General features: G+C 42.2%; 2 protein-coding genes across 4 annotated transcripts; one reads left to right on the forward strand and one right to left on the reverse strand.

The window, feature by feature from the left end:
• Positions 1-16,519: 16,519 nt before the first annotated feature.
• On the forward strand, positions 16,520-69,972 carry SLC2A12 (solute carrier family 2 member 12). Its single transcript, XM_058566819.1, has 5 exons — positions 16,520-16,683; positions 34,189-35,523; positions 54,065-54,187; positions 57,512-57,644; positions 69,733-69,972. Exons 1-5 carry the CDS (start codon positions 16,572-16,574, stop codon positions 69,884-69,886), a joined length of 1,857 nt encoding a protein of 618 aa, XP_058422802.1. The 5' UTR covers positions 16,520-16,571; the 3' UTR covers positions 69,887-69,972.
• Positions 69,973-73,997: 4,025 nt separating this feature from the next.
• TBPL1 (TATA-box binding protein like 1) lies at positions 73,998-103,941 on the reverse strand. Of its 3 annotated transcripts, none has more exons than XM_058566246.1 (8): positions 103,738-103,941; positions 82,096-82,209; positions 80,785-80,960; positions 78,690-78,772; positions 78,460-78,523; positions 76,668-76,771; positions 76,481-76,575; positions 73,998-74,524 (listed from the first exon to the last, which is right to left on the reverse strand). In XM_058566246.1, exons 3-8 carry the CDS (start codon positions 80,917-80,919, stop codon positions 74,445-74,447), a joined length of 561 nt encoding a protein of 186 aa, XP_058422229.1. In that variant the 5' UTR covers positions 80,920-80,960; positions 82,096-82,209; positions 103,738-103,941; the 3' UTR covers positions 73,998-74,444. The 3 variants fall into 3 exon arrangements, with proteins under 3 accessions (XP_058422229.1, XP_058422228.1, XP_058422226.1); XM_058566245.1 differs by having other exon boundaries at positions 82,074-82,209; XM_058566243.1 differs by lacking the exon at positions 82,096-82,209.
• Positions 103,942-144,179: the final 40,238 nt, after the last annotated feature.

Raw genomic sequence — 144,179 nt, forward strand, 5'->3', positions numbered from 1 at the left:
ATTTTCTGATTGTTTTTCCCCACCACCAATCCCAACAGCTTTGCCTGTAACTCAGGAGGCACAGCCAAACTGGATGATGCCAGGCTGCCCTTGTATTCCCAGGAAAGGCTAATTTTCCTAAGGAAATGAAGAGTCTGAGATATAGGCCTTAAGGAGCCCCATCTGTGTCTTTCCCTTTCATGTTTTTCTCCCAAGGTACATAGCAAAATAAATCTTTGCAATTAACTCAAACAATGCTGTCTCTGTGTTCTCTTCCTGATATTTTGTTGAACATATCACCTAGCATCTGCCCAGGGGTTCTGAAGCATTTTATAGGTTTTTTTTAAGTATTATTTCAAAATCCATTGGTTTTCCCCAAATCAACAGTGACTTATGAAAGTCCTCACTCAGCTCTTTTGACCAATTCTCCAAAAGGGTAAGGGCTTTGTCAGAAAATCAATGGCATCCAATTTTATGCATTGTAATCAGCCACAGATTGTACAAGAATTCAAATGCTAAGTGTCCATCAATGGATGAATAGAAAAAGAATGTGATATATACCTATACACAATGGAATATTATTCAGCCATAAAAAAGAAATAAATCTTGCCATTTGTGACAACATGGATGGACTTTGAGGGCATTATGCTAAGTGAAATAAGTCAGACAGAGAAAGACAAATGCTATACAATCTCAGTTATATGTGGAATCTAAAAAAAAAACAACCAGACTCATAGATACAGAGAACAGATTGGTGATTGCTAGAGGTGGGAGGTGGAAAGGGTGGGCAAAATGGGTGAAGGGAGTCAAAAGTACAAGTTTCCAGTTATAAGATAAATAATTCCTGGGGATGTAATGTACAGCATGGTGACTATAATTAATAATACTGCATTATATATTTGGAAGTTCCTAAGAAAAACCTTAAAAGCTCTCATCACAAGAAAAAAGATTTGTAACTATCTGTGGTAATGGATGTTAACTTGACTTATTGTGATGATCATTTTGCAATATTTACATATATCAAATCATTATGTCGTACACTTAAAACTAATACAATGTTATATGTCAAATATATATCAAGAAAAAAAGAATTCAGATAAATCCTGGAACTATTCCTTGTGTGTAGTTGTTATGAGTTTCTGTTTTTTCTTTTTTTTTCCCCCAAAGCCCCAGTAGATAGTTGTATGTCATAGCTGCACATCCTTCTAGTTGCTGTCTGTGGGACGCAGCCTCAGCATGGCCGGAGAAGTGGTGCATCGGTGCACGCCCGGGATCCGAACCCCGGGCCTCCAGGAGCGGAGCGCGGGCACTTAACCGCTAAGCCACGGGGCCGGCCCTGTTATGAATTTCATTCTATGTCATGAGTTGTAAGAAATGTTACATTTCTCGAATTCCTATAAATCAACTTTATAAGCCCCGGTTGGTAGGAAATTCCACCTCAGTCACTCGGGGCTCTTTCTCTCCCAGGTTGGTGATGACATGGGGGTTTCACACAGCTCACAATGCTGAGAAGGACCCTCTGGTCATTGTCTACAATGGTCACTGTGGAGCCGCCCACTTTACAAGCACCATGGTCCCTTGATGGGGTGATTTTGCTGCTTCGATGCCACATTTGGACCCAGGATCTTTGCTGAGGAGGTAGTCACTTTTTGCCCAAGCCCCCTTGTGACCGAGGCCCTGGCACCTCCCTGGGGCCCCACAGGGGAGGCATTCTGGGTCTTCCCAGTTGTAGACCACAAAACCCTCTGTCTCCTCCCCGAATTCTCAAAGCCCCACTTGTCAAGGGTTGCTTCTGACTCTTTAGCCTGCACTGCATTGAATAGTGTCCCCCCCAAATTTATGTCCTTCCTGGACCCTCAGAAGGTGTCCTGATTTGGAAATAGGGTCTTTGCAGATGTAATTAATTAAGAGGATGAGGTCATACTGGAGTAGGGTGGGCCTTCTTATAGGGCTGGCATCCTTCTAAGAAGAGCAGAAAGGACACAGACATAAAAGGAGAATGCCAAGTGACAGCAAAGCAGGCGGCTGAAGCGATGCTTCCACAAGCCAAGGAATGCCCAGGAGGCCAGCAACCACCAGACACTGGACATGACAAGGAAGAGTGCTTCCCTGGAGTCTTCAGAGAGGATAGCCCTGCCGACACCTTGATTTCAGACTTCTAGCCTCCAGAGTGATGAGAGAATAAACATCTGTTTTAAGCCCCCCGGTTTGTGGTGTCTTGTTACAGCAGTCCCAGGAAATGAAAATAAGCCCCAAGCACTGGCCCACCTTCCCGCCGTCAGCTGGACAGTCCAGCAGAATCCCTCCATCAGCCTGGACTTGGGCAGATCAAGAGCCAGGAGGCAGCTTGTTTTCTCAGGGCCATGTCACTGCTGCTCCGCAGCCCCAGGCGGGGTGTTCCCGGCCCCACTTCCCTCTGGGAGCCTGGGTGGGGATGTCCCAGGGCTAGGAGACACACCTAGTATCTCCATCAATTATCCATGTGGAATTCATACAATATTTGTAAAGTTGATGGGGAAAAAGATGTTCTTGGATGAATCTTCAGATTTGAATTTTTCTGTCTCTAGATATACCTGGACCCCACATATCTGGAGTTGTGACCCACCCAGGAAGGGCTCAAACTCAGAAATAAGCACAAAAAATGGCTTCAGCCACTCAAGAGAGCTATCCCAGGTCCATGCACGTTACTCAGCAGGAGGGGGGAGTTGCCCCTCCCTCTCTCAGGTGCAGAGGCCGCTTAATTATGTAGATGCTGTCGGGTATCTTGTTTTCCTTCAGCCTGAAGTTCCCTGCTAGGTCGCAAGCGGGAAGCGGAGGTTTGGAGAATGTGAGGTGCAGGAGAGAGAGGGGTGAAGAGCCACAGCCTGCCACGCCTCCCTGGAACTCAGCTGGTCAGCAATCCGAGTTTACAAAGCAGGGGAGAAGGGGGCCTGGAGGCCCTCCGGCACCTGCCGCTGCCCTCTCCGCCTTGGTCCTGAGCATGCGCACAGACCACTGCCTCAACTCCCCAAGATGTAGCCGAGACCAGCCGCCACCTTTTGCCAAATCGGTAGAACAGATCTGAAGAATAGATCTGCAGAAAGAATAACAGTTCAGGGGCTCGGGCAGTCTTCACCTTAACTTCACTGCCGTCCCCCGCCTGCCTCCGGGTCCGGGAGCCAACTCCTCCCACCGCTGGGCCTCCAGCAGGAGTTCCCCGGGCACATTCTCGCCTCTCATTCCTGAACCCTTCTTCCCCAAAGTCCCCAAAAAAGAACGTTTCCCTGCCACCCCACCCACTCTCATCCCTGACCTCCAAATTTTCACTTTTGGTTTCTAGGTCTGCCCTTTCTCAGGATGATTGTGGAAATTTCCACCTGCTTCCTGAAGTTGCATCCCCAATCCAGAGGGGCTGACCTTTGGCCCCAGCAAGACAACGGTGTCCACACACAGCAGGCCGGCCTCGGCACCGTTCTCCGGGCTGGATGGGGTTAGTGGTATTACGCCACCCGCGAGACATCCATGGAGCAGCTCAGATGGAACTTGGTCAGATCTAGTGCAGTTGCTTTTTTTTAATAGACGTTATTTTTTAGAATAAGTTTAGGTTCACAGAAAAATTAAAAGGTACAGAGATTTCCTGTACAGCCCCTATCCCCACACATGCACAGCTTCCCCCATTATCAACATCCCACACCAGAATGGGACATTTGTACATGTGATGAACTACATTGACGCATCCTTATCACCCAAGGTCCATAGTTTACATTAGGTTCCCTCTTGCTGTTGTACAGTATATGGGTTTGAACAAATGTATAATGACACATATCCACCATTATAGTATCATACAGAGCAGTTTCACTGCCCTAAAAATCTTCTGTGCTCCACCTGTTCATCCCTCCCTCTCCGCAACCCCCGGCGACCACTAATGTTTTTACTGTCTCCATAGTTTAGCCTTTTCCAGAGTGTCACATAGTTGGAATCATACAGTTTGTAGCCTTTTCAGATTGGCTTCTTTCACCTCATCATATGTATTTAAGGTATCTTTTCAGGGCTTGATAGCTCTAGTTGCTTTTCACAATTTTTCCAACATGAGATGAATGTTGGGCCTGCCCACTCCTCCTGAAAACTTCAGTTCTCAAGTTCCAACTCAGGGCAAATCTCCTTCCTTCTCTCCAACTATCATCGATCTACTGTAGAACAAGAATTCGGACATGAGAAGACTGTCACAGAAGATGCACATTAGTGTGGTTATTTGAGCTTAAAAATAAGGTTAAATATTTCCTGGTGGAAAATAAGTATTGTGTGACTGTTTGGTTTGACACTGAGGCCTGTTACAATAGGTGACAGATGTTAGCCACAGATTGAATCTATAGTGCCTTGCTTTTAATGAATATATTTAAAGAATATATACGTTATACACTACCTTAGAAAATATAGAGTTTGAAACTATTTAAACTTATGGTAAAGACATTTAGAAGTCAGCTTAAAAATGTGTGAAGAGGTACAGAATTTTTCAAGAGTTTTCAAATTCTTTTATGGTGTACTTGAGCAAAAATGTTTGAGGGGGACCAGCCCCGTGGCTTAGCGGTTAAGTGTGCAAGCTCCACTACTGGCGGCCCAGGTTCGGATCCCGGGCGCGCACCAACGCATCCCTTGTCTGGCTATGCTGAGGCCGTGTCCCACATACAGCAACTAGAAGGATGTGCAAGTATGACATATAGCTATCTAGTGGGGCTTTGGGGAGAAAAAGGGAAAAAAAAAAGAAGAGGATTGGCATGGATGTTAGCTCAGGGCTGATCTTCCTCACACACACACACACACAAAAAATGTTTGAGGACCACCAACTAGAAGCAACTGAGGGAAGAAGCAAAGTTGGCTTCATACTTCGCACATCAGTTACTCTTCAGGACATCATTGTACAACTCGATACAGTCGTTACCCAGAATAATCCAGAAAACATTGTGTCTGGTTCCCACCTGATGTTAACTAAGGCAGGGAAGTGTGTAATGCACATTAGGATGATGATCAAAATAAAATTTATTTCAGAATGTTCATCAAAAAATTTACTCATCATGTACTTCCCCGACCCTGGCAAATTTGGCCATTCTCCACATTTTGAATTGCTCACCGTGGTGTTTAAATGTTTCGGCGTGTAGAGAAGGAAATAGAAAGGAAGTACTTAAGAGAATAAGGAAAGAGAAAATCATGTTGACCAGGGCTTGATGTTAATCTTTGTCCTGCTCCTCACCTGCCCCTTGACCTTGGACGAGTCGCTTTCCTTGCTGCTCTTTTGTCAGGAGGTGGGCACGTGAGGGATGCCTCTGTGGGGCCCAGGGCCCCCAGCACCGCCTCAAGGTCAGCAGCACAAGTGGTTTGGGGTTAACAAACGGCTTTTGATAATTTTAGAGATCAAAGATAAAAGTTAATCATTCTACTACATAATAATTAAGGGTTTCCTTTGTAAACTAAAGCTGCTGGGTAGGTCACTTCATGGCTAATTACGTAACCATTTAAGACCTCTGCTTCTCTACTTGTCAAAGAGAGCCGCTGAACTCCACCGTCTCTGAGGTCCCTTTCGGTCCTCACAGGTTGTGCTTCTTAGAGATGTCATTACAAAGCTGAAGAGAAGAAATGATCAGGGATCAGTTTACTTCTCAATAATGATTGTCCATCAGAAAAAAACTCTCCTGAGCCCCAGAAAGGCTCACACTCAAGATGCTAACACCTTTACATCTCAGGAATTCCATGAGAATTTCTTCCCGGAGTGAGTCCTCTTCCACGCCCAGGAAGCTTCCAGAGGTAGATTGTAACCCAGATTCTGCCTCAGATTTCAGTACAAGACAATGAAATAAGAATTCTGGAAATAGTGAAAATCATACGAAAGTAAGGAGGCCGTTTATGACTGAAAAGCAAAGTGTCCTTACTAAATAGTATTTTGGATCTGGGAAGCTGTGAAAAGATGGTTGTTGGATGTGATAAGAAGGAAGTCTCAATAGAAGGTTTCAGTCCTTGAGACTCACATTTAGAAAGGAAGGATATTCGCATCAAAAGGAAAGTCAGACACAGGTGCAATGAGTGTGGTCAGATGGTCTGGAAAAGTCCTGGTTCTTCCACCAGAGTGCTCGTTAACTCTTTTATCCCTATCGCCTTGCATGGTGCCAGGTGTGTAGTAAGCACACGATAAATTTTCGCGAGGATGGATGGATGAGTTTGTGAATGAATGCCCATATTCCCTTTACTCCAGGGACACCTGGGCAGGCATAGATGCAGCGTGAACAAGCAGCTGACAGCGGCCACAAAAAGCCCGGAACAGCCAACCACAGCAACTCCCAGGATCGACGCGGTGCTCTCTCTCTGCCAGTTCACGCAGCAGCAACTCCCTGTCTTCTCCTCAGTCCGTCTCGGCTGGAAACCCACTCTTCCCTCTGTCCATCAAAAGAGGGCAGCAGAGAAGAGCGGATTCAGGGTCAAGGCCTGCTGTCAGCCGAGCCACCCCACTGCCACAAAGACCCTAATGCAGGTTTCCCAAACTGTGTCCTTCTCAAAGTTAGTGGGCTTTTTTGTGTGTCGAGAAAATAAGGATCTAAAATTAAAGAAGTTGGGAGAAATCCACGTTAAAACTATTTAGTGTCTAAACTGAAAAATTTCTTAGATATAAAATGTTTTTTGGTGTCCCAAGAACAGCACATAATATGAAGAATTTCTCATACATTTTGGACAATGAAAGAACCCCCTCATTTTTTAATTCCTCTGAATAACTATTAACATCTCGAGGGACACTGAAGCTTGGTAGAAGATGAATAGGAAGTGCTGTCCTGGCAACCCTGTTCCTGTCTTTATGCCAGAGTTGATTCTCTCTGCTTGAGGACATCAGCTCTGATTGCCAACAGGGAGAGAAGGACGGCGGCTCTGACCACTGCCACTTCGTGGGGTGGACCGTCTACGGATGGAGCTGGAAAAATGTAGATATACCCCCAATCCTTTACACTGTGCTTTCTCTTCTCACCACGCCTGTAGGCAAGGCCACCCCCAAACTCTCATCTGAGAGTGAAGATCTCACCAGGGACCTCCAGCTGGGTATGTGGCTCTGCGAAATGTTGAGTCAGGTCACGCTATTGTAAAGGCTAGAGATGTGTGGGCCTTTCTGGTTGATCACCGCTGTATCATGGCCCGTCTACCGTCAAACGCTGCTTCTACCTTTATGTAGGAAGAGAGAGCGTGATTTGAATGGATAAACGAATAGACTGAGCATTGACTTGATCCTCTTCTGCAGCTGCTGTTGCTGTTGCGTTGGTGAAGAGATTGTATCTATATGGTACCTTAACAGTTTTTAAGTTGCTTTCAAGTACTTTATCCGATTTTATCTCAACTAAAATCCTTTGAGAGGGCTTACGTTAGGGCATCTTTGGATTCTGGCCAGCACTGGCCAAAAACAAATTTGCTGCTTGGCTTTGGAGTAGTTTATAGAACTGAAGGAAAAAACAGGAAGAACAAAGTCTTGGGACGAACCAAGAAGGTTCTGGAGCAATGGATAATAGGAACTAGTGGATGGTATTTTTTGGGTTCTGCCACTGAGAATGACTGACTGTTCCACCCAGATAGAGTCCTTATGTCACCTGTTGAGACTCACATTCCGGAGAGAGAATATGTAATTGTCACAGCAGGCAGTTACAAGACTACTCCTTGGCTGGGGGTGGTGTACATGTGTTGCCAGGTGCACCAAAATGGCATATAATTTTTCCAAAAGAAAAATACAAGACTGCAGCCAAAGAAAGGGAGCTTGGCTGCTCGGCAAACTTTAGCAGCTTTAGGCAAAGCAAGTGTATGTCTGCTCATCTTAAAGATGAGGAAACGAGCCTAGAGGGCTGATTTGAATTGCCCAAAGTTGTGTGGATAATAAACAAAAACTCCAACACTAGAATCTATATTATCTCACTCCTGAACCAGTATTTTTTCTGGTAACACCTTATACTTCTATGGAGCCCCTTGGATGCAACAACAACCACAGCTGTCATTTATTGAGGGTCACTATGGTCAGATACTGTTCTAAATACTTTGTGTATATTAATTCATTTAATTTTCACAGGAACCCTATGAGATGGGTGCTATTGTTATCCCATTTTAGGGATAAGAAAACTGGTGCATAAAGAGGTTCCAGAGTTAATAAGTGTTACAGTCAGAATTAAAACCAAGACTAGTCCTAGAACGTAAGCTCAAAATCATGCTGTGATGAAACAACACAAGATCGGTATGAAGTTTTATTGCTTAGGCCCTCTTCTCCATCCTTTCCGCTGGTATTTCTTTCAGCAAATATTCAGAGCCACTCAAGGTTTCTCCGTGCTAGCCTCTGGAGGAGCGGTGTGAGTGAGGTGGTCAGAGCTTGTCCTCGCAGTGTTGACAGTCTAGGACGGGGAACAGGGGAGTAAATCATCGCAGTACTAGCTCCGTGCTTAACCCAGTGGCGGCGCTGCACTCTGCGCCATTGCCACCGCAGGAGCAGAGAGGAGGGGGCGCGTGGCCCAACCTCAGGAACGAGGTCAGAGAGACTGAAGCCCTGGCAAGGGGGGATGGGGAGGGAGTGGGGAGGGATGGAAAAGATCACACCGCCCAATCCCTCGTGTATTACAGGAAAGTACAAAACACAGCCAGGCCTCACAGAAAACCAAAGGCCAAGACCATTCCCATGGGGCCATCCAGCTCCCTCTCTGCTTCACTCTGATTTTCCCTTCCCCTGCTGTTTTTGTGTCCGGCTTTCTCTTACTCTGCACGTCTCCTTTGCTCCCTCCTCCATGACTCTGGCTTGCACAGACTTTGGGCTGCCATGGCCCTGAGCCCAGGCCTCACTCCACGTGCTCTATTAACCCAAACACCACTAGAGTGGATACAGTGTGGGGGCCCTCTCAACCTTCATCCACGCTCCTTCTTGTTGGGGAGATTGGAAAACTGCATTTCCCAGACTTCCTTGCAATCAGGCTCTAGACATCAGTTAGATGCATCCGCATGAAGGTAGACATGATGGGGAGGCTATTTCTCTGCCTCTGTGGGGACCTTCTGCCAGCCTGTGGGATCAGGCAGATGTGAGGTTTCCCTGAGGCAGCATTCCTGCATCTACAGCTTGCTGGAGAGGGCGGTTACAGGGAAGTCACGGTCTGATCCCTGGACTTCAGCAGTGCACTCTTGAACTCGCTCCATTAGGCGACCTTTGATACAGAGATCAGTTGATGAGTCAGCTCTGTATTATTCTGGCCATGAGACCTGAATGCTTGGAATCTGGTCTTTCAGGCTGCCCAATGGTTTTACAAGAACCCAATTCCCTGTGTTAAATTCCTTCCTGATTAAAATTCCTGCACTGAACTCTGACTGATAGAGTGAGTCCCTAACTTAATTCAGAGAGAGAAGATCAGAAAGAGAGGACCCTGGCCTGTGCTGTTGGTTCCCTGAGCATGAGAGGTCTGCTCCTGGTTTAGGTAGTTGTGCTTGGGGTGCGACTGGGGCAACCACCACGAGGAACGAGACAAGTGTCTAAATGGGGATCAGGTCAAGGAGGCCCCAATGGGCTGGCCCACCACAGAGCCCAAGACGGGACTAGACTGCAGAGTTCAAGTCAGAAAGTGGCAGGAGATGGGCCTGGAGCAGTGAGCTCGAGCCAGACCATGGAGGATATCTTAGGCTTCATTATGAAATTTAGACCAACCCTAAGAACAGTTGGAAGCTGGTGCAACGTTTAAAACAACTGGAAGCCATTCAAGGGTCCAGATTTTAGAAAAAAATCTTCTCGGCTACAGTATGGAAAACGGGCTTCGGGGAGCAAGAATGCAGCAGGGAGGGCTGTCAGAAGCTGTTGCAGCTTCCGTGTGGGAGGCGGTGAGGTGGCCTGGATTTAGAGAGTGGCAGTGGGTCTGAGGAGAAGAGAATGGATCTGACAGATTTCTAGTAAGCATGGTCATCTGGAAAGAACTATTTCCCAAACATAGTCACTGGGTCAGATTTAAGTTTTGTAGGGACTGAAGTTTATAAAAATTTGAGGGCTCCAGGGGGCCGGCCCCGTGGCTTAGCCGTTAAGTGTTCGCACTCCACTACTGGCAGCCCCGGTTCAGATCCCGGCGCGCACCAATGCACCGCTTGTCCGGGCATGCTGAGGAGGCCTCCCACATACAGCAACTAGAAGGATGTGCAACTATGACACACAACTATCTACTGGGGCTTTGGGGAGAGAAAGGGGAAAAAAAAAGAGGAGCATTGGCAACAGATGTTAGTTCAGGGCCAGTCTTCCTCAGCAAAAAAGAGGAGGATTGGCATGGATGTTAGCTCAGCGCTGATCTTCCTCACAAAAAAAAAAAAAATTTGAGGTGTCCTAGTTTAAAAAATGAGAATACAGAATTAAGTATGAAAGTGAATATTGATTTAGATAAATTACAGATGTTAAAAAGTTGCCAAGTGTTACGAACATCACATAATCCAGGAATTGCTTGATATACCTCAATAACAATATTCCCCCCTCTCCTCTTCACTCACAATGCTTTTTCGTGACATTATTTTCCATAGAGAGAATGGAAAGAACCAGTCTGTCTTGCAGCACAGCCCTCGTCCATGGCCCACGTGCTCTGGGAGCCATAGGCCCTCTTGCCCTACCCTTTCCATCAGTGTGTCACATGAGGGATCGTGTGGAATGCGTGCAAGCTGAGCCAGCACAGAGGGAGCAGGAGAACTCCTGAAGACTCTTGCTTTCCCAGGAGAGTCAGCAAGAGCCTAACTCCACACCCATGTGCCTGTGAGCCATAGAAGCGAAACTCAAGCCAAATGAGGTCTCCAACTTAACTGTCCCTAAGCCAGACCCCACATATTCCAGGGCCCCTCCTATGTCACTGGACACAAGGAAAACATGACAAAGAAGATGTCAGTGTCAGGGTGCAAAGAGTTAGTGGTCTTAACTGATTGCAGTTAAATATTTTACTTTTGCAAATTTTACAAAAATGTACGATCATATGAATGCATCACTGGCCCCTCCCAGGGCCTTGGAAAGGTCAATGCGAGTGAGGTGCCCTGAAGCTTAAACTTCGTTAGCTCTGTGATTAATCTGCCTCTGCACACATAGAAAAGGACTCAGCCGGATGAGTTCGGAAACCAGCTCCAACATGGAGACTCTGCAGTCAAGAATAATTCCCAAAGTTCTGCTCTGTGCTGGTCTGGCCACCCTGGGCACGTCCCTCTCAGCGTATATCCAGGAACCTTGAACACTGGACATGGCGGCCAGAACTGCCACCATTGTTGCTGGAATGAGGCCTGTGGATCCTGCTACTTCATGATGCCAGTTTCTGATACAACATCTGGGGTGTGCGACCTACTTGGCAGAACCTGGCCCTGAGTGCAAAGGAAGCCAGAAAAGGGGCCCTTCCAGCTTCGGTGTGGGAGACAGTCGATTTTCCATGGTATGCCCTCCTCCGTGACCAGCATAAGGGGACATGTGACAAAGGAGGACCAGAGCTCCAAGCCAATAAAGGCTGCTGCTGTCACATAAGGTGGAGCAACTTTTTCTGACATCCTGGTATAAAAGGACAGATAACCTAAAGGAAAGGCTCGGTCACTGAGCAACTTTCAGTGGACGCCTCCACCCAAAGAGCATAGTAATAGTACTGAGGAAGATTTAAAACTTAGAAATAAGTTATTTGGAAAAATAGCTAATTGAATGGAGAATGTGCTCGTTTTATACAAGTAAGCAGTACAAAAGCAGACGTGGGCCAAACTAATAGATAAGATGGTGTAATTTAAAGGAAGATGATAATTTCAGCAGCCCCATCAGTTACCCAGATGCATCTTTGTGCAAATTAGAAAAAACTGCCCCTTCTTCATGACATTTTTACTATAATTCTCTGGAAAATTTGTTTTATAAATAAACGAAGAGACCTCTGCTGTCTATTTATGTGAACGGCCCACCTATAGTCATGCAATGTACAGACTGCAAAACAGTATGTGGCAGCCCAAAATTTGAAGAATTTTTATTTGGATTTATACTTATTAGACATACGATATTATAACAACATTAAGAAAACATTTTTTCAGAAAATACTTTTTACACATGATTTACTACTCCAACATGTTAGTTATTTTCAGTTTTTCCAAGTTCCCACCTAGTCTCTACGAATATGCACACATATTTTTAAAAATTATTGCAATGGTAATTAGCGTGAAATTTTCTACTCTGATTTTTCCACTTAAAATAATAGAAATAACATGATCTTACATTACTACATGGTCTTTCTTTTATGATTAATTACATAATTTTGTACCAAATGAACATATAATGAATTTAACCATACTTTTGAAATTTGAGGAACGTGAATCAATATGCTATGATTGGTAATATTCTACTGATAAGAACAAAGTTACACTGAAAACTTCTAGAGAAAGGAGTTATTTAGATAGTATATACAGGTAAAATAATGAATATCCATCCAAAAAAATCACACCAGGATGAATATTTTATTGGAACACGGCTAATAAAGAGCTGAATTTGTATCTGGATACTTTTTGTCTGAAGATCATGTTTCCCCACTTGTGTTCACACTGTCATGAACCATTTCGGGATTAAAACCTCCAGTGGTAAATTCCACATAAACCATATAAACATCACGCAGCAAGACACACCACGGAGAAGCAGCGGGTGCAAGGGGAGGCATGTGGGTTTTGGACAGAAATGGACTTTGACCGCTGTGCTTTGAAATGTTATGTTCTACAAAAATTCTTGCACAAGAATGTTCATCACAGCTTTATTTTTAATAGCCCAAGCCAAACAGCCCAGGTGTCCATCAACAGGAAAATGGATAAACAAACTGTGGCATGTTCACCTTGAAATACTATTCAGCAATAAACAGAATGAACTATTGATACACACAAAAGCATACATGAATCTCAGAATTATACCCGGTGAAAGAAGCCTTACACCAGGGAACATGCTCCATGATTCCATTAGACCAAGAGCTGGAACAGGCAAGGCTAACCATGTGGAAAATAACCAGAATGTTGGTTGCTTCTAGAGGTTGAGGTGGGAATCTACTCAGAAGAGACATGAAGGAACTTTCTAGGAAGATGGTCATGTATGTGCTTTTCTGAATTCACATAATGGTACCCTTAGGATTTGTGCACTTCATTGTAGGTAAAATGTCTCAAAGAAAAAAAGAACCTGAACAAATGTTGAACTCTACTGAATGATACACATACCCAAGTATTTCAGCTTACTTTGAAACGCATAAACACCAGGGTGGATCGATGGATGGATCGAAAGTTGACATGGAGGAAGATGGGTGAAAAAGTGAGCACAGGAGCACGTTGGTTATAGAATCTAGGTTCTCCTCTATGATCCAAATGTTCATGATAAAACACTGCAAAGTGTGTTTTAATCTGGGACACGGTTCATAAACTTCTCAGTTTCAATTTCTGCAAAATGGAGGTGATAGTATTTGCTTCACAAAGTTGTTGTGATGTTTAAGAAACACTGCCACGAAAATGGGCCTGGTATGTAGTAGATGTTCACGTGCCCTGTGACGCTGCCTGCCTTCTCTTTCATCCCCTTACCTGCCTTGTCAATTTATAAGCCGCGACACGTACTTTTAGATTTGGCAGCAGTGTCTGTCTTTGAGAGTGTGGTCTAACGTGGTGTGTAGCGGAGTTGTGGGGTTATGGGAATGAACTGTCGTCTGCTGTCTGCTGAGTGTGTAGTCCTGGAGTGGAAGAGAGGGTTTTAATGATGGTAGTGGCTCAAGCTCCAAGCAGACAGGACAGCCTGTGGCGATACTTGCGCTAAAGAAATTAACAGAAAGGAAAGAAGAAGGACAAATCCTCAATTGGCAATCCTCATATGGATTTTGATATCAAAAAACTAAATCATTATTCAGCTCACTGAAAGCTCCACTTGTGAGCACTCGTTAATTTAACAAACATTGAGGGTCTCCTGCATGCCTAGGAGCTGCGGATACAGTGACCGATGAACACTAGACAGACTTGGATGCCTGCCCTCTTGGAGCGTATGTTCTAGGAACGCTAAAGTTCAGTGGATTTACAGGGATCGGCCAGGTATTTAGAATTTACTCTGTACCAGGCAGTTGGAACACCATGATGGGCCAAACAGACGTAGCCCACACTCTCATGGAGCTTACTGTCTGGCAGAAAAGGCAGCTTTAATCAAATCACCGCGTGTGACTATACTAAATACATTACAAGTGTGCAAAATACTGTGAAGGAGAAAGACTGGGTTCTTAAGGAAATTTAGGCAGAAGAATATTCCCCTGTAGCCTGAGTGAAAAGGATTTTCCCCCTAAACTTTTCTGTGAGTTAAGAGAGTAGGGTGAGCACAGAACAGACATTGGGATAGCCAGTGGCCCACGTTGGGTCAACAACAGAATGAGGAACAGAAAGAGGTGCGCCAGGAAGCATTGCAGCCAGTGGCACTGCTTGCTTCATCCTATTGATTTCTCGCTGGTTTCTGCCTGAGCGCTTCCTGCATGGTTGCGCTACAGAGAGCAAAGTGAGAATTGTTACATTGCTTTTAGCCATTGTAAGGAATTCTGGAACTAGGTTTATCTTCTGCCTAGTCAAAGACTACAGAATACACTCCAACACTCGCATGGTGCCAAGAAGCTGTTGGAGATGTGGGGCCTGGGGTCACCACACAAAGCAATTATACAGCTGACCCATTGCAAAAACATGTTCCCCAACTGAGGTCATTGGCTCTGAGCAGAAAGAAACAGAAGCCAAGAGAATATGGAGATCTGATGAGAAGTACGTGTATCTCACAAATAAAAATGGCTGCTCCTACAATCGTAACATGTCCTGGGAACAAGTGAAAACTAAAGCTCTGTTGCACTACACATTCCTCGGTGGGGACATGCTGATCTGTGGGATTCTGAATGCCTCATTTCTTAATCAGCAGGCAGCTGGGCTGTGCTTAGAGAACTTCCATGTCCCAGCACTGTCAGCAGACATACAACAGGTGCATAATAAATTCCAGTTGAATTATTACAGTTTTGTTTCCGTTTGCTACCTGATTCCCTGGAGGATAAGAAAGATATAGAAATACCTAGTGATGAATAAAGGAAATGTACAGGTGAGAAGTTAATTTAGAGTTGTGTTATGATCCAGCCGAAACGCCGAAAGTGAGTCCAGTGGGGTTCAGCTTTGCCTATATGAGCACGGATTACCTTCTCTGTCCAGAGGGATGGCTAAGACTACAAGCCATATCTCATGGCATCCTCTGAAGACCGAGAAGGGCTGAAAGTGAAGGAAGCCAAGAAAATCAGGGAAGGACAGGCTGGGATGTTAGGATAGAGGGGAGCCACGGCATTATGCCACCCAGATTCACAGACTCCGCTCCACCATAAGCGTCTGTGAGACTCCAGGCAGCTTGCCTCCAGTTCCCCTTCTGTGGCATGGGTGTCTGCCTCACAAGTTTCCTCAAAAGAATCACTGGAGTTCATGCCCCTAGCAGACTTTCTGGCAGATAATAAATGCTCCAGAAATTTTAGTTTTCACCCCTAATGGTTTTTTAAAATGATCCCAATGTCCTCTCTAAGATTTTTCAATAAACATATAACTAAAGATAAAATGTCACAACTCTGTGAGACCTTTTATATAAATATGCTCACAAATCAGAAAAGAAATCTTCCTCCTCATGCTCTGATTTGGGTTCAGATTGTATGAGCACCACACCCCCATGGCAGGTCCCTTAGTCTGGCTTCTCCGGGTTGGAAACACCCTCCTCCCACTAGAAGGCTATCACACAACCTGGCAGAAGATTCCAGGTGGGTTCCTCTCTTCAAGACAACTGTGAGTAAATAAACTGGATTACTTTGCTATAAATATATAATTAAACATAAGTAAATGAATAAGTATATATACACACCCAGGGCGTAACAAGCCCGAAGAATCCACTCAATCTGAGTTTGTGTGTGCGTGGTCTCAGGCCTTGATGTGTCCGCAGGCCTTGGAGAGAGAGAGCTACAAGGCACTCACTCACCTCCAGTAATATCAGGTTGAAACAGTGAAGATGTTTTATGCCTTGTTTAAGCTGGTAAGTGTCATGACTCTCGGAATAACAGTCTTGCCGAGACATTGACACACTTTTCCTCCTGATATGTCTTTGCAGAACAGTTCCTCTCCGTGCAAAATTAACCGATACCATCCCTGAGGACTCTGGGCCTCCCCTCTCAGGGTGCCTTTGAATCTGCACGTTTCCCTCTCTGCCTCTTTTCCAAGGTGCAGGAATACCAGAGCTGCTCCTAGCTAGAGCCCAACCCTGTGTCAGAGCTCCCGGCCGGCCCCAGGCCTTTAACCCTGGCTGGATAGCAACTCCACATCTGAAGGCAAAAACAATCCTCCCGGAGGCTCGGCCCTCCCCCTGCCCGTGATAGGCTGCCGGGAATAGCAACAGCGTGTGTCACCGAAAAGGGCAAAGCCTTCGGAAATAGAAACAAAGTTGGTCACAAATCACATTGGCTTTGCCTGAAGTTTTTTTTTCACCCTTCTTTAGCATGGGACCATGGGGAAAGTGACCACTCCTGTCAGTGGAGGCGGTCGGGGTGGTTTGGTGCCGAGGGAAAGGCTGTAACTTCTACGTGACCATGGTACCTGTTGAAAACACGGAGGGCCCCAGTCTGCTGAACCCGAAGGAGAGAGCGGCGCAGACAGATGGCCGCGACAGAGCCGGCGGCCGGCATCCGTCCTGGGCGAGAGGTAAAGTGAGGCAGCAGGGCTGGGGTGAGAGGCCAGAGGAGCCAGAGGAGCAAGCTGTAGTCGTGTCGTCTCACTGGTGTGTGTGTGTGTGTGTGTGTGCGTGCGTGTACACGGGAGCCTGCTCGGTGCATGGAGAGAAGGGGACAGGGTCTGGTGGGAGGAGTGACAAGGAGCTATAACATGAAGTTCCACCACTGGTGAGCTGGGTCCTGTTCATCGTGTTGACAATATAATGTGTAAATCATCTTCATTTTGGGAAGATTGGCCGGCAAGATAGTCACATGTGTAAACACACACCCCCACATGCACGCTTTTTCATTTATTGTCACAAAGGGACAACCTGTAACAAGTGGACATTATAACCACCATTTTTTAATCAGTATTTTAAATAGGTTTCATAAAATTAATAGTTACATAATCAATGAACACGACTTTCTTTTAAGTCCCCAGTATCCATTTGGAATGAGTTTGAGCATTATTCGGAGCTGAAAACCTTGGCTTCATCACTCCCGCCTTCTTTAAAACTGGCTTTTCGAACTGAGGTTTGTTCAATACTTTGCCTTCTGGAGGTGAAATTTGGAAAAGTTTTAATTCACTTCTTTGCTAGACCAAATGCTGTTCTTCACTTCCACATTTACAGTTCCCACAAACACACTCTACACTTTTAGCTGCCTCTTCTTATTCATTTAGTTTGCTCTCAAAAGAATAGAAATGAATCATAATATGAAATGAAATCAAACACAAATAATTCTCTCCTTCCTACCGCTTTCCTCAGCTCTGCTCCCCCTAATCATATAATATAATCTCAGGCCATATACTGGAATTCCATGAATAATCCAAAACACTAAACGGTACAAAAAGCATTTACCTTTCCCCTTGGAATGGATCTAGCAAATACTCATGTGTGCACTGTGGGTTCGTCTGATGTTGGAATTGAACCCATGACCCCTCTCACGGAGGCACAAAGGGATGCCTCCTCAAGAGTGAGAAGCTGTCATCCTTCCCTGTCCTGCTCCCTGCTCTGACTTCTCTTGTTTTCTCACTTTTGGTCAAGAATGAGTATCTGGGTCATCCCTCAGCATGGCCTCACCCTGTTGAGCAGAGCTGCCCCTTGATCTAAGTGTGCTCTCTGGCTCCTAAGTCCTAGAACGGGCAAGGGAAACTTGTATTTGAGGGCAAAGGGGAAAAGTTGCAAAGTTCTTCTTTCTGAATTCCAGCAAGATTGAACTGTAGGGTGAGCTCAGGTGGTCATGCCAACCAAGGTGTTCACTAAGTAGAGGCAGCGATAATGTCACAAAGAAGAGGGAAAGAAGCTTTGTGACCATTAAAAATTGGCGATTTAATTTCGATATGGCTTTGAAAGCACAGTGTACTCTTCATAGGTTAAACGGTACAAGTTCACAATTATCCCGAAGGAGGCTCACATGTACTTATGTTTGTAAAGGTTGAATATACGCACAGAATTCAATTTAAAGTGCAACTGTTTGTGTTGTTGTAAAGAAAAGATAAGTGAATAAATACCATGAATTATCTTTTAAATGAAGCTTTATTATTAGAGGAAGCTTAAATGTTTCCCTAAACTCTCAAATGAATACAGCTTTGATTTGTGCTGTATAGCATGTATCTTTAGATGAATACAAACCTTTTAGTATTACTTTTGTAAATTTTCCTAAATTGTCTTAAACAGCTCTTGGTACCCAAAGGCGATCATCTGTATATATATATGTATATAATGAATGCATGGTGCAGACTTCTGCATGGTTTTGACAAGTTACTTAATCTCCCCACTGGGATTGTATTTCAGTCTGTTTTATGAAGATGTTGAGGTTTAATTAAATAATGTTTGTCAAATACTCCTTTCAACTTCTTTATATTTTAAACTTCTATAGTTTCATCCAGGAAATTCAGAGTATTTAAAATATGCTCAATAATTATCATACTATTTCTGCATTTGAAGGTAGCAAGTTTTTCTATATTCCTAGCTGGGAAAATTAAAGCATAAAGAGGAATGAGTTATACAACCCAGCACGAGGCAATTAAATTATCTGAGGTTTAAGGGGGGGGTGCTCTGTGATTGCACCCCCAATGCTATTATGCACAATGAAAAGTGGTGACAGGTCTCCCTTGGCCAACCCCTCTTTAACTAGAAAGAATGCTTTGTTCCAATGACTAGAAGCTAATGAACTTAAATTCATTTTCACGAAGCTGTGACTCAAAGTGGGTACGTTTTTAGTAAATTTTTCAGTGTTCATAGACATGTTATAACTGACCTTACAGGGCAGGTTGAGCTCAGTTTGAAATCCTGGGGCCTAGAGCTGACAACAGATATAGGGGAAGTGAGAAACATGGACTGCTGGAGCATCTCACACTAGGAGAACACAAGGCCAGAAGATGTGTGGTTGGCTCCAGTTCACGCAGTGGCTGGTGCAAAGCTGACCCTGGTGGCCTCTGGCCTGGGAGGCCCAGTGCCTCCTCCTCCATCTCAGGACCTGGGTCTCCCAGGCTCTCCTAATTTCATGATTCAAACAACCGGCTAGTGGGAGGGTTTCCTTTAAACCCACTTTTACCCCACCAGTACTGCTTTTTCCTCGGATCTGTCCTAAAGGTCAGAAACCCAGAACAATATCCGCCATATGAGTGCGGCTTCTCAGCACTGCAGATCCAGCTGCCGAAGGCTCTGGAGCCCAGGTTGCTAGAAGTGGACTCACTGACTGACCCAGTGAAAGGGCAGCACTTCAGCCCTCTAAGACCCTCCTAAATCTGAGATGCTACAGTCTGAGATTTAAGAAATGCATACGTCAGCTAACCAGAGGGATACTGAAGGCAGTTCTCAAACGTGCTTAAAGCTGTGAACTCCTTTGTACAACTGGAAGCTGGGTAAGTGGTCAGTCCAGGCCACCATGGCCCGCTCTGGTGGACAGCGGGGAGGTGGAGCAAGGACGTCAGCTGGCCTGGTTGCTTCCCTGCTCCCTCCCGTCCCTAGCCCTGAGCAGGCTCCTGGAGCAGGGGGATCACATCCCTACTCTGATTAGGCAGGCCATCTTGTTAATTTTGGTTGGGGCATATTCCCTGAGAGGAAGTTTAGTTGTAAGAGAAGCTTTGGGAACAAACATCCCCAGGAAAGAGCAAGTCCAGCCAATCAGCCTGACCTGATAACAGGGCTTTGGATATGAGAGGAGCTTCTAACAACAGACCTGTCACTTGAGAAGACTCAGGCCTTGGCCATTCCCATTCTTCCAGGCTCTGCGTATATTAAAAAGTGACGAAACCTGTGACAAAAATTTTGTGTTTTAGAAACATGTGTGTTTAACAAATTAATGGCTGACAACAAAAAATTGCTGAGCATAGCTTGATATTTCCAAGGAAATGACAGGGTTTATAGGCGTGTGAATTTTCGAGGGACTAGAGACTCTTTTGTCTGGAAAGAAGACCAGATTTGAAGATAACTGCCTCCCTCTTCACTTCAGTCAGCTTCTCTCTGTGACTGTACATTTACCCTCACTGGGAAATCACGTCCAAAGTCTAAATTTGAGGCTTTTCATGACCGTGAGGCTGGGCAAATGGCTTCTCTGGGGTCTAGGAAGGGAGAAGGCTCTGAACAAACATGAGGGGAGATGTTTGGCCACAAGCTTTGGGTGGCGTTTGGCCTACACAGCAGGGCTCCTGTTCCCCTTTAAGATCGTGTCACCTAGAGGGACAGAGAGGTTGCCTCTTACCACAGACCACCTCTTGGCCGCCAGCAGACATGCAGTGGCGGGAGCCTGCGGGGCAGGGCCCAGCAGATGTGGACAAAGCCAGGCCAGGAGCCGCCAGGCAGTGCAGTGACAGAGGGACTGACCTGAGCCGGCAGACAGCAGCGTGCCCAAACTGGTTCTGCAGCCAGTGTCTGTTCTGATAAGTCAGTGCCGGCCCCAATTGTCACATATTTTAAACATCTCCCTTCTCTCCGGTAAGATCGAGAGCTGAGATCCCAGGAGCACGCCTGGTGGCAGCTAACAGGACCCTGATGTGGGCCCCCAGGGGACAATCCGTGTGAATTCTCACCGGGACACTGTTTAGTGGTCTAGGTCTCACAGTGGCTGGTGAAAACAGAACTCAAAAGTCAACGAACCCACCCTGGAGGGGCCTGAGGAAACCCCTGTGTACACGTGCATATCAGACGCGCATTGGCCAAGTTGAAATGCAGTCTTCAACGGCCGTGTATGGGTTAGATTTCTCCTGCAAGAGGAGTTAGTTCTGGAATCTGGTTGTGTATGCAGCGTTTTCTCAGTAGGAGGAACCGAAGGACTACTTAGCCTCAGGGTTTGGAAAGTTCCAAGAGCTCCAAGCAGCCTTCCATTAGCCGGCCATTAGCTTGGGCTATAAGAGTCAAAGCGGCTGTTTGCTCAGCTTGTATGAGCAAGAGCTGGTTCTATAGGATTCTTAAATTGAACGCAACAGGGCTCCCTAGCTCAATTTTTTTCTCATGAACAGTCTTCCCCAAAGGATGAGTTATTGAAAAAAAGAAGGCCATGAAATCCACGTCCAAGGACACCAAGTTATGGGGTGAGAAAGGGGGAAAGCTGGAATGGACTTCTTCCCAAGAGGCTGTTTGACCAAATACTAAATAAGGGTGGTTTATCACCCCATCTGCCCTCAAAAAGTACCCAAGCTCAGTTAAAGGCACTGGACCTGAAATCCCCCCAAATATTTCCCAGCTGAAACCCGAGTCAAATATATTACCTTTGTAGTAAATCATAAATTCATATGGTTTTTTTCTATTCGATTTTGTTTTGTTTGGCTCATTGGTATCATTTTCTTTCCTATGTCACAGCGTGCTCTTTTACGCATTTGGTAAATGGCTATGCCTCAGTGTTATACTAATTTAGGTAGAAGATATAAGAAGATTAAAATAATTTATGTCATTATTCTAATTTTAGGAGCCTTCATTCTTTTTGAACAATGACTCACTTTACACTGTTTTGCCAAAATATCAGGGAGAAAAATGTAATCCTTGGTTTGACTTATGGGATTATTTTTTCCTTAAGTAAATCAAGTGTAATTTACCCTTAAACTATTAAATTGTACTTCCCTTGGAAATAATTGTTTCTCAGAAACACTAATGACTCAGGTCTGCCTGGCATGTCAGGCTCTGGGGCTATTAGCTACATCCATATTATTGTATCCAAAACGTTTTGCTCCTGCATACACCTGTTTCCACGCTGCGTGCAAGTTGGAGTCGGGAGCTATGGGCAATGCTCATTTAGCAACCTGCCTACAGAGGCATCTCAGACTCAAATGTGCGAGGCTTTTTAAGAATAGGGGAAAAGGTTATAATCAGAATCAGTCTGTACAGTGAGAGAGCATCCCTGAGCTAGGGAAATGTTTCATTTCTATTGGGAAACAAAACTGTAGAAACCCCGAGGGAAAATCACAGGGAGAATATTTCATGATGAAAGCCCAATTATGTAGGTATTGCCAAAACAAAGGAATTCAAGAATTTATGAAAAGGCGTAATTGTTATGCTAGAAACAAGGTATAAGTTTACTTCCTTCAACATCAGTAAGAGACATTGTTTCAGTTTTATTTCTGCGTCATGAAGATTTTACCCCATTGATTCAGACTAAATCCATCCTTTGTTGAGTGATTTTTGTGGGCCAAGTGCTTCTATTACCATCATCTTACTTATCTTTACAACAACCAATGAAGTAAATTACCTCCAGTTCACAGATAAGGAAACTGAGGCTCAGAGATCATCAGCTAACATTACTAAGTGCTTCCTGCCACATACCAGGCACTCCTCTATTGAGTTTATTCTCATAACAACTTTATGAAGCAGGTAACACTATTATCTTTATCTTAGCAATGAGGACACAGGGACAGGTTAAGGGGCATGTCAAAGTCTAGCTGGTAACTAGCAGGGACTCTGATTCCAGACTGTTCCTTCACCATGAAGCCCAGGTACCTCCTGCAAAGAAGCAAAGTGACTTGTTCCAGGGAGCGTGAATAATAGGTGGCAGCACAGAGATCTGAACCTCAGTATTTAAATCCAGTCCAGGGTGATGACCACTTGACCAATGATACTATCCAGCACTGATGTCTCCACTTCCTGCTCCGTTCTGTGATCTGATCTGTGATTTTGGGTCCCTGTTACACTCGTTCCAGAACTTTCTTGCATTCTATTTTAGCTAGTTCCTTAGCTTTCCATGTCACATGTCTTCTTCTATAAGATTATAAGTTCCTGGGTAAAATATATGTTCTTGTGCTTATCAGAACTCTGAGCCAACAGAAGTGCTCGGAAGGCACTGTGCAATTCATGAGAGGTAGGAACGATGCCTTTTCTCTGCATTTCCATCTGGGGTCTCATGCATGTGGCACAAGTACCACCATCGTGTGTCATCAGATCGAGATGTAACCTAGGGAATGTCTCAACACAGTGCCCACAATGACACCCTGCAGATGGCACGGTCCATCCAGACGCACCTGTTGGGGTTGTGCCCAAAACAGCACTGGCACACAGTACATGCTTAATTGTTCAGTGAGTAAATGAGTGAAGAAGTGTTCACTGAACTGAAGGGTGTTTTTATTCAGCAAAACTTAATGAGCACCTACTGTATGAGAGGCACAGTGCTGGAGACTTCAGGGCAAAAAAAAATTTCTAAGATATTATGCACGCCTATAGATTTTACCAACTCGTCGGAAAGATAAGAATCTAAATAACTACAAGACAATCGTTCAGCAAATTTTGAGTATCTACTAGGAATCAGACATGATGCTAGACCCTGGGTCCAATGGTGAATGAGACAGCCATGCAATGTAGATGCTAGTTACCAACTGAGGTAGAGAGACAGGATCAGGAAACCTACGATGCAGGAGGTGGCGAGATACGTGGTACTATGATAGTGCACAGGGGCAGCTCAGCCAGTTTTTGAAGGATCCTGGGAAACAGTATGACTAAGCTGAGTCAAGAAAATATAACTGAGGCCAGTAGGTTTACTGAGAGCATTCTAAGCAGAGAACACAGCTTGTATACGAGTTGGAAGTGAGAATGGCACACTCAGGGAACTACAAATATTCTTGTATGAGGAAAGCACAGAGTTTAAAGTGGGGGAAAAGGATGACGAAGGAATCTGAAGATGTAAGCAGGGACCATATCATGAAACCTTTGTGTGCTTAGTACCACGAGAGGCGGAATTCCTAGGAAGAGACCACATCAGTTTAGAGAAATCAAGAAAGTTTCCGAAAGTGATGGTAGTGGTGACAGAATTAGGGAGTCTTGGAAAACCCCACCTGCATGTCTCTAAATCCTCCAGCTTTATGAGGTCACTGTTCTTTTAATATTTAAACAAAAATAGCTCCAGCCCCCATAAGGTTAAATCCACATGCCTCCTGGCTCCCCACCCCTCCGCCCATCCTCAAACATACACAGCACACCTGAGGAGTATTGTGATTCTGATCACTTTTTGCACCAGCTTCCTGTTTCCACTGGATTCTTGTCCCTCACTTCCTGCAGCTGGTCTTTTCTCTGATCCCTGCTCCAATCCATGCGTGGATTACAGCCCTTATTCCTTCATATACTCAAATCCCATTCACACAATCTCTGTGTAGATTTTTCTTGGTGATTTGAAGAGGTCTATAGAGCAATTAAATATTAGGTGCAATTAAATTCTCCTGTCAAATCCACCATAGGGAATTTCTTGTAAACCAACTTTTCTAAAGCCACTGGCCTCTTGCTCTGTTGTTCCCTTGTGTTTGCTCCCCATCCCCATTCTCCAAACTTGACAACTGGTCCTCAACTTTTCTTCCATTTCTCCTATTTCTGGGATCTCTTAGCCATTCTTTTTTCCTTTTATTTTATTTTAAATTATTTATTGACATCATATTAGCTTATAACATTGTGTAAATTTCAGGTGTATATTATTATATATCAGTTTCTGTATAGACTGCATCGTATTCACCACCAATAGTCTAGTTTCCATCCATCACCATACACATGTGCCCCTTTACCCCTCTTGCCATCCCCCCAACCCCTTTCCCTCTGGTAACCACCAATCTGTTCTCTTTATCTATGTGTTTGTTTGTCTTCCACATATGAGTGAAATCACACAGTATTTGTCTTTCTCTGACTTATTTCACTTAGCATAATACCCTCAAAGTCCATCCATGTTGTTGCAAATGGCATGATTTTGTCTTTTTTTATGGTTGAGTAGTATTTCATTGTATGTATATACCACATCTTCTCATCTGTTGATGGACACTAGGGTTGTTTCCATGTCTTCTAGCCACCGTTTCTTGATCTCTCTCTCTCTCTCTCTCTCTCTCTCTCTGTCTCTCTCTCACACACACTCCTCAAAATTCTCCCCTCTTGGCCTTTTCCCTCTCTCTCTCCTTCTCTCTCACAGTTCACCTGTATATTATCAACATGCCCCATGGGCTTGTCCCTTAACACTGGGGTGGGCATCCAGGTATTTATTTTTAGTAAACAAAGTGCTCTTCCTGAGAGCTTTACATCCAAGTCTCTACAATATTGTTTATTTTCTTACCATTTTATTTCCCTAATTAAAGAATTTGAAAAGCACTCAGGGGGCTGGCCCGGTGGTGCAAGTGGTTAAGTGCGCATGCTCTGCTACGGTGCTGGCGCCAGGGCTTCACTGGTTGGGATTGGTGTGCACTGATGCACCGCTTGTCAAGCCGTGCTGTGGCGGCGTCTCATATAAAGTGGAGGAAGATGGGCATGGATATTAGCTCAGGGACAGTCTTCCTCAGCAAAAAAAAGAGGAGGTTTGGCAGATGTTAGCACAGGGCTGATCTTCCTCACAAAAAAAAAAAAAAGCACTCAGAGTGATTCTCAACCATTTTTGAGTACATGGACTACTTTTTTGTGTGTGTGTGTGAGGAAGATCAGCCCTGAGCTAACATCTGATGCCGATCCTCCTCTTTTTGCTGAGGAAGACTGGCCCTGGGCTAACATCTGTGCCCATCTTCCTGCACTTTATATGGGACGCCGCCACAGCATGGCCTGAGACACACCCGAGATCGGAACCAGGTGGCCAGCAACGGAGCGCACGCACTTAACCGCTACACCACGGCCCGGTCCCGAATCCTCACACAAAAGTTTTCGCTGTTTTATGTTTATTGATTAGAAAACACAGAATGACAGAAAGCTACCACGCGTTCACTAGCACTTTGAAATTAAGAAAAATTTTTTTCATCACATCTACATAGGTTTGAAATCTTGAAGTACGGGTATGTACGTTACTATTTTTCCCCGTATTCAATAATCATTTATGGGTTGTAGGTCCTTTTTAAAGACTTTGTCAATTTTGAGATGTCCACAGCTCACACACATTGAGAATTTCCGTCCGAGGGACATCAGAGGTCTCTAGGAAAGATCCTGCTGGTTTGTTCTCCAGATTCACTCCTTCTTAGCTATCTGTTGAAAATCCCCATGAAAACATGGAAAGAAATGCAAAATTACAATAGCTTTAAAGCCAGATGTATTCAATGAGTTAGGACTTAACCCTAAATAAAATGCAAACATGGGCCTAACGTGTAAAATAGGGCATTAAAAGTTTACCTTTCCACAGACTCTCACTGTGCTTCTCTAACGAGAGAACTTTCACCAACCGGAGAAAAGGAAGACATCTCCACGGAGCCCTGGAGCCGCTCTTTCAGAGGGTCAGAAGATTTGCTCGACGGTCCGCTTCTTCCCATCCCAACCTGTCATCATCACGTCTCTTCCTACATCTTCTAGCGGCTATAATTTCCAGGATTTCAGCAACTTTGGGCTAGATAGGAAAGACAGTGGCTCTTATTCTGGAATACGAAATGAGTGTTAAGAAGGAGGAAAGCCTAGATGAACCACTAGAATGGTGCATTCTAGAAGTTGTAGCTTTGTATGTACTGTTTTTGACAAGCAAAGAACTACAGACTGCTTTAACTAATGCAGGAATAAGATCCCTTATTCATAGTCAGGGGACGAAAAAGAATTCCTTTCTCAGTCCAATGGAGCCTCACCAGAAAAACAGCTCTCAGACGTCAGAAAGTTGGCTAGCGGCTGTGCATATCAATTTCTCCTCCAGGTCCAATCAAGAGCAGTTTCCAGATGCAACTACATGGCTAGAATAAGGTGTGTCGGACACTGAAAACCCAATAGCTGGTCCAGCTCCCTCTGGTTTTCTGCCTCTCCTATCAGGAGAACTGAAAGATTCAGAGGCCACCTTCTCAGTTTCTCTTGCAGCCAGATTTGACCATGGAACCCTGGTTCTGGTCAGTGAGACGTTAGGGTGAGTCTCTGGAGGGGAGGAGAAATGTAGTTCTCAGCTCTCTTAGGGCTTCTGGCTGGGTCTGAAAATTAAACTGACGAAAACAGATTAAAGGAGGAAAGCATCCAAATTTATTTAATGTAAGTTTTATGCGACATGGGAGCCTTTATAAGAAAGTGAAGACCCACAGAAATGGTCAAACCTGAGTATTTTTATGCTAGACTTGATGAAGAGTGGACAGTCATGAAAAGATGACAGGTCAAGGAGTATGAGGGGAAGGACGTAAACTAGGGGACACTTAGCAAGGCTTGTTTGTCCAGATTCCTCTTCACGTCCCTTTGTCTTCGAAGATAAGGTGGTTGTTTTCCTCTGGGTATAGGGCGGACACCTCCCACATGAGGGTCTTATGACCCGCTTCAGGGGAGAAGGCCAGGGGGAAAGTCAGAGGGACTTCCTGCTTCTGCCATTTTCTCAAACTCCTTCGGCTTAAAATATTCAATATGCCAAGGTGTCACATTTTGGTGTGGCTTGTCCTGAACCCCATCATCATCCCAGGTGCTTCTGGAAAGTTCCCTCCTGATAAAAGGAGGGGCCTTGCCCTAAGTTACTTCCTCCACTGTCCCTGCCCTTTGAATCTGGTCGTGAGAGAATCTTACTCCTGGAGCTGTGGCAGCCACCTTGCACATACAATGACAGGTCGGGGACAAAAGCCAGCCCGCTAAGGAGGCGGGAACAGAAGGATGGATAGAGTGTGAATCCTCAGAGACACTCAACTTCTTGCTAACTAAACAATAATGCCACAATGTTTTAAGCCCTTGTTTTTTGGGTTTTTGGTTTCTTGCACTCAAAAATATCATAACTGGTTTGGGGGCCAGATAAGAAGAATGCAGCAAATCTGGTTATTGGCAAGTACAGTTTAAATACAAAGGCAAAGCATGCATTTTAAGATTTCTTTTTACAGGAAACACACATAAATTTTGGAAAGCGTCTGATTTTTGTTCTCTATAATTTTTTTAAAATGGACTCTGTGAAAAAAGAGCTGTAGGACTACATCTGATAGTAAGAGTAAACCGAGGTGAAATGGAGCCGGCTGAGAACAGAGATGCAAAGAGTCTGGCGGGGGATGTGGAAGGAGAATGAGGAGGCTGGGATGCCAGAGCAGACTATCATCTGAAGCCTGTGATGTGGAGGATAAATATGAGAAGCTATCCTAGGATGCACACCAAAAGGACGAGAAGATGGACATGAGAGAGGAAATAAATATGAATAACTAACACATAAATAATTACTCCCAAACAGATGCTGGGGAAAACCCAAAATACTAGAAGAAATCTTTTCTGAGTAGAAGAAGAACTCAACTAGCAGCAGGAAGATTTAGAAGAAACAAGGACCTGGGCTTATCCTAGTGAAAGTTTCACCTTGAAGGAGGGGGGGAGGGAAGAAAGGAAGGAAGGGAGGGAGGGAGGGAGGGAGGGAGGGAGGAAGGAAGGAAGGAAGGAAGGAAAGAATGAAGGGCATACGTGCCAGCAGACAGAAAGGGTAGCTGATGACAAAGCAGGACGCAGGGCAGTGCAGATGTGTGATGACAGCAGCGTCCCCTCTTCACACCCCCGTAGCCAGCAGAATAGTTTCAGCAAAGTGTGTCTGTGAAAGTACTACCAAATCAAACCTGGGGTTGGAAAAATACAAAGAGAGCAAAGTTCCCATCCTTTTGCCCTAGAAAGGTCAGACAATAGTAGGTACAGAGGAGGCCATGTTTCCTGCTGGTCTGAGCTTCATCATGTGTCAAAGGGAGGATTGGGGTGCAGGGGAGGGAGGATGGTGGCTAGATGAAGGCTAGTGCCCAACATTTCCCTCCACAGGGGCACCACACGTGCTCCAGGGCCCTGAGGCTGTATCTGGGGCCCCTGACAGCCGTGGGAAACCCCACACGTCAGTTCTCCACGGGACGTGCCCTCCCAGAGGTTGTGAGGGAGCTTTCTGGTAGAGCCAGCGCTGCTCCCTCAGACACGTCGAGTAGCCTCCCGAGCTTGCGTGTCAGGCACCATGCAGTCCCTGTGACACGGACACCCCCACTCTCAAGGCACCCCCAATCTAAGGCAGGTGCAGACATAACTAAACATAATCTGGGGTGCTGAAGGCCACGGACCAAAGGCAAGAGAGAGGAGAGAGGGAGTCTGGAGAGGTTTTGGAGAGGAGGGGATATTTGAGTTGATCTTCCAAGATGAATCGGGTCTCCATAGGCTGTGAAGGAAGGAGGATGAGCGGGACAATGTGCCTGGAGACTGGGGTGGGATCTGAAAACCTGGTCCACTGGAAGGGGACCACTAACCACAGAGTCCGAGGACTCGAGGACAGGTCCACACAGGGCTGACTGCTAATGCCGCGAGGCCCTGTGTGGCCTCTGCGGCGGTGCCGTGTTAACAGGCTAATCATCTTGCTGAGAGCTTCGTGGACACGCTAAGAGTGTGCTAAGCATTATGTAGATACAAAGTTTTATATGCTAACCACTACAATGTGCTAGGGATTAACCTTAGTCTGCTGACAGAACATGGGAGGAGGGGACCAAGGATCAGTATTTGGGAGTGCTATCATTCATTCATTCACTCAACAAACATTCATTGAGCATTTCCCTTGTGCCAGAGATGGGAGGTGAGAATACAGATACCTCATAAAGAAAGTAAGCTTCTTGCCTTCAAGGAGCTTCCAGTCTAATAGGGGAAGACCAACAGGACATAAATGAGGGCCTGACAGGTGACAGGTGCTGACAGGTGCTCTGAAGACACACTGTGTGCACAGTAGGAACACAGGGTTCGGGGTGGGACAGCAGCACGAGGCAGAGCAGGGTGGTCTTCACAGGGGAGGTGGCACTTGAGATGACTCCTGAGGCATGGGTAGGGATTTTAGGTGTCCGGGGAGAAGGGGCAGAGAAAGGGGAGACCACAACGGCAAGGCCACTGGGGGGCCCCTGCAAGTTTTTCTTAAGCAAAACATAAAGTAGAGGGTCTGTTAAGTTGGTGAGGCGTTCACAGTTGGTCAAGGTGTATAATAGCCTGGCCGCCTGCCAAAAAAAATACTCCGTGCGTCCAGCTCTTCAGGCTGCGGTAGGATGGAGTTGGCCAGAGAGCGTTCACTGCTGCAACAGGCAAACGGAGAAGGGAGAAGAGAAAACAGGCAGAAACTCAGATATTGTGAGAAGTGAGTGTCTCGTGTCGGTGTTTGTTCCGGCCGTGCTTTCATCTGAGTCACCGAGAGCACAGACAATGCAGCCATTGTCTGGTGGCTGCTCAGTCTGCCTGCCCTTTGTGCCCCGCCCCCGTGAGGGTCTCAGCGCTCGTTTGCATAAAGCTTCTTGGTTGTGACCACGTCTTCCGCGGGACCAGTTTTACTTTACTACCTTATTAAAGAAGCATCACTGCATCAAAAGGAACACTGCTGGTCTTCCAGCAAAGCAGCCAGACACAGACAGTAACCCAACAGCCTGTGGGTACCAGTTGCAAGTCTCCAGATAGTTGCCACTCTTGTGATGTCCACTAAAGGCTGAGAGTTCCCTGTGACACTTTTGGGGAAAACGGATGTACAGGAAGGGCCCCTGTGAAGCAAGGCCATGAGTAAAATGGCTGGGAATGCTGACCTTCATCACGAGCGTTAAGTGCAGACTGTTTGACTGCGAGGCTGTGGGTTTACTGAAAAGGCACTAATTATGATTCCCCACCTGCCCTCTCCTTTGGCACTGGTTGCCTTTCCTGCATCCTTCCAGCTGCCCCAGACTCTCCCATCCATGTTTAGACAAGCATAAACCCCACCTCCCTGCCACATCCTCTCTCTCTCCTCCCACTCCCTGCCAGATTTCTTGGAAAAGTTCCCTCTGCTTTCTGTCGTCCATAGGATGCCATCGCGCTTCTGTCAGCATCAACCAAAAAGTAAACACAGGAGAAAGCCCACTCTTCATGTCTCTCTTCATTGTTTTTATGTGGTAAAATGGCACCAGGAAAATTTCCTGTGCTGGAAGTCCTGAGGTATCACAGGGCTGCAATCTTGGAAGCATCAGGGACTAGCCTTCCACACTGAATTCGAATTCAGAATCCTGTCTTGACAGCTTGAGGATCCTAACGGGACCCCAGCAGTTATCAGTAACAGTCACGAGATGAGGGGAGAAGCTAGTTTTGGGCAGTACCCCTTAAAGCATATAACGGGGGAGATACACCCCTCAAATAAAATTCAGACAATGAAGACCTTGGCTTAATTCTCTGCAGTGTATAACCCATGTTACTATGCTCCCCATGTAGGAATAGAGTCATAGAATGTCCTAGTAGAACTTTTTAAGCTTTTAAAGTCAAATTCCCTAGAAAGATAGATAGATAGGTAGATAGATAGATAGATAAATAGATAGATAATGGTGTGATATACAAAATTTTTTTAAAATTGTAATTTTCTAAATTTTTTTTACAAATTCTTATGGAAATAATTGTATTATGTCTCTGAAGAACTATACTCAGTGCTAGCTGCTGGGTCTCGAGAGGGACATTGAGAAACTGGAATGGTTTGCAGACCCTTTGAACACATCCCACTTTGTCAGTGTCCTATGAACTCTGGCTGAAAGAACTAGGCACATGAAGCTAAGTCCAGAAAGCACAAGAAGGAGCTGGATGCCACTTCTGTCAGGAGAGACTTCCCCGGACCACCAGAGGCTGGCTTTGTGGCTTGCCTCGCCCCTCACCCCTACTCCTCCTCAACTCCCCGCCTCAGACTCTCTCTAAAGTAGGGTAGTAGAGGCGCAAGGGAAGGGACTCTTGTGCCTCACGGGATCTTTCTTTTTGTAGAGAAGCACAATTTCCCATCTAGCAAAAGGGGAAAATGAGAAGGTGAAGGAGAAAGTCAGAGTGCCTACTCCTGCTGCTCGAGCAGTTCTGGCACCTCTTCCCCCACGTCCTTGACTCAGTGTCCCACTCTGCCCTCTGTCGCTTGAAACCCCTCTCTGGGGGCCTCACTCAATCTGCCTCCCAAGTGTTTCGTTCTCCAAAGTCACTTATTTCTCCAATCTGAATATCAGAGACCAATTGTCAAAACACACATGCTAATCAACAGTCAGACATAGAAAAAATGAACAAAGACAAGTACGGATACGAAGCAATACAATACTCTTATCCAAATGTGAGAATTTGACCTAATTTGTGGTGGAGGAACTTGTTGAGGATTTTAAGATCACCTGGGAAATGAATATGTGGAAACTGAGGACATGAGGGAAGCTATAAGAGAGCACTTCAGAGTCATTTTGCCTGTAAAAATTAAAACAGTGCACAATAAATAACAAAACATAGAGCTATCACCAGAATGTTAAGCTTCTTGGGGGCAAGGACCACATCTGCTTTGCTTCATTTCTATATTCATAGCCCTCAGTACCTAGGAAGATGCCTGCCGTGTAACGGTGCTAAAAATTTGTTTTCTGATTAGCTGGATAAATTGCCCATTTAATTTCAATTTAATGGTTTGTGTTTGCAAAGTTCATCAATTAGTTTGATTTTCTTGTGGATTGTTGCATTTTTATTTGCTCCTCCACCTAAATATTCGATCCTCATTTTATTTATTTTTTGGAGTCTCCCAGTTCGCATATCCCGCCAAGATTCTGGAGATTTAAATACCTTGGATATTTGTGGTGGGAAGAGATTTAGATCAGCTTTGTTTGACCTGCTCACTTCACTAGAGCTGAGCAGCATTTTTAACCAGACCCCCCACCAGTTAAATAGCCTTAGCTCAGCCTGTGATAATTGTGTGCCCAAGCGCATGTTTCTAGTCCATTCTACACACCTCTCAGCTCTGTAGCTTCTCCAGCCCTAGGCTGTGGTCTCCTCTTCTAACTGTTGGGATTCCCTGGTCACGTCCTGGTCATGCGGCTCCTTCTCCATTCTCTCTCACTAAGTGCATTCCCGTGGCTTTCAAGACCAAATACATGCTGCTGAATCCCTAATGTGTATCTCCAGCCCTGACCTACCTCTCAGGCTCCCAATCTGTACACTCCGTCCCTTACTGGACATTTGTATCTGAATGTCTACAGGTAAAACAAGACATTCAGTAAGTCTAAAATGGAACCTCTGATTCGCACTCCTCCTTTACCCCACCCATGGCGGTCCTCCTCCCAGTCCTCCCTGGGTCAGTATGTTGCGCTGTGTGGCAGAGACACCTGGGTGCAAGGTATTGAATGTTGTAAAATCACCCAACCAACTGCTCAAACCATGGAGCCATCTTGGGTTCTGACCCACTTCCTTATCCTCCAACTCCAATTCCCGAGCCAGTGTAGCCGTTTTTACCTCCAAATTAACTCATGAATCTGCCTGCTTGTCTCTGGTTCCACGCGTCACGCCAAGTCTAAGCTGGAATCATCGCTTGTCCAGACTGAGGCAGCGAACTCCTCCCTGCTACCAGACAGGACTCCACATAGAACCAAAACTCAGTGCCCTCTTCCCACTCATGGGCATCGACCCCGTTATACTTGGAATACAACGACAAGTTGTCATTGCAGCCTGCGCGGCCCTGCAGGAAGCGCCCCCTCCATCCCTACCCACACTCACGGGATGCCCTCTCCCACCCACCTCCCAGCTCATGCTCCCCACACGGGATGCGCTCGCTGGCATCACCTCAGGGGGCGCTCCCGTCCGCAGGCCTTGGAGACGGCTGTTTGCTGGGCCCGCAACGCTCTTCCCTCGGCTACTTTCTGTTCTGTTTTGGTTTTGTTTTGATGAGTTATAAACACATAACAAACACCTATGTACCTGCTGCCAAAAATTATTTCCCCAGGTTCCACAACGGGAGCCTGCAGCACCTCTGGAGGCCCCTGCCCGCTCTCCTGCCCCCACGGCTTTGCCCGCAGGGCGCTGCAGTGGGCCCCGAGGAGCTGCCCTCGGGATTTCTGATCCAGTGCCCAGGCAGGCCCCACACGGTGTTCTCGTTTGTTCAGTCTTCAGCATCTGCCGTCTGCTTCTCTTGCATAGCTGTCCACTCGAAACTAAAAACAACATCAACATCACATAATAGAAGGAAATGACTTTCTACATGTCTCCACTGCTCTCTTCCCAAAAACAAAAAGGATTTTTCCTTCTATATCTAATCATTTTTGGTTAGTACATTATTTAGTATAATTATGTGTGTGTTTATACTCGGTGCTATGAAAAAGGTACTTATACAAGGTTAGGTCTCCATTCAGACATAAAATGTTTAAAATAACGAGTCAGAACTGATCCCTGGTTCTCGTCTCTGCTCATAGGTTGTGGTACGTTCACCCTCCTGTCGGCTGTCACTGCTGCCGTCAGTGGCCTCCTGATGGGCTATGAACTCGGGCTTATCTCTGGGGCTCTTCTTCAGATAAGGACCTTGTTGGCCCTGACCTGCCACGAGCAAGAAATGGTGGTGAGCTCGCTCCTCATTGGGGCCTTACTGGCCTCTCTCACCGGAGGGGTCCTGATTGACAGGTTCGGAAGAAGGCCTGCAATCATCCTGTCATCCTGCCTCCTTGGACTCGGAAGCCTGGTCTTGATACTCAGTTTATCTTACTCGGTCCTTATAGTGGGACGCATCGCTATAGGGGTTTCCATCTCTCTCTCTTCAATCGCCACCTGTGTTTACATTGCAGAGATTGCTCCACAGCACAGAAGAGGCCTTCTTGTGTCACTAAACGAGCTGATGGTTGTCACCGGCATCCTTTTTGCCTACGTTTCCAATTATGCATTTGCCAATGTTTCCCAGGGCTGGAAGTACATGTTTGGCCTTGTTATTCCCTTGGGAGTTCTGCAGGCGATTGCGATGTACTTTCTTCCTCCAAGTCCCCGGTTTCTGGTGATGAGAGGACAGGAGGAAGCTGCTAGCAATGTTCTCAGGAGGTTGAGAACCATCTCAGATACAACGGAGGAACTCACTGTGATCAAATCTTCCCTGAAAGATGAATATCAGTATAGTTTTTGGGATCTGTTTCGTTCAAAGGACAACATGAGGACCCGAATAATGATAGGCCTAACACTGGTGTTTTTTGTCCAAATCACTGGCCAGCCAAATATATTATTCTATGCATCAACTGTTTTGAAGTCTGTTGGCTTCCAAAGCAATGAGGTGGCTAGCCTTGCCTCCACGGGGGTTGGGGTTGTCAAGGTCGTCAGTACCATCCCGGCCACTCTTCTTGTAGACCATGTAGGAAGCAAAACCTTCCTCTGTGTGGGCTCCTCTGTGATGGCAGCCTCATTGGTGACAATGGGCGTCGTGAACCTCCATATCAACATGAACTTCACCAGTATCTGCAGAAGTCCTATCAACCAGTCCTTGGATGAGTCTGTGTTTTATGGACCAGTAAACCTGTCGGCCAGCAGTGACAATCTTAGAGAGCCCTTTAAGGAGATCACTTCCCCCAGTGGAAGCTCACTAATGCCTATGAGAAATGACGTGGATAAGAGAGGGGAGATGACCTCCACATCCTCTCCAAATGCTGGACTGAGCCAGACTGCACACCAGATAGTCACAGACCCTGAGGGCGTCCCAGCTTTTCTGAAATGGCTGTCCTTAGCCAGCTTGCTTGCTTATGTTGCTGCTTTTTCAATCGGTCTGGGACCAAGTAAGTATTTTATTCTTTATTCCTTCCCCCTCTCCCCTTATGAATATTAATGTATTGCTTTTGATCAGTCAGAGCATCGTAGTGCTATAGTATCTCACATATGGAACTACTAAAAGCAAGGCAGGGATAACATTAGTCACCTGATGTTTCTGGTAATGTGGAAAGTATGCTTGGCTTGTATCTGCTTTGTGAAATGTGCAGGGCTCGTATTCACCCGAAGGATTAGTCTCCTTATCTGTTGCATGAGGATACTTTAACACCAGTTGATTAGAGATGAATCAGACCTGAAAGATATTTATTGCCCAAGAGAATATATTGTTTTATGAAAGCAAAGTTTATTAGGATAACATTTTTCTCCATATCATTCCTGAATTTCTTCATAAGTGGAAGAAAAGAAAATCAAGTGTTTAGATTTTCTTAAAGACACAATAGTGGATGGATACGAGTGATAGTAAAGAAGAAGGGAATTACGGGTTGAGAAGAAGGATGCATTATTTCTTTAAGTTTATGTAAATACTAGAGTAACCTCCCTGGGCACTTTGTTAAGCAGGAGAATGCGAGTCAAGTTACTCCCATTCAACACAATACAGTTTACAGAGAGAGAGCTACGAGCTTGTTTATTTGACGTAGCTTGTCTACTCCAATGACCAAGTTTAAACACTTCTCTTGAGCAAACTCTCTAGAATCAGTTGTTTGTTGCAGTTCTCTAGTCTGCTAGCCTCACACCGGAAGTCTAAACCTCTCTTTAGGGAAGTTGTGAAGGGTCTTTTGTACATCTCACTAGAAAATTAAGTGTTTAAAATTTAAGGCTTGTCTCTCTCTACCATCCTCAACTCCCACTCCTTGCCTCTCTCCCTCTCATACTCTCCCTCCTTCTGCCTTTCTTCCTCCCTCTCTCCCTCTCTCTTACAGAGTTGGTATCGAAACTTTTGTTTACACAGATCAAGGACCAGACAAACTTGTTCAAATAAAGGGAAGTGTTGGAGGTTAAGAACAAGAAGAAGACACGGGCTATGTTGAAGGAGAAGGAATCTCATGGACAAATGTAGGATTCTGGTGCTGGGAACTGGACAATGTTTCTGGGAAGAAAGTCACTTTGGGGCTGCTTTAGTGATCCACTGTTAACTACTCATTGCAGTGATATGTGTTGAGTGACTAATTTCTTCATAACCAAGAACTATGGTAAATGCTGGAGAAACAGTCATGAACAAGACAGATACTGTCCCTGTCTTCAAAGAGCTTACACTTGAATGGAGAGAGCTACATTCCCTGTGTCTGCTTCTTTCTGGTCAGCAATAAGCAAGTTTGGCCAGCTTAGTCTCAGTTAATTAATAACTGGACTTGCACATGGCTTTCAGTAGGCTTTCAGTCTACTCCCACTTCTAAGTGAGATCATTCTCTAGATACTGATTTGTTCAAATTACAGAGTGAGAGACGGAATCTGATTGACTTTGCTCTTTGCTTTGTCAACTCATAGGTGGTTGTTCTAGTCTAATCAGCTGGGGCAAGATTGGGCCAAAACACGGATGACCAGAAACTGGCCCTTCTTCAGGCACTATGAGTAGACAGATTGCCCCATAAGGGACTGTGCATGGGTAGATAGAGTAAACACTACAACACCATCAACGTCTGATCTTTCTGACTTGTTTCTGAACCCTGACTCTGCTTTTTAAGATTTAATAATGATAAATACTATCATTAATGAACAGTTACCTGGAAACATGTTTCTACCATTATTTCAGGATTCAATTATCTTGAGTGTGTACCTGTGAAATACTCGTCTTAGTCAGTTTGGGCTCCTATAACAAATTACCACAGACTGGGTGGCTTAGACAACCAACATTTATTTCGCACAGTTTGGAGGCTGGGAAGCCCAGGATCAAGGCACTGGCAGATTCAGTTCTTAGTGAGGGCCCGCTTCCTGGTTTGTAGATGGTCACCTTTTTGCTGTGTCCTCACATGGCAGAGGGAGAGAGAGAGGGAGGGAGGGAGAGACAAAGAGAGGGAGAGAGGGAGGGAGAGAGAGAACTAGCTAGCTCTTTCGTGTCTCTTGTTATAAGGGCACTAATCTCATCATGGGGGGCTTCACGCTGATGACCTAATTACCTCCCAAAGGTCCCATCTGCAAGTACCATCACACTGGGAATTAGAGTTTCAACATATGAATTTCAGACGGGGCACAAACATGCAGTCCATAAAATACTTATGTGATTGTTCTGAAACATAAGGCTAACGAAATCTGAGCAAGCATCTTATATTTTTATTTTCAGAAACTCTTTAAAGTGTATCAGAAGGGCAAGATATGAGTGCTCTCTTGTGCCCAGGAACAACTTAACCTTGTTTGTGAACTTTTCTATATTAGTAAGTGCAATAAGTTTTGCTCATCTGATGAACTGCAGGTGGTATTTATTGTTCCATTGATTTCCTTTGCCAGCATCTTTTTTTTCCTGTGTATTCATCATAAAACTACAGATATTTCCTTTTTACATCAATTGTCTTGATCCAATCTTCTGAAAGAATCAACTAAGAATCTAAGAAAAGGTCAGCAGAAAGAAAAGGATGCCCTCTTCATTTTAATTCGGAGACCCTTTCAGGCTGGCAGAGATGATGACACAACAAATATTATAATATGAGAGACATTGATCTTAATCTTCTGGAACCAACCTACTCACGGTCAGAGTCCTCCCATGCTCATGCTGCCCTTCTCTCCTTTCTTTCTGTGCAGCTTTAGAAAACATGGCAAATCCTCACTCACTACATATTGTTGGATACATTGTTGTATTAGAGCAAGAGTCCCCTTTTCAGGAAACTCCATCTGATTCTGGAAAAAATTACTGGAGGCTGTTTCTTATTTACCCCTTAGGATTCCTTAAATAGTATTCTACACTAATTCTTTTAAAATATAATTAAGCTTTAGATTCAACTACACACTTATTGACACCTAGTATGTCAAATACTGTGCTGGGAAGTCATGACATACTTTGGAGTCTTACCTTCCCAACAAGCCTACAAACGAAGGGTATTCATCAAATTTTACAAATGAAGACAGTGAATCACAGAGAAGTTAAGTGACTTGTTCAAATACATGAAGACTTCTCTTGTCCTCTGGAATTCAGGGTTCATCCCTAGTCCAGGACAAGACTAGGCAGTCCTGTGTTGGTCTTGATAGTCAATGGTAACTACTTTTAGTTCGGTCTCTCCAAGAAGATACACTAGAAGTCATAATGAATGAAAATAGTGTATCATTATCCATCGCGTGAGGCTATTAAATGGGCCACTCTGCATTTTATTCAAGATAAGAGACAGTGTCTCTTTTTCTGAAGCTCTACCAGGTATGTGAGCACGTACATGTATAAGCCTGAACTACAAGATAATAGAGAAGGACACTGATAAGAATACAGGTGTTTTTGATGTGCGTTTACTTGAATAACTGACCTTAATCAAGATAATGTTTAATGTATATCTTGGCTAGAATTCAAGCTCAGCTATAACAAAGACCAAAATAACCGAGGCTTCAACAAGACATGAGTTTCTTTCTCTCTCACTCAACCACTGGAGCCGGCCAGTTCTGGGTGCGGTTCTGGAGGCTCCCGGGGTCAGGCACCTGAAGCCCGGAGAGAGCGTTCCCAGACCTCACGGTAGCTAGTACTGTAATACTTGTTCTCAGTCTGTCGTGAAGGCATTTAAAAATATTAAGATGCATTTTAAAACTTCATCACCCTTTTCTGATAGCTAATGGTCCTTTGAGAATAAATGAAATGCACACAGTGCAGTCAGTTAAAGGGAGGCTGGGTCCAGAGAGCCCTGGATAACAAGACGGCGTGAGCAATTCTATCAGGGAAGCTGAGCCACTGTGAGGGGTACGGGATAAGCACTTTCTTCAGGGATCAGACGTCGCACGATTGTGGGAGACGCTGAGAAAGTAAAGGTCTAGAAGGAGATGGTGAGAGGAGAAGGAGAAAGTCACTCCTCAGGGCCACAAAGGGGAGCTGGTGAAGAAGTCTGTGGAAGGCTGTTGCCACCGCATCTGCTTGTGGCCTGAAGTCTCTACAGGTCACCAGGGCAGGCCAGAGGAAAAGCTGCACTCAGGCAGGAGGACGCAAAGACAACGGCCCCTCTAGGACAAACTGGAATCGTGCAAAGAAACTGAAGTCTACGTCTGTCTCTCATCACGTTGATTCCGGGGACGCAGGCAACCTGCAGAAAAACTAGTGACCTTCTCTCCAGGTCCCTGACAATGTGCCTGGCCTGATACTGGGAGAAGTTGGAGGAGCTTTGGCAGCAGCAACAAGGAGAACAGCAGATCACAAAATGCACGAGCTGCAGTGACGTCTCGGGCCCTGCACCAGCCCCCAAGCACAGGGCTGAGGTGCCACTTTGGCCTTCCAAGTCTCATGCAAACTTCTCTTCCTGCAGACCCTTACCCGGAACTACAGGAAGGAATTGCCGGGAAACGTACTTCCAGCTTCCCTAAATCGACACAGTACAAAATCACCAGAGGAATAAACTCTGGACTGAGAGAATAGATTAGATGTGACTACAGACAGAGTATTTTAGAAGGTCAAGGGCCCTGTATTCCGTCATCAATTGCTGTGATCGACATTCATTTCTTTTAATGAAAACATTAATTGTTAAAATATATGATTAGCTTCCATTCTATCTACTTCTAAAAAAGAGGTGAGGTCATTTCATTGAGGTCTCTTGGCTATAAAACCAAAAAACACTTTCGCTAATGCATTATAAAAGCTTTCACATTTATTTTCTCAGGAACGTTAATTATCTCCCTTGAGCTGATGACTCCCACTTATCTCCAACTCAATGGTCTCAAGTGACTTCTAGTTCCTTTCATCCCATTGAGAACTAGACTTTTCCATTCTGATGCGTCACTGTCACCAAACACCAGAAGCCCAGTGCTGAATTCTTCCCCCCTACACCTGGGGGGGAAGTCCCTTTCTTTCTCTTGGGGCAGGCACTCTGCCAGTCACTCAGGTCTGATGCTTTGGGGTCTTTTCCCCATCCAATCAATGACCCAGTGCTCTTGGATTTTCCCTCACAAATGGCCTCTGTGTTTCTCCCTTCCTTCCCATTTCTGCCATCCTAGTCTACCCCTCACAGTCTCACTCTTGGATTACCGGAGATGCTTCATGTAGTTATCTTCCATTCCAGGCCCTTCTCACCCCTGTCCATCCTCCATACCAGTATTACTTAAATACCACGTTCCTCATGTCACCAATGCTCGCATGGCTTCCTACTTACTACCACATCAGAGAGGTCAAATGCCTTTCATGATGAAAAGGAGATTAGAAATTATCTAGTCCAATATTTTCCTTTTATACACAGGAAACAAAAAACTCTGAGAGACCGAGATCACACAATTCAGGCCTAGAGCCACAGACAGCTGAAGCCTGATTCCAGCTCTTCCTGCCACGATACCACCCACTTTTGAGGGAAAAATTGCGTGATTTTCAAGGCTCTCCATCATCTCACCCACGCTATCAGGGCATCTGCAGAACTCCAGGAGGCACCATTTACATTTTAGTCTGTGGAGTTGTGTTCCAGGGCCCCCATTCGTGTAGAAGTACATGTAGACTCCACATGGAACACACAATGAGTGATGCCCCCTGGCATTGTGCCATGAGGTGACGCTTTACCTCCCTGGGCTCCTCTATCTCCCACTGTTCCACACCCAAGCCAGGAGACACAGAGCTCCTGCTGAGGTCTCTTCCCGCCCCCTCTCCTCTCCCAAATCCTTCCCATCTTTAGAACTCAGTGGAAGTCTTAGCTCCTCTATGAATCCACTCCATGTCTTAGAGGTCTTTGTGTGTATGACTACTGGTGTAGGGTAGTTTGCTTCTGGCCTAAAAAGAGCCTGAATTTAAAATCAGAAACCCTGGGTTCTAATCCCAGCTCTTCTACCTACTGGCTTGTGATCTTTAAGTCAGTTATTTTCCCTGAAGCTGTGTCTACTCTATGAATAGGGTATCATCATACCCGTCCTATCTCACAGGGTGTAGGTGAGCAAGTGAGCTACTGCATGTATGCTGGATGCTACAGAGAGGCATATACATGGAGGTTACAGTGAGATTATACAACCCAGTCCTTAATGATGTAGGGTATTGCTTCCGTATGTTTGTTTTGGCTTATTAACCAGAATATGGTTACTAGATTGTAAACTCTTTGAGGGAAGAAACAGTATCTCTTATTTTTTCTTTCTCTCCCTTTGACTGAGCACTGCATCAATCTGTTTGAAAATCGTGTGGGGATACATTTGTGTTTTTAAGGGGGGAAGGAAGAGAAGGACTTTAAAACTCAGATGCAGATCTAGAAAGATCTCAAAGTGTGCTCCTTTACACGCAGCAAGCTATCTAGTGGGCAGGCTAAGTACCACGTAAGCTAGAAATGCTAGGCTGCCACAGAGACTCCTGTTCCTGCCAGACACCATCACGAGGGTTTTTGCAGAACAATCCATCACCTAGGCATGATTTCTAAAACTCTCTCTCTGTTTTTGCCTGTAAGCAAAGGGGCAGGGAAGTTAGTAGTGCTCAGAAAAAGGTAGCGGGAGGCAGGTAGGGCTTTTCTTTGTTAAGTCATAAAGAGTTATTTGGGAATTTTGGACACAGAGTATCTGAAAGTAGTCCCAGATTTTTTGGACACCTCTGATTTCTGCTACAACATGGAAAAGAGAGTCCATTCGAGAATTTCTCAGACCAAAAGCAATGCTAGTGAGATGGAGAATGTCAGGGTTGAAAGAGGTCTGGGTACGGGAAAGGGAAATAACCCTTCATCTCATGGTTTCTCCAACCTATAATTGTAGTTCCAAGGGCTGAGTGGAGTTCACACCTGAGGTTAGGAGGCATGCAGTCCGAGACCCATCCCAAAGCATCCCCTCTAAGGAGAACACACAGTCATCTCACATCCATGGTTTGGGATATCGCTTCTTCTAGTGTTTTTAGAAAGGGTCTGAAGAATTATCTTTTTTTTTTCTTGCTAGGAGTCAATCACTTATGTCCATATTCATGTTGTAGTTTATTTTTCTTTTCTAAAGAAAATATACTGTAGGAATTCCAATTCAGTCACCGAAATTGGATTCTAGAGCATTGGTGTCAGCTGTATGAACCAGTTGGAGTCTAAAGAAGATTTTTATTAGGGGCAAGTTTTCATACCAGATCTTGAATGCATTATAAAACTTATTAATCTGATGTGATTACCGCTCAAGTATTTTAATTAGAGAGTTTATTACTTGTAACAGAAGCAAATCCTTTGTGTAAATAGAGGTATAAAGGAAAAAGTACTTGCTGTTCTAAAGTAAAATTGGAAGCAAGATTAAGCCTCCTTATTAAAACTTCTTAAATACAGATTGACTTAGAACAACATTCCTTAATTATATTAGATCACAGCATGGTTTGCTTCTGCCAGAAAAGTGTTCCTATTTTTAGGTTAAAGTGTGTGTCCTACATTGTTTTGCTTTCTGCTCTTCTGTTTCCCTAATTGCAAAATAAGAAGGTTACTCTAGAATCTAGAATTCAGGAGGGGGCATAAATTTGGTACCAAGTAATCTTGTATATTTTATTTTGTGCATTTAAAGTAATAATCTAAGAAGGAATCCACAGGCGTCACCAGCCTGCTGTAGGGGTTCCTGGCCCTAAAGAGGTTAAGAGGCTCTCCCTCTGTTTCTCTGTAACTAACACTAAAACTCTCCCATCAAATAATCAGGATAGATACTCCACTGCTTTTCTTGGAGACTTTTACTAAACATTCTGTTTTCCATACCTCATCTTTCACTTTAAAATATGTTTGGAATATTAGCCTCACTCTCCACCATGTGTCTGGGGTGGTCCTGGTCCTCATTTTAGCTCCTTTAATAACTGAACATTTTTCTGTCATGGCTCAAGCTTCAGGGTCGAACCGAAGACTCCTGACATTGTGAGGACATAAGGCCACACAAAGATTTCTCTTCCACTCATGCTTCAAAAGTGAAGTAGAGATGAGCCCAAACCCACAGCACACAGTTAGCATCTCATGAGTGCGTTTGGGGTGATACTCATGTAGAAACCCAGCTCTGCTTAAAATAGCCACTGTAACTCAGAAAAATGTGTATGGCTATTCTTTTCACAATAATTACAAAGGCTTTTTTAATCCCCAAATTCCTATGCCCATAAATTAATTAACTTCCTCTTCCATCTCGTGATTAATATCTTTTCATTATGAGCAGATAGAAGGAATTTGTCCAAGGTCACTTATTGTGTTCGGTAATGAGGCTGTGACTATAATCCTTTAACTACCTTTGTATTCGCACATTCAAGCAGAACCTTACACTGAAGACTGAATGACAGGTGACATCAAATCACCTGCCCCAGTCTCTTCTCCCAAAAAAGCGGGAGTTCCAGCAGGAAAGCACCTTGGAGTGACCAAGAAGAGAACAGAGGGAAAAAGTGGTGGAGATTCACCGATTCACTCACCCACCCAGCACACGTGTATTGTTCATCCACGACATAGTGGGCACGGTGCCAGGTGCTGGAGATTCAGGGATGCATGAGCCAGATCCACATCCTGCCCTCGTGGAGCTAGTGGTGGGGACAGGCAATAAGCCGGCAAATGAATAACACATACTACAACTCCAGGAGGAGAGAAGTGTTAACATTTAGGTGGAGGTGAGTTATAAAGAAGGATAGCAAAGAGCATATCTTGGAAGAAGGGCAGGTAGGATGGTCACAGAAGGCCTTTCTGGGGTGCTGACATTTGGACCAACACTTGTAGCAAGAAAGCAGGGTGAAGATCTGGGAGCGGGGAGTGTTAAGCAGGATAACGGCAGGTCACATAGCCTTGAGGGGCACTTGAGCTTGAAGGTTTAGGAGAACAGCAAGAAAGTCTGTTGAGGCCGTACAACGTAGTTTTGGAATTTGTACTAGCCTTTGGCAACCTCACAGTGTAATTGTGGGGTTGAGTGAAGCAGTCTGTATAAAGTGTACCTCTTTCAGTGCCTGGCGTGCAGCATGGACTCAGTACACTTGGTTATTAGTGCTGTTATACGTCTGGCCCCGGTCTAGACATGAGATGGATAGTTCTGATCATGCCAGCACTGACCTCAGCAGGCATTTTGCTTCAGTCATGTCAGGACACACAGGGAGCACGCCATACTCCTGTGCTGGGTTGTGATGCCAGGGTCCTCCTCAACCCCCTCTATACCCCATTCCAGCCTGGTCAAGACTAAACAGAATAGATTTGTGGCTTTAAGTATGGCTCAATTCTGGATTGCCTACAGTCAAGAGAGCTTTCTAGGAAACCAGACAGGCTTTATAGAAAATCCTGAAGCTTTGGCGGAAGGTGAAAGGTGTGATGTAGGCTGAGAAACACCCAAAGGTCCACTCTTCTAAATTGGTGCAGCTGATTTAGACTATATGTCCTGTGTGCACACACACTTGGTCTTGTTTGCTGTTGTGTTCTTGAGCCTAACCTAGGGCTTGGCCCCCAACAGGGGCTCAATAAATATTTGTTAGATGAGTCAAGAATGTCCCCCCAAAAAAGAGATGTTTCTGGAACTCTCTCGCTTCTGTGATTAAAAGGGAGCCCTCTAGGTGGGGTTGATCTACCCTGATCCCCTGTAGTGTGAATCTGAGTCAACATCAAGGGAATGAGAGATAAACGTGGTTTGTGTGGAACCCCATGCACATTTCACCAACATTATATCCAAATAAATCTACTCAATTCAGAATGCAGGGCCATCTCCAGTTCATTTGATGACTAAAGAAGGTTCATATTTTAAGTTTACTAAAATTAAGGCCATTTAAAAAAATTTGTGGTATCAGACAAAATATTCGTTTCCAAATTTCCATTGTTTTCTCCAAATATGAGACCCATCCTTTCCCCTAACAAAAAAAGATTGAGGGGCCGGCCCGGTGGCGCAAGCGGTTAAGTGCGCGCGCTCCGCTGCGGCGGCCCGGGGTTCGCTGGTTCGGATCCCGGGCGCGCACCGACGCACTGCTTGGTAAGCCATGCTGTGGCGGCGTCCCATGTAAAGTGGAGGAGGATGGGCACGGATGTTAGCCCAGGGCCGTCTTCCTCAGCAAAAAAAAAAGAGGAGGATTGGTGGATGTTAGCTCAGGGCTGATCTCCTCACCAAAAAAAAAAAAAAAAAAAAAAAAAGATTGAGATTAGCCACATCATGGTATAATTATTCCTACTTTGGTTTAATAATTGAATGTTTTTAAACTTGACTCTTTACAAAATAGATTTGAGGTAATTCTTTTATGGTTTTCCTAAGAGAAATAAGTGAAAATCTGAACTGGAATTTTGGGGTTGTTTTTGTTTACTTAATTAGCATTAGAACTTATAGAAATATTTCAATGGATTATCTCGGGCTTAAGAACCACATTAAATCTCTCAGATGTAAATGGTACAGTCCAAAGTTAATAATAGCAATAAAAAACATTTGTAGAAAAATCATGCCATAGCCACAAGTAATCAAACTCTCAAGAACTATAAACTGGCTGATATTTTAGCCCACTTGCAAGCTAATGAGTTAGCTTGTCACAGTTTCATGGATGTTGGCAAAAGACACAAGACTCCTGGGTCAGAGACAATGGACAGTTTGTTACTCACAGCAATAGCAATAGCCAGAATCTCGACGTTTGCATCAGTTCTGCAAGCCCCAATACACGCAGGGCAACACAAAGAGGGCCAGATGACACCTACACACACAATGGGTTATTTTAGAGAGGAACCCCAAGCTTAGGGAACCCAAATCTTTTATAGTAGGTGGTAAGCCAGCCTGGTTTCTTCCCTGGTTGGAGACATTATCTTGAATCTACCAGAAGGTAAACAAACCTTTGCTCCAGAGGAGACACCACCTCTGTCTTCCAAGGCTGATGTTATACAGACATCCTTGGAAAGATGGTCTAGAACAAAGACAGTCAGTGCCTTTGCTCACAAGACACACAGAAATGCAAGATACCCATGGAGATTTGTCTCTCAGCTCAAATATCCTAAAAAGACCATTTTTCTGTTTTAAACAAGAAACTGAAATTTTTTAAGGTTCAAAGATTATAGAGCCTAGCTTTTTGTTTGGTTTGGTCTTATGGAGGTTAACCAGCCTTTTGGAGGATGGGTATCAGTAGGAAGCATAAGACTCATCTGCCATAACATTTAAATTTAGATTTTATACCCAAATAACTCTAGATCTTCAAAAAGAAGTTGTTCGTGTGATGTTTGCAGAGCTAAAGATTATGACAATTCCAGGGATGTGAAACAGCAGGTTCTAATTTGGATGTTTATTTAGCTGCTTTACCCCAAAATATCCTAGATGTAGAACAGAGCAGTTAACAGACCAGAAGGACATCACATATTTCAAAGAGATTTTGATAGTCTTCATAATTCCTACTAGACTCAGGCCCCTAATATTCAGAAGCATCACAGTGAAAGGCTTTTTTAGTGCTCATCTGCCCTTTCCACCATTCTTATAGGATAATTATATACCTTTAGAGAAAAGGCATATGGCATAAATTATTATTCTTTAAACAGGAGAGTTTTATTATCAAATGTAGCCATTATACAATCATAGTCACACAATGGGTTTGTGTTGTATGTGTCTACCTTTAAGATCTTTCAGATCTTTTTTTTTCTTTTAAATATTAGGTTTCAGTTATCACCAATATTCATACCAATACTTCTCCTTTTTTCCAATTAATTAAGTTAAATGTCATTTTGCTTGATTAAAGTGGTGAATTATTTGGTCTTCGGGTGTCAGTCATTAAAATAATGCAAAATAAGTTAAAAATAGTATCTGAATGGTTTTATACTAATTTTGCGTCCAAGCAAAAGAGGAAAAACTTACAGAAATATGTGCCTTTAGTTAGTTAAATCCTGGTTTCCTCTTTGGAGTTAGCTGATGGAGCAGTAACACTGCATTCTTGTAGCGTGAGCACAGCTCAACACACAGTGAAACGAGACCATCGATTCCGTTAACATCACAACTGTTCACAGTGGACGTCGGTGTTTAACTTTCCTCTCAGCCCAGCACCACACTCACAGTCCGATCCCTGGAAAATTATGAATATTGGACATTTAAGACATTAAAGAAACAGACGAAGGTTTTAACACGCTCTAATAAGCACAGGCATTAATTTGGTACTTTATTGTTTTCCAGAACACAGTGTTAAGAATTTTTTCCAAGGAACATTTGCAACATCAAAACCCGTAATACTTTTTGGCTGAAGTCCAAAGCATCAATTGTGAAGAAAGCACAACGTAAAATATTACATCTGAAACATGACATTCAAGTTATAGTTTAAACCAGAAAAGACTAATTTCTTGTAGCTCTTTTCTCTTTTTTGTTTTGCATTTTGAACTCCAGTTCAATTGTCTGCAAATTAGGACATGCATACTCCTGAGGTTCACTTTCCAGAGTACTCCTTCCATGATACGTCAAAGGAAATCAATTTCCTGATTTTTTAGGAAAAATCTGTTTCCCAAAGTTTCTTCTTCCCCATCTCCCCAGTAATAACTTTTTCCACTTGAAAGAAAGCGTACCTATTACTCATCAGAAAATTTATTATGATACATGTCCCAAATTATAGAAACCTCCAGAACACGAATCAAAAAGACAATTGGAAATACTAGTGCAGGTGTGGTGTGGAAAAATGGCTTTGATGACTAGATAATAATCCTTTCATAAGCCTAGATATTTCCAGTAATTTGCTTTCAGCAAAACTAAAGGATGACCTAATGAAGTTATCAGCTGATATAGCATTACAAATAAGTTTTGCTATTAATTCAAAGAATTGAGTGACATCGCTACTAGAAAATTTCTTCAACTCCCCATCTATTTTCATTATTCTTAAGAACAATAAATTTCATCTATTCAAAGAGTGTCATGTTATTCTAGAAGTAAGTGACCTTCACCCACAGGTACATAATAAAGAAAACCTCACCATTCATTAAGAGAGATATTTCCAATAAATTTCACTTTTTGTAATGAAAAGTTATTTCTAACAATTTGTAATATATTTCTATAATTTTTATCCATTTTGTATTAATTATTGTGTTAATAACTTAACTGAGAAAAAATACTTAGAAGCTCTTAGAGGAAATAAAAAGAAACCTAAAATTTCAACTTAAGGTCTTTTTTTTTCAGAGAAGTATGATGCAGTGATCAATAAAAGACCTTCAAGCTTAAAAATGCATTTCAGTAGGATAAAGTACTAAGTTCAAGGCGAAAAAGGAACTATAAAATTTATGCTAAATACCTTATTCCTGTATTTTTAAAATGGATGATGATGAGTATCAAATAGGTATGGTTTTTAAATTTCACTGGAAATATTTAAAAGTGATGTGTTCCACTTTAAATTTTGGAGTTTATAATACATTAGAAATTAAATTCTTTGCTATTATTTAAATTTATGGTGAAAAAAATGTTAGATGTTGACTTATAAATAAAAGAAAGTACGTGGTTTTTCAAATTAATTTAAAGGCTACACGAGTGAGTAAGTTGGAAGACCACATCATAGTTCTCTCTTATTCCCAAATGGTGCCAGCTCACAAAAGGCTTCCATTCTTACCTCTGGCATTTTTTATTGAGGTTTATTCCATTTAGTCCAATTTCTCCTAAAATATATTTTTTTTCTTTTTGAGGAAGTTTGGCCCTGAGCTAACATCTGTTGCCAATCTTCCTCCTTTTCACCTTTTTTCTCTCCAAAGCCCCAGTCAATAGTTGTATGTCATAGTTGTACATCCTTCTAGTTGCTCTGCCTGGAACGCCACCTCAGCATGGCTTGATAAGTGCATAGGTCCGCGCCCAGGATGGGAACCAGCGAACCCTGGGCTGCTGAAGCAGAGCGCGCAAACTTAACCGCTATGGCACCGGGCTGGCCCCTCTCCTAAAATATTTTTAAAAAATCATTTCTGTTGGTTTTGACTAGAAATCATTAAGATAGAAAGATTGGGGAACATCGAGGCTTTATTACATTGCTCTTCTTAGTTTGTTATGTAAGTAATCCAAGATAATACAGTAGACCCCCTTTATCTATGGTTTCACTTTCCACGGTTTCAGTTACCTGAGGTCGACCAAGGTCCTGGGAGCTGATGATTCTCCTTCTAATGTATAATCATAAGGTCAATAGTAGCCTAAGGGTAGGCCACAAAGCCTGCATCATTCATTTCACTTTTTCTCATCACATAGGCTTTCTATGATCTCACAGCATTGCAAGAAGGATGAGTACAGTACAATAAGATACTTTGAGAGAGACCACATTCACATAACTTTTATTACAGAATATTGTTATAATTGTTATATTTTATTACTAGTTATTGTTGTTAATCTCTTACTGTGCCTAATTTATAAATTAAACTTTATTTACATAGGTCTGTATGTATAGGAAAAAAACATAGTATATATAGGGTTCAGTACTATCCGCCGTTTCAGGCATCTAACTGGGGGTCTTGGTCCGTATCTCCCATGGATAAGGGGGGACTACTGTATTCTTCAATAAAGCATTTATTTTAGAAGAGGACAGGAGTGAGCAAAATTCAGAGAGACCAAGACAAGGGAGAATACAAAAAATTAAAATAAATTAAAGCCACCACATCATTGCTGATGTTGGACATGGTGGCCTATGCGGGAGTATATTTTTCAAAGAACATAATTTTTCCATTTGGGGAAATTATGAGGTCAGGATTTAAACATCTGGTTGGAAGGAAATGGGCATATTTCCCTCTCGAATTCGCACTTAAAGTACCCCCTTGCAGTCAGATAGCTAGGTGTGCTGCATGCTATTGCAAAGGCAATAAAAGGGAATCCTACAAAGTATAGGACACTGGCTCCTTGACAAATCAAGTTGTTGACAACTCTGTGGCCTGCATGTAGAACTTCCTCCAGAGTTACAAGATCTCCATGAGTCTTTCAAACCTGGGGCTGGCGCGTTAGGTTGTTCAGGAAGAGCTCAAGCCAAATGGAAAATATGCCCGGAGAGCTGCAGGGTTTAACATCTGAAAGCACAGGGAGCTAAGTGACAGCTTCAGCAGGAAAAATTGTGGCAGTGGCAGAAACATGGAGGGATGAGGAGACAGGCATGGCAGTTTCCATGTCACAGGGCCGAGTCATTTTCATCGATTGTATCTATTAACCCAAGTCCATGTCCTCCACTGCACAGAGAGACACTTCAACATATTCGTCCTTCATGGAGGCCTGTAAGGCCTTTTTATGACCCTCAGTGCAGGCACAAACACTATCTGCAGATTTCATCTGGATCAGGCAAGTCCTGACGAGTGATTTAATGCTATGTGAAATACAAGTTCCAGTACCTATGGACAATTATCTCCCAACAAGTTCAAAATTTCCTGTCCCTGCAGCATAGAGAAGACCTTAAAGATGTGTGCAGACTCTGACATTTATAGAGGCACATGTTGCTTTGAGTTAGCCCGGGAACGAAAGGTGGAATAATAGAGGTCCAGGAGAATTGTTTCAGAGGCTGTAAACTGCAGCAGCTGTGCTCACTGTAGAAGAGTTCACTGTATCTCTGAACACTCTGGGGATTCCTCACAAGCAACAGCACGAAGCATCCCCTATGGCTCTGTCATCAGGGTGGGGGATCACAGGGACACCCAGAAGGAGCCACCACTTCTTCACTGTGGCATGTAGCAATAACTTGATTTTCCCTGGGGGAGAAATTAGGCCATCTAGTTAAAAAAAAAAAGAAAATCAGTGATTTTAAGAAAACTTCCACCTGTCATTATAAATATCAACACATTAAATCCCCACATGATGGTTTATACCTCTATCCTCTTTACTTATAAATTGAAACAGAGCTTCTTCTTTCCTTCTGCTTTGGGCATTCACAGCTTCTTTCTAGGGAACATGGAGGCCTGTAAGATTCTGGCATCGTCTTGCTCCTAAGTTAGCCAAGGGAAGATTTTTACCCTTTCAGTAAGTTCCATTTTGCTACAAGTGCCATTTTCTCTCTGGATCTGAAAACCTGTAATTTTATGGTTCTGACATCATCGTTAAAATAACATTCTCCTTATTTTTGAATTGACAGGTTCCACATTGGGAGGTTGGACCATCCTTGTCAAAACACTTGTCAATTGCTGCGACATCCAGTTTGTCAATATTAGATAAACCAAGGCATCAGTTCTTGAATTCTTTCCATTAGATCACAAAAGAAGCAGAAGCTTTCAGCTATGATACATTAGTTTTGGGAACGTCAGGTGTAGGGTTTGTCTACAGCAAGTTCTCCTGAGCGACTAAGGGAAGTCTCTTTCAATATTCAGTTCATTGCTCACTGACTGGTTAACCTGCCCAAGAACTTGCCTCAGCTGCTGAATTGAATGCACGCCTAGGACAGTCTTTCAGTGTAGATCTCAGGATCCTTTAGGCAAGCTCTTGACAGTTCAGACCGAGCGCTTATAACCAGTGCTTTGTGTAACTGTCCCTTCTTCTCATTGGGAAAATCCACCACTTTCTATAACAGCAGGATCAGCTCATTCTCATCGCCAACGCGGCTCTGATGACCCCAGCAATGATTTTCCCAAAATCCCACCAAATAATTCCAAGAGGCCATCACAATGAAGGTGGGGAGGCGTGGAAGGGGTTTCAGAGGTGCTGAAATGGGGATGGAAGTAGATCAAGAAACCCTGTGCTAACCCCTCTACCAAAAGAAAATGAAAGAGGGTCCCTCCCCCCACCTCCTCCTCATGGACGCTAGAGCAAAAGGTGATAAGGAACCCTCTGAGACTCCACCCTGACCCATGTCAAATATCCATGGCAGGAAGGGACATAGTGGGATTGGCCTGTGGCATAGATTATTTAGCCTCAAAAAATTGGATTGACAAAATTTCATCTTGTATTTGTCCAAGGACAGGTCATTACAAGGCTTCACCAGAATTATAGAGCTACCATTCTACTCAGAGCCAGATCCCCAGTCTTGCAAAGCTCAAGGCAAGGTTACTGGGTATTGCACTGGTCTCATTAAGAGCAAAGTGATCCCACCAGGGATATAATCTTCAAGAAACTAGGGAAGGTCTTTTGGGGTAGGGAGCAGAGAGGAGGGACATGGAATTTTATTTTTGAATTCCCTATTAACTAGGACAATAATAATATTCTTTTTGTTACATTAGCTTCCAAGCCCAAAAGGTAACCCTATATAGATTCACTTGGAGAAGATAATCAAGAAAAAAATTTTTTTCCAGCCCTCTTTTATAATTAAATTTATTTTTCTTACTTTAAAACAGCAAATTTACCACAAGCAGATATTTTCTGTACAGAGTGTGATCTTGTCACGAGAGGCAATTTATTTAATTAGAGGCACATCTGACTGCTTGGTTCTCGTATAGGGGGCCCAAGAGGTCGCTGACCAGTGGGCCCCATCCCTGGCTTCTTGCTCCTTCCTCCCACCGCCTCCTCTAGGCCGGGTGATGCAGCTGGTCTGTATATAAATGCTGGCTTTCCAACACAAGGTGACTTAGTCAGCAGTGAGCTGGGCCTAGGGCAGCTCCTAAGTCCTTCTTTCCTTGGAATCAAAGGTGCTTATACTGCACATTCATTTATTCATTAACAAATATTTATTGAGCCACCACCAAGAGTGAACTGTGATTAAAAAGCATGAATTCCGGAACCTGAGTGCCAGGGCTCAATGCCATCTCTGCTGCTTAGGAGCTCTGTGACCTTGGCAAATTATTAACTCCTGAAGCCTCAGTTTTCTTCTTCTATGAAAGAGGAATAGTAATAGTTCCTATCTTGCAGGATTTTGTGAGGATCAAATGAGATAAGGTTTGTAAAGTGCTTGGCCCATGTAAGAACTTGCAGCTATTTTATTAGGCAAACTCAGTGTGAGAGGTTGTGAGAACAAGACAAGTTAAGTTGTTCCTCTTGTGCCCTTTCTAATCCCATCAGACACGTCCTATAATGTTCCCTGTCAGTCTCAGATAATAAAAAGTCCTCTGATCAGTTTTCGTGCCAAGAAGAATCTCCTTTCAGAAGTTCAAATGTTTAGTCTCGTATAATAATCAAATCTTGGAGCTCTATTTAATTTAGAGCTTCTGTCCGCTCAGCGTGCCCCAGGCCAAGAAGCCCAAGTTGGAGAAGGGACGGTAGCCAGCCTCTTTCCTCCAGCCTCCTAGCCTTATTTCCTACCTGCTCACTAGCTATGATGCTGGACTTCTTCAAGGTCAGCGGGAAAGGAAAAGACAGGAACGGGCCCAGAGGAACAGCAGGCAGAGCCGGGGTCTGGCACCGAGGCTCTGTGCTTGGCAGATGTCCCAAGCTGCCTCTCGTGCAGGTGGCCCCAGCCACTCTCCCTCCCGTTTGCATTTCTCAGGCCTGTGTCACATACCAGCACCTTATGTCCCTCCCCCTACTCCCCGGGGACCACTGTCAAGCTCTCTCAGTGTTTCTCCTGAATCCTCTCTCACTTGGCTGAAGGTGAGGAGAAGGCACAGGCGTCCTCCCTCCTGCGGAGGAAGGACCTGCCCAGCTCTCCAACCACAGATCACGCAGGACTAGGGGCTTTTGATAATTTTGCTGTCCCTTCCCCTCTCCTTTGCCTTCTCCTAGTGCCCTGGCTGGTGCTGAGCGAGATTTTTCCCGGCGGAATTCGCGGACGAGCCTTTGCCTTAACTTCCAGCATGAACTGGGGCATCAACCTCCTCATCTCTCTGACGTTTTTGACTGTGACCGGTAAGAACTCATCATTTTCCTCCTCTGCCTCTGCGCTCTTAAGACAACTGTCAGGGAAGCACACTCACCTAAAAAACATTGGACTGTGGACCTTTTCAAACACATTCAACAGTAAAGAGAATGGCAATGAATCCGATCTACTGACCACTAACTTCAACAGGTATCAATCTTAATTCATTCGTAACCCCACCTGCTCTTTTTGAGCATATTCTTTTGAGTCATACCTCAGACATAATGTTATTTTGTCTATAAAATTTCAGCATGGACCTGCAAAAGATCAGACACCTAAAAACTATAACCACAGTATCATTATTACACCTAAAAATTGTAGTCCCTTGGAATCAAATATCCAGTCTGTGTTCATAGTCTTCCAGTTGTCTTATAATTATTTTTCACACTTTGAATCATGATCCAAATACGTAATTTACAACGGATTGATATGTGCCTTATAATTTGTAGGTTTCATGTCTATGTCTCCCCCTCCTCCCCACGATACCTTTTTAATGAAGAAACTGGGTTGTTTGTTCTAGAGTTCTCCCCCAGCAGGATTTTGCTGAGTGAGGTTGTATCAGGTGACCTCTGTTCCTGTGTTTCCTGCAAACTGCTACTTAGATCCAGAGGCTTGAGGGACTTGGATTTTCTGGTTAGTTTGTTACAAATTCCTTCACGGGTGCTGCCCTGTGTCCTGCCATCTGAGGTGCATCCCGTCTCTCATCTCCCACTTTGTCCTGTTGGCTCCCTCGGAGGGTCATTGCCCAGATCCGCTGTTTCCACTCTGCTGTTCCTTCTACATTTGTATCAGCAAAACTCCTCTAAGGAGAAATTTCTTCTCATTCGTTATTTGCCTGTCCTAAAGTATGAATCATTTAAGAAAGGGAAGATAAATTCTTGAAAATTTGTCTTTATTTTCTAGCTTTCAAAATAATGAGGTGGTTCCCAGTATCCTCCAAAATCGACCAATCACTTAAGTTTTCTTTCTTTCCTTTTTTTATATATATAATATATAAATATGAAATAACATTAATACATAAATTTTCAAAAGCTGATGTATACTCCAAAAAAGTGTATATTTATATACAGTACTTCCGAATCTTGTCAACCACTTTTTTTTAAATACATCTACTTTTGGAAATACTAACTTTTGGAGTTATCAATTAAGCATGGTTTGGGTTTTTACATAAAATTTTCAAATGTTTATGTCCCACAGCTCTCCTACTACAATCACACGCATAGACCTGTGCCCTCCACCTTCACACACACACACACTCTTATCTGCGGTTTGGCATGGAGAAGGGGAAATATAAAAGAAAGAATGGAAATGATGAGGGATGAGAATGACACAAACCTCTGGAAGGATGGCTAAGGTACAGGATGAGCTGATGCAGATTCAGAGGTCCTCCTGCACGGGAGTTTAGAACAGGTGTTAGGAAAGCGTATTCACTTTTAAAAAAAACCTGGAATGATCTAAAACCTGTAGATGGCCTTTCATTGGACTAAGTTTGAAATTCTATACTTATTTTCAAAAATCAGTTTTCCAAGTAAAAGACATAAGAGTTCTGCTTGGCAGCAGGCCCTGGGACGTCAAGTTTTTTCGTGCAGTTTCAGCTGTATCAATAAAAGCAGAGTATCCAGAGGACAAACCCACTCTGCATGATCAGGACACAGCTGCAGTATTGTGCTCGGCTCTGGGAAAAATATTTTAAGAGGATTGTTTCAATATTTTAAGAGAGTTGCAGTGGGTCCGCCTCCCCAAGGGAGGGCTGTCTGGATGGCACGGGCACGTGACCTGTGGTCTGTGAAGGACAGTACGAGTTCAGGATATTAGACTCAGAAAAAAGAGGCTCCAGGAGGAGACGGAGGAGATGCAGATACCTGCACCGCTGTCATGAAGAGGGGAGCGGAGAGCTGATCCGGGGGACCTGCAGGTCCTGAAGGGTGGACGTGGGCTTAGGAGTCAGTCAGGAATACCTTTCTAGCAGGCAGAGCTGGCTCACAGTGCAGCGAGAGTCTTTGCAAAGTGGTGAGCTCCCTGTCACTGAAAGTGCTCACACAGAGCAAGGGACAAGTCTGATGTTATGACTTTTTCGGGTTTTTTCACTGTTTGTATTCTGGTTTTATGCCCCAGAGAGGGAAGAAGGGCCAGTTCTACAAGCACTATATTAAGCACTCACTTGGGCAAAACCCTGTGCCAGCAGCACGAGAAGCCCTGAGGTATGGGACTCTAGTTAACTTGCCAGCAGAGCCACACTGCTGTTTCTGCTTCCTGCTTCTCCCCCATCGGCAGGACCGACTGACAAGTGGTTGACATGCTTAGATCCTCCCACCCTGCATTCACCAAACTGCCTCCCTGCAGAACTGCTCTGCCAGTTCTCCTGACAGAGCCATCATGATCTGTGGCTGCAGCTGTGAAGGGCTGTGTGCGCTGGTGCAGTCTGCAGTTGGTCTGAGCCTGTGTGCAAAAAGAGCCAGCTTCCTCCTCGTGACTGTCTGCCACCCTGGACTTTCTGCCGCTGAGCCAGGGGGCACACAATGCGAATGGCAGGCTCCAGTGCACGGGAGGCCATTTATCACCAGTTAACGGACCTTGACCTTGGTCAGTAACCACAAAGGGACGGTACCTTTGGCTGGAAGTGGTCAGAGGAAAAACTAGGCTGGCGGTGAGATCCATCAATAACGATCCTGCTTCTTGCTGATGCATCTTAGCAAGTTAACGCCTTTCCTTAGAACCATTATCACTTTTTTTCTCTGAACCCAGGAGGAAGCATTACAAATACACTGCTGGCTACTAAATGATGAAATATTGCTAACGTGAAATGATTGATTCAAATCAGAGTAAAGAAGGGTGAGCTCATTCCAAGAAAAGTCCATCTGCATAAATATGTCTTTAAGAATGTCCACCAGACAGAAACCACACTGCTGCAGCGGTGGCTCCTGAGAGAGGAATTGTGGAAGGAGAGGAGAGAGAGGAGATGTTTTACCTTCTGCTTCTATGTTTCCGTGCCGTTTGAGGTTCTCTTTTTGCAATGAGCCTGTGTACTGCCATTTTGAAAAAGAAAGCACGCTCACCAAGAAGATGTCATTGGGTTTAAATTGTGTAGTTACAAGACTGCTGTTTACTTTACCAGAGAAAGCTGGTGTAGTCGGTAAAAATGAAACCTTCAGAGGCTGGCTGTATTTTTAATTTGTGATTGCTATTTCTCTGGATCCTACTGGAGTGTTTGAAAATACGTGTGTTTTTATATACGCTCTAAGCATCGGCTGTCCACAAATGGGATCAAAGCGACCCTTAGCACGTTTCTAATCAATTTCTTCTGCCCTTTACAGACCGCATTGGCCTGCCATGGGTGTGCTTTTTCTATACAGTCATGAGTCTGGCTTCCCTGGCCTTCGTTGTTGTGTTTATACCACAGACAAAGGGATGCTCTTTGGAACAAATATCGACTGAGCTGGCAAAAGCGTAAGTACCCTGTGCGTTGCTCTCTGAACAACACTCTGCTCAGAAATGCAGCTTTTATATACACGTAAATAATAATAATAATATGTGAAATTATTTTAGGACACTCCCTTTGGTGTGAAACCATATCTCAAAGCATAATTCCAGTTTCTTTGCTATGTGTTTAATTTGGGTGACCAGCTAAGGAATTAGTATAACCAGGGCTTTCTAACAAGTGAAGCTTCCAAAGCTCTGTGCAGTGATGATCTAAGAAGCCCTCCCGTCTCCCCACCTGCCCCACACAGGAGGGGTGTCGGAAGGTCCTAGAATGTCATGCTCACTAGAACCACGGGCTTCAGCTCTTCCCTCTCCACCACATGTGCAGGTCTCTTTAAGTCCTGAACACTTAAGGTTGAGATCACCAGGAAAACTCTTGAATTTAAATGTCTACAATTATTCCGAATATGGCATAAAGTCAGTTTAATAAAGAGTTTCTTATATGACTAGGCATTTAGAAAACTGGTTAAATAAGTTTCACATGGAGAGACTGCGTAAACAATCTAACCTAGAAGTGGGCCATAGAACACTCCCTCTTTCTTTCAGTAGAGAGAAATGAAATTTTTTTTTGTGTGTGTGGATATGAGAGAATGATTTCTTGTTATAATGAACCAGAAATACAAGATTCCACAGAAATTGGAACAGTTGACCCAATATGGTTGAACTTAATTAAAACTTCAAGGGGAATAAGAAAAGGGTCAAAGAAAGCCAAGGACCGGAGAAGCCCCAGACTGGTTTGGGGTCAACATAAGGATAATAGCATTTCAGCACGGGTATTTTCTGACTCCTCCCAGCAGGTTACCTGCCGTCATTCTCCCATCCGTTTCTCCTTTGAAGCATCTGCCAAACCAAATGGCTTATTCCTCTCCATCGCGGGTGTAAGTCAACCCCGTAGTACCCCTTTCGATGCGATGCAAAGACAAGCAGCAGGTTAAAATGCACAGCTCTAACCACTGACACTGTGGCCTGGGGGAGCAGGCGATGCACCGGGCCGGGAATGAAGGGGAACTGGTTACTCTTCCTAAGATTAAGTCGCTACACTTGACAATGTAGGGACACTTGTTCTTGGGTTTTAATATAATGGGAGGAAACTACATATTTACACCTTGTGGCTTTCTTCTAAAAATACTTTCAATACGCCAGAAAGAGACGTATGATTGTACAGAAATTGTGGGCGTATTGATTCTTCCCCTTTTATCTGAAAGAGAAATAAACCTGATTAGATGAATTGATGGTAGGAATATGTGTACATATATATTTATATAGACTAACCTGTTAATGCTGGTTTATTAGGGTGTATAGTGAGTAGGACTGTGGAAAATTTTCACTTTGTAATTCATACGCTTTTAAATTGTTTACATTTTAAGAATATTTCACTTCAGAAAGCAGAAAAACTTTTCTCTTAATTTAAGACATACGTTAAATATAAAACTGTAGAGCTAATTTTTGATACAGATAAGGCCCTGTTTTTAAAAAATAAATTGAAAATGAAAATTATTCATTTACAAAGAGAAAGATAATTGTCAGGAAGGCTGGCTCTACCCTTGGCCTGACCAGAGCATTGCCTCGCTCTGCAAGTTGAAGTCAAATGTCTGGATTTCTTGGTGAGCACAGAATCGAAACAAGACTGTTAATTACAAATATACTTTTCAAATAATTAATAGCCTCAGACCTTGATAACTCAATGCATTCGTCTGTAAACTGGAAGCAATTCTGGCAGATTCAGGCCTTTTCCAGAATTGAGATGCCAGGACACCGACGACTTCCAAATTTCTTGGTCATCCTTCATTTCTCATCCTTCCCTATAGCTGGTTTCACATCAGTCACCCATCTAGGCATAACAAACCATCCGGAAAAGTAGTGGCTTAAAATAACGATTTACTATTTCCCATGATTCTCTGGTTTGGCGGGGTGGCACTTCTGCTCCTTTCACCTGGACTCGCTCGTGTGGCACCGTCGGCAGGAGGATCAGCTGGACTGGAAGGTCCCAGACAGCCTCACTCACCTGGGTGGCAGTAGGTGCTGGCTGACCCTATGTCACTCCGCCCACTTTCTATCTTCAGCACAAGTCCCTGGGCCAGCCCAGATGCAAGTGGTGTAGAAATGACTTACTCTCTTGATGGGACGAAGGACAAAGAATTTTCTTACCACAATTCGTCTACCACACCTACTCTTTCTTGAAATTCTCTTTTAGTTCCTATGAGACAGTCTTCTTCCCTGGGTCCCCTCCTCCCTCACTGACTCTTATCTCCTTACTTCTGTTCCTACACTATAGGATCTTGGAAGCTTTAGCCCTACATCCTTATGCCTTAAGGGCCAACCCAAACCGTCTTCAAAGCCTGAGTCACCTTGGCTCTAGTTAGCATTCCTTTCTCCTGGATTCTCAATATTTTCAGTCCCATTGTCTTCTATGTTGCCTTAGCTAAAACTCCTGTGATGTTACCTCCTCAACTAGGTTGTAAAGTTTTGGTTTCCGGGAATGGTCTCTGCCCATTATCTTTCTTCTTTTTTTTTTTTTTTTTGTTTTTGTGAGGAAGATCAGCCCTGAGCTAACATCCGTGCTAATCCTCCTCTTTTTTGCTGAGGAAGACCGGCTCTGAGCTAACATCTATTGCCAATCCTCCTCCTTTTTTTTTTTTCCCCAAAGCCCCAGTAGATAGTTGTATGTCATAGTTGCACATCCTTCTAGTTGCTGTATGTGGGACGTGTCCTCAGCATGGCCGGAGAAGCGGTGCGTTGGTGTGGGCCCGGGATCCAAACCCGGGCCACCAGTATCAGAGCGCGAGTACTTAGCCGCTAAGCTACGGGCCGGCTTGCCCCCATTATCTTTCTTATGTAACCTCTACAGTGCCTAGCTTAATATTAATTCCTAGCAGGCAATTAAAAAGTATTCACTGTTCAATTTGATAACTTGTGGACAAGGCCAATGCTGAATTCATGGTGTGTGGAGATTAGATACGAGGATGGAAACTCCACATCCTACATCATAGAAAACAATATAAACCACACAGGTTAGGATCCGTGAGCCATAGGATGTGATTTAATCTGTGGTCTAAGACAGTCTGTCCGATGGAAGGAGGAAGAGGATGTGTTCAGATGAGTGAGACACACTGGCTCTACCACACCACTCCCCTCTCCACCACGTCAGATATTACTTATTCGACGACTCTTGGTTGACCATCTACTATGGACCAGGCACTGTACTAGGAGAGAATCAAAGATATAGGAGACAGAGGATCCATAGCTTCCTCACTTTAGGAGACAGACAAGAAAACACTGTGTTGACCAGCACAGAGGAAAGTCACAGATATTGGAGGATTTCATCTATAAAAGCTTCCTGAAAGAGATGAATCCAAAGCTGAATCTTGAAGGAGTTATCTGGGCAAAAAGGAATGGGTGGGAAATAGAGGAGGGGGTCACACGCAGAGGTCAGGATATCCATTGGAGTGGCATGAAGAGGACAGGTTCTGAGTTGGGGAGGAGAGATGAGCCCAGAACCAAGGGCACAGAGCAGTCGGGCAGGGTCTTGTCGGTCTTGGTAAAGAATTTGGATTTCATCCTGAAGGCAGAGCTCGGGGGCGTGTTTAAAACAACAGAGCTGGGAATTAAAGTGACCAGATTTTTGAAGGAGCACTCAGGCAAAATATGGAAACTGGAGATGAGGGGATGAGGGGACCCAGAAGGAGTCTGTGGGAGGAAGCAAGCAGGAAACCACGGGGCTGGAGGGGGTGCAGGGAGCTGGACTGGGAGCTAGTTTGGAGCTGGACTGGGACACAGTTGAGGGAACTGGGATCTCTCTCCAGCTGAGAGCGCTAACCCTGTCCACAGTGGAGACATTCATCCACGTGAGAGCCGGAGGAGGAGAAGCAGGCCGGGGGCTGGGAAGGCCGGAGTCTGGGGGGTCCAGGACAACACTAAGTTCAGTTTGTACAGACTGCATATGAGGCGCCATTGGGACGTGCAATGGAAGGGAGGGAAGGCAGGTGAACCTCGGGACCTGGAGTAGAGTGGAAAAGTCCATGTCAGAGATACTCTGGTCCTCCGGGAACCCGTAGGTACAGAGGTGTGTAAGCAGGGACAGATGCACGTTTTGTGGAACCTAAGGTTTGAGGGTCCTGTTTAAGAAAAATAATACAAATTATGAATGTAAAATCAGGCCCGACTGTGTGGGTCCTGGAAGAGGCTGTGCAGGTGAGGAGCCCTGGGGCTGAAATTTCCTTGGCTATATGGAAACCCACCTTGGGTGTACGCACTTTGAGCTACCCATCTACTAGCTGGGGGAGCAAAATTCCTTCAAAAATGAAAGTTGTTAAAATTCTTGTGAGCAATGCTAACTGAAAAATAGAGGCAGGGAGAAAGTCGTAATGAATTAATTGCAGGAAGCTAAGGGCCTCCTTTGTTATCATTCCTTATTGCTCTCTAGTCTAACTTGAAATCAGAATGTTCTGTATGCATTAAGGTTAAGAAACTTTTAGATCTATTTTTCATATGGGGCTGTCAGAAAGTATCAAGTTGCAAACCAAATGAAAATTTGAAGACAAAACTTAAGAAAAGCCAACCTTTCCACCTAGTGGACCTCCAGAATAAGACATTCCCTAAGAACGCATGATTTGGGTATCTACAGCTCAACAAAACGTATTCATTCAGAATTTCGGGGTGGGGAAGGAATCTGTTTAAATTAGTAAAACTCTGAATTATGAACTGTTTTTGAAAGAATCACATTTCTGTTACTTTTGAGTCATGCAATTATTCAACCTAAATCCAGACTCTCTCCAAGAAAGTTATAAATTGCAAATTAGAAGATCCAGAGGCCGAAAACTAGACAAGGTGGGGGGAGAGAGGTGGGTGGGACCGTCTCTCTCCAGACAGATAAAGACACGGGTGCAGTGGGTGATGAAAGATGAGGTAGCAACACCATTCTGCATTTTAAACTCATGTATAGCAGTATCTACCAGGGGGTATGTTGTGGGGAACCCAGTTCTAAGGGCAGAAAGGAAACAAAGTTTGCTTTCAGAGAACTTCACTCCTGTTGAGGCAACTCTGGAGAGCCTGGTCTTGTCTCAGCTTGAAGCAGCAGGCTGACAAAGGCCTTTAAAATGAAAATGTAAGCAGCCTGCATTGTGTGAATTGACCAAAGTATGTATGAAGTGTGTGTGTTAAACAAGGGTCCCTGGAGGGAAATGTCTGAGACAAAAATAAAAATAAAATAAAATACATAATGGCATTGAGAAGTTCTCAAACTAGTTAAGTAAATGGGGGGTGACGGAAAGCCCCGGAACTTGCCAGGACACAGGAGCTGAAGTGACTTGAAGACTGAGGAAGGACACTGCTGGGTTAAGGGAGTCTTTAGACGTTTAGGAGTGAATGAAACAATGAAGCAGCTTTTGTCACCAGGGAAACAGATGGTCCTGAGGTGTATACCCCATGATTTTCTAAGGAGTAAGAGGAAACTATTTATAATGTCCAATTCCCTTCAATGCTGATACTTCACCCATTGTTACCCTTCTCCTTTCTCATATTTGGAGTTGGGTTCTTTCATTTCTATTTCTACAAGGCTGAGAAAACAAATATTCTTCCAAGCTGGTTAAGTTTTTTATAAACTAGACTGTGATTCAGCTGAGAGGTCAGAAAAGATTTCAGCAATAATGTAATTTGAAAGGATTTTATTTTGAACTTCTGCCTTTCCAGCTACAAACCCCAAATGGGACATTTGCCATAGTTGCTACTTCAGCTGTGACTTTTATTCTTTTCCCCAGTTGAAGTGGAAACAAATAGAGAAATCCAACAAGGTCATGTTTTGTCAACATTTTAGTTCTCAGGCTTAGATTATTTTTCACTTTTCACAGTTAACTTTATGTGGCCGTGCCTTCATTCATTCATCCAGATTCATTTCTTCAACAACAGGACTAGTCAGGGAGCAAAATGCCCTGAGAATGACAACGTGCTGATAAGATAGTAAATGATAGGGTGGGGGCTACTTTTGATTGAGGTTATTCTGAGAGGTAACATTTAAGATAAAATCTGGGTGACAATAAAGTCCAACCATGCAAAGATGGGGGAAAGAGAATTCAGGCCAAGAGAACAGCTAGTGCAAAGGCTGAATCAGAAACGTGCTTGACCTGTTCCAGGAACGGGAAGAGGTCCAGGAGGCTGCGATCTGAGATTCCGTTAGAAAGTCCACAGACGAGTGTGCAGGGCTTTGCAGGCTGAGGGAATGGGGATTTCATTCCAAGTGCAATGGGAAGCTACTCAAGTATTTAAAGCAGGGGAGTGACGTGATCCGATTTACATTTTAAGGCATGCCAAGCGAGAGTCTGCAGTCACCCAGTTGAACGTGGCTGAGAAAGCACACGAGCACAGCGTTGGGTCTCATTTTAAATCATGACCATGACCCTCCACGCTGCCCGGCAATCACACGTGTCCCTAGTCCATTAACCGCCTCTCTCCAGACAATGCTCCGTACCACCTTCTCTCTCTGGAAACCTCCCCACCTCCTTGGCCCTCCTCACTCCCGCTGATGGCCTAGCTTCTGACTTCATGGAGAAAATGGACACAATCAGAGCGGAACTTCCACAACCTCCAACATGGACCCACACATCGGTATGTGTAACCAAATGCACCGCCATCCCTTTGGGTTCTATTAACTCCATCACTCCTGCGTGAGGGGAGCTACTTCACATCCTCCCCTTTCCCTTCTCCAGGACATTCTCCAACAACTCTCCCTGTACACACTTGCACCATCCATATTTTACCTCTCTCCTGGATCTCTACTTCTCAGCAGCACACAAACCATGATTTTTTTCCCCATCTTAAAAAAAGTCTTTGATTCCATTTTCCTCTCTAGCTTTTGTTCTGTTTCTCTGCTACCGTTTATAGCAAAGTTCACTGTCCTCAATTTCTCTCTTCCATTCTCTCCTGAACCTGCTCCAATAAGACTTTTATGGCCACCACTCTACTGAAACTGCTCTTTTGAACATCCCTGTCTCCTCCACGTTGCTACGCCCAGTGACCAACCCTCATTCCTCAGCTTAAAGGCTAGCTTAGTGACTACCCCAGCATTTGGCTGACTGAGTGGGCCCTCCTTCCTGAAACACTTGCTTCTCTGCCTTCAGGGACCCTCTTCCTGGTGGTCTCCTACTAGTCACTCCTCCTCAGCATCCTCTGCCGGTTCCATCCTATCTTCCTACTTTCTATCTTAAAGTTTTCATGCCCTAGGGCTTAGTCCTCTGGCCACTTCTCTATCCTCTTCACTGGCTTGTTGATCTCAAACAAAGTTATGGCTTTGATGTAACTGAACTCAAGGGGTTTGTCTCTTGGTGAGTGCAGAGCTGAAAAGCAGAACCAAGGCCGAAGTAAGTGAAGAAAAAGTTTATTGTTTGCACAAGCAATGGAGAACACCAGGGATAGCTCCCAAAGCAGTGTCTCCCCAAGCCTAGTGCTGGTGGAGACCTTATACACTAGAGTGCAGAGGATATGTTACAACTGTGTAACAACTGGGCCCAATCATGGTGCATGTGCAAGCCATTACATAACGATGTCAAGGTACCATTACACAATGAGTTCAATGCAACATGCCATTACATGATGAGTTCAATGTAACATGCCACTTCATGACAAGGTCAAGGAACATGTCATTACATAACAGGTTCAATGCAATATGCCATTTCATAATGAGTTCAAGGAACATGTCATTATATAACGGGTCCATGGTAACTTTTGGACACTTGGGGCTGGAGCAGTTTGCAGGAGTCTTGAGGCAAACATGTAGATTTCACTGTAAGATGGCAACATTTTCAAGAATGGGGACATCAACTTTTGAAAACCAGAACATTTAGTTTCTCCTTATCTGGAAAACATTGGACAGCCCATGTTAGTTTGTGATCAGATTCTCAGTAACCCTTTCCTTGCCTGGTTCTCGGTCACATTTATACCATCGTTATGCCACTGGCTCCAAAATTTCCATCTCCAGCTTTGATATCTCTGCTGAATTCAAGGCTTGTCTGTTTGCTCTACACGTCTTTTCAAATGTCTAACAGATATCTCAGACTTGCATGTTCTATACTGAACCCTGACGCTGCCCAAACCTACTCTACCCGCAGTCCTTTCCCCCTAGTTGATGTCAGCTTTATCCTGCATGCCCTCGCCACACTGTGGAGTCTTCCCTGACCCTTTTTCTCTTACACTCCACCTTCAATCTATCAGAAAATGGTGTTGGCTCTTATTTCAACATATCCAAAGCCTGACCACCGTCACTGTTACCCCCTGATCTGAGTCCTCAGGGTCTCTCTCCTTTTTATTGTCATAGCCACCTGCTTGGTCCTTATTTCACCCTCTGTCCCCTCCAGTCTTCTCTCAACACAGCAGCCAGGGATCCCGTTAAACGAGATCAAGCCACTCCTTTGCTCAAATCCTCCGGCGGCTCTCATCTCAGAGTAAAAGCCTTTCCATGGGCCACACAGCCCCACATACCCCACTAGTCTCGCCTCTTCCTCTCATCGGCCACACTGGCCTTGTGGCTGCATCCGCAACACACCAGGTACGTGCAAGACTCAAGCTCTTTGCATTTGTTCCTTCCGTCTAGAGTTCTCTTTCCCCAGGTATCCACTTGTCTCCCTGCTTTACCTCCTTCAGACTTTCCCGTCACTCTCTTTAAAATCACAGTCGTGTCCCCAACTCTGCATCCACTTTCCTGCTTCAACTTTTTCCAAAGCTGGTGCTGTCTGTATTTTACTTGGTTTATTGTCTGTGTGCTCTCGCTCCACTTAAATTCCTCAAGGACAGGGAGTTTTGTATATTGTGTTCCCTGTTGTTTCCCAGAATCTGGAATAATTCCTTAGCATATAATTGAAGCTCATTATTGAATGAATGAATGAATTGAACATAGGAATAAGGCAATGAAGTAGTCAGGACGATATCTAAATTTTTAGCTTGAGAAATGGCATGGATGGTAAGACTGGGAAGCCTGAAGGACGACTAGGTTTCAGGGCTGGGGAGATTGCAGAGTTCTGTTTTAGATGTATTAATTTTGAGATGTCCTTTAGACATCAGAGAGATACATTATTATTCGGCAGCTGGACATGTACGTCTGAAATTCTGAAGACAGAGGGCTGGGGTCAGATTTGGGAGGCCATCAGCTTATAAGTGGTATCTAAGCTATGGAACCAGATGAGATCACCTAGTCAGAGAGCAGAGACAAGGGCCTGAGGTCCAGGACAGAGCCCAAGACAACGCCAACATTTAGAGACCAAGCAGAGGAAAGAGAGCGTCAAAAAGAGCTGAAAGGAGCCAGCAGTGAGGTGGGGGAGCCAGGAGGAGGTGGCACTGAAACCAGAAGAAGCATCTAGGAGGTGGGACTGGACGATGGCGGATGCTGCCGAGGCCAACACAAAGAGGGAGGTGACCACAGGCTTGTCAGGCACAGACAGTGTAGTGAGAGGACCGAAGGTGACTGACGAGGTTTGAGGGGAGAGTGGAAGTTCGTCAAGAACCGGCTACGGTCCACTCTTTCAGGTTTCACTCTGAAGGGGAGCAGGCGGGATGGTCGTACCCTAGACTGTGGCCACCAATCGCTGCTGCACTCTCAGCATCCCCCTCAGGCCGGGACCACTCTTCCTCGAGTACCCGCACTCAACACTTCAGCCACACCAGGACCTGGAATCCATGGAGTAGCCACCCCGTGTCCTCACTTACCTGCTTAGATTCCATGGACCACCACCTCCCTCCACCCTGCCCCTCTCCCGCCATCATTCAGGCAAAACTTCACTGTGATAGAACCATGTTACTCAGCTTATGTTATCCCTGCCTCTGAGGAGCTGAACACAACTCAAGAAAACACACAACTATGCTGACAGGGCTAGTTTTAAATTTATGAACACGGATCTCAAGGCCTGCCAGAATGTCCTGCATTTCCCTGGTGGTAACTCTCCTGCTCTCCAAGATGATTACCTCACACCCCACACTCCCCTCAAGCCTCCAGCACTCCTTCCCACTTCCTTGCCCTCTGCTGATGACCTTGCTTTTTTAGTTTACTGAGAAAACAGAAACAGAGAGACCACCTCATCCTCCACACCTTCTGCTAACCTACCTACATCTATGCCCACAGGCTCTGTCTTGTCGCAAAGGCCATTTCTTCCGTTTGTGTGCTGTGTACGGCATCAATTTCCCCCTTCTATGGGATTATCATTGTGCGCGCACCCCCACACACGCAGCTGCAGTGTTTCCCATTGCAAACAAAATACCTCCCTAGACCTCAAATTCCTCCAGGTACTGGACCTGTTTGCTGCCCCTACTTTTCGGTTCTAGAATGCTCTATGTTTGCTGTCTCCATGTCCTCGCCTTCCAGTCTTTCTGAAGTAACTCCACTCAAGCGCTCTTTCCCATTTTCTTACTCCGAAGGCCACTATGACTTTCAAGTTATCACACCTCAGGGTCAGCCCTCAGTCCCGTATCACTGGACTTCCCAGCAGCACTTGCCCAGTTCCTCATGCTCCTCATCTTCAAACATGTTTTTTCACTTGTCTTCTGGAATATCACCCTACCCTGGTTTCCCTTCTCCCTCAGAGTCACGCCGTGGTCTCCTTGGCTTCCTCTTCATCCTCCTCCACTCCTTTAATACAGTAGTGCCCAGGACTCAGTCCTTAAGACTCTCCTCTGCCTACACTCACTTCTTCGATTGTGCTCATCTTTACAAGCCATCCGTAAGTTGATGATCCCAAATGTGCATCACCAGGCTGTGACCTTTACCTGACTTTCCAATTCCAGATCTAACTGCCCACTTAGCATGTTCTGTTGGAACGTCTAATAGGCCTCTGTAGCCTACACACAACTGTTGATCCCCAGTCCCATGCACTCACACACACACACACATTCTTCCACAAGCCTCCTGCTGGGGGCCGGGGGAGGGGGCTCCTCAGGCCAGAAGCTTAGGCTTCATCCACGCTATCCTACACCCCACATCTACACTATCAGTCAGTCTTACTGGCTCTGTTAACAAAACATACCATGAATCTGACACTTTCCACAGTACCAAGCTCAATCCAAGCCACTCTCTCTCACCTGGACTATACTAAGCTCCACACTGGTCTTCCAGCTCCCGCCCTCTACAGTCTATCCTCCACACAGCAGTAGAGGGATCTTTTAAAAACTGTCATTCCGCAGCTCAAAACCCTATGGCTCAAACGACATTTCAAACAAAATGCGAACTTCTTACTATGGCTGCTACCCACCCCCCAACTTCATCTCTGCCATTCACGTCCTCACTGTGCTCTGGCCACACTGGCCTCTCTGTAAACACTTTACCTGCCATTCTTCACACTTCATTCCAATTTCTGATCACAGTCACCTCTTGAGAGATGCCCGCAGTATGACAGTCGCTCCCAACTTTGTCCCTCTTTTCCTTTCCTGTTACTTTCCTCATTAGCACTTTATGTGAAACTATATGCTTCTTTGCTGGTCTCCTCTATGAAAACGGAACCTCCCTGAAAGCAGGCCTCTTCATCCACAGTGTCAGGCACGCTTCAGCCACTCAAGTAACTGGTTCAATTACAGGAAAACATATTTGAAAGGGAGGAAGGTTCACAGGTGGCCTTCTCTTGTTTTAAAATAAATGTTAAGATATTAGAGCATGTTTTTATGCTGATGGGAAGAATCCTCTAGAAAAGAATTTGTTAATGCAGGAACAAGGGAATAATGCGGAAGGTAGACAATGTCGACATAAATATAGGCATATTGGTAGAGTTTGAGAAATGAAAAAAATGAAATAGGATCTGGGACGTTATCTCTGTTAGTTCCACATAATACCATCCTTGGACTCCTTCCCTGCAGACAGGAGTGACATGGCTGTGTCAGACACCCACCTTACCCTTTGCGAGAGACCGACCAAAGTTCTGTGGTATACTGAATTTGACGATACATCGAAGCTTGGCAATAGAAACGTCTTTTTTGCATAGCTGAAACATTAAATCCCCAGGGTGATTTAAAAAATGGTAACCTGCACATTTTCTTTCAAGTACTGTAAACTAAGAATGATATTTTCTAGTGCTTCTTTCTCTTTCAGGAACTATGTGAAAAACAACATTTGTTTTATGAGTCATCAGCAAGAGGAATTAGTGCCAAAACAGCTTCAAAAAAGAAAACCCCAGGAACAGCTCTCAGAGTGTAAAAAACTGTGTGACGGGGGACAACCAGGGCAGCTGTCTCCAGAGACCTAATGGCCTCAGAACCTCGCAGGTTGATGGAGTACAAGACCACATCGCAGGAGGGCGTCTCCAACCACTCCTGCATTTTCTCTGCAGTGTAATGGAGCTAGTTTTAAAGAAATCCTGAAATTATAAAGATAATCTTTAATTTCCACCCCCCCAAAGGAACCACAAAAGGTAGATGAGGTACAAGCTTTCGAGTGATCTCTTTCTTACTCTGAGCAGCATACGAGCTCAAAAAAATACCTGCTGGTTCAGTATTTTCCACCTTTTTCACAGAGCAGCCTTTGAAAGACTATGACTAGTGATGCGATGAACTTTGACCTTAAGGTATATGCGTATAGAGGTAGGCTCCAGCTTTATTATTCAGACACAGAAAGGTTCTGAACACGAGCTCACCAGCTTTTGCCCACTAAGACACTCCTTGCACTGGGTCTCGTGTAGACAAGAACAGGACACAATGTGGACGATCGCACACATGTTCCAGGTTAGGACAGGGTCCTGGCTGGGTTCTTAGTGAGAACTCATTACAGTTCAACAAGTATGAAAACTACACAGCTTCTTTCATGAATTATGAACTACAATGTAATGCAAAATATCCTACTTTTACGAATTTCATGTTAGTCTTATAAAATATTAATTCTGCAACAGCTGAGAAAAATAAGTATTTTCCCATCCATTTTTAAAAATATGAATAGAAAGGACATTCCTGGGACCATATTTATTTAGAAATAGCTGTTAGTAAAACATTAAAAAAGGAGTCAGGCCAGTAGGTTATTTACAAATCTCTAAGCAATTAGGATTGAGTTATTAAGTCAAGCTTACAAAATTCTCTTTGTAAGGATTTCACGATAACTTGATAGTGACCTCCCATTTCCCACAACTCTCTGCACTCCTCAGGAACATCACTACCTCAGGTTATGGCGTGTGGGCCATAATCGTGCGACTCTAGGTGACTGCAGACCTGACAGATGACATTCAGACCCCAGGACGACTCCCTCGCTACATTCTCCTCTGTGATGGAACAGAGACGCCACTGTACCTGAAACTTGGGTTTCTGCCCTCACAACGGAGTGCTCTCTTCTGCGTTTGTCCAGCTGAATTTAAGACTTGGTGAGGCATTGGACCAACAGAATTTGGATATGATAGGAAATCTATAATCAAGAATCTCAGGGGCCAGCCCAGTGGTGCAAGCAGTTAAGTGCGTGCGCTCCACTGCGGCGGCACGGGGTTCGCCGGTTCAGATCCCGGGCGCACACTGACGCACCGCTTGTCAAGCCATGCTGTGGCAGCGTCCCATATAAAGTGGAGGAAGATGGGCATGGATGTTAGCCCAGACCCAGTCTTCCTCAGCAAAAAGAGGAGGAGTGGCAGATGTTAGCTCAGGGCCGATCTTCCTCACAAAAACAAAAAAAAGAATCTCAAACCGCTTAAGTAGTAACCCATTAAATTACTAATATCATAAGCTATGGAAGACACACAAAAACGTACAAGTATGAACAATTTAACTTGAAAAAGAATACAAAAATATGATTAACCTGAAGAAAAGAGAATCCTGCGAGTCAAAAACCCTTATTTAGCTTGGAGTTTTCCTATTAGTCTGTGACAAGCCGTCCCCGTCTGATGTAAGGGTGTGCAGCCTACCACACTGCCTTATGAGTGGTGCGGCTGCCATCTACGTAAGCAGTAGTGACACTGTCTCATCAGAGATGCAGGAGAACCACTAGGAGTCCTGGTTCTGAAGTGCACCATCTAAACTAAAATCGGTGGGGAAGTCACGAGGACAGATTTGAGATCTTAGTTCTGCGCAGTACATTTCATCGCCAAGTCTGAGCACGCGCTGTCTTCTGTTCATTTGTTGGTTTTGGAAGGAGAAAAGAAAGTGTGTCCTGTAAGAGGATCAATTTAAGAAATTTATTATGAATCTCTGATAGAATTATATGCTGAGATTTAAAAAGAAAATCAAGACAGGTAATCAATACCAATTTTTTTCTTTGCCAAGCATCACAGATTGTAAGATATGTAATAAATTGTTACATTTCCTTTTAAGTTCAAACACTATATACACTTTAGCTAGTTTTTGGTTTAGTCATTCATTGTTAATGGGCAGGACATTGTTTATAAACCTAGTAGGTTTATCAGCAGTGATTTCAGTAAGCATCACAGATTGTAAGATATGTAATAAAATTGTTACGTTTCCTTTTAAGTTCAAACACTATATACACTTTAGCTAGTTTTTGGTTTAGTCATTCATTGTTAATGGGCAGGACATTGTTTATAAACCTAGTAGGTTTATCAGCAGTGATTTCAGTATCTTAAACATATTTTGCTTCTATTATTCTGAGTCTAAAACTAAACAATTCTGTCTTCAAATTAATTTTCACCCAATACACCCCCAATAAGAGCTTTTTGAGTTCAAAAATAAAAAAGGGGAAATACTTATCATTTGTATGTATATATTCACAGTTTTATTTATAAAAAATTTACAGCACTTGTGAAAAGCCAGCAGAAGACATCAGACATGCTCCTCTCTCCCCAGCTTTGTTAAGTTTTGGGGTCACCCACGACCCTTTGCACATGATGCTCCCGCCACAGCTCTGAAGCCAGACCGTCCGATTGTCCTGTTGTGATGAGCTCTGATGCACCTGGTTTCCAGTCACTTGAATACTGAAAAGGTTAACGAGATCCAGATCCGCACCTTGGCCACAGAATCACGTTTCTTCCCCCTTTCTGTTTCCTCTTTGTGAACATTGCAAAACAGGAGGTCACTTATTACTGTTAATTAAAACTAAGTGGAACATCTCAAATTTTTAAAACAGTCTGCCTAGAACCTATAACTATGTCATTGAATTTTATTCTCTATGTTTTATGAGGCTACCTATCCTACCAGATCTTAAAATGAAGCAAATAAACACAAATGTAAAAAAAGAACAGAAGTCTGAAAATCACAATTAAGTCTTTCACAAGAAAGAAAATATAAGTTATCCTTTACCCCTCACTCATGAGGGAGAGGCAGGGTGGGGGAAGGCATCGAGAACAAAGAAGATAAAAATAAACATAAAATGTTATGTGTTGTTCAGTGCAGTGCTTAAGCTAGGTTTTCAAGATTTTATAATATGGTAAGGAAAACAGAAATAGTACTAGAATATGGAGGCTAAGATGTTGCAATTTTCCACAAAGGTTTCAAACCATTTTGGAAATTCAGGTGTTAGTGGAAGATTGTGTTGGAATATTGTCTCTGTTAAGTTTTAACTGAGAAGCTAACTTGATTCTCCACTCAGCTTTATTTTTAGGTGAAACCACTGTAGCTTATACTCAACTCCTACAGGCGAGCAGCAGAGCACAGCTGCAGACTGATCCTGCGTTCCCGCCCCAGGGCTCACGGTGAGCCCGAGAGCCGCTGTTCCACAAACGCACGTGTGTTATAACTTGAACAGCAGCAATCCCATACACTGAACGGCCACTCTTTAGCTCCATTAAATAAGACATAGCAAGGGGAAAGACATAGCTTGCAAAATGGCTTTCAAGTTCAAGTTGAATTATATTATTATACTGTGGCACAGAGGCAGCTTGTGGGCACTTCTTGTAAAACAGCACAATGTATCAGCTTCCGACAAGACTCCTGGGAGAGCCTTGAGTACCAACCTAGTATTACTACTTTCCTACAACCGAGTTGAGTCTTCCCAGAATAACACAGGTACATATGAGGTACAACCCATCACAGCTTCTTTCTCATATCCATCTTGTAGGTAAGAGGTTTCTCTCTTTAAAACTACAATTTTGTAACTTTTAAAAGATATTTAACATTTTCTGTCATATTAAATTAGCAACATAAAACATTATGCTTAATCTATAAAGTTCTACTCCAGTTCCCTAGAATTTATATACATGTTTTTATGTTTAATCTGCGAGAAAAAAATTCCTATCTGATATTTGGTAACAGAGCATTAAAGATAATATACACATGTGGCATATATATATTTACAAAATACACTTCAAAAAGAAGCCAACACACTTTAGCAAAAGTCTAAGCTTGCATAGATTAAAAAAAAGAATTATGAATACAATTTTTGTTAAAATAGAAAATGGGGAATAAAAGTTATAGAATGGATATGAAGAAAGATCTTTTCCAAACTTTTATTTGTGCACATTCAATTGAAAAAGATAACTTTTACAGGTTCTTTGGTGCCCATATTCAGCATACAAAAATGTAAAAGACTATTCACAAATAAAACACATTAGCTCAAACTGGAAAAAAATAACAACAACAACAAAACAACTGAAGGTAGTGCACACTGTGACAGCTCTGCTACGGGGACATGAGAACCACTGCAGAAATAAACAGAGTCCTTGTAGAAAGCAGCAACGTCACATCTTGTAAACTTCCTCTATATTACAGCAAGGTCCGACGTGAAATCCGCCAGGCCTGGAGCTCACACTGTAGCCGGGATGAACAACAGAGTCTGTTTCCTCGATTACTGTTGGTCCAGTTCTCCTTCTGTTTCGAGTCCAATATGCAGCAGGTTTTCAAAGGTGCTCAGTTAGGGATTCCAACCAATTAAGTGATGAGTTATAAAATTTCCTTCCTGCTTTCGAACACGAATGGGTAAATTTGTTCCACAGCAGTAGCCACAGCCTTGACGTTCGGCCCTGTAACACAGGCAAGGGCGGGGAGAGCAGAGGGAAGCTGAGTTACCAGAATTCAAGACATCCAAGCAGTTTAGGACATCAGGTTAATTGTTTTAATCAAATCTACACCTATGTAATTATACACACACAGTCATCATAAAAACTAAGAGAATAAACATTTTTCCTGGACAATTCAAGGGAATCTGAAACACCAGCTGAGGTTACTCATGCTGCTTTAGGGACCAGTGTGAAAGAGGGAACGCACACCACCATGGGAGAGAGAAAGCTCGGTGACGTGCTGTCAAAGGAAGGGTGACACGCGGGACGAGGCGCTACCACCCTCTGGTCACTGTGTCTGGCTTTCGGTCAGGCTTTGACTGGAGCTCACAGGAGCATCGAGGAACCCAGCAGAGGGACACGAAGCTGCTTCCCAGTGCTGGGAAACCAGCAGGCTCACAAACCACGCAGCCACAATCCCACAGACGTGCTCCCACTTGGTGTCCACGTGATTATTACGAGTCTGGCCACCTCACCCTCACGGCTTCTCAGTCAACAGAAAAAAAGCACAAGGGAATGAGGTGACGCTACCTATTAATTATCAATATAACACTAGGAATAACTTTTTAAAAATGCAATCTTTCATTTAAATAGCTAAAAAGAAACATAAAAAAGGACAATGAAAAATATTTCCATAAAATTTATTCTGAATAAAAATGGTTTCAGTAACACACACTTAGCTCTTCTGAAAGATCCTGAGAACGAACACATGCCCCCCTGTGAACTCTGACATCTCACCCTCTCTCCCACTCCCTTCCTCCCCTCCCCTCCACATGGCACAGTGCTTTGCCCACAGGAACCACTCATGCGTCCACCGAATTGTTAACATTTTACAGTATACTCCAGATGTAAAGATATAACGCACACTTATTCACCAGGTCAACTGCCTTGTCTGTTATTGTGTTAATTAATAACTCAACAGATATAGATTTTATACATGCACTGTGTTATTCTACACTTAGCAGCGCAGAAACTTATCCAGAGAGTTTGGGGCCTCTCCGAAGTCTGGACTCCAAAACGTAGAAACAGATCGTTGAAAGAGGGGAACAGACTTGTTCCCACTACTCCATTTTTAAGATTCAAGTACAACTCTGGCAAGACACTTTAAAAGTCCCTAAAGAAGATATGAAAACCCACGGATGAGTCAAAACTAAAGCTTATTTGTTGAGCATCTAAAGGTGTCAATAATTTTTATCCTCCTCTGGGACTGAAGGAATAAAAAGAAAAATTCAAGGACACTAAAGAGACTTCTCATCTCAATTTTGCCAAAACTTGGGCCTGACACCCAAGTACTGTCCCTGTATAATTCTAACCACAGGACCTTTAAAAATCATCCCGCACGCTAATGCTACTCTGACACCCAGGCCTACTATTCTGAAACCACCCCCTCCAAATACTTCAAGACTCAAAAGATGTAACACAATTTACATAAAATATAACTAACAGGTATCAATTATATTTGAGTATTCTGCTTAGGTAAAACCTCTATGAAGTTCTTAAAATGGGTTTCTCAAGTATTTTAAATACAAGATATCATAAATTTAAAAAATCACACTAAGAAAATCTATACTAGAATATTCTCAACAGCTCCCCACTGGACACTATCCCAGTGCTGTGGACAGTGAATCCACACACTGGACACCACAGAGCAACGAGAGGGAGTGATACGACTCCACGGGGCAGCACAGATGACTCTCACTAAGAGGACAACGAGGGAAAGAAGACAGACACACAATAGTACATATAAGATTTAAAAACAGCATATAAAAGCAAGCAGGTAAAACTAATCCACAGCGTTAAAAGTCAGGAGACTGGCTCCCATGAAGAGGACAAATCAGACACTATTTCTCCTTTGGTCTGGGCACCTCTGATCTCATTCAACCCGTAACAGACAAGCTTGGTTTCAATAGCATAAAATACCTGTTACTGTGATACTTCCTGTTGAAAAAATCTGTAATGTAGCTCTTAGAGATTTTATCCGATAGCACACAGCAGGATGAAGTTCAGGTTCGTAACTATACAAAAAAAGCCACAATTAATATAAATATTTATAGCCTGACGAGTAATTTCAAATTTGGTTAGTTACCTTGATTCTTCAAAGACCTACCTGGCATGAGGTCTATTGTTCTTCGTGAATTCTGGCAATCGGATTTCAAATGGCATGTTACACACCGCCAAAACATTAACAACCTTAAAATCTGTAAATATTACCTTTAGGACAGAAGTAAAACTAAATGAATTATTTTGAAACAAAAAAACGTGCTCATCAGGGCAATCTTAATAATTAAGTTCAAATCCTTAAAAATGAGAGCAAATAGGATAAAACAGAAACATGTGAATTGTGGCTTTAGCATTTTAAATTATCAGTGACTCCTTAATGCTATAATTAAAGGGGAAAAAAAAACTCAAAAACTTCATTAAAAAAATAAAGCCTGAGATAATTGCATGATTAAAAAAACTCAAAAACTTCATTAAAAAAATAAAGCCTGAGATAATTCAAAAGACCACAGTACATCTGGGGTCTTTTGAATCTTAGATTTGGTTTAATTTTTTAATACTTTAAATGGAATATTAACTCTACCAGGATAAGAGAGAGAATAGTGAGGAAAAAATTAAAGCCGAGTCCTCCTTCAAGAATCAAAATGGAAAAGCTGTCACTTAAAACTCACTAAGGAGTGAATGCCCCCTGAGCTCCGAAGGTGAGACTCTCTGACATGCAGTCAGGAGAAAGGACACTTTGGTGAGTTCAGTTAAATGTTTGTTTTCTCTTGGGGGACAGAGTGATAAAACTGTGTTTACAACTAACTGGGATTTCTCTCAACGTTTCTAATGTTATGCTAAGAAAAGAGGCTCTGAGGCTGAAAATAACGTCCTCTCAGTATTAGTAACTTCAGCCACTCCCACCAACATCTTGATTGGTTTTATCCCACTATCTTTTCAAATGTTCCCAATAAAACCACAATTTCAGATGAACTCAGGACCTGCACAGGACAGGTGTAGAAAGGCATGAAGCTGTGCAGAGCGGCCCACGGTCAAGCATGGCTCTGCACCGCTGCTCTCCTCTAGTGCCGACTGCCACTGCTGTGCCCACCCTTCAGAGACCACAGCTCACCTTTCTCTCATTTACTCATCATTCGAAGGTGACCTAGCAAGTCCATCACATGTATTATTATTATTTTTTTTGTGAGGAAGATCAGCCCTGTGCTAACATCTGCCAATCCTCCTCTTTTTTGGCTGAGGAAGACTGGCCCTGAGCTAACATCTGTGCCCATCTTCCTCCACTTTATATGGGACACCGCCACAGCATGGCTTGCCAAGCAGTGCGTCAGTGCGTGCCTGGGATCCAAACCAGCGAACCCCGGGCCGCCTCAGCAGAGCGCGTGCACCCAACCGCTTGAGCCACCAGGCCGGCCCCTCACATGTATTACTTTTATTCAAACTTATGCCTCTACAAAATTATACTGATAAGGCCAACCTGCCAGCGATGGTCACTGTTCTGCAAGTGTGAGAGCCTGCCAACAGTGTGTGCAGGTCACCAGGGCCCCGCAGCTCTCTACCATGCTCCTGACAGACCACTCTCCAGAGGATCAAAAATATGATTATTTTTGTGAACAGTGAAAAACTTAAAGAGTTGAATAGACAGTTAACTTGTGAGAAAATAAGTCTTCTCTCTATGGGAAAGGGATCTGGGAAAAAGCCCAGATCCGTTACAAATACCACATGGACAAGTTTTACTATTAAATTTTTGTACTGAAAGACAGTATTAAAAAAACCTAAAAAAGGTCAGTCATTAAAGGAGTTTCTGTAGGGATTTCTTTAATCAATTAAATTACAAGTTTTAACTGTACAAAAATAAATCCTCGACTATTTGCAAATTGGATATTATTTGAAAACGTTACCTGAAAACCTAGTTTCTGCAGACTGCGGGCTAAACGCCTGGCACCAAATTTAGCTTCTTCTTCACTACGGTTTTAAGGAAAGAAAAAGATTATTGGTTATACAGGATATAAATTTTATAATGAGGAACATGACAAATTGTACATATGATTTTGTTTTTAAGTCTAGGGAAATGTCCTGTCCACGAGGGGAAAATTAAAAAATAAAAATTAAAAACCCAAGTAACATTTACCTTGTTGCTCCAGTGCAAATAATTTTTCCTGAGGACCAAATTGTAGCTGTAATTCTAGGTTTTCTAAGCTTCATTAATACCTTCTGCAAAAAAAAGCAAAACAAAACCAACCTCATTACATAGTAAGTGTTAATTTTCACATACCGTTCTGCTCTCTGTGGCCATTTTAATGTTTAAATACTACTCCAAGCTTACCCAAGACTGAAATAACTGTTCTCCACATCACCCGTTCTGAAATCAAGTACCATACGGAACACAAACAACATATTAATCCAAAAGGACATTTAATTTACTAAAAATACAAGGTCTGTATAAATCTCGCACTATATACTTGAAAGTCAGGTATCATAAGTATGTAAACACTTCAAATTCCATTCCACTCGGCTCACATAACTGGGATTTGCAATTTGTGTGGACCCTCTAACATGCCAACCTCGTTCAACGCCTCAGGAACTTCGCAGTAGCTGCTACTTTCATCTGGAATATTCTGCCTTCAATAGCCTCACTTCATTCAGGTCTCTCACCAGATGTCACCTCATAGAGAGGCCTTCCCTGGCCATTCCACCAAAAGACTCCCTTCCTGGCTCTCTAACTTCTAACCCTGCTTTATTCTGCATCATGGTACCCACCCCTACCTTATATTGTGTCTTACAGTTGAGATGCCTATTACATATTCAAGTTCCATGTGCAAATCTTGAATGAAGGAGAAATGTTGGAGCTGGAGATGTAATTTTAGATTTCTTAGATATGAAAGGCATTTAAAACTATGGGTTTGAATGCAATTACCTACATAGAGTATAAATAGGTCAAGGACTAAGGTCCAAGATAACATGTGAATTTAAATTTCCATTGCAACTTTTCTTTTATGGAAATATGAAATGTTTTACTGAATAATATAACAAATAAATGAATCAGGCACTGCTCCTTAAAACTCTTGTCACATTTTGAGTTCCTCCCTTTCTCTGTCATATGCCATATTATCAAACTAGAAAGCTATTAAATCTGGGAAGACAAAATTTACCAAAGATCCGAAATGAAATCTGAGCTAAAATACATTATAAAAGTTCATGCACAAGTGGCTGAGAAACACTGGACTGAGTTTATTCTACATTTAACTGTCTCACCATTAGCTTGTCCATCAACTCAGATTTTTCAGTTAACCTTTCTAAGAAAAACAACTTCTCTGCCATACAGCATGCTGAAGTTCCAAAACAGCATTAGGCATTTTCCCTTCTTTTTAGACATATTTATTCCTTTTTTTAGAGTAAAGATGGCATTATTGATGAACCTGAAAATCTTTAACTGTGAGTCACTGAAATTTTTAATTGAACTTAATTCATCTTTACTTAGTTTTTTCTAGTACTAAGGACTAATGATAATTTACCAAGGTATACTGGCATCTAATTTTTAGAGCTTAAATAGAGCCTTTATATACATTATTAATTTTCATAATAAATGTATAGTAAGATATATGTCTTACTATTCTTTGGTTTATAAAAGCCAAATGAACATCCATTATCATTTACAATGTTAATCTCAAAAGACTAACGTTAAAAGCAAGTTATCAGTTTTTATTTTAAATATTACAGGTTTAACAAAAAGTAAAATTTAAAATGTCCCAGTTAGGATATGAACCATAATACTTTCAGCAATTTGTTACTAAAGAATACCAACTACCTTGGCTAATTAAAGAGGGGTATGACAACATAGTACAAAAATTACTGTGTGTGTGGGGTGTGTGTGTGTGTGTGTGTGTGTGTGTGTGTGTGTGTTGTGGCATCATTCTAATATAATTATATTTGAATGAGTATATACGAAAGTCTCACTGTCCCCTCCTTCGTTAAAAGAACCCGCGAGAACAATGAACTGTCCGTGGCCAGTGAGTTCCGTGGTGGGATGTGGAGACGGGCATCTCCAGAGTGGTCACTCCAGGAGAGGGGCCTTCTGCAGGGCACCTAGCACACTGTCTCCAAGACACCTAGCGCACGGTCAGGTGCTCACAGGCCATCTGGAGGATGAATACATTTTCCTCCACCAATCAGAGCACTATATAAAGTTAGCTCTGTAGCATACGTACCGAAATTCAGATACTTACTCCAACATCACGCTTATAAATTACATTTGCTCCCTCCAAAGCAATCTTTCTCAAGTTTAAATGGCATCTTGTTCTGAAGACACAGACGACATTTGTAATTAGAATGTCCAATGCAACATCGCTGTCTGCGTCCATTGGGGTGGTTTAGACTCAGCGTCCACCACGAGGATCACATCCTGAGAAAGAAAACACAATGAAGGAGTTAAACTTAAATGTTTCCTTAATTTATTTTTCACGAATAATCTTGAAAACTAAAATGCAAGAAATGAATCTACATTACTGATTTTTCAAAAGTTACTCAAATCATGTCCCTTCTTTTCCCCACTAAAAATGTCATTTTTTAAAAGGTAACATGTCATATAAAATCCTTCAAAATCTGGACCTAACTTTCATTCCTTAAAATTAATCAGTAACTTTTCCACACCAGGAGCTTAGCAGACTTATCTCCCGCTACTGCCCTTGATGACCGCCCTGCCCCGGGTGCATCACAGCCACGGCGAATCCACATGCACGCCGGGCGCCAGGGCTGGACTCTGCGGTCCCGAAGCCCAACCATTAAGGGTACTCTAACCCACCCCATACAACTCGCCAGGGCTACACAAAGGATGACCCACTTCTCCTCTATTTCAGGGACAGTAACTGAGTTAAGTGTAGAGAAGCAGAAATATTAATTATAACATTTACTAATAGACGTTTCTCATTTACTAGTCATTCATTCACTATGCATTCACTGAACACCTACACACTGAGGACACTGGAGAGAAAAATGAATAAGGCAAAGTCTCGTGTCCTCAAGGAGCCCACAAGCCTGTGTGTGTAGGTAGGAGGTGGAACAAGAGACAATACCATTTTTATGAAGATCACACTCTTCCAAAATATGTATTTTTTCAAAACTATGATAGGAGCATTTCTATAAACCAGCCAACAAATGAAAACGAGCCCCAGTTTTTACTAAACACATGACCCACGTCCAGGTGAAAAATTCTCTCTCTGACTGGGTTTCCACATCTTAAAAAATAAGTAATGGTAATTCGGCTTACCTAACTCACAAAGAGAAAATCAGAAAATCGTAATACTACATTCTAATTATCTTTAAGATTCCTTACAACCACAATATGAAGGACTAGTATTCTTTATAAGGACTCAAATGATAATGGGACAAACAACGACAACGCCAAGAGTCTAAAGAGAGAACACGCGATCCTGTGCTTCTGCCGTCCAGCATCTGACAGCACATGGCCACACGTCAGCCCAGACGCCCAGCGCCTCTCCAGGACCAGACCACTCACCTCTGTGTCCGCGTGACCTCACCTGCATTCTCGTCTCTCACTCACAGTCCCTTCAACCTTTTCTGTTCTCTGTGTCTGTCTGTGTAACCTCCAATGACGTCTGGGTACAAGGGGTGGGACGGGGTGGCCGTGGGGCCTGATGGACAGACACAGAGGTGGACAGAAGCAGTCATCAATATTGGTCTCAAGCAGCAGGCTCAGTGTGTTACGAGACCCACCTGTGCCTCGGTTTCCCTGTGACAGGGAGTGGACGGTGCCTACCACATAAGTGTTGTGGGGATTATACAAGCGCATGAAAATATCAGCACAGCTATCTGGGAACTAACCACACAGAAAGGACAGTGATTATGAATAAAGTCAGTCCAAGTCAACAGGCAGAGCAGCCATTTCTTAGCTCACCTCCCATGACTATATCCCACCCAGAGATGGAGCCATCTGGACACCACCAGGTTTCCCATGTTCCTATAAGTTGTGAAATAACTCTGAGGTGGAGGCTCTGAGCTGCTCACCCCAGCATCCGTTCCACTCTTCCTTCACAACGAACAGAACCCAGACGTCCAGGTGGGGACACTGTGGCAGAAATAAAATATACACTTTTAAGGCTTCCTGGCAAGAGGTACAGCCGAGAGGCCACGTGACTCTGTGCTGGTCAATGAAATGTAAAAGGAAATGGGTTTGGGTCTTTTGGGAAATCTGCTTAGGGGAACTAAGCCAGCAAAGACCCCTTTTGCCTTTCTGCCCTTCTTCACTCTTGCTGCCTGGAGTTTGGACGTTGAGAGCTGATCAAGCAGCCATATGGGATCATGAGACTATGAGACAAGGTCAGTAGAACAGTAACACACAAGAAGCCTGAGTCCCTGATACTGTGAAACTCCTTACTACCCCTGCACTTCCCAACTCCAGACTTTAGGAATATGAGAGAAAAATCAATTTCTATCCTAAGTCCCTCATACGTGGGAAATTTTGTAATATGAGAAAAACCCAATCCTAACTAATACACATCCCACGAGAACAGGCTACAAAAACGCACTATTTAAGGAGAAACTACGTATGAAGAAACCATGTCAAATTTACTTTCACACAGATTTTTTACATCAAACAGGCTGAAACAAATGGACTCAGATCTCCTACTCTGAGTACTAAACCACGGAACTGTCTGAAGGAGAATACAGGACAATATATAAGGTATGAGAAAGTCAAGAAAGAAAGAGTAAAGGAAATCTTTGTGAATGCAAAGAAGTCTTGTAATTAATTCAAAATTGATGACTGTTTCTACACAACAGCAACTTAAATTCTTAAAAAGAGGTCATGGGCACAGTTCATCATAAGTTAGGAAGTGTTCATATTTTAGATGAGTAACCTGGCAAGCAGTCTCAGAAAACATTGCTTCAGTTAAGTTTTAAATCAAAGATATAATATGAAGTCAGTACTTGAAAAAAAAAAAAAAAAGAGCAGCATCTGACATGAAAGACTCCATGTTTATGAAGCAGTGTTAAAAAAGAAAAGACCCATTTGCAGCAGAAGAGACCATCTCAATTTCTAGAGCGTCTGACAGCCTATCATACCCTTTCTAATTTTAAGCGTAGCTAAAAAATTCATCAATGGGTAAAAAGGGTCTACCTGAGTAAACTTTCTTCTCAGCATTAAAGAGGAACTGATTACCCCTGAGAGTAGTTCAAAAGGCTTAGGTTATTCCTGAAAATACACACACATAACTTTGTTTAAATTAAGAAAACAAACAAACAAACTGCTGTAGGAAAGCTGGTGGAAACTAACTCCCACTAGGGAAGAAACATCCCAAATTGTGACTATTATGTGCCTACAGTTAAACATCCAGATGGTCTGTTCCACCTCCTCCCATCCTGAGCTTCCCGAGGTCAAAGACCACGTCTTAAACGCCTGTGCATCCGGCGGCCCAGCACCTTATCTGGCACATACTCAGTGTTCAGTAAGTGTTTGGTGAATGAATGCTAGACAATCAATCTCCAGTCTATACTAAATTGCTCATCTATTCAGAATTCCAAACTATTTATTTTAATACTAGGCATGCAGAAAACTTAAGTTAGCAAGCTGGAAACTTTATTTCCAAAGCTACCTATTTTCATACTTATGCAAAAGAGCTAAGAGTCCTTTTCTTCCCTACAAGCTCCTTCACACAGCATCCATGAAAATGCATATGCAGTATGCTTTATCATATTTTATGTTGGTGTATACGTAAATTTTTTTAACTGGTTTGTACGGTTCTAAGGGGAGTGCATTTAAGTAACTCCACAAAAAAGAACAGTATTTCAAGCGACATTTAAACTCACAAAGCTGTTAAGTCTGCTAACACTATGGCATGAAATATTTACGATACAGAAAAGGGCAAAAAGAATAACACAATGGACATTTATGTACCCACCACCCAGCTTAAAAAACAACAATTACAATACAGTTGATGCCTCCTCATGCACGTCTCCCAAACCATATCCTCATCCCTTCCCTCTGGAGGAAACCTCTCCTCTGAATTGGTGTTTTATCATTCTCTTAAACTTATTACATATGTATTATATCCCTGAACCCAAATAAGTCATGATTTTTAAAAAATACACTGACGGACTGGGTTTGGTAATACTTCATTCACAATTACCTATATTCCTAAGTAGTAGCAGCCTACAATATTCCTTTCTTGGAGTGTCCTTATCAGGCTGAGTATCAAGGTTATATACCAGACTTATTAGATAAGTTAGGTCAGTTTCTTTCTTTCTTTCTTTTTTTGATTCTCTGGAAGACAGTTTAGAAGATCTTATCTGAAAATTGTCTGGACCTGTTTCTTGTTTGTTTGCTTGGATTTTAAAAGACTAATTCAATTTAAGAGTTTTAAGATAATTGATGTCTTCTATTTCAGTTTTCCTAAATCAAATTTTCCTCGGAAATTTTCCATTTCTTCTAAATTTTAAAATTTACTGGTATACAATTTTCCATGGTTTTCTTACAATTTTTTAAAATCCCTGCTGTGGTATACTTATCTCCTTTTCATTATAGTACTTATCTCTGCTTTTTTTCCTTCGTCCACCTTGCTGAAAGGTTTTTCTATTTCATTATGTTTCTTCAAAGAACAAACTATCAGCAGTTAGTTGATCCACTTTATTAAATTTTTTGCCTTATGCTCATCATCTCCTTCCTTCTACAGATCTATTCTTTTTTCTTTTCCTGAGGAAGATTAGCCCTGAGCTAATACCTATTGACAACCTTCCTCTTTTTTTGCTTGAGGAAGATTAGCCCTGAGCTAACATCTATGCCAATCTTCCTCTATTTTGTACATGGGATGCCACTACAGCAAGGCCAATGAGTGGTGTAGGTCCGTGCCCGGGGTCTTGAACCCGGGCTGCGAAGCGGAGCGCACTAACTTTAACCACTACGCCACTGGGGTCGACTTCTGGATCTATTCTTTTTCTAATGTCTTATATTGGAAAGTAAGCTGGATGCTTAATACTTCAGTTGTGAAGTTTTTCGCTTTTCTTGTATGAACATTTAAGGCAATTATAATCCAGCGTTTTAGGTATGTCTAAGTTGGATAGATAATGTTTTATTATCCCTTGATTCTAACAATATTTATATTTCCGTTACTATTTTTCTTGGAATAATTGTTTATTTAGAAGTTCTTTTTGCCTCTGAAAATATATAGTTTTTAGGTTCACTAGTAATGAGGAAATGCTAACTTAAAAAGTGAGCTACCACTACTTGTATTGGCAAGTATCAAACAGTGCTGGGAAGGTGTGAGTAACCCAGCATTCTCTTAAATTTGGTACAGAAACTTCTTACAGGAGATAATCTGGCAGCATGCATTCAAATAACTAAAAATATGCATATATGTCAAACTGCAGGCAACCATTAAAAATGCATCTTGAGAAATAATTCAACCGAGTAAAGTATAAATGAGATTAAATATTACAACTCTGTTAATAACGGAAACCTACACGTCCATCCAGAAGGGACTGGTTAAATAAAGTACAGCACAGTCTTATATAACAGATTACTAAACAGACTTTATAAATTATAAAACTACATGTAGACAAAAATCCATAATGTGAAAAAATTATACCTTTGATAAGAGTTCATTTTGGCTTATATATCTATGTATGTACTTATATACTTATACCTGCCAAAATGTTAACAATTCTTCTATTCAGAGAGTTGCCATCAGTTTTTGTTGTGAGGAAGATCAGCCCTGAGCTAACATCCATGCCAATTCTCCTCTTTTTGCTGAGGAAGACTGGCCTGAGCTAACATCCGTGCCGATCTTCCTCCACTTTATATGGGACACCACCATAGCATGGCTTGACGAGCAGCGCATGGGAACGTGCCCGGGATCCGAATCCAGGCTGCCAGCAGCGGAGCGCCAGCACTTAGCTGCTACATCACGGGGCTGGCCCCCAGAGTGACTTTTAAAAAATTTTTTCTTCTACTGTTTTGTAGAGTCTAGATTTTTTAAAATGAAAGATATCTATTACATTTACTATAATAAAAATAAAGTAATTCCATTCTGATTTAAATATAATTATCAGTAATGTTCCCACTGCCCAAGGCCTAATATTAAGACTTGGTTTAATCAGGTTTTTTTGTCCTGTTTCTCAAGTAAATGCCTAGTATTAGTTTGTCAAATAGTTCCTTCCAATAAAAAGCAAAGTTGAAAACTGCACCTGTCCTAAATTCAGGAAATATCATATTTTAGCTGTCTGTTAAACAGCATCATAGAAGCTGGAGTAGCTTCTTCCTGGCTCAAGGATGTCTATGGACAAGAACACACAGTATTTTGGGTCCTCTTTCTGGTGGTGAAAAACTGCAACCTGAACACATCACCTGGGAAACACCGCCACCTCCTGGTCTCTCAGACAACCCGCACCCGAGACCACTACACTGCACATCTTCCACACCAGGCAGGACACTGAAACTGATGGGCACGATAAACACCGTCATAAAAACGAAGCAAAAATAACTCTATAATCTAACTAAAAGCCAAAATAATAAAACTAAATAAACCTGAGAATACAGAGAAGTAGATTCTAACTACTCTAAGTGTACTCAGGTTGCATCTGTGGATGCTGAAGGAGGGTCCTCAAAGGTTTAACCACAAAATTATCGTCCAAGCTTTGAGAAAGGGCAGAAGTAGGGGAGACTGGACACAGAACCATCTCTAACAGCATGAGTCCATGTGCTCTCCTAGAGAGCGTTCGTCTCGACAAGTAAGACGTGCCATCTGAACTAAACTCGTATTCTTTATTTTTTTTTCCTTTGAGGAAGATCAGCCCTGAGCTAACATCCATGCCACTCCTCCTCTTTTTGTTGAGGAAGACTGGCCCTGAGCTAACATCTACTGCCAATCCTTCTCCTTTTTTTCCCGCTTTTTGTCCCCAAAGCCTCAGCAGATAGTTGTACGTTATAGTTGCACATCCTGCTAGTTGCCGTACGTGGGATGCCGCGGCAGCATTGCCCAACGATGCGCGCCCGGGATCCGAACCCGGGCCTCCCGGAGTGCAGCGCACGCACTTAACCGCTACGCCATAGGGCCAGCCCCTGAACTAATCTCGTGTTCTTTATAAAGCTCCCAAAACAGCAGGTTAGGAAACAGACACTTTGTGCTGCTGATTCCAACACATTACTTGACAGTCTCTCAACATGGGCCTTTTAGAACGAGGGGGACCTTCCCCATCCATTCCATAGCACAGCACAAGCCTTACAGAAGGGAGTGCCGACCCAGCGCTTACATTCAGGCCTGTGACACTGGGTAGGTTAAGTCTTCATTTCCTCTTCTGGAAACTGGTGGTAATATCACCACATCTCCCAGGGCGCTTCTAGGGACCAAACAGGATTATGTCAAGTACACAGCACATAGCATGTGTCCATTAAACGGCAGCTAGTACTGTCTGATGGAGTCACAGGCAGTTCAATATCATAACCGAATACTACTATTTAATGAATTGACGCAAAACTTGAGAACAGTCACGTTAACAGCTGGAAAAAATTGAGATCATAATAGGCTAGGCAGGGGTCAGCAGACTACACCAATGGGCCAGTGCCTGTTTCATAAAAAAAACCTTTACTGGAACATAGCCATGCTCATGTACCTACTGAAGTGGCACAACTGAGCAGTTGTGACAAAGACCAAATGACCCGCAAACCTCAAATCGTCACTATCTGGTCCTCTGAGAGAAAGTCTGCTGATTCCTGGGCGAGCCCAATGAGGCAACACCAATAAAGCAAAATTTAATGCTGATAGATGTGAAGCTCATGTTTTTACTAAAACGAACAACACACCTGTGTGTCATGGTCCCTGATTAGATCCTGGTTTAAAAAAACAGCTGCAAGAGATATTTCCGGGAAACGTGAGTGTGGATCTGAGTGACAGATGAGACAGGGAATTACTGTTATTTTTGTCAGCTGAAAGAAGAGAGTGGTTATGTAGATAAATACGCTTTTTGGAGATGCATACTGAAATATTCAGGGGGAAATGTCATGTCTGTAATTTACTTTATTTATTTTTTGCTGAGGAAGATTCACCCTGAGCTAACATCCACTCCCAATCTTCCTCATTTTCTATGTGAGCTGCCGCCACAGCATGGCCACTGACAGACAAGTGGTGTAGGTCACTGCCTGGGAATTGAACCTGGGCCACAGAAGTGGAGTGCTCCAAACTTAACCACTAGGCCACTGGGGCTGGCCCGTAATTTACTTTAAAATACAAGTATCTTTCACGATCTGAACTCAGTAACAAACAGATTTGGATAAAGTTTCAGATGACTCTCTCAATATCTGGAATCTTGCCACAGGAACCAAACAAATTTGGACAATCTATTCTGAGGTACAGAACAGATCTGGATAGTAGGAATAACTATTTTAACAAAAAAAGTGCCATATTATTGCTTCATCTCTTAATTGTTAAATCTAGGTGATACATATATGGGTGTTCATTACACTACTCTCCCTACATTTCTGTCTGAAAATTTCCGTAATAATTTTTAAAAGCTGTTAAGAAAAAGACTTTTCTTCACAATAGGTCAAACTAAGACAACATGAGGTTTTAATTATATTACTTAAAAAAAAACCCAAAACAACCGTAGGTTAGATAGGAGTGTCCAGAGCAAAGGAAGTAGTAACAGCCTCTTTGCGACTGCAACATCTAGAATGTCCTGACCTTACCATTTAAAGAGGGCACTGACGTCCAGCTCTCCAGAGGAAAGGAGGATGGTATATAAAAAGAGTTGTGTGAGGAGAGTCTCAGGACATTTAGCACAAGAAAGGAAAGATGGTTGTTCTCAAATATCTAAACAAAAAGGAAACTGAAAGATCCAGTTCAAGTCACACGAAGTGCATCTCATGAAATCACACCAAAACCCCAATACCTGCAAAGTGGTGGGCTCCGCAGAAGATAAGCGTCAAAACAGGGGAGGCAGGGCTGGACAACTAACAACAGTTAGGTCCCCTATAGAAGGAGTCATCTATTCGGGGGAGATGAGACCAGATGGTTTCTGAGACCGCATCTAACTCTCAAATCCCAGGACTCGACCTCCTGGATGAAGACAGACGATAGACAAATGTAGGAAATTATACACTAACTTTCTATTTTAATTCTAGAACTATTATGTTGTTTAGTTAAATTAACATCCTAATTCTGAGCCGCCCACTTGCCCTTCAACGTGCACCTGCGGTCAAGGTCAAGGGGGCAGAGAGGGAGCTGGACGCGCTCAAGGACAACAGCATAGGTGGTGGCTGGCCGACGCCGCGGCCCGAGGGCGCACCCTTGAGCAGCCAGTCCCTGTGCTGGCACTTGTGCCTTCTAGCCACATGAAGACAATGTTATTAACAGTATGCCTGGCCACCAAAGCCTCTGTCTTTTCCAAAGAAAAGCTTTATATATTATACCACCCATATTACATAAAATATTTAATACATGCTTAAGTAAAAGCAGAGGTACTGCTGTACAAAACCATCATTACACTAAGTCAGACAGAAAGTTGAACCACCTTCATTACATACGTCTCCACCTTCTCTCTCGGACTCAGTCAAACACCAGTTCTGAAGACTAGAAAGAAGGGCGTTCATGTGAATAACTTTCATCAAAATGAATTTAAAAATCTATATTAAAAGAATGACAAAGATATTGTTTTTTTTAACGGAAATTAATTAACAACAACTCTGAGGGTTGCCGGCAACTATCTATTAAAAAAAATAGTAAGGAGGAGTATATTTTATGTTTTAGTCAATAAAAATACTTGTAATGGTGCCTAAAAGGTAGATGAAGATTTAAATGATGCTGACTTTCTGAATGAGTTCTTAAGGAAAGATAAGCCAATGGTTTACATGCTCATGAAAAAGTTCCAGTTGAAAAAATGAAGTATTTTGCAATTTAAGATTACATAATCTAATACCTATCCCATATTAATAATGTTTTTTAAACAGTAGCCTACTTAAGAATCTCACTATTTCAACATGTACTAAAATGTACCTATAAAGTAAGAGAACTTGGATGTTCAGACCTGGATCCTAATGGAAGCTGTGTGACAGTAGGCTGGCTCTGAACCGTTTTTCCCCTTACTTATGAAATGCAAACAACACCATTTACTCACCACACGATTATTTGGAGACATTAATGAGCACCTCACAAATTACAACATGCTCTATTAAGTAATGTCATATTAGTCTTTGCCAACATTACTATTAATCTGAACCAATGTACTATCACAGATAACAAGAGAAAAAAGTGTATTTTATTGAATACAACTTGAAATTTGGGGATTCAAAGTTGAGAAATTTGTCGTATCAATTCCTTATTATGCAAAAGCAATATTTATTTTAGATAGATTTCTCAGTATTTCAAATAAAAGGTCTTAATGTATGATTTTTAAAGAAGATAGCACATCATTTTCTGATTACATAAGAATTACTAAAAAAATTCAGCATAACCCTACTGCAGTGATAATTACTGTTAAGTTTTTTCTATGCTTGGACAGGCACATGTTTTGAGGCTGCTAAATCCACATATGTATCTGTGCATATTAAACAAGATTGGCAACATATGCATATGCTGTTGTACCTACTCAACAAAGGATTTTGTTAAAAATCTTTGACAACCTGGGATACAAGAAAGAGCAATATTGAATTAATTGATTTTCCTTGAATACTAATGAGAATGAACTTTTCAAATATGACTACTTGTATTTATTCTATGTTAACTGTCTCATATTCTTTGTTCATTTTCCTTCTGAGATAGCTTACTGATTTATAAAAGCTCTTATACATAGAATATTAACCTTTTGCCTGCTTATGCTATTCCTTCTGCTAAAAATGATCTATCCCACTGCTACACCTGGCTCACTCCTACCTGTTCTACAGCTCAGCATCACCTTCATTCAATCAATTCTATAACCACGAACTGGAAATCTAAGTGTTAGGGCCCTGTCTTAGGGGATGGGGATCCAGCAGTGAACAAGACCTGGTAGCGGGAACGCAGGTGTTCTCAGCTCTGAGGTGAGTGAAGAGTATGAACTGTTCAGATCTGAATAAGGGCCAGCATGGCGAGAGGGGGAAGAGTGAATGGGAAAGGGGCAGAAGACGAGGCTGGAGATGCAGGGAGGGGTCGAATCGTGTGCCCCAGGCCACGTTAAGGATTTTCATATTTATTCCAAGAGCAATGGTGAGCTAAAAGAGAAGCAAGAAATGACATGACACATTTGCTTTTAAAAACTATCACTGCCGCTTCTGTAGCAGGAGAATGGACCGGAAGATAAGAATGGGCAGGACACTCTGTCAGAGGCTCGTGCAGCAGTCCTGGTGAGAGGTGACGGCAGTGGGGGCCGAGGTGGATGAGGATGGAAAGAAGAGAGACATTTTCAGGAGATGGAGTGAACAGAGCTTGATAGATATGGGGAAGAGGAAAAGGGAGATGGAGGAAGACTGAAGGTGTGTGGCCTAAGATACGATTTACTGACACAGGAACACTGGAAGGAGAGCAGGTCTGCAGGGGAGACGGGAAAAGGAGGAAGGTAAGGATTCTGTTTTGGACATGCTGAACTGAAGGAACTTGTGATACATCCGAGAGGAGACACTGAGTAGACAATGAGGTAAGAGGCCCTGCTCAGGACAGGTCCTGGTCTAGACTGGAGGTGAAAATTTGGAAACCTTAGTACAGAAGGTAATTAAAACCATGACGGTAAAATAAGAAATCAAAGGCACTAAGACAGCTGATCCCCCAGACTGAGCCAGAGGCCCTCCTCTGAGCCCCGCTGCCACGTTGCTATGCACACCACACCACAGTGAAATTTCCCACTTACACCCATCTCTTTGGTGGACAACAAGCCCCTCAGACGCACGATCGAGTCTTCCTTATTTTTGTACCCAAGCCTAGGCACAGTTCCCCAGGCACTAAACATTCAATAGAAGGTCTGCAAGAGCTCGGCTGTTAGCTTGAGATTATTAAAAAGCAGTATCTACACACACACTCTCAAGTTTAAAAGCTCAGATTCTGGAGCGGATGACTTGGGCTAATCCAGACTCCAGCACTCATCTGCTGTGTGGCCTGGGGTGAGCTGTTTAACGCCTCTGTGCCTCACTGTCCTCATCTGTGGGTGAGGCAGGTACAGTCTCTCTCCGAGTGCTGTGAACACTGAAACTCCATGCCAGCACTTGGCACAGCACTTCACGCGGTCAGCATCCAAACTGAGCGACTCTCACTGTTATTATTATCATCTTTCATCATCTTCCATGGAGACAGAAATGTTCAAAACTGGAAAGGATTTCCAGCTATTCGTTGTGGTCCTCAACTTTGGAACACAAAAACAGATCCTGTTCCTTCAAGTCGAAAAGCAAGGGATAAAAACAAAGAATACAATTTTGATGTATCTGGCAAATGAAATTAGTATTTAAAAAAATAACTAAATTTAACAGTGAATTAGAAAAAAATCCCCAATAATAAAACCATTTCAAACCACAACATAGTAGCTGCTGATTGTGTGGGTGTTTTTGAGGGGGTGGGGTTGGGAGGAGAAGGGGAATAGGAAGAGACAGGGAACAAGCAAGAGTCTGAGCAAGTCTACCACATATTACTAAATAGATATTTTGCTAACTTTTACTTAGCTGGGTACCTGCAACAACAGGAAAATTAGAAGTACAACAGGTTTCCATATTAAACTGCAACAAAACTATTCATCATGTTCATCTCAAGTGTAAATTTATCATGTTCATTTCAAGTGTAAGGCATCAGTTTCTCCAGCAAGTCTTCCGTGTCTATTTTCCCATATTAGGGGCTATCATTTAAAAAACTAGGAAGTTTATCTCTTTATAGAGAATCATGATATTTGTTCTAAGTTACCCATAATAAGTAACTACAATTTGTGAGACTAATTTAGCCATTAAGCTGATGCTAATAAAACAGCATAATTTTTAAAAGATAATTAGTTTCCTTGCAAGTGTAAATGTTAATTCACTAAGCAGTTAACAAACCAAATAAACCCTCTTTCAGCTTCTGGCTTGTGTCAGGGTTGGCATGCGTAAAGTTCAAACTTCCCTGTATTCTGGTTTTTATTTCAAGGGTGTGAATGCAAGGTTCAAACCAGAACCACCGACGGCTCACTGAGAATGCAGTCAAGAGAACGCACTGCAAGGTGGCAACACAACAGGTGAGAGTTCCTATTCTGACAGCTTCCTTTCTACTGTCCTTATAGGTTTACGCTTCATAAACAATGTCTGCTCCAGTGCAGACAACCTGTTTAAGGTCTATGTCATGCATGACTGCCATTTAAGAAAAGAAGGTAAGATTATGAAATTAACTACTTGGAAAATAGTGCATAGAGTTCAAACTTTTCTAGTTAAAAAATAGCTTACTATTAAGTAAAAAATGTAACATATTTAAATAAAAGCAAACAGGATTACAGAACGAATACTTTTCCACATGAAAGTACCATTAAGAAGTTCTTGTTTTACTCAGAACTAATCAGATCTTTAATTGATCAGGGCTGAGTCACTCAAAAATGATAATTATGGAGAACTTGTCTAAAGGTCAGAAGAAAGCCATAAAACTTTAAATTGGAAATTAAGGTCTGTGAGAAAGACTAAAGGACACTGATTGAAAACTAGCACAATAGTCAACTGATCGTTAGTTATTATTAGTTGATACAATATCAACTGTAATTAGATGATAACATACAAGTAAAAGAAAGGGTTCTTACGTAAAACACACAACAAGCGTGATAAGGAAGTTTGCTGATCAGAACACTGGTTCTTAACTATTAAGAAAAAGAGACAACAAAATAAAAACTATGAAGACCATCAACTGCCAGAGATATTGATTAACTAACCTTCGTGGGGCCCTAATTTTTAAAACATTTCCAAGCTGCTGCTAATGAACAGCCCGTTAAGAGCCACTGGGCTGCAGCACCACAGCAGGTTATCAAAACAATGGAACTCCCCTTCCAGTAGGTCCTTAAAGTGGGCCATATTCTCCTATCAGGACTTTATCACAGAGAACATCACGATTTCTGCACCCTGTTTACCAGGCATTGTTTCCCTCACTTGGATTCATGCTCAAAACCCTCCCAGCCTGCCTTCTGCCTCTGCACCGCAGGAAATGAAGGGCTCATTGCTGAATCCAATGTCCCAGTGGAAACTCCCTCCTACTGGACCTCTCCAGAGCATAACGCACTGGCAGCCCCTGATTCCTGAACCTCTCCCTCACCACCCCATCCTTGGCTTCCGAGGCACCTCTCGGAGGTCCCCCTCCCTTCTCAATGCTTCTCTGCCCCTTAAATCAAAAGTTCTCAACTGAAGCCCATGCCAGTCCCTGCGAAGCTCAACAAGAGGCCCCAGAGGCGAGGAGCGCTGAAACTGCACACACAGCCCTGGACGCACAGCTGAAGGAGTCACTGCTTTCCTCCTAGTCTCAAATGAGTGTAAGACCCCTGCAGGTCACAGACCACTGCCCTAAACCCTTTTCTTCTCGCAGATTCCCGGGCTTATGGCTCCCACATCAATCCTGACCTATCAGAGACCTGAATCCACCTTCCTAACTGTGTGTTAGGCATATTCATTACATTAAACCAACACATACAAAATTCACGAATCGCCTCGGAAACACTTGCTGTCTCTTGATTCTTAATTTCAGATAACGGAGCCACCATCCAACACTCACACCTGAACGAGAAAATTTCAGAACCATCCCTCGTCTCTTCTTTTTCTTCTGTACCCAGTTAGCTTCTCATCTAGCTTCTTTTCTGTATCCAAAGCATCCGTGTTTCTTTTATGCTTTCACTTGTCATCATGGCTACAGCCTTCTAATGGAACTCTGCTTGCAGTCTCCACAATCTAGTCCATCTACCAAAGAAGCTTCCAGAATTATCTCCCTAATTGTGCCACACCCCTGCTTAAAGAAACATCTCTTGGCTCTCTTAGACGAAAGCGAACCTGATTTGCTTGGCTTGGAATGCAGCGAGCTTTCTGTCTCCAATTTACCTTCTGTAACCTAACCTTCCACTTCTAACACACCGTTAACAGTCTCAACTTTTTACCATTCCTCTTGCAAGAGCAGACCCTGTCCTGATTTTATATCTGCGTAGGATGCCCTCTCCGCCCCCTTCAGCTAACACTCCCACTCATAACTGCACTCATTCAGTACCCAGCTGATGTGAGCCAAGCACCAGCTAGACGCTGGGGATGCAGCTCAGAACACGAGGGGCGGGTAAGGACCCCTCACGGTAGCTGTATTCCAGTGGAAGAAACAGACAACAGAGAGACAAGCAATTAAAATAATTAGAGAATGTGATCTATGCTATAAAGGAAATAAGATGACACAACACAAACTTTAGGAGGAATGATCCAGGAAGGCCTCTTAACTTCCTCAGAGATGAGAAACTATTCTCAAAATGAGATCTTGAAGGGTAAGAAGGAGCCAGTAATATGAAACACCGAGAGAAGAGACCCCAAGCAGAGGGCACAGCAAACGCAAAGGCATCGTCTGCATCACAACCGTCTACTAGACTGCAGGCACCAAGCTCCTTGAAAAAAGCTGTTTAACCTAAACGTGTGTCTTCAGAATGGGGCTTAGTAGCTGGCACTTGGTCGTCTACTCAACAAATAGTCGCCGAATTAAATGAATACTTGAAGAACAACTGAAAGGAAGAACTGTGAAACTGGGGAACCAAGGGGAAGAGCAGACGTTTTGCACAATAATAACAGGGATCTGAGTAGCCCCAACCACTCAAGTTCTCTGACACGTCCCGTTAATTCCTTGCTTCACACTCTGGTACGTCCAGCTCAGCGCTCCCACACCTGACAGGTCCTCACTGGTTCTAGCGCAGACCCTCCAATCCTGAAGGGCAACTGTGTTCCGGGAACTCTTACAAATACAGAAATATCATCATTTCTGATATAAGGAAAGAATTATTTTAATTAAAACATACTACGGACCCTCAGCACTGAGCCCCCCACCCCCAAAGAGAGTTGTGCTCTTCATTTCACCCCCAAGGGTCCTAACTCATCTGCACCTTAAATTCATTCCACGAGAGTTGGTATATAGACTGGCATATCAACCTCCAATTACACAGGGTTTGAGGAGAAAGCCATTGTTTCTCTCTTTACAAAGTGAGAGTGAGGACACAACATAAGATAAACTAAGAACATAGTTTCAGACATTTGTAACTTTTCCAGTTTAACAGGCCCAAAACAAACATCCTAGAAAGAGTAAATTAAAAGGCACACATTCTTTTTGATTTTATTTTTTTGTGTGTGAGGGAGATCAGCCCTGAGCTAACATCCGATGCCAATCCACCTCTTTTTGCTGAAGAAGATTGGCCCAAGGCTAACATCCGTGCCCATCTTCCTCCACTTTATATGGGACGCCACCACAGCATGGCTTGACAAGCGGTGCGTCGGTGCGCGCCCGGGATCTGAACCTGCGAACCCCGGGCCGCTGCAGCGGCTTGCGCGCACTTAACCGCGACGCCACCGGGCCGGCCCCAAAAGGCACACATTCTTAATGTACACAAAAATAAAACAATTATCCAGGCAGTTTTGAACTATGCTTAGAAGCAGAATCTTCAAGATTACTGGCCAAAGACTTCCTCTGCGACACTAACCTGAAGATGCGCCTCAACAATAAGCCGCTGTGAAGACGCCCGAAGCACTGCTCCTCCAGCTCTGCATCAGCTGTGAGCCGTGGAGCCACATCACGTCCCCACCTCAGGTCCCCCGCCACCAAAAGGGAGTAGAGAACTGAGCTAAGAAATCTAGCGTCTTCTGAGATTGGCATACCAAATCTGTGCTGAGGGAGGTCTAATCAATTGGTGACTGCGTCTTCAACGTGGTTGTGCCTCCTGCAACCACCCTAACCAGCCACGAGCAGAGATCTCGGGATGCGGTCAACCCACGAGCATTTACGGGATGCATGTCCACTAGGGTGCACACACGTACAAGTAACCGGAGCTCACGTAGCCATATGCAGGTGAGAGGAAAAAGGCTTTGTGGCTCAACAGAAGTATCCGGCAAATTAAAAAGCACAGAGTGGTTCCTGTTCCACAAAAGCTAGGTGAACCACGAATCTTAGCTGAGGTTCAAACAACGACAGGTTCTATAAACACTGACCACAGTCATAAACCAAATATCCTTCTTCATATTTGTACTTTTGGTTACACACTGGCTTTATTATCTTCCTATCTGAAGCACAGCAGCATCTGGCCCTGAAAAGTGTGGTGGAAAGAACACCAGGGAAACATTAACGTGTTAGGAAGAACTTCCTCTCAAAACAGGCAGGTTTATTCCGGACAACAGTATTGACACCTTGGAGACACGTTTTCCTAAAAGTCTACCAGTATAGTCCTCAGATTATCTCAAACTAAAGGAGATTATATATATATATATAGCCACGATCATTTCCTCACTTATCTCAATATTTTTTAGATCCAGGACCCATGATGGCTATGAAAATAATCTTAACAATATTATACCAATACTAAATCTATTCTGGGCAACACAGCTATTACTCAACTAAATCAATAGTATCAACTAGACTTCACTCTCTTTAAACAGGAAAACAAAAGCCACACCTCTAAATACAAGCATATTTGCCAATCTCTTTAGTGTGCGTGTGTGGGAGGGGAGTTATATAAAAACACACTAAAACAAACAAAACCAGCACAATATGGAAGACGGAATTAAACTCTACCCCTGCACATTTAAAGCAAAATATACTTTTAATAATATGTTTTATAGAAACTTCTATAAGATATATTTTATAAAAATATATTTCAACTAAAAACCATGACCTGGATATGGATATTAGCCAAAACATGAAAGAACAGTTTGCAATTCATTGTGTTTAAGCAGAAATATTTATTTTCTAGTCAGCAGTTTCAAATGTCCACACAACTAAACTGAAACTGTTTGGACCTAACCTTAAAAAGCGAGCCATTTCCCCAGCAGCCTCTGCGAAGCTGTAATCACCACAGGATCTCCTGATGAGGGACCCCAGGATTTGGGGCTGGCCTCACCATCGATAAATAACGCTGCAATCTCCTGCGCTCATTCTTGAGCCGCCTGAATTACTGGAGCAGAGCAGCAGTTTCAGCTACTTCTAAAATTACAAGAAAGCTACTATGTAGAACATTTATAGTGACACAGAAAACTCAAGTTAAATGGCTTGACAATGACACCAACAAGTTTCAAGTTTACCATCTTTAAGGTCTTGCAAGCAAAAAATAGTGTCTTCTAAAGAAAGACAATTCTGCTAACTGAAACCACTGGGGTCTCCTCCTTTTGCTCAGAAGCCCCACATAGCTACACGAGCAGTCAGGTCCGCAGGGAACCCGCCTTTCAACAGCGGCCACACGGTGCTAGGCAAGGCTTTGTCAGCCTTCTTTTCCAAGAATCAGAGATGTTGGTTATCACCATAAGTGATAACCACATGCCTGTGTGACAATTCAAAATTAAAACAAAAGTGCTTCCCCTCCCAAAACCTAACGGAAGATGTGAGTCCGATCTTCAGTGATCACAAAGAATACCAAAGCTTTAAGAGAAGCCTCCAAGCACAAGAAACAAAGTATTCAAGTGGGTTAATGGTTCACCTTTAATATACTACCTAGTACCACTGTTACCAGCACCAGCGAATACTTTTTTAGCTCTTAACTATGCTGAGCATTGTTCTACGTGATGTACACTTAATTCTCACAGCAACTCCACAAGATAGTACTAATATTAACCCCATCTTGCAGATGAGGAAACTGGGCTCAGGGCAATGAAATCCCCCGTTGAAGGCCACACTGCTAACAAGCACCAGAGCCACCATGCCGAACAGAGGCCGTCCGTAGCCAGGGTCCATCCCCGTAAGCACTACACTAACCCTAATTCCCAGAAAGTGCAACTGATTTTGATCAAAACCCTTGTGTCTCTCAATGAAATACTTGCAATTTATCAGGAGGAGGAAGGTTAACACCTGAGTCTTTGGAACCATGTAATTAATGAAAACAAATTTTTGCTTCCTTTAAGATGTTGTAAGCTCTCACCTAGCGAGTTAAAAAACAAAAACATACCACGGACCAATGTCTACAGACAGATGTCCATGGTGCAAAAAAGCACTAAAGTCATTCACACACGTCACGAGAAAACTCTTGCTTAATACACAACCTGATTTCCAGTATTCTTTCTGAATGGATGAATACTGCATGGTCAAAATCACAGCCAAACTTTTGTCCTGCATTTCTTCGTGAAATTTTAAACAGTTGCACTATTGACTCCCACGTGAAGGTAGATTTGCACTGTCCCAGAATTCACCTGAGTGTGTTGTTAACATTTACTAGGATCCCCAGCAGCAGGCCTCCCAACATAAAACCAGCCATTTAAACCAAATTCTGAATTTTATCCCTCTTTAGTCACAAGGCAAGACTAGATGAGTACAATTTCTGATACGACCTGACTCCTTTCCACTAATGACACACACCTGGAATCCCGCTTTTTCACAACTATACAAACACACACACTACATCTCTCTTATAAATGAAAGGTTGACTGTGTCACAATACAAAAATCAAATTAGTCTACATGGCGTGGAAGACCTCAGATATGTATATACTCTTCACCCTTTTTGAAATTTCCTAAAGTGGTAGTCGTGTGACAAGAGCACATATTATATCTACTCAAGGCAGCACAGCATTATTTTTATTGTTTGAATTGGTTAAAAAAAAGAGCCCTCATCATCTTTGAGAAATCTTTGCTGTTTACAACTTGCAGCCAGCATAAAAAGTTGAAATTTTAGGCATAAAGAATTGGATTCCTCATTAGATCAGATGCCTAAAGGTTCCCTTCATCCACTAGATAAGTCCCTGAAGTGAAAGAAATAAAAATATATATCCTCCTATTAACATATTAATCTTCAAAATACACACACACACACGCGCACAACACGGACATATAATATGATGGCGACTCACAGTCCTGATTCTCAAGAAACTCCTAATTCAGCAAGAGCACCCGGCAGTATGTGATAAAGGATTTAAAATTCAAATGTGTCTGTCCTGTTTTGGTATCCACGCGTGTCATGTCTCCGCTATCTACAAGTGCACAGAAAGCACTTGAAGAGACACACTTGTCATCCAGGTTTGCACACCTGATGTGGCATCAGGCATACAAAAGGTACAACAAATACGGGTGTAAACTTCAGGAAATCTTTATTAGTTCAAAAGCCACAATACAGGCAAAGGTTCAAAGCACTACAGGTTTTGACTCAGAGACATTATAGAAACAGTCTACTATAAATTCTTCTGAAATCAATTTAAACTTTATGTTTCATAGCAATAATAATTTCATCACATGGTCTATGATGCAACAGAAGGAAATCCATCACCAGGTTATTACGGGGCTCCTTCACCTAAAAACAGCACCGAGAGCCGCTCAACTAGATTATACAATATCTGCTGATTTTTAAATAATGTGCCACATTCATGATAAGAAATGATACTCTCCAAAAATATTCAGTCGTATATTTCATATGTATTTGTTCTATTTTATAGCAAATTCTGCACATTCTATATATATATACACATTCACAAAAATTTTGATATGACAATTTTCCACATGAAGAAAAATTTGTGGGAATCACTTAAATTGTTCCCTCAAATTGGGCAAAAAGTAATTTCAGTCAAATATTCAGATGCAAAATGATCAGAACACTGATGTTAAGAAAAGTTTTTTTGGAATAAGAATTATGAAAATCTGAGGTTCAATTAAAAACAAACAGCAGGCTCTACAATACTCATCTTTAAAAAAGTGACTGTCTACAATTACATTACTACCACTTGGGACTTCTAAAACATCTTTTCTTCTGAAAACTCCAAATATTTTTACATGCCTTATTTCAATACAGTCTTTTGATTCTCAGCAGAAGGCTCCTACCTATCATACTGCACAATCAACAGTCGTTCAGAAGGAATACAGAACATCTGACATGACTACTCCAATCCTCAAATAATACTGTAACACCATCCCTCCAATGTAACACTAATCAAAAGAATACACAGGCCCAGACAAGTGTTGAAAACTCGGTAAGAAACAGAAATAATACAAAGAGCATATAAAATCATTTTTGGGACATAATTAAGCAAGGAGAGGAACTAAGACAACACCAAACGTTGCCAGGGTTGGAGCGGAGCGCAGGGAAAGCAGAAATTGGATTGTTAATAAAGGTGGAAGCTAGGTCCTGACCCCACTCAGACACGGAAGGGGCAGTGGCAACATCAAATAAGGTCGAGGTGAAGTGAGTGTGTTACAGGCAGCCCTGAGAAAGAGGGAATTCACTGAGTCTCAGAGGCACTAGGAAAATCCTGGCGCTCAACATCCAGCAGCCTCAAGTGTGGTCATCCCTCAGTGTACCCTTCACAGAACAGCTATATGAAAAGATTAAGCCACAGTCCTTGATTCATTAACCTAAAGATGACAATACTGGGTTTTCCTTCTCAGCCTTAAAATGAAACTTTAAGTATCCCAATGATTATACTTCCCATCTTTGTTAAAGGAATCTGCCAATCTCATACAAGAAATTCCTTTAACAAGAAACACTGAACCTCAATTCCATGAAAATGCCTGAGTTAAAAACTCTGTTTTGGGGCCTGGCCCCGTAGTGGTTAAGTGCACGCACTCCGCTGCTGGCGGCGCGGGGTTCAGATACCGGGCGCGCACCGATGCACCGCTTGTCAGGCCATGTGGCGGCCACGTCCCATATAAACTGGAGGAAGATGGGCACAGATGTTAGCCCAGGGCCAGTCTTCCTCAGCAAAAAAGAGGAGGATTGGCATGGATGTTAGCTCAGGGCTGATCTTCCTCACAAAAGAAAAAAAAAATTGTATTGTCACATCAATCAAGAGCACACAGTAGCAGATCATTAGTTTCTGAGACTGATTTTGAGGGCAGAGAAAAGAGAAGAGGGGGCTGGAAATAAGGATGACACCTTTTTGTTGAACACAAACCAGGCTTAGCTAAAAAGGTGGGGGACAAACAGAAGCTGTGGTTGACATAATTGCTTCTGTGATTTGTCAGTTTTATTTTCATCTTTCATCTTCAACTTTATTATAAACAGCCTTGTTCCCACTGAACACAAAAATGGTATTACTGTAGTATGTATATGTGGCCTTTCTCGGATGCCTCATTCTCAAATGAGGAAAACCTCATTTGCTGACCTACAATGGTTTGGCAAGTATAAAACCATTAAGCAGTTAGTGATGTAAGGCTTAAAGAGACTGCTTAAACTGAAGAGCATTTAACTGAACACATCAAACTGTGAATAATTCTTTAACCCAGATAGAGAAAAAAGCCCCTTCCTGATTCGAATGAACTGCCATTTTCTCAAACTTTCAAAGAGACTGCAAATTAGGCTAGGAGAGCTGAACCCTCTCCTTCTAGTTCTCTTTTTCAATTTCCCCAGGGAATCTGTCATTGTTTCTTCACCAAAAAAAAAAAAAAAAAAAATCACACCAGGCTTGTTTCCTTTTCCCTTCTCGAGCCAGTGTTAAGGCACCGTTCTTAACCGTAAACACACAGCCCAGGCTGGTTAACTGCCCGTGGCTGGGGAGCTGCAGGTGACAGATGCAGTCAGAGGGCGCACAGCTGTGGACTGGCTGCAGTCCGCGCCTGGTGCAGCGAGCACGCTGGCAGCGCCCGCAGATGCACATCTGGGCGGAAGGGCAGAGTTTCAGACACCGCCGTTCCCCATTAACTGCACTTTTAGGGCTCTGGCTGGCTATTATGAAGCGCTTATCCCGCCCGACCCTTATCCTGGCTCAGCCCTCCCCACACACAGTTCATTCCATCCTCCTCGGTTCCAGATCCTTCCTCCTCAAGCCTAATTCCGGGTGATGATGATGATGATCAAATAAAGCGGGGCTGCTGGCTTGCGAGGACCGGGAAGGGGCGAGGCGCTGTTCGGGGGCCCCCGCCGCAGCAGGGGCCGCGGGAAGTTCTGGGGAGCGCGGACCCCCGGCACCCCTGCGCCCCTCCTCCGGGGCGCTCCGTCCCCCGGCCTTTCCCAGGGAGCCCCCTCCCTGCTCCCACCCGCGCCCGGCCCGCTCCCGCGGGGCGCCCCGCCCCACCCCGTGATCCCTGGCGAGCCCCCCGCCGCCGTCCTCCGCCCGCCCCCGCCGGGGCCGCGGGTTACCGTGGGAAGAGGGGGCGGCGGCAGAGGACGCGGCGGCAGCGCTGCTGCCGGTGGCGGCGGACGCGGAGGATCAGCTGGAGGACGAGGATGATGATGAGGCGGGCGCGCTCCCCCGTCTCCATGGAACTCCCGCCCGGCCCGTTGCTAGGAGCCCCCGCGGCTCGGCCTCCGGGCTCCGCGCTTTGTTGTTCCGGGTCCGGGGCGGCCCCCGCGTCCCCGCGACAATAAATAGACGAGACGCGGCGGGGCATAGAGACGGCGCGCGGGCTAGAACGCCGCCAGGCCGGCCGCCCCGGCTCCGCGCTAGCCACCACTTCCGGCTCTCGCTGCTCCCTTTCCCCGCCCCTTCCCCGCTCTCCGGGCCTCCTTCCGGGTCCCGGGTCCGGGCCGTGCGGCCCGCGAGCTCGGCCGGGTGGGCGGGGAGGGGGTGCTCTGGGTGCAGGCTGTTTCGCTTGAGACCTGCTTAAAAAGGTGTGCAAAAAACCGTGTATCCCTTGTACATTTTTAGCTGATATCTAAACAGGAGTACGTAACTTCTGGCGTTCAGTATAATATACTTCACTTTTTTTTTTTATCGAAACCTTATTACTTTCTCGTTAGTTCATTCAACTCCTAGAAGAGGTCCACCGCTGAAAATTATTAGCAAAGCTGGTCCTTAACAACTAAGTTTATTCTCTAAGTCTAACTTAGACATTTTCTGTCTGAAAAAGTCCTGCTTCGCCTTTTCAGTTGAAATAAACGCGTTAATTGACTTCGCCGCGATAAAGCTCTCACTGAGGAATTCTAATCCTAGTCCTGAAATAGATAGGAGAGGATGGAGGATGGACGGACGGACGGATGCATGGGTGGGTGGATAGACAGACAGTAGATAGAGATAGAGATAGATGATACACAGGTAGATAATGGATAGATAGGTTGATAGATGACGGGTAGATGGATAGATATAGATAAATAGATGATAGATGATGGATAGATAGATGATAGAAGGATGGATAGATGATAGATACAGATAGATGATTGGTAAATACATAATGGATAGATAGATGATGGGTAGATATAAACAGATGATATATAGATGATGGATAGATACAGATGATGGATAGGTAGGTAGATAGATAATGGATAGTTAGATAGATGTTGGGTAGATGGGCAGATAGATATAGATAAATAGATGATAGATGACAGCTAGATATAGATAGATGATGGATAGATGGATGATAGAAGGATGGATAGGCAGATGATGGATACAGATAGATATAGATGATAGGCAGATAATGGATAGGTAGGTAGATGATGCGTAGGTTGATACAGATAAATAGATGATAGATGATGGATAGATAGAGATAGATGATGGCTACATCGATTAGCTAGATAGAGATAGATGGACAACGCAGGGAGCCTGGGTCGCTCTGTCGCCTGCCCCTCCAGTCCTTACTCAACTGGGGTCTGGGTCAGGCCCCGCCGGGGCCCGGGGCGCTCGGGGGCGGTTACCGCGCGGCCGGGGGCGGGAGGACGGCGGCGGGGCGGCGGCCGCAGGCGGGGCCGGGCGCGGGCGGAGAGCCGAGGGCGGCTGGGCGACGGCGGAGGGGGCGCTCGCAGGGGCGCCGGGGACGGGGTCCTCCGCGGCTCTGCGCCCGGGCAGCCCTGGAACGGCCCGGGGCCCCGAGGGGCGCACGCTCGCCAGTTTGAACGGCCGCGCTGGGCCCGGGGGCGCGCTCGGGGGTGGCCGCGGGGGGGGCTGCCGGCGGGGCGAGACCTGAGTAACCGCCCCGGGGCGCCCGCAGCGCGCAACCCCCGGCGCCCCGGGCCCCGCTCCCAGGCCGCGGGGCCTCTGCCCCCGAGCTCGGCTGCAGTCGGAAGCCTCTGGCCCTGGGTGAGGCCGACGGGCGGCTCTGGTTTAATCAAAGGCCACGACGAGGCGGGCTCATGGGTACCTGGCCTCTGATTGGTGTGAATCATGGATGAAAAATGATAATGCCACTGTCCTTTTGAAAGAGAAGACAGGGGCTGACTTGTGGGGGATTTGGAAGCATGCAGGCATTTGGGTATTTCATTATTAGCGAGGTCTCCAAGGATGTCTCTTGATCTTTTGCTTCCCACTCTGAGTGTTCAGAAAAATATCCAAGCATTTAAAAGCTCTGTAGAACCATGGAATTTCTGTTTTGTTTCCATTTCTGTACTAACTTGTTTTTCAAATAGTATTAAATAATTATAGCTCTTGTTAGATGTAACGAAGAAAATGAACGAGAGACTGGGTTAGAAAGAACTGTGTGTGGTAGTGGGGAGACGACTTTTAGGAGGTAACATTTCAGCTGTTACCTACAAGGGATGGGAGTGGAGGGAATGTGCAGAGTGTTCCAGGCAGAGGGAACAGGATATGCTAAAAGTTTGCTGTGCTGAGTATTAGCTTGGAAGGGGCAAGGTGATCAGAGCAAGCAGAAGAGCAACAAGATGAAGTTGGAGAGACACTAGGGCCTTGAACCTGCGGTGCCTTGTAGACTATGGAAGGGAGTTTGGATTTTTCCATGTGCTAGGGGAAGTGAGGAGAACCTGCAGTGCCTTGTAGACTATGGAAGGGAGTTTGGATTTTTCCACGTGCTAGGGGAAGTGAGGGGTTTTAAGCTGTAGAGTAACACGGTCTGATTTTCCAAGGAAATGGCAGGGGAAAGGCTCTATTCCAGTGATCACTGCCACTGCTGAAAAGTCAATTTTACAGTAACAGAGACCAATTCTAAGGTCTTGATGAGGCACCCTCCTTCCAGGGGACCAGCAAGATATGTCAATTACTTTGGACTCGTTTTTGTCATAGATGGTCAACAATCTGTCTCACTACAATGGTTCCTCATTCTGGAATTGGATTTGGTTTTTTCCTCAAGCACCATTCTTCGTGGACTTACTGAATTCTTGTACACTATCTCATTAGCCCAAACACCATTCCTCCGACCAAGGAGTTCACTTCACCATGAAAGAAGTAGGACAATGCCATAAAGCCCACTGGCTTCCTTGGTCTTATAATGTGCTCCACTATTGAGGTGCCAGGTAAGGTTATAATATTCATTACTCAGATTCTGGGTAAGGTTAGAATATACAGTATATGTTCTGAACCAAGACTCTTGATTAATAAAGAAATTGACACCTAGGCTAGGAAAATAGTGGGCTTTATCAGTTAGATCAGTGCTTCTTAAAATGTGGTGTAGAGACCACAGCCAGTCTGCAAACTGTACTGATCAGCAATGAAATAGGCATGGAAATCGAGAGGAGCATTTTGAAACATTTAATAATTGACATTACTGTGACATCAAAGCATGCAGTTTTGTTTTTATGAAAGCATTTACCTGTGTTGGGTTGGTAACTAAAAATAAACAAACAAAATACTCATCCTTCAGCACAGATAATTATGTCCACTAAGGCTTTAGCTTTATGAACTGGTTTTAAAAAATCAGGCTGTTGGAATATGTTGCTCCTGCTTGCCCTGCATAGTGCAATGAGAGAGACAAACGGTGGTTTAGCATGGCCTTTCTGGAGGAGACAGGGAATAGTGGGGTGATACTTACACAGCATTGTTAAGAGGAATCTTTTCTGCCAGTGGTTTACTTTTCCTATACTGACAGGGATCAGATAATATCTACTCTGCCACTGGAAACAACTAAATTTTCTGCCCCACATAAAGTTAATAAACTAGCTAGGAATGTGGAGACCCAGCAGAGCAGTGGAGTCAGGGATGCCTCCTTCCTCAGGATTCTTCTCAAATATCTCCTTCTGTGCCTCCTTACCAACTGAAAAAGGTAATTCCTTCCATTATGCCGGTTGAGTGGTGTACGATTTAGGGAATAGAGTCTCTGATGCTGTAACCTGGCTTTATGACCCCAGCTTGTCCCCTCCCTTGCCCCGCCCCTGCTCTCAGATAGAGTCTGTGGCAAAGACAGTGAACTAAGATCTAGGGAGGTTGACAGAGTAGTCAGGCCAGCTTCCAAGAGATGGAAACAGCAGGGGCAGAGTCCATATACTCGGTGAGATTTCTGATGACAAGCTAATGGATTTCCCCCAAATGACATTGACAGGCAGCCAAGTAAGTTTTGAGATATTGCCAGAAAGTCCTCAGCCTGGCAAAAGGCATCTACCCGTTGTACAGTCTCAAAGACAATGTCCCAGTCTCGGTATCTGTAGAAAGATGAATTCGGTTCAGGGCAGTCCCAGGAGATTCCTTCTCACACTCCTCTAAGGCCGGGTCTTGGAGGATAATAAACACAAGACATCTTGGCACTGTGGTTGGCTGACCAAAGATCTCAATTCTCTGCTGAAGAAGAGAAGTCCTTCTTACCCTCATTACCCTTGTCCAACAGGATCTGGTACATGCTCACAACCATTGCATATTGCTTCTCCTTTTTGCCCTTTCTCATCGGTTTTTGTTATCCCGTTATGCCCTGCCCCCCGTTGTATATTTGTGCATTTGGGAAAAATTCATTATTCATCATTTAGCTACATCTGGACCTGATCAAGACTGACTACACTCAAAGATGATGAATTTGGGATGGAGGTGACTTTGAGTTTTCTCCTCCCACTGGGTAGGGGTTGAGTACATTTTCAATTGCATGTGGGATAGTTGCTTTCTGTTAAGAGAAATGTAGATATGGAGAAAACAGTGTGTGTGTGTGTTTGTGTGTGTGTGTGCATGCACTGAGCAGCCAGAGGGTGATGTGGAAGGAAGATTCGTTGTTTTGTCAGCCCAGAACTCCTCTGTTCTTTTGGGAAGAGTACTCTTCCCTCTTATTTGGGGGAACTACTTCTACTCTTTGCACACCTCCAATTTAATGTGGGTCCAAATGGGAGGTACCATAGCCACAGCGATGGATAGAGAGGTGGGTTTCTAAGCTAAGCTGGGCAACTACATAGGACCTGTCCTGTTTCAAATTCACTCTTGATGCCTGCTGTGTGAAGACGGATCTTGACCCTTTAAATATTCTTCTTTTGCTAGCTGTCACAGGGTTAAGCTTTGTCTGTAGAAAGTGCTGGAGAGACACTGAAGTAGAAAAGGGTTTTGCTTCCTGGTTCCAGTGTGCTCCCCTGACAGGCTCCTGAAGCGTGGAAGGCTTCTCTAGAATCCTAGACAGGGACTTGGAGGGAATGGGATTGGAAGATGGGTGACAAGGAAGTGTGGGGAAGAGGTATATGGATGCATTTCTTTGAATGGGCCAAACTGTGAAGATATTTGTGTTCTATTTGAATGCACACTAAAGGTATCCACTGCAGAGGAGACTGTTAGTAATCAGGTGGACAAAATGGCACACTCTGTGGCTGTCAGCCGGCCTCTTTGCCCAGCCACCCCAGTGCTTGCTCAGTGGGCCCATGAACCAAGTGGCCATGGTGGTAGGAACGCAGGCTGTGCCTGCACTCGACAACCTGTATCTCTCTTTACTGAGGCTCATCTTGCTGACACTATGCCAAGTACCCAATTTGTCAAGAGCAGAGAACAACACCGAGTCCTGATATGACCCTGTTCCCCAGGCGATGAACCAGCCATCTGGTGGCAGGTTGATTACACTGGACCTCTTCCATCATTAAGGGAGCGAAGATTCATGCCCACTGGAATAATCACATATTCTGGAAATGGATTGGCCTTTACTGCTCATAATGTTTCTGCCAGAACCACTATCTGTGAACGCACAAAATGGTTTATCCACCATCAGTGCATTCCATGCAACACTGCATCCAAGCAGGGAACTCAATTCACAGCAAAGGAAGTGCAGCAATGGGTCCATGTCTGTGGAATTACCTGATCTTACCACATACACCATCACTTGGAAGCAGCTGGCTTAACTAAACAGTGAAATGACTTACTGAAGACTCAGTTATGACCCAGTTGGGAGGCAACACCCTGGAAAAATGGAATTCTGTCTTCCAGGATATATTTTGAATCAGAGACCATTATATGGTACTCTCTCTTCCATTGCCAGAATACATTGGAATTAAAGTATGTCAGTGGGAGCAGCTCTTCTCGCAATTTCACCTGATAATCCACTCAGAATTTTTCCTCCCTTACCTAGAAACTTTGTTGCTGGTGTGGAGACCATAGTCTCCAAGGGGAGAATGCTTCTTTGGGGGAGATGCAACAACAGTTCCACTAACCTGGAAGATGAGACTACCACTTGGCCATTTTGGGATCCTTATACCCCTGAAACAAAAAGCAAAAATAGGGGGTAATCTACTGGCTGGAGTGATTTTTTTTATTTCTACAAGTATTTACTGCATAAATAACTCATACAAATGTATAAAAAACCATTAAGATGTTTATTAATATAATTGAACAAAGTACATGGAAAAGTCACACTCAAGCAAATTATAGCAATTTTGAACCCTCTCATACTTCCTAAATTAGCAACAACAAATAAAACCCCCACCAGAGCTGTAAACTTTGAGTGAACTGATACATTCAGATGGTGACGCTGTAGAGAAATTGGCTTGCTTGTACACAGTGGTGGCAAGGAGGACACTCTGGAACCCAGGAGGTTCTCCGGGGATCCTCTTAGAACTTCCGTGTCTAATATTAAGACTAATGAAAAATTATGGCAACCAAAAATAAGAGGTAGGGTGCTTGAGGACTCAGGCCCTTTGGAAAGAAGGTTTGGGTCACTTTACCAAACAAAGAATCCCAACCAGCTGAGGTTCCGGCTGTGGGCAGGGGAAATGCAGAATGGGTAGAGGAAAAGGTGAGAACTTCACTTGTAAGAAGGGTAGCGGTATCTTATTGCACAGAAACGCAGCGTTGTTCTGTTGTAGAAAGGTGCCTACGGAATCTGAGTGGTCAGGCAGGTTCCTGTAGTGCATGTGGCTCCCACACAGTGAGCGGCTTCACTAGCGCCCGACTCCCACAGCGCACCCCCAAACCCTCCTCCCCATCACGCGGTTTTGCAGGAGAGCACCTCCAGTGAGACACCTCCCTGTGAACAGCTCTCCCCAGCAGCTAGCGGGCGGGTTTCCAGTGAATTTTGTCTGTGAAGCATCTTCGCAAATTCTAAGTCATTCAAGAAGCCACGGCCATGCCCTCTCCAAGAGGGTCTGGAGCTCAGCCATGTTGGGGGGCGGGCTCTTCCTCGGGGGCTCCGTCTCAGCCCTGGAGGCAGTGCCTGCTCCTTATGTGTGCTAGTCCTATGTTCTTTAGAGTTTTCTTTGTTGCTTACTAGCCAATCCCTCAATACTCCAATCCCCTGTTCTAGTTAAAAATTCTTTACATTGTACTGTCTCTGCTCAGATTACTGTGTGGTTTATCTCTCCTGATTGACTTCTTCACTCCCCCCTTCCTGCCTTCTGTGATTGGTTGGGAAGAGGGGGTCTGACCACGCCAGGTCAAAGAGTGTCCCATCCCAGGATTTATCCAGGAGCAGCCGGGAAAAAGAGCAACTTCCTTTTCTGGTGGTGAAACTGGGAAGGTGTGGATTGAGGGCAACAAGCTGGCATATCCTCTTCTGCAAGGAAGAGGATGATACTCACTAGAGATAAAGCTGACGGGGAGAGAGAAGCAGAGACAGAAGATGGAGAGAAGAGAGATGCGCACGTTCAACTGCTTGGATGGAAAGGCTGACGGTATAAAGAAGCCCATTCTCCCCAAATGTGTCCGTAAATCTAACGTTATCCCCATCAATAGCCGATGATAATTTTAATGAAATTAATCAGATTCTAAATTTCATCCAGAAAGGAAAATGTAAGAGCATAACACAGACAATCTTGAAAAAGAAGACTATTGAACTGCCAGATATAAAAACACATTAAAAACCAATAATAATTAATATAGTATAGAACTGGGGCAGGGATGGACAAAAATATGAGCGGGGAAAAAATAGAAAATACAGACGCATGTATTTAAAGGAATCTAGTAAATGATAAAGGTAGCATTTCAACTCTGTAAAAGGGTAAACAGTCAATAAAGGATATTGAGACAGCTGGATATTCATTTGAAAAAAATATTTATAGTCAGATCTTTATTTCCTAACAAACATAAGTTCCACATGAATAGAAGATTTCCGCTGTCTGTGATTTCAGCTTCCTTTTGGAGGAGTTCTTATCACATTTGTCAAATGTATAGGTTTCAAAAATCCTCAGCTCTGTTAGGTTTTATCATCAAATCTCTATCCATATAGTTTATTTATAAATTACTATGTAACCTTTTTTTCTACGCAAAGAATACACGAATACATTTTCTTTGTACAAATTCAGACAACACAAACGTACACACACAAAATGAAGTCTCCTTTAATGTCCCTGCTCTTGCCATATTCCACCCCCCTCCTAGAGTGTGACATCTACTTCATGTGATTTAGAAATTCTCCACTCTTCTGGTATTCTGGTGGCACCCCAGACCTGTTTTTAGTGCTGCCATGAATTATTTTTATGTTTATATTTCTTCTGTTAATTTAATTGAATTTTGAATGGCTAAGGAGGTAAATATGTGCTTTTAGGGCAACTTCTGGAAACAGAAGTTCAGCTGGTCATTTGATAAGTAATTCAATTTACTACTAAGATAAATAATAACATTATTTTGAAATATAGAAAATTAAAAATTATTTTTAAAAAATGCATCTCACCCTCTAGTGGTGGGAAAGTTATCTACTACTTTATTTCCACCTTGGAAATTTCATCACGCATACTTAGCAACACCATTAAGTTGGGAAGTGGGGTGGTTGATGCAAGAGGAGTGTCCTTAGACTTATATTGTTTGAAAGAGGAGTTAAGTTATGATTAATTTTAGATCTTGCTGAGTTGTTAAATAAAATTACTAAAATACTACTACTATTACAAAGAGAATAAAAACACAGTGTATAAATTTCTATGTAGTAGAAGGCAAAAATTAAGTAATAAAACAAATAAATAATTAAACATATATAAAAAAGTCAAGAGACGAAAAAAGAAACATAAAAATAAAGCATAAAGCAAGATAGTGGAAACAAGTTCTAAATTTCCAGCAAACATAATACATGTAAATGGATTTACATGCAAAAAAAATAGAAAATATACTAATGGATTAAAAATCACTCCACTATATTCTGTGTATAAATATATTGAGTTTACCAGTTTAAAAATAGAGATTGTTTGAGGCCGGCCCCATGACTTAGCGGTTAAGTGCGCACACTCTGCTATTGGCTACCCAGGTTCGGATCCCAGGTGCGCACCGATGCACCACTTCTCCAGCCATGCTGAGGCCGCGTCCCCCATACAGCAACTAGAAGGATGTGCAACTATGTCATACAACTATCTACTGGGGCTTTGGGGAAAAAAAAGGAGGAGGATTGGCAATAGATGTTAGCTCAGAGCCGGTCTTCCTCAGCAAAATGAGAGAAGGATTAGCATGGATGTTAGCTCAGGCCTGATCTTCCTCTCAAAAAATAATAATAAAAAAAAAAAAACAGAGATTGTTCTGCTGGATTTAAAAAATAAACAAACAAAAAGAAAATATATTGTCTCCAAAAGATTCTTTATATTTAAAAAACAGAAGGTATGAAAGATAAATGAAGAAAAAGATTCCAGAAAAATACTAACCATAAAAACTAGCAGCCATACTAATATCAACAAAAGTAAAAATTAACTGATACATATTGAGAAACTGAAAAATTTATATCAGCGTAGATTGCCAATAAATCTCTGAATTACTGATAGATAAGGCAGATAAAAAATAATAGAGATATAGAAGATTTAACGAACACAATAAGCTTTCTTTTGTTTTAAAGAAAAAATCCTGAAAATTCGTGAGCTAAGGGTCCAACTTAAGAAGTTAGAGAGAGAAAAGCAGAAGTAACTCCAAGAAAGTAGAAAAAATACATGATGAACATAAAGAGAAAATTAATGAAATAGAAAATATAGGGAAAATAGAGAGGATTCTATTGATTTTTTTTTCCATTTAAAAAATAACTTTATTATAATTATTTGAAAGGAGATTCCTTCTAAGCAAACATATTCACACTAAATGGAAGTTTATGGGTCAGCTTATTTTTTTTTATATACATATTTTTTATTGTGAAATTTTTGTTGTACGTTATTGTTTATCAGTCACCATAGAAGTGCATCCCTCCACCCCTTGCGTCCACCCCCCACCCCCCTGGCCCCTGGTAACCACCAAACAGTTCTATCTGTCCGTTTGTTGGTTTATCTTCCACACACGAGTGAAATCATGCAGTGGTTGTCTTTCTCTTTCTGGCTTATTTCACTAAACATAATACCCTCCAGGTCCATCCATGATGTTGCAAATGGGACGATTTTGTCTTTTTTATGGCTGAGTAGTATTCCATGGTATATATATATATACCACATCTTCTTTATCCATTCATCAGTCGAGGGACACTTGGGTTGCTTCCATGTCTTGGCTATAGTGAATAATGCTGCAATGAACATAGGGGTGCATAAGCCTCTTTGGATTGTTGATTTCAGGTTTGTTGGGTAGATACCCAGTAGTGGGATAGCTGGATCATAAGGTATTTCTATTTTTAATTTTTTGAGGAATCTCCCTACTGTTTTCCACAGAGGCTGCACCAGTTTGCATTCCCAGTAGCAGTGGATTAGGGTTCCCCTTTCTCCACAGCCTCTCCAGCATTTGTTGCTTTTCGTCTTGGTGATTATAGCCATTCTAACAGGTGTAAGATGATATCGTAGTGTGGTTTTGATTTGCATTTCCCTGACGATTAGTGATGTTGACCATCTTTTCATGTGCCTATTGGCCATCTGTATATCTTCTTTGGAGAAGTGTCTGTTCATTTCCTCTGCCCATTTTTTGATTGGGTTGTTTGTTATTCAGTTGTGTGAGTTCTTTATATATTATGGAGATTAATCCCTTGTCAAATATATGGTTTGCAAATATTTTTTCCCAGCTGGTGGGTTCCCTATTCATTTTGATCCTGGTTTCATTTGCCTTGTAGAAGCTCTTTAATCTGATGAAGTCCCACTTGTTTATTTTTTCTTTTGTTTCCTTTGTCTGAGTAGACATGGAATTCAAAAAGATCCCTTTATGGCTGATGACGAATAGTGTACTACCTATATTTTCCTCCAGGAGTTTTATAGTTTCAGGTCTCACCTTCAGGTGTGTGATCCATTTTGAGTTAATTTTTGTGTATGGTGAAAGAAGATGGTCTACTTTCATTCTTTTGCAAGTGGCTGTCCAGTTTTCCCAGCACCATTTATTGAAGAGACTTTCCTTTCTCCACTGTATGTCCTTAGCTCCTTTGTCAAAGATTAGCTGCCCATAGATATGAGGTTTTATTTCTGGACTTTCAATTCTGTTCCATTGATCTGTGTGTCTGTTTTTGTACCAGTACCATGCTGTTTTAATTACTATTGCTTTGTAGTATGTTTTGAAGTCAGGAATTGTGATTCCTCCAGCCTTGTTCTTCTTTTTCAGGATTGCTTTAGCTATACAGGGTCTTTTGTTGCCCCGTATGAATGTTAGTATTCTTTGTTCTATTTCTGTGAAGAATGTCCTTGGGATTCTGACTGGGATTGCATTGAATCTGTAGATTGCTTTAGGTAGTATGGACATTTTAACAATGTTTATTCTTCCAATCCAAGTGCATGGAATCTTTTTCCATTTCTTTATGTCATCGTTGATTTCACTCAGTAGTATCTTATAGTTTTCATTGTATAGGTCTTTCAGTTCCTTGGTTAAATTTACTCCTAGATATTTTATTCTTTTTGTTGCAATTGTAAATGGGATTGTCTTCTTGAGTTCTCTTTCTGTTAGTTCGTTGTTGGTGTATAGAAATGCAACTGATTGCTGTAAGTTGATTTTGTACCCTGCCACTTGGCTATAGTTGTTGATTATTTCTAATAGTTTTCCGATTATTTCTATAGGGTTTTCTATATATAAGATCATGTCATCTGCAAACAGTGAGAGTTTCACTTCTTCATTGCCTATTTGGATCCCTTTTATTCCTTTTTCTTGTCTAATGGCTCTGACCAGAACCTCCAGTACTGTGTTGAATAAGAGTGGCGAGAGTGGGCACCCTTGTCTTGTCCCTGCTTTCAGAGGGATGGCTTTCAGTTTTTCCCCATTGAGTATGATACTGGCTGTGGGTTTGCCATATATGGCCTTTATTATGTTAAGGTACTTTCCTTCTATACCCATTTTGTTGAGAGTTTTTATCATAAATGGATGTGAGATCTTGTCAAAAGTCTTCTCTGCATCTATTGAGATAATCATATTGTTTTTATTCCTCGTTTTGTTAATGTGGCATATCACATTGATTTGCGGATGTTGAATCATCCCTGTGTCCCTGGTCTAAATCCCACTTGAGCATGGTGTATGATCTTTTAATGTATTGCTGTATTCGGTTTGCCAATATTTTGTTGAGGATTTTTGCATCTATATTCATCAGGGATATTGGTCTGTAGTTTTCCTTCTTAGTGTTGTCTTTGCCTGGCTTTGGTATCAGGGTGATGTTGGCCTCGTAGAATGTGTTGGGAAGTGTTCCATATTCCTCTATTTTTTGGAATAGTTTGAGAAGGATAGGTATTAAGTCTTCTTTGAATGTTTGGTAAAATTCTCCAGAGAAGCCATCTGGTCCTGGCCTTTTATTTTTTGGGAGGTTTTTGATTACTGTTTCAATCTCTTTACTTGTGATTGGTCTATTCAGCTTCTGTATTTCTTCTTGATTTGGTTTTGGGAGGTTGTATGAGTCTAGGAATTTATCCATTTCTTCTAGATTGTCCAATTTGTTAGCATATAGTTTTTCACAGTATTCTCTTATAATCTTTTGTATTTCTGTGGTATCTGTTGTAATTTCTCCTTTTTCAGTTCTAATTTTATTTATTTGAGCCTTCTCTCTTTTTTTCCTTGGTGAGTCTGGCTAAGGGTTTGTCAATTGTGTTTATCTTCTCAAAGAAACAGCTCTTTGTTTCATTGATACTTTCTACTGTTTTTTTAATTTCAATTTCATTTATTTCTGCTCTGATTTTTATTATTTCTCTCCCTCTGCTGACATTAGGCTTTGTTTGTTCTTCTTTTTCTAATTCTGTTAGGTGTAGTTTGAGGTTGCTTATTTGGGCTTTTTCTTGTTTGTTAAGGTGGGCCTGTATTGCTATGAGTTTCCCTCTCAGGACCACCTTTGCTGCATCCCATATGAGTTGGTACAGTGTATTTTCATTTTCATTTGTCTCCCAATATGCTTTGATTTCTCCTTTAATTTCATCATTGATCTATTGGTTGTTTACTAGCATGTTGTTGAGTCTCCACAGCTTTGTCACTTTCCTGGTTTTTTCCTTGTAGTTGATTTCTAATTTCATGGCATTACAGTCTGAAAAGATGCTTGTTATGATTTCAATCTTCTTAAATTTATATAAGTATGCCTTGTTTCCCAACATATGGTCTATTCTTGAGAATGTTCCATGCGCGCTTGAGAAGAATGTGTAATCTGCTGTGTTTGAATGGAGTGCTCTGTATATGTCTATTAAGTCCATTTCATCTAGTTTTTTGTTTAGGTCCATTATTTCCTTATTTATTTTCTGTCTGGATGATCTGTCCATTGATGAGAGTGGGGTGTTGAGATCCCCTACTACTATTGTGTTGTCATTAATATCTCCTTTTAGGTTTGTTAATAGTTGCTTTATGTACCTTGGTGCTCCTGTATTGGGTGCAGATATATTTAAAAGTGATATGTCTTCTTGGTGGAGTGTCCCTTTTATCATTATATATTGCCCCTCTTTGTCTCTCATTACCTGTTTCATCTTGAAGTCAACTTTGTCTGATATAAGTATGGCAACACCTGCTTTCTTTTTTTTGCCATTAGTTAGAGTATTGTCTTCCATCCTTTCACTCTGAGCCTGTGTTTGTCTTTAGAGCTGAGATGTGTTTCCCGGAGGCAGCATATTGTTGGGTCTTGTTTTTAATCCATCCCACCACTCTGTGTCTTTTGATTGGAGAGTTCAGTCCATTTACATTTAGAGTAATTATTGATATATGGGGGTTTGTTGTTGTTATTTTATTGCTCTTTTTCCGGTTCTTTTGCATTTCTTTTGTTTCTTGTCCCGTGTGTTTCAGACTACCAATTTAGTTTGGTAGTGCTGTATGGGGGTTCTCTTAGTTTTCTCTTTCTTTATCATGTGTGATTCTGTTCTGATTATTTGGTTAGTGGTTACCATGAGGTTTGTATAAAAAATCTCGTGGATATGATAGTCCATTTTTTGATGGCCTCTTATTCCCTTAGACTAAGTTGACTCAATCCCTTTCCTCTTCCCCTTCTATGTTATTATTGTCATATCTTATTCCTTCTTGTGTTGTGAGTTCGTCTTTAACGTGAGGTTATATTTATGCTTGGTGCTTACCTTCCCTTGATCTTTGGTTTTATATTTAAGTGTTTGCTAATCTATTTTGGTAGAGGACTGCAATTTTTCTGCTTTTGTCGACATATTTTCCTCCTTGTTTAAAACTTTGAATCTCCTTTGTCTATTTTTCCTCAGGGATGAGGGCCTTCTTGAGCACTTCTTGTAGTGGGGGTCTTGTGGCAATGAACTCCCTTAGCTTTTGTTTATCTGAGATAGTTATTATTTCTCCATCATATATGAAGGATATTTTTGCTGGATAGAGTATTCTTGGCTGAAAGTTTTTGTCCTTCAGAATTTTGAATATATCGTTCCACTCTCTCCTAGCCTGTAAAGTTTCTGTAGAGAAATCGGCTGAGGTCCTGATTGGAAATCCTTTGTATGTTATTTATTTATTTATTTTTTTTCTAGCTGCCCTTAATATCTTTTCTTTGTCGTTGACTTTTGCCAGCTTTACTACTGTATGCCCTGGAGAGGATCTTTTCATGTTGATATATTTAGGAGATCTATTGATTTCATTCACTGGTACTTCCAGCTCCTTCCGCAGGTTTGGGAAGTTCTCAGATATTATTTCTTTGAACAAGTTCTCTCCTCCTTTTTCCCTCTCTTCTCCCTCTGGAATACCTATAATCCTTATGTTGGATTTCCTAATTGAGTCAGATATTTCTCGGAGTTTCTTCATTTATTTTTAGTCTTAGTTCTCTTTCCTCCTCCATCTGGATCATTTCTGCATTGCTGTCCTCAATATTGCTAATTCTTTCCTCCATACTGTCAGCTCTGATGCTTAAGGCTTCCAGATTTGTCTTTATCTCCTCTATTGTGTTTTTCACCTCTAAGATGTCTGATTGATGTTTTTTACTGTTTCAATCTCTTTTGTGAAGAAACTCCTGATTTCATTGAATTGTCTATCTGTGTTTCATTGTATTTCATTAAGCTTTTTTATGATGGCTATTTTGAATTCTCTGTCATTAAGGTTATACATTACTGTGCTTTCCGGGTTGACTTCTGGGTGCTTGTCATTTTCCTTTTGGTCTGGAGATTTAATATATTTTTGCATGGTGCCTGTCAGTGTTGGCTTACGTTTCCTCATGGTGAAAATATATGGTCGCAATTTTCTTTTGCTGCCGCGGTGTGGGGGTCAAGGGCTGTGTATTCTGGCCTGGCTCAATCTGCGGGCACTCTCGTCGGCCCCTGGCTGATCTGAGGCATGGTTGAGTGGAGGCTGCTGGGGGGTAAACATGGGAACAGCTGGAGCTGGAATGTGGGAACAGCTGAGACTGGAGCACAGCTAGGCCGAAGCAGCTGGGGCTCGGGTGCGGGCGGGTTGCAGCAGCAGCAGCTGAGATGCCACTGGGCCAAAGAAGCAGGAGCTGGAACGCCTCTGGGTAGAAGAAGCTGGAACTGGAGTTCACTGGGCCAAAGAAGGAGGTGCTGGGGCACTGCTGGTCCAAAGAAGCTGGAACTGGAGTGTGGTGGGCCGAAGTTGCTGGCACAAAGTCAGCTGGAGCCTGAGCACAGGCCAAGCTGAAGCCACTGGAGCCAGGGGTGGGGGAGCGGTCAAGCCAATGGGGCTGTGGGCGGGGCACAGGGAAGCCAGGGAAGCTGGGGCTGTGGCTTGGTCCAGCCAGCACAGCTGGGGCTGTGGTGCAGTGGGGCCTGAGCTGCCGCTGCCTCTGGTGTGGGGGCACAGGCTCGTCTTAGTGCTTTTCAGGCCTGGGCACCTGGGGGCCATTGCCTATGGGGGTGGGGTGGTCACGCTGCCCCTGCTGGTGGGGCCCGAGCGCCTGGGGCCGCTGCCTCTGGGGATGGGGCTGAGCTGAAGCGCCAGTCAGGTGGGCCGGGTGGGGGAGGGGTGCTTACTTTCGCCTCCCCGATCTCAGAGGTTTCTCGCCTCGCTGTCGCTCTTTGCTCTCCTGAGGGGCTAGCTGGTTGAAAGTACCCTCGCAACAGTTCCGCTCCCTCGGTAGGGGGATGCCCTCGGGCTGCGAGCGGTCTTGGAGAGCACCAGTTTTCACACAGCGAGCCACCCCTCCCCCTCCTCTGAGAGCCGTATGGTCTCAGTCTCTGGGTCACAGTCCTTGGGGAAGAAAAGGAGCTCCTCTTACCGCCTTCCACTTCCTCTGGGGATTCCAGCACCTCAGTCCTCGGGTGTACGGCTGCCTGGGTGCCTCAGATGTCCCCTGTGTTGTGTGAATAGCTTCTGTTGGAATATGAATGTCCTTTTTGTCGTGTCTTAGAGGGGGAGAGTTCAATGTGGGAAGCTCATTCTGCCATGATGCTGATGTCACCTCTATTGATTTTTTTTGAAAGAGTAATAAAATAGGCAACACTTGCATGAGTCTGACCAAGAAAAACAAGAGATAAAGCCCAAATAAAAACAATTGGGAATGAAAAAGAAAGTCAATTTCAGATGTGGCAAAAACTAAAAAGATAAAAAGAGAACACTATAAACAACTTTATGCCAATAAGTTTGAACATTTTGAAGAGATGCACAACTTCCTAAAAAAAAATAACTTAGCAAAAATGACTCAGAAAGAAAGGAATGGACCTCTGGATTCTGGAAGTTGACCAATTCTCTTGCTGAAAACTACTAAAAATTCTGGGAGAAAAATCTAGAAATCTTTATTAAAAGCAAATACTAAAAAGGGAGTAAGAAACTATGAGACCAAAATTAAGAACAAAGAAGAACCCAGAAAGGTAAATGAGATTAGAAGGTGTTTTTGCTCTGTGAGCACTGGCCAATCCTGAGAACTGGAACTTTCATTTTGATATCCTCACTACATGAAGGGTACAGCAATAGCCCAGGGATTGCACAAAGTGGAAAGTTGAACAGGAAGTACTTATGACACCAAGGTGGGACACAAAAGGGCTATATCCTGAGGGTAAGGATGTACCTGAAGTAAACAAGTCCTCTTGTGGTTGTTTCCATCATCTCAGTGGCCCAGGGAATTTCAAACTTTGAACTTATATTAAGGTGATCTCAGACTAATAGTGTCCCTAGATGCCTAGCAGAAACATAGATCTCTCTATAAGAAGGTAGATTTCCATTAGGTTTGAAATTATTCCTAAGAATAAGTTTTCAGATACTATTACCAGCACACGTATATTTAGACTTTGGCAGATAAGGAAAGAAGTCAGCGTGAGCAAGAATCAACAGAAACAACAAACAACAGAAATAGAGCCACAAATACCTAACATTTGGCTTTGGAAGGTTATCAAGCAGGTAATAAAACTATGCTTACTATTTAACAAAATAAAAGGTAAATTTGAAATATTTGTAGGAAAAAAAATTACATAGCAGATTTTAAAAAGGATGAGATGGAATTTCTAGAACCAAAACATATGATAACTGAAATTAAGAACTGGATTGATAGCTTTAGCAGCAGAGTAAACACAGCTGAAAAGAGAATTAGTGAACTAGAAGATAGATCAGATAAAAATAGTTTAAAATGAAACAGACAAAAAGAAAATACAGAAGAGAAGGTAAGAGACATAAATGATAGAGGAGAAAGGATTAACATACATTAAATCAGAATCCAGGAAGTAGAAGAGAGAGAAAATGGGGCAGAGATAATATCTGAAGAGATAATGGCTGATATACACATATATGATTAATAAAAATTACAAATATCTTTAACTGAGATTAATTGAGAAAAAGAGAACGTACAAAAAATTACTATCAGGAATATAAAAGAGGCCATCAAATTACAGATGCTGTAGACATTAAAAACCAATTAGAGGATATTATAAACCTTCATATATGCCGATTAATTTGAAAATATAAAAGATAAGGACAAATTCCTAGGAAAACATATTTTGCCACACCTAAAAACTTAAATTAATAGCCAAAATTTTCCCATAAAGAAAATTCCAGGTCCAGATGGCTTTTTTTTTTAATTGATGTTTTAATAGTTTTTAACATTGTGAAATGTTGGGTTGTATATTTTTATTTGTCCATCACCATATATACGACTCCCTTCACCCCTTGTGTCCACCTCCCACCCCCATTGCCCCTGGTAACCACAATACAGTTTTCTCTGTCCATGTGTTGGTTTATATTCCACATGTGAGTGAGATCACACAGTTTGTCTTTCTCCTTCTGGCTTACTTCACTTAACATAATACCCTCCAGGGCCATCCATGTTGTGGCAAATGGGACCATTTTGTCTTTTTTTATGGCTGAGTTGTATTCCATTGTATATATATACCACATCTTCTTGATCCGATCGTCAGTTGAGGGACACTTAGGTTGCTTCCACTTCTTGGCTATAGTGAATAATGCTGCAATGAACATAGGGGTGCATAAGCCTCTTTGGATTGTTGATTTCAGATTCATTGGATAGAGTCCCAGTAGTGGGATGGCTGGGTCATAGGGCATCTCTATTTTTAATTCTTTGAGGAATCTCCATACCATTTTCCACAGAGGCTGCACCAGTTTGCATTCCCACCAGCTGTGTATGAGGGTTCCCGTTTCTCCACATCCTCTCCAACACTTGTTGTTTTTTGTCTTGGTGATTATAGCCATTCTAACGAGTGTGAGGTGATACCAGATGGCTTTTATGGATACCAAACATTCAGGTACCAAACATTCAAAGGAGAAAAATTATTCCAATCTTACACGAAGTGTCAGAAATAATAGAAAAATAGGAAATATTTCTAGATTCATTTTATGAAACTAGAATGACTTGTTACCAAAACATGACAAAGGGAGTGTGAGATATGAAAATTACTGGACAGTTTTAATCATTAGGCAAAATTTTGAACAAAACAGTAGAGAAATAATAACCTCAACAAATAGTGTTGGACTAATTTGGTGGCCAAATGCTAAAAAAAAAAGAACTTCAATCCATACCTTGAAGCATATATAAAAGTTAATTCAAAATGGATCTTACACCTAAAACTATGAAACTTCTTGAAGAAAACATACGGGAAATTTTTATGACCTTGGATTAGGCAAATATTTCTTATATATGACATCAAAAGAATATTTGTCAAAGAACAAACTAATACATTGGACTTTAATCAAAATGAAAAACTTTGACTTTTCAAAAGATATTGGGAAGAGGATAAAAAGGTAAGCCATAGACTTGGAGAAAATACTTGAAAATCATATATCTTATAAAAATTCTAAAAGCTCAGTTATAAGAAAACAAGTCTCAATAAAACAAGGAGCAAAAGATTTTAACAGGCACTTTACCAAAGAAGATATACAGATGGCAAATAAGCACATGAAAAGATGCTCAACATCATTAGTCATTAGAGAAATGCAAATAAAACCACAATGAGATACCACCACAAAGCTATTTAAATGGTTAAAATTTTTAAATCATACCAAGTGTTAACAAGGATGTGAAGGAAATCAATCTCTTATACACTGCTAGTAGGAATGTAAAATCGTACAACCACTTTAGAAAACCATTTGGCAGTACATTAAAAAGTTAAATCTATACCTACCATGTGATTCAGCCATTCTACTCCTAGAAATGAAAGCATATGTTTATACAAAGACTTGTACACAAATGTTTATGGCACCTTCATTTTTAACAGCTAAAAACAAGAAGCAATCCAAATATCCATCAACACGTGGATGGGTAAACCAATGGTGATATTTCCATAAGATGGAGCACTACTCAGAAATAAAAAGGAATGAACTATTGATACAGGCAATAACAACACAATGAATCACAAAATAATTGTGCTGAGTAAAAAAAGTCACAGCAAAACTGAGTATGTACTGTATGATTCCATTTATATAAAATTCCGGGAAATGCAAACTAATATATAGTGACAGCAAGCAGATCAGTGGTTCCCTAGGAATGAATGAGAGGAGTGAGAGGAAGGGATTATAAAGGGGTATGAGGAAAATTTTTGGAGTGATGAATATGTTCATTCTTGATTGTGGTCATGGTTTCTTGAGTTATATATAGTCAAAAGTTATAAAATTGCACACTTAAAATATATTCAGTTTACTATGTGTCAATTATACCTTGATAAAGTGCTTAACCTACTAGCCAAGATATAAAAAGGGGAATACACCATGACCCAGTCAATTTATCTCAGGAATGCAAGGTTGCTTTCACATAAGAAAGTACCTATATGTAATCCACTAGATGAATAGATTAAAGAAGAAAAACAGATGAATATCTCAATAGATGCAAAAAAAGCATTTGATGAATTTCAATATGCATTTATGATTTAAAACATAACTCTTACAAAGTCAGGAATAAAACCAAACTTCCTTAAACTGATAAAGAGTATCTACAAATAATAAAAATAACTTTACTGTAAATATCATACCTAACAGTGAAACACCAAACACTTTCCTTTTAAGAATGGGACTGAGACTAGGACACTTGCTATTAAACTTGCATTTTGTTCCAAGGCTCTCTAGTGGAGTACTAGACAGGTGAGTGTGGCAAGAAAAATGGATCAAAGATACAAGGATTTTAAAAATCAGAATAACCATTACTAACAGATGAGATGGTCATGTACATCAAAAATTCAAAAGAATTTATAGATAAATCATTAGCATAAAAAAAAGTTTGGCAAAGTTATTGAATACAAAATAAATAGTTGCACTTCTATATAACAGCTAACAACCAGGAACTAGAAACCACTCTCCTTTAAACAGAAAGAGATTTAATAGACAACATTAGATGCATATGAAATCATTGGAAGATTCAGGCTTCCAAATATGAATCTCAGAACAACACAGAATGAGCCTCCAAAGGAGATCACAATACACACATTAGAGAATCAGGTGACGCATTCAGTAACACACCCGAATGCTGCGATTCACAAATGTGAAACCAGAAGCCATTCTCAACTATGTCTCAATTCAACACCAGTGAAATGCGATTGGATTCTGAAACACTGCTGCAGACAGATTCCCTATCTCAGTGGCCTTGCTTACTAGCCCCAACCACTGAAGTGACAGAAAGATGACTTCCGCCTGACTTTTGTCTTCCAAATCCCTTGTAAATTTATATAATTTGTGGAAACTAATTCACAAAGATAAAACTAGCTTCAGGAGAATCTGCAAGATGCAGATTGTAGCTTTCCAGACTCTGCTAGAAATGACAGTGACAACACAGCCATGACACTAGAAAGAGTGGGAATGAGAACTGAAGGTCAATCAACCATATCCACTTCAACTAGCACAAACAGTTTAAAGAATGTAATATAAAAATATAATATTTACAGAATCCACAAAACGAAGTACTCAGGAATACATATAATAAGATATGCAAGACCTTATTGTAAAAATTATGTTATAATGGGGCTGGCCCGGTGGCCCAAGCAGTTAAATGTGCAAGCTCTGCTGCGGTGGCCGGGGTTCGCCATTTTGGATCCCGGGCACGCACCGACGCACCGCTTGTCAAGCCATGCTGTGGCGGGGTCGCATATAAAGTAGAGGAAGATGGGGATGGATGTTAGCCCAGGGCCAGTCTTCCTCAGCAAAAAGAGGAGGATTGGCAGATGTTAGCTCAGGGCCGATCTTCCTCACACACACAAAAAATTATGTTATTGATTTAAATTGAATAAGACATAGAAATGCAGACAGATACCATTCTCATAGGTAGAAAAACTCAATACCTAAAAGAATTAATTTCTTCCCAAACTGGTCTATTGATTCAATAGAATTTTAATCCAGATCCCCACAAGAATTTCAGAGGAACTTGACAAACACTCTTAAGAAGAACAGGGTTGGGAGGAAAGCTCTCATTTAGCAGAATTTATTACAAAGCTATATGATTAAATAGACTATTGGTGTAGGATTAGATCAGTTGACTCACGAAACAGAATAAGGAACGAAAAATAAGAATAACTTATATATGGAAACTTGATATATATCAGAGGTCATATTGCAATTCTGGCGGGGAAAGAATGGACAATTTGATAAACGATGCTAGGAAAACAGGTTATCTGTACAGAAAATAAAATAGGACCCCTACTTCACACCACACAGAGAAATCAATTCCAGGTGGATTAAAGACTTAAAATGTGAAGGGCAAAATTTTAAAACTTTTAAAAGAAAATATGGAACAATAACATTATGATCTCAGGATTGAGAAGTATTTCTTTAACAAGATACAAAAAACTAATCATAAAGCAGTTAAATTTTACAACATTAAAATTAATATCCTCATTCTATGAAAAAACACCTTAGAGAAAGTGAAAAGACAAGCCACAGACTGAAGAATATATTTTAACTTACATAAATGCCAATGGATTAGTGTAGTGTCCAGTTTGTATGGAGAACTTCTATAAAGGAGTAAGAAAAGGTCAGACAACCCAGTTGAAAAATAGGCAAAAGACATGAAGAGCATTTCACGGAAGAAACACGATCATATGAATAAACATATGAGTAAAACAGGGAAAGATGCTCAATATCGTATCTCATTAGTAACTATCAGGGTAACTCTTGTGCCAGGATACATATACAAAAATGTTTACATCCATGTTACTAATGGCCAAAGTTATACACAATCCAAAACTCTCTTGAAGATAGAATGGATAAATTGTGATGTGTTTACACAAAGGAATATTATATAGCAGTAAAAATGAATAAACTAAAGCTAGAAGCAATCACATGGATTCACCTTAGCAATTTAATATTGAGCGTCATGAGCAATCTGCAAAGACCATAGAGTATGATGTCAGCTCAAAGACAAGCAAAACTAAACAGAAAGCTCTTTCGAAGCAAAGGTTAAAAAAAATCTAATACAATGTTTTTTATTTAAAGTAAGGATGTTATAAACAAGAAATTCAGGATACCATTTACCTTATTGGGAGGGAGATGGGATAGCTAAGAAGTCAGACTTTTGAACATTTTCAGTGTCTTGCACGTTTGCCTTCTTTGTTAAGCCTGCACTAGCAGCATAGTCATTAAAGCTAAGACAAGGATGCCTCTTATCACCATTATTTTCTTCTGTCTGTTCTAGAAGTTCTAGCCAATACAATGAGAAAAGAAAAATAAATAATTGTAATAAAAGCAGAATAAAATTATTTTTATTTGCACATGATGGTATTGTCTGGAAACCACAGACAGTAATTTATTGATATTGATTTAATCAATAACATTGATTAAAAAAATCCATCGAAACTAATAAAACTTCAAAGAAGGGATGGGTTGTTGGTAGCAATACCTGCCATTTGTTGGGTACCTAGTAGGTGCCAGAACTACTTAACACGGTCACATTCATTGTCTCAATCAACCCTCATGTTTGTATTTCTACAAAGATAAACACAAGGTTTAGGTTGAGTAACTTGCTCGAGTGGCAGGACGATTTCAACTTGCTTTGTCTGATTCCAAAGCTTGTGCTCTGAGACTCTTTGTTATATTGTCTCCAAATAAATATTGAAAGCAAGATATTTTCTCTATAACAGAGATAACTGGTGATCAGGAAATTTTTCCAAGGAAAAGTACTTGGATACTTTCCAAGGCAAGCATTATCAAACCAGATAGTGTCTGTCTTGTTTCAAGGTAGTTTTACCTCATATGGACCAAATACATATGCAACGTGATCCAGACTTTCTCTCCTGAACAATGCTGCAAAAGACATTTTAAATGCTTCTTCTGTCTCCCCTTTTTTAGACATCATAGCTAAATGTGTGGCAGATAGCAGACTGCTATCTTTCTGTTAATTTTTTCTTCAGAGGAGTTATAATATTATTCAGCAGGCATTGTTTATTCCCCCTGGATTGGATTGGGGTGGTTTTGTATTTTTTCTCCTCCAAGCAGCTCTTAGAGTTACTTCCATTAGGAACTGATTCTTTCGGTTTTCCTCTGAGATGGTAGCTTTATATATAAGGATTGATTTTAGCACATTTTCTGGGATGTGGAAATTAAACACATCGCCAGTGTTTTCTAACTCATTTATAACTTCCATCACAATCTTCTTTAATTCATTTTTCCCTGCAGATCCTCAAACTTCCAGAGGTTTGCTGAGCTGGTTCTCCCGCCACGCATTTGCTGGGAGCGCCCTCACCTCACGCCCCCTGCTGCTTCCCGGCTCTTGGGCAAGTGCTTGTTCAGCCTGCTCCTGAAGGCTTTGTTCCGCCACCCTCTTCTCACAACCTTAGTGGATTCAGGCTCAGTGCCAAGTCAGCTTTGGAATCATAAATGAGAGCTAGAAGGGACTTTGGAGATCAATTCAGTTTTATAAATAAGGAAACAAAGGTCCACGCCGTTTTCTCCAGAACGTGGTTCTGCGTCGTTTGGTTTCTTCCCGAACCCAATACCCATTCAGCAACAACGAGGATCTCTACTGTGAAAACACAGAAGAGGAAACGAGAAACAAGGCTGCCACCGTGTGGTGCGAGGCTTCAACGGAAAGGAGGGCTTATGCAGAGCAGTGTGTTCACAATGAAGCGATCAAATTTCGTAAGAGAAAACATGTAACTGCTATTGCATTTTTTAGGCATTCACAGAAAAGGTGTGTCATTCAAAAAGTAGCGGATGCTTGCCAGCAGGATTTCTCAAAGGCAGGACCTTACTTAAGGTACCACGTTTTCAGCCTAGAACCTGGAATTTGTTAGCACATCATCAAAAAAATTAGTCTCTTGGCAAGAAATTCAGGCTGAGTGAACAGAGCACCCATTTTCTAATCAGATGGTCCCAGGTTCAGATTTTTAGATCCCTCACTTGCTAGCTGTGTGACCTTGAGCTTCAGTTTCCTCATTGGTTAAAATAAAAAAAATAGTGGCATGTACTCACATACTGCTTTCTGTATAATGCAGTGCGTCTTACATTGTCCTACAGCCGGGAGATGCAGCATGTAAGCATCCGTTCTAGCACAAAGCTCGATAAATGTTTTTTATTTCCTGGGGATTCTTTGATGATGAGGGTGGTGGTATCTAGAGAAACCCGGGAAGTTAATTTACAAACCGTTTTGTCTGATGAACAGAAAAATAAAAACACAGGAAGGTAATGGTTTTGGCAGTGTTCCGGCTATCAATGTATTGCCTCTCAGTTCCAAATCCACTATTCTGGAGCTGGATTTTACGAGCATCTCTTCTCGCAGCTGGCACGAGGTTACGCTTTGTCAGTAGAGGGCGCTAGAGGGACACTGCAGGAGGAAGGGGCTTCCGTTTCTGGTTCGTCCACCGTGCTCCTTCTAGCAGGCTCCTTGGTGGTTGGTGCAGCTTCTGCAGGCCAGGCTCCTGTAGCTCATATGGCAGCCAGCCGCATCTGGTGGCCAACGAACAGAGCATCTCCTTGTGGGGACCTCCATCCAGCATGTCCTCTGGTGGCTTTACAATGACTTCCCAGGTGCGGCACCTCTCGTGGATGGCTTTCCCTTGCAGAATTCCCAGAGGGCAAATTCCCAGTGAGTCCCAGCCACCATTCCCAGTTTGCCAGACTCTGCTTGCCTCCCCCCAAGAAGGGTGTTCCCTGCATGCTAGTCCCGGCTGAAATTCCTTGTTTGCCAGCCTCTGCACCAGCCAGCTGTGGACCACCTCTAGCCCAGAACAATCCAGGATCTTCTCTGTCCAGTGGACTTCTCCAACAAGCCCTGAATCCTAGCCGTGGGAAGGGGGCCACTCTTCCAAGTTTGTTCTCTCCATGGGTAACACACCCTCAGGGTTCTGCCTTTCAAGTTAATCCTCTGCTATAGTTAATAACTTTTAAAATTAAACTTTCCTGTTCCGATTACTATGTGGTTTCTACCTTTTGATTGGACACTGACTATAAATGTGGATCCTTCATCCAACCTCTGAGAAAACCCAATGAACTGTATTCTACCATAAAAGTGCCATCTTGTGACAAAATCTCCTTTCACAACAATCTTCTTTCCACACTGTACTGTCCCTTTTATATTCTTCACTTGGTTGACGGATTCAAGAGTCTAAAACCAATTTTTCTGGACCATTTTCTTTATAAATTCCTCTTAAGGGGCTCTGTTGTGAAGCTTAACATCTGTTATATTGTATTGTCTCAGTAAAAACTACAATTTGAACATTCTCTCACACAATACTGATCCCAATTATTTTTTCTGAATTTCTTTTATAAAGAATAAATTTTCAATGCTATAATTTTTGTATGAAAATTTATATAAATAAATTTGTATATATTTTATAATATAAATATATGTTTAAATATATATTTATAAACTAAAATTATATATATATATTTTTCACTCTCTTATTCTAGGAAAATTTTAAGACAGCTTTCATAGACGTGGCATATTAGTTTCTAATTACTGCTGTAACAAAGTACCACAGATTTAGTGGCTTAAAACAACACAAGTTTATCTTACAGTTTGGGAGGTCAGAAGTTTGAAATCGGTTTTGTGGGCTACAATCAAGGTGTCAGCAGGGCTGCATTCCTTCTGGCAGCCCTAGGAAAGAATCCGTTTCTGTCTTTGCCAGCTTCTGAAGGTTGCCAGCATCTTGGCTTCTGGCCCCTCTCTATCTTCAAAGCCCACAATGGCAGTCAAATCTTTCTCACGCTGCCTCACTCTGATACTGACCCTTCTGCCTCCCTCTTCCACATTTAACTCCCTTTATAATTGCATTTGGCTCACCCGGATAATCCAGAATAATCCCTCTATTTTAAAGTCAGCTGCAGCTGATTGGCAAGCTTAATTCTATCTGCAGCCTTAATTCTCTTTTGGCGCGTATATCAATCCAGGCTCAATCAGAGAAGCAGAACCAGTAGGACATATATATTAAGAGATTTATTGCAAGGAATTGGCTTATGCAATCACGGGGGCTGGCTAGGCAAGTCTAAAATACATAGGGCAGGCGGTCAGGAAGGGCAGCTGGAACTCTGGGGCCTGGGCTGAAATTGCTGTTCACAGGTGGAAGTTCTTTTTCTTCAAGGAAGCCTCAGCTCTGCTTTTAAGGCCTTTCAACTGACGGAATGAGGCTCATCCAAGTTATCCAGGACAACCTCCCTTACCTAAAGTCACCTTTCGTTGATTATGGACTTTTGATTTAACAACTGGGGACCATAGTTTAGTCCAGTTGACATGTCAAAAAGGCTATTATAGTCCACCCTCTGTCAACTTGGCACCCGTACACACATCCATAAACTACACTTAACCTCCAAATGAAGACAACAACAAAGTCATATTCCTCCTGACATCACACATCCTGCATACAACCAAAACACACGGACCCTTTCTCCAGGAGAGGATGCAGAGTCCCTGGTGCTGTTCACTCTTCTCCTTGACATACTGTGACTTAAATAATGTGACACAATGTTAACTGTCATTAATACATCCTATGCTAGATGATAAGGGGACAAGAGAGGGAAAAAAACAAAAATGATCACTTCAAGTATATACCAACATATTCATATGAAAACAAGGAAGAAATACTCATAACTACTACAGCCTGAATTTCTGCAGCTGGTTAGCTGGTGGGAGCTGGTGTTTATAGCTTTCTTCTTCCACTGTGGGTTCCATATTCCCTTTGTCCTCAGCAAGCACCTCAGTTGGTCGTGGTTCTCTCCCTGGTGGGTGACCCAAACCTTCATTTCTGAAGGGTCTGGGCCATTAGGTGTCCTGGCTGAGTTGGACTGTTATAGTTTTCCATTTACTTAATTACAAGGTGTGATGGTTAATTTTATGTGTCAACTTGACTGGGCCACAGGTGCCCAGATGGTTGGTTAAACGTTATTTCTGGATATGTCTGTGAGGGTGTTTCCAAATGAGATTAGCATTTGAATTGGTAGACTGATTGAAGGAGATTGCCCTCCCCAATCTGGGTGGGCACCATCCAGTCCGTTGAGGGCCTGAATAGAACAAAAAGGCAGAGGAATGGAGAAGTCACTCTCCGCCCAACCGCATGAGCTGAGACATAGGTCTTCTCCTGCCCCCTAATTGGGACTTACACCATCAGTTCCCCTGGTTCTCAGGCCTTTGAACTCCGACTGGAACTACACCACCGCTGGCTCTACTGGGTCTCCATCTTGCAGATGGCAGATCGTGAAATCTCAGCTTTCATAATTGTGTGAACCAATTCCTTATAATAAATTATATATATATATGTATATGTGTATATATATACACATACACACACAGTTAATTGATATATATATATATATATATATATATATATATACACTCTCCTATTGGTTCTCTGGAGAACCCTGACTAATACACAGGGCATGAGAGTACCATCACCCTCATTTTTCAAGGATTCCATATTTGCGAATTTGCCTATGCTAAAATTTATTTATGATCCCAAAAGCAATGCTTGCAGGCTTTTATGGTCATTCTCAGCCATGCATAGAGCAGAGAAAAAACTTGAATTCTCCACTGGGCTTGATTCTAGGTGGGGTTACAAACAAGGCGACACTATCTTCTTGTTTCAGCTCTCACACAGAGATGGCCAGGGGATGCGGCCAGTAGGGGGCAGCGCAGTGTAGCGCAAGAAGCTCCAGCTCTGGGGCCAGCAGACAGGGTTTGAATCCCAAACCTGGCACCTGCTAGTGGAGCTGACTCAGGAAAGTCACTTAACACTTCTGAACCTCATTTTCACTTTTTAAAAAATTAACCTTTTTCTTTTGAGGTGGTTGTAGCATTTTCGCTTTTGTAAAATAAAGAAAATAGAATCTACCAGCATGAGTTTTTTAGAATTTAAGATTGTAATCTATGTGAGAAATGTATGTATATATATGAAATATATACTCGTTTCCCCTAGGAGCAGTAGTTCAATACATATTTGCCAACTCAGTGTTTACAGCAGCTTTATAGACCATAGCTACCACCAGTCAAGAGAATTGACTATACTAACAGATGCCCCAGGGTATCTCCGGTACGTTCTTCTTTACTTTCATTGTGGAGTAGCAACTCAATTTCCTTGTTAATCAAGACAAATCACTCCAGCCAATACGGTAACCACTTCTTTGCCTGCTAATTCAGAGGCATGGGGACCCCAAAGGGGCTGGGTGGCAGTCTCAACTTCCAGTTTGATGGAATCATTGTGTGTCTCCTGGTAGAATCAATCCTTCTTTTGGAACCAAGACCTCTAGACCAGCAGAACCTAAGGTCGTGCAAAAAGGTAGCAAAAGTTTTGACAGTGAATCACTAGGGGTAATAGTGAATGGAGCCATTCCCATTTCTGCCCTTTGATTCCTGGATGTGTGAATCCTGGCTACAGGAGGCACAGCATGTATTGGATGCTGATGTAGAGCATATATAGCCTCTCAGAGGACATTGCCCCAGCTCAGCAAGGTATTGCCACTTAGCTAGTGCTGTAACTGAGTCTTCAAAAGTCCATTCCACCATTCTATCAAGCCAGCTGCTTCAGAATGGTGGGGAACATGGTAAGATCAGTGAATTCCAAGAATATGGGCCCATTGGTGCACTTCATTTTCTGTGAAGTGAGTTCTTTGATCAAAAGCAATGCTGTTTGGAATCTTGACAGTGGATAAGGCATTCATTCTATAAGTCTACTCTTGGGAACAGACTGAATCTACTGTCCACAGGTGGAATTTCTTATTCATCAGGAAAATCTCACCTCTGCTTTTAAGGCCTTTCAACTGATTGAATCAGGCCCACCCAGATTATCCAGACAATCTCTCTTACGGAAAGTTAACTGACTGTAGACTTTAATTACATCTACAAAATACCTGCACAGCAACACCTAGATTAGTGATTGAGTAACTGGGGACTTCAGGCTAGCCAAGGTGACATATCAAAAAGACCATCACACCATGTAACATGAGGTATTCATGGGTTCTGAGGATTGAAGGTGGACATCTTTGGGAGGCCATTATTCTGCCTAGCACATATGTATAATACAAGGCAGGATAAAAATTAAAAATAAGTGAGAGAGTAATGTCAGTATCATGGCAGAATGAGCTCATCCCTTAGACTTCCCCCAAGATACAACAAAAAGGATATTCATACACTAACAGAGGACATCACACAACACAAAATACGTCTGAGAGACCCACGCAGCCATAGCCTGAAGGTGAGGTGCTGGACCCCCTGGAGGAAGTGGAAGGAGGTAAGGGGATCTCCTCTCCCTCTCCCAATGGCAGCGATCTAGGGCGCAGGACTGCATAGTCTGAGAAGAGTGGGGGAGGGGGCGGCCCTCCATGAGAACAGCTTCCCTCTCCAAGTTCCCTCACATTCCATAAGAAAGCCCCACACAGAGGTGACTAAGCTATTGTGGGAGTGTCTTCATCAAGCCAGCACCCCGGGAGAGCAGATAGTGAGGGCAGAGCAAGAACGTCCCCAGGGGTTGCACAGGTGAAAGAAAGTACCCCCACTTGGCACTCCAGCTCAGCCTGTCGGCCAGAGCACCCACACATATAATAGAAAATCAGCACTGTGAGCAAGCAAGCAGAGGTCACAGCAGGCTCAGCATACACAGTAGTGGTAGATGGAATCTGTGACCAGGTACTATCACTATGCAGAGACACAAATTCCATGCCATCAAACTGTATGAAAAAATATATTAATAATCCAGACCAGAAGGAAAATGACAAGCACCCAGAAATCAATCCTGAAGGCACAGAAACTTATAATCTAAATGACAGAGAATTCAAAATAGCTATAATAAAAAAACTCAACGAGTTACAAGAAAACACAGATAGACAGTTCAATGAAATAAGGAACTTCTTCACAAAAGAGATTGAAACTATAAATAAAAACCAATCAGAAATGTTGAAGATGAAAAACACAATGGATGAGATAAAGAAAAATCTGGACTCTCTGAATAACAGAGCTTATATTATGGAGGAGAGAATCAGCAGTCTGGAGGACAGAAATATAGAAATGTTTCAGATGCAGGAGACACAACTAAGACTAAAAAGAAGTGAAGAAATTCTCCGAGAAATATCTGACTCAATTAGCAAATGCAACATAAGGATTATAGGTATTCCAGAGGGACAAGAGAAAGAGAATGGAGCAGAAATCTTGTTCAAAGAAATAATACCTGAGAACTTTGCAAACCTGGGGAAGGAGCTGGAAATACAAGTGAAAGAAACTAATAGAATGCCTAACTATATCAATGTAAAAAGACCTTCTCCAAGGCATATAGTAATAAAGCTAGTAAAAGTCAATGACAAAGAAAAAATATTAAGGGCAGCAAGGCAGAAGAAAATAACTTACAAAGGAACCCCTATCAGGTTTTTGGCAGATTTCTCAGCAGAAACTTTACAGGCTAGGAGAGAGTGGAATGATATATTTAAAATTCTGAAAGATTAGTACTTTCAGCCAAGAATACTCTATCCAGCAAAAATAGCCTTCAGATATGATGGAGAAATAAAAACTTTCCCAGATAAACAAAAGCTAAGGGAGTTCATCACCACAAGACCCCCCTACAAGAAATGTTCAAGAAGGCCCTCATTCCTGAAAAAAAAAGAAAGGGGTTAAAAAGCCTTGAACAACGAGATAAATATGTAGATAAAATCAGAAAATTGCAGCTCTCTAGCAGAACAGGTTAGCAAACTCTTAATTATAACATTAAAGATAAAGGGAAGGAAAACATCAAAAATAAATATAATCTTGCCATTTTAACCACAAACTCACCACACCAGATGGAATAAATTGCTACAATAATAACTTAGAAAGGGAAGAGGAAAGGAGTGGAATTGGCTTAGTCTAAGGAAATAAGAGGCTATCAGCAAATGGACTATCTCATCTGTGAGAATTTTTATACAAACCTCATGGTAACCACTAATCAATCAGAACAGAGACACAAATGATAAATAAAGAGAAAACTGAGAAAACCATTATAGAGAACTACCAATCTGAATTGGTAGTCCAAAATACACAGGTGGAGACACAAGGGAAATGCAGAAGAATCGGACAATGAGCGATAAAATGGCAGCATTAAGCCCTCCTATATCAATAATCACTCTAAATATAAATGGATTTAATTCTCCAATCAAAAGACACAGAGTGGTTGGATGAATTAAAAATCAAGACCCTACAGAAAACTGGACAGCCACATGCAAAAGAATGAAAGTGGACCATCTGCTATCACCATTCACAAAAATTAACTCAAAATGGATCAAAGACCTGAAGGTGAGACCTGAAACTATAAAACTCACAGAAGAAATATAGGTAACACACTATTTGACATTGGTCATAAAGGAATCTTTTCAGATGACATGCCTACCCAGACTAGGGAAACTAAAGAAAAAATAAGCAAGTGGGACTTTACCAGATTAAAATGCTTCTACAAGACAAACGAGGCCAGAATCAAGACGAACAGACAACCCACCAGCTGGGAGAAAATATTTGCAAAACATATATCTGACAAGGGGTTAATCTCCATAATATATAAAGAACTCATACAACTGAACAACAAAAAAGCAAACAACCCGATCAAAAAATGGGCAGAGGAAATGAACAGACACTTCTCCAAAGAAGATATACAGATGGCCAATAGCCACACGAAAAGATGTTCAACATCACTAATCATCAGGGAAATGCAAATCAAAACAACACTAAGATATCACCTCATGCCCGTTAGAATGGCTATAATCACCAAGACAAAAAACAACAAACGTTGGAGAGGATGTGGAGAAACAGGAACACTCATACACAGCTGATGAGAATGCAAACTGGTGCAGCCTCTATCGAAAATGGTATGGAGATTCCTCAAAGAATTAAAAATAGAAATACCCTGTGATCCAGCTATCCCATTACTGGGAATCTATCCAATGAACCTGAAATCAACAATTCAAAGAGACTTATGCACCCCTATGTTCATTGCAGCATTATTCACTATAGCCAAGAAGTGGAAGCAACCTAAATGTCCCTTGACTGATGATTGGATCAAGAAGATGTGGTATATATATACAATGGAATACTACTCAGCCATAAAAAAGACAAAATCATCCCATTTGCACCAACATGGATGGGCCTGGAGGGTATTATGTTAAGCGAAATAAGCCAGAAAGAGAAAGACAAACACTGTATGATCTCACTCATATGTGGAATATAAACCAATACATGGACAGAGAAAACTGTATTGTGGTTATCAGGGGCAATGGGGGTGGGGGTGGGCACAAGGGGTGAAGGGAGACATGTATGTGGTGATGGACAAACAAAAATGTACAATCCAAAATTTCACAATGTTATAAACTATTAAAACATAAATAATAATAAAAAAAAGACCCTACAATATGCTGTCTCTAGGAAATACATCTCAGCTCTAAAGACAAACACAGGCTCAGAGTGAAGGAATGGAAGATGATACTCCAAGCTAATGGCAAACAACAGAAAGCAGGTGTTGCCATACTTATATCAGACAAAGTAGACTTCAAGATAAAACAGGTAATGAGAGACAAAGAGAGGCAGTATATAATGATAAAAAGGACACTCCACCAAGAAGAAATAACACTTATAAGTATATATGCACCCAACACAGGAGCACCAATGTACATAAAGCAACTATTAACAAACCTAAAAGGAGATATTAACAAAAACACAATAATAGTAGGGGACCTTAAAACTCCACTTTCATCAATGGATAGATCATCCAGACAGAAAGTCAATAAGGAAACAATATATTTAAATGAAAAACTATACCAGATGGACTTAATAGGTATATATATATAGAACACTCCATCCAAAAACAGCAGAATACACATTCGTCTCAAGTGCACATGGAACATTCTCAAGGGTAGATCGTATGTTGGGAAACAAGCCAAGCCTCAATAAATTTAAGAAGATTGAAATCATATCCAGCACCTTTTCTGACCATAACGCTATGAAGGTAGAAATGAACTACAAGAAAAAAAGCTGGGAAAGTGACAAACAGGTGGAGACTAAACAACGTGCTACTGAACTGCCAATGCATCATTGAAGAAATTAAAGGAGAAATTAAAAAATACTTGAAGACAAATGAGAGTGGAAATTCACCATACCAACTTATATAGGATGCAGCAAAAGCAGTCCTAAAGGGAAAATTCATAGCAATACAGGCCCACCTTAACAAACAAGAAAGATCTCAAAGAAGCAATCTTAAACTACACCTAACAGAACTAGAAAAAAAAACAAACAAAGCCCCAAGTCAGCAGAAGGAGGGAAATAATAAAAATTAGAGCAGAGATAAATGAAATTGAGACAAACAAACAAACAAAAACAGTAGAAAGGATCAATGAAACAAAGAGCTGGTTCTTTGAGAAGATAAACAAAATTGACAAACCCTTAGACAGACTCACTAAGAAAAAAAGAGGGAAGCCTCAAATAAATAAAATTAGAAATGAAAGAGGAGAAATTACAATGGATATCACAGAAATACAAAGGATTATAAGAGAAACTATATGCCAACAAATTGGACAATCTAGAAGAAATGAATAAATTCTTAGACTCATACAACCTCCCAAAACTGAAACAAGAAGAAACAGAGAATCTGAATAGACCAATCACAAGTAAAGAGATTGAAACAGTAATCAAAAACTTCTCAAAAAATAAAAGACCAGGACAAGATGGCTTCTCTGGAGAATTCTACCAAACATTCAAAGATTTAATACCTATCCTTCTCAAACTACTCCAAAAAATTGAGGAAGACAGAACACATCCTAACACATTCTATGAGGCCAACATCACCCTGATACAAAAGTCAGACAAGAACAACACAAAGAAGGAAAATTACAGGCCAATATCGCTGATGAATATAGATGCAAAAATCCTCAATAAAATATTGGCAAACTGAATACATCAATACATTAAGTGGGATTTATACCAGGGACACAGAGATGGTTCACCATCTGCAAATCAATCAATGTGATATACCACATTAACAAAATGAGGAATAAAAACCACATGATCATCTCAACAGACACAGAGAAAGCATTTGACAAGATTCAACACCCATTTATGATAAAAACTCTCAATAAAATGGGTATAGAAGGAAAATACCTCAATATAATAAAGGCTGTGTATGACAAACCCACAGCCAACATCACACTCACTGGGGAAAAACTGAAAGCCATCCCTCTAAGAACAGAAGCAAGACAAGCGTGCCCACTCTCTCCACTCTTATTCAACATAGTACTGGAGGTTTTGGCCAGAGCAATTAGGCAGGAAAAAGAAATAACAGGAGTCCAAATAGGCAATGAAGAAGTGAAACACTTGCTGTTTGCAGACAACATTATTTTACATATAGAAAACCCTAAAGAATCCATTGGAAAACTATTAGAAATAATCAACAACTACAGCAGAGTTGCAGGGTACAAAATCAACTTACAAAAATCAGTTGCATTTCTTTACTCTAATAATGAACTAACAGAAAGAGAATTCAAGAATACAATCCCATTTATAATTGCAACAAAAAGAATAAACTATCTAGGAATAAATTTAACCAAGGAGGTGAAAGATCTATACAATGAAAACTATAAGACATTATTGACAGAAATCAATGATGACATAAAGAAATGGAAAGATATTCCATGCACATAGGTTGGAAGAATAAATATAGTTAAAATGTCCATACTACCTAAAGCAATCTACAGAGTCAGTGCAATCCCAATCAGAATCCCAATGACATTCTTCACGGAAAGAGAACAAAGAATCCTAAAATTCACATGGGGCAACAAAAGACCCTGAATAGCTAAAGCAATCCTGAGAAAAAAGAACAAAGCTGGAAGTGTCACAATCTCTGACTTCAAAATATTCTACAAAGCTCTAGTAATCAAAACAACATGGTACTGGTACAAAAGCAGACACACAGATCAATGGAACAGAATTGAAAGTCCAGAAATAAAACCACACATCTATGGACAGCTAATCTTTGACAAAGGAGCTAAGAACATACAATGGAGAAAAGAAAGTCTCTTCAATAAATGGTGTTGGGAAAACTGGACAACCACATGCAAAAGAATGAAAGTAGCCCATTATTTTTTGCCACACACAAAAATTAACTCAAAATGGATCAAATATTTGAAAGTAAGACTGAACCCATAAAACTCCTGGAAGAAAATATAGGCAGTACACTCTTTGACATCAGTCTTAGAAGGATCTTTTTGAATACCATATCTAGTTGGACAAGGGAAACAAAGGAAAAAATAAACAAGTGGGACTTTATCAGACTAAGGAGCTTCTGCAAGGCAAAGGAAACCAGGAACAAAATGAAAAGACAACCCACCAACTGGGAGAAAATATTTGCAAATCATATATCCAACAAGGGGTTAATCTCCAAACTATATAAAGAACTCACACAACTGTACAAAAGCAAACAACCAGATCAAAAAATGGGCCGAGAATGTGAACAGACATTTTTCCAAAGAAGATATACAGATGGCCAATAGGTACATGGAAAGATGTTTAACATCACTAACCATCAGGGAAATGCAAATCAAAACTACACTAAGATATCATTTTACACATGTTAGAATGGCTATAATCACCAAGACAAAAATAACAAATGTTGGAGAGGATGTGGAGAAAAGGGAACCCTCATACACTGCTGGTGGTACTGCAAACTGGTACAGCCACTATGGAAAACATTATGGAGATTTCTCAAAAGATTAAAAATAGAAATACCATATGACCCAGCTATCCCACTACTGGGTACTTATTCAAAGAACTTGAAATCAACAATGCAAGGAGACTTACGAACCCCTATTTTCATTCCAGCATCATTCACTATAGCCAAGATGTGGAAGCAACCCAGGTGCCCATCGACAGATGATTGGATAAAGAAGATGTGGTATATATACACAATGGACTACTTACTCAGCCATAAGAAAAGGCAAAATTGTCCCATTCGCAACAACATGCATGGACCTTGAGGGTATTATGTTAAGCGAAATAAGCCAGACGGAGAAAGACAAACACCATATGATTTCACTCATATGTGGAAGATAAACTAACACACAGACAAAGAGAACAGTTTAGTGGTTACCAGAGGGGAAGGGGGTTGGGAGGTGGGTACAAAGGTTGAAGGGGCACATATATATGGTGACTGACAAATAATAATGTACAATGTACAACTGAAATTTCACAATGTTATAAACTATTATGACCTAAATTTAAAAAAAAAGTTAAAAATAAGTGAAAAAAAAGAATATGACAAAGGGATAATGGAAGTGGAAAAGCTAAAATGAATCCTGTGGTGGAGTCGGTGCATCAAATTGACTACATGACCCTGAATATTTGCTATGATTTTTACTGTCTATGATTTGTCTATGATCTTTCAAGCATCTGTGCAAAGGGAGACACATTACATCATTCACAGTATTAAGAAGAGAAACAAACCAGTTGGCAGAGAAGCCCAACCACATCCAGTATTCTGGATCATCAGTGAAATTGGTGCACATACCCTGTTAGGTTCTAAACAACACCCTCAGAATAAATGCAATAGTAAATGATAGAAATCTGTTATATGTAATATTCTGTGTGTAACCAGTACAGTTGAGTACACGGAGTCCTACTCACAGATAAGTTGATGTGGTCCACAACTAGCTTTCTGCTGCTCCACTGTACAACCAGGGGCAGGATTTAGGGTGTTTGACAGTTGGGATGGATTGTGTATGCTTTTGGCTGTTCTCCATATTTGTTGATTATCTCAACTGAAATTTACATAGAGTACACTACTTTGCGTTATTAAGTGAAAACAATTTGCTTTAACAGTTAGCTGTGCTGGGGCAAAAAGAACACATTGTTATAAATAAGAAGTTGGATATGAATACATTACTAAATAGAAACCGCCTGCCTCTCTCACACAAGTAATAGATTAGACAGTTCAGAAAAAGGTTCAACTGTATGTGGGAATTGTGTATGTGATAAAGTTATTTCAAATTAATTGATAAGGAATGAATTATTTAATAACTTATTTTGAAACAAATAACTTTCCACTTAGAAAAAATAAGTTAAATCTCTTTTTTATATAATATGCAGAAATAAATTCCAAGTGGAACTAAGATTTTAACATAAAAAGCTATAAAGGTAATAGACAAATTTTAGAAAATATTTTAATAATAATCCTGGAGAAGAGAAAGCCTTCTTAACTTGTTGAGGTTCTTCTATATTCTTACTTATTTTCTGTCTAGTTGTTCTATCAAATGTTGAGTGAGGGGTGTTGAATTCTCTAACTATAATTGTGGATTTGTTTCTTTCTGCTTTCAGTTCTATCAGTTTTTGCTTCACATATATTTCAGCTATGTTGATTTGTGTATACACATTTAAGATTGTCATATTTTCTTGTTGGATTGACCTGTTTATCATTATACTAATGCCCCTTTCTGTCTTTAATTTTCTTTGCTCTACAATCTATTTTTTATATTAATATAGTCACTCCTGCTTTTTTTGATTGTTTGTATGATATATCTTTTTCCATCCTTATATTTTCAACCTACCTATATTGTCATATTTGAAGTGAGTTTCATGTAGACAGCATATAGTTGGGGTCATGAATTTAAATCCACTCTGGCAATCTCTGTCTTTTAATTCGTATATTTAGATCATTTACATTTAATGTAATTATTGATATATATTGGGCTTATGTCTGCCATTTTGTTTTTTATTTGTTATCTCTGTTTTTTTGTTTCTGTTTTCCTTTTCCTGACTTCCTCTGGGTTACTTGAATATATTTTTAGAATTCCATTTTGTTACCTATAGTGTTTTTCAGTACTTCTCTTTGTATAGTTTTATTAGTGGTTTCTCTAGGCATTAGCTTATACAAACATAACATATTACAGTCTACGGGTGTCATAATTTTACCAGTTCAAGTGAAGTATAGGAATCTTACCTCTTTTTATGGTCATTTACTCTCTCCCATTTGTAATATAATTGTCTGTCTTAAATATTTTCTCTACCTACCTTTAGAACCACATCTCGCAGTGTTACAGTGATTTTTGCTTCACCAGTTAAACATAATTTAGAAGACTCAAGAAGAAAATGAAAGTCTATTGTATTTACACATATTTTCCCTGCCTTGTTCTTCCTTCTTCCTTGATGTTCCAGGGTTCTTTCTTTTATCATTTTCTTTCTATTTTGAAACTTCTTTTAGTCATTTTTTAGGGTAGGTCTGCTGAAGACAAATTCTCTTCGTTTTCCTTCATCTGAGATTGTCTTGAAATCTCTGATGAGATTTCCACTTCATTCCTGAAAAGAAGTTTTTTTCTGGTATAGGATTCTGCCTTGACAATTCTTTCTTTTCAGCGCCTAAAAAATATTGTGTCACTTTTTTCTCACCTCTGTTGTTTCTGCTGAGAAATCCACTGTCATTTGAATTGTTTTATCCATATAGCTAAGGTATCACTTTTATCGATTGCTTTCAAGATTTTTTTGCTTTCAGTTTTCAGAATTTTAATTATGATGTATCTTAGCCTGGATTTCTTTGGGTTTATTCTGTTTGGGGTTCACTCGCCTTCTTGAATCTCTAGGTTTATACCTTTTGCCAAATTTGGGAAGTTTTCAGTTATTATATCTTTGAGTACTTTTTCACTTCTGTTCCCTTTTTCCTCTCCTTCCAGGACTCTGATGAACAGATGTCAGATTTTTTGTTATAATCCCACAGGACCCTGAGAACCTAATAAATTTTTTAAGGGTATTTTCTCTCTTTTGTTCAGTTGGGTAATTTCTATTGTTCTATTTTTTAGCTCACTAATTCTTTCCTCTGTGCCCTCCATTCTACTATTGGGCTCATCCACTGAGCTTTTTATTTTGGTTATTGTATTTTTTAGTTCTGAAATTTTCATTTAGTTCTTCTTTATGTCTTCTTCCTTCTCCTCCTCCTCCTTCTTCTTACAGAGACTTTCTAACTCTTTGCTGAGTCTTTATATTTTGTCATTCGTTTCAAGCATGTTTGTGATTTCTCATTGAAGCTTTTTTATCCTGGTGGCTTTAAAATATTTGTGGGATAATTCTAACATCTCTGTCATCTCAGTGTTGGTATCTGTTGATTGTCTTTTTTTTTAAAGATTTTATTTTTAAAGAGTGGGTTAGGATTCACAGCAAAATTGAGAGGAAGGTACAGAGATTTCCCATATACCATCTTTCCCCACACATGCATAGCCTTGCCCGTCATCAACACTCCACACCAGAGTGATACAATTGTTACATGTGATGAACCTACATTGACACATCATTATCATCCAAACTCCATAGTTTACAATAGGGTTCACTTTTGGTGTTGCACATTCTGTAGGTTTGGGCAAATGTATAATGACATGTATCCACCAGTATAGTATCATACAGAATATTTTCACTGCCCTGAAAGTCCTG

Source organism: Diceros bicornis, chromosome 23 (genome assembly GCF_020826845.1).
Source record: "Diceros bicornis minor isolate mBicDic1 chromosome 23, mDicBic1.mat.cur, whole genome shotgun sequence".
NCBI lineage: Eukaryota > Metazoa > Chordata > Mammalia > Perissodactyla > Rhinocerotidae > Diceros > Diceros bicornis.

What these genes read in the sequence shown, in the direction of transcription:
- SLC2A12 (XM_058566819.1), top strand. Translation starts at nt 16,572, where the DNA reads ATGGTACCTGTTGAAAACACGGAGGGCCCCAGTCTGCTGAACCCGAAG. An exon ending in GACGTTTTTGACTGTGACCG is followed by an intron (nt 54,188 to 57,511) that starts GTAAGAACTCAT and finishes TGCCCTTTACAG; the next exon opens with ACCGCATTGGCCTGCCATGG. An exon ending in TCGACTGAGCTGGCAAAAGC is followed by an intron (nt 57,645 to 69,732) that starts GTAAGTACCCTG and finishes TTTCTCTTTCAG; the next exon opens with GAACTATGTGAAAAACAACA.
- TBPL1 (XM_058566243.1), bottom strand. Translation starts at nt 80,919, where the DNA reads ATGGACGCAGACAGCGATGTTGCATTGGACATTCTAATTACAAATGTC. An exon ending in TTTATAAGCGTGATGTTGGA is followed by an intron (nt 78,773 to 80,784) that starts GTAAGTATCTGA and finishes TTTTTTTTGCAG; the next exon opens with AAGGTATTAATGAAGCTTAG. An exon ending in ATTTGCACTGGAGCAACAAG is followed by an intron (nt 78,524 to 78,689) that starts GTAAATGTTACT and finishes TTAAAACCGTAG; the next exon opens with TGAAGAAGAAGCTAAATTTG.